Source organism: Microtus pennsylvanicus, chromosome 2 (assembly GCF_037038515.1).
Source record: "Microtus pennsylvanicus isolate mMicPen1 chromosome 2, mMicPen1.hap1, whole genome shotgun sequence".
In the NCBI taxonomy this organism is placed as follows: domain Eukaryota; kingdom Metazoa; phylum Chordata; class Mammalia; order Rodentia; family Cricetidae; genus Microtus; species Microtus pennsylvanicus.
In genome coordinates this window covers 31,838,758-31,960,653 of record NC_134580.1, presented here as the reverse complement: position 1 = coordinate 31,960,653, position 121,896 = coordinate 31,838,758, and the positions used below count along the sequence as shown (strand labels likewise).

Genomic DNA, 121,896 nt, shown 5'->3' with positions numbered 1-121,896 from the left:
ATAAACAGGAGTTCGCAATCAAAGCAGGTTCTGGAATAGAGCTGATTAGTAGATGTTTTAATGGCCATTAGGTTGATAATCACTCACCAAGAATAGCTTCCAGGCAGACCAAACCCAAGCATAAGTGGGCCCACACCCAAGCTGGCCAACACCTAGTTGGCAGGTATATAAGGGGACCCTGCGAGTCTCCCAACACCACAGTTCAGTCTCCAGCCTTGAATCTTCTCGGATCTTCTACTTTCCTTGCTGAGCAAAAATCATCATGAGTTGTCAGATCACGTGCAAGTCTCGAAGAGGAGGAGGCGGAGGAGGAGGAGGCAGATTCCGGGGCTTCAGCAGTGGTTCAGCTGTGGTCTCTGGAGGGAGCCGGAGATCGACCAGCGGCTTCTCCTGCTTGAGCCGCCATGGTGGAGGCAGAGGAGGCTCTTGTGGAGGTGGCTTTGGCAGTCAGAGTCTTGTCGGCCTTGGAGGGTACAAGAGCATCTCTACTAGCGTGGCTGGCTACGGTGGTGGATTTGGTGGCAGAGGTGGCAGTGGCTTTGGAGGCGGCAGCAGCTTTGGAGGCAGCGGTGCCTTCGGAGGTGGCTCTGGTTTTGGAGGAAGCAGAGGATTTGGAGGCGGTGGCTTCGGAGGTGGCTTCGGAGGTGGCAGTGGCTTTGGAGGTGGCAGTGGCTTCGGAGGAGGCAGTGGCTTCGGAGGAGGCAGTGGATTCGGTGGAGGCGGCTTTGGCGGAGGCCGCTTTGGAGGTGGCGGCGGCTTTGGAGGCTTTGGGGGGCCTGGAGGATTTCCTGGTGGAGGCATCCACGAAGTGTCGGTCAATCAGAGCCTCTTGCAGCCTCTTGATGTCAAAGTAGACCCAGAGATCCAGAACGTGAAGTCTCAGGAACGGGAACAGATCAAAACTCTCAACAACAAATTTGCCTCTTTCATTGACAAGGTGAGTCGGAGAGGCGGCTCCTTCTGGGATGAGATGCTGCGCTTGTGTGCTGGATGAGAAGGAAATGCTGGACTTTCTCAGTAGTCTTTGTGTGGCTACCAAAGCCAGGGCCTTGGTGAATTCCAAACGGGCGAGATGTTGGTTTTGTGAACCAAACATTCTACAACTGCTGCTTTTCATTTTGATTTTCAGACCAAATAGATACTATTTATAGAAAAGTTTGATGTCATAGACAAGTCGAAATAGGCAAGTAGTAACAGAGCGTGTCAGGCCAGGTGACAGCAGGATTGGAAGATGATAGCAAGAAAGGGTAAATTTTGTCTTTCCTAAGTGATTGAAATATGTATGGGGATGAATAGAACCCTATCCCTCAAGAGAATCATTCTCATTTTGGTGACCCATAAAATCTTTATTGGTGTCACTTTGGGGTGTTACTCTCTTGGTTCCTCTGCCTTGAATTAGACAGGAATTTACAAGGTTCTTAAATCTCAGGTGGAGGAGCCCTGCCCACACCCCGGGACTCTATTTGGTGCCATCTGCTACTGGGCCAGCAGATGCCTGCTTTTTGTTTTCTCTGGAATTTATGGGACCTTGGCAGAGTGCTAGGATGGGGGAGGGAAATGCCTGGAGTCTAGGGAGCAGCTGCGGATGAAGCAGGGATCAGGAAGTCGTGGTGAGGAAGCAGAGAGCTCTGAGAGCAGAGTGGGTTCTCTACAGCCCATGGGTGAGGCTGGAGGGCTCAGAAACCCAGCCTCCCTCGGATGGTGAGGGTGAAGCAGTGTGACTTCTGTATCTCCCAGAGCAGCAGCAGAGGTTCCTGGGGGCAAGAGTGGCTCACTGGAGTAACAGGTGACCCGGACCTTATGTATTCTTCCCCTGGTTACTGTAGGTTCGGTTCCTGGAGCAGCAGAACCAGGTGTTGCAGACCAAATGGGAACTTCTACAGCAGCTGGACGTGGGCACCCGCACCACCAACCTAGACCCCATCTACCAGGCCTATATTAGCACGCTCAAGAAACAGGTGGATAGGCTGTCTGCAGAAAGAACCTCGCAGGACTCAGAGCTGAACAACATGCAGGATCTTGTGGAAGACTTTAAGAAGAAGTAGGTGACAACGTAAACCACGAGAGGAGATAGCCATCCATTCGCTGATCTCTCAGCAGCAGTCATACGGGTGCACCAGGGTGGTGAGGAGGGGCATCTTTGTTGATGACAAAGAAGACAGGGTTTGGAGGGGCTATATATGCTTGAGTTAATGAATAGAACGCTACTTTCATAGTTTTAATCTAAGCATTTAAAGAGAGTTTAATTTTCCAGTAGAAAAGGGAAAGAAGGGAGCTGGCCAATTAGAGCTGTCTAACTGCTGTTGCCTTCTGGGGGCTCAACAGGTACGAGGATGAAATCAACAAGCGCACATCAGCAGAGAATGAGTTTGTGACAATTAAAAAGGTGAGCAGGAGCCTGCCCTAGGCAGGGCAGATAGGACCACCGTACACCTCGCCATGTCTACAGGGACTCCAGAAAGCAAAGTGTTAGTCTAGGTCCTGCAAGCATTTTGGAGAACAATCTAGGTAAATTCAGGAGACTTTGGATGGATGAATAGAATGGGAGGCATGAAGAATAATGACGGGTACAGAAGCCATCTCTCCTATTTGGGGGAACACACATGACTCAATCAGGAAGGGCAGAAGTCAGTAAGGTTCAGCTCACTACAAGCCATCATGATGCTGGGCTGTGTGAGCAGCTGATCTAGGCATGGAGCTCTCTACAGAGGAGCATGGTAGTTTATATGCTAAATGAGGGTCCATACAGACACAGCTCATCTGGAAGTGCCTGAGATGCTGGAGGCAGCTAACTAGCAGGGACTAGGTGGAGGCAGCAGAGAGAATCTGGGACACACTCAGGGGGCCATGTGAGTTGCTCCAGAGGCCTCTAACTTCTCTGCAGGATGTGGACAGCTCCTACATGGACAAGACTGAGCTACAGGCCAAGGTGGACTTACTGATGCAGGAAGCTGAGTTCCTGAGAACACTCTATGATGTGGTAAAGAAAGCTGTCCCCACAGACCCTTACTTTCTACCTTTCCCACTAAAGAAAAGTCCTTTCCAGTTGAAAAGTCTGCTGAGATGGGATCATTGACTGCCTGATGTCAACGCAGTGAGGTCATTGCAATCCTCTAAGGGGTTTCCCTAGAGCAGGGTTGGGGGGAGAGGAACTTCTTTTGATGTCATGTGAGGTTTGGAAACACCAGGTCAAAGTCCCTTTTCTCCATCACCTCTATGTCCACTGCTTCGGAAGAGACCTTTATACTCCATGATACCGTGCCCTTTAAACTCCAGAGGTTAGAAGGCATCATGCTTCCTGCTCACTCCCCAGTCCACTTCTGAGATAGGAAGGAAACTTACAGGAATCTGCCATGGGCCAGGTTCTTTCTGGGGCCCACTGGCATGGTGGAGAAGGCATTTTACTAGGGTGCCCATGAACACTTTTCTGCCATCATCACCACCCTGAGGATAGCCCTGTGGTGATACCACTTTCATCTCACCCAAAGCATGCTTTGTCTGAGAGTCCACATTTCCTCAATGCCAGGGAAGGGAGGCCTCTCACTGTAGCTGTGGGCGGAACACTGTGGTTAATTAGTGTGTTTGTTGTAGGAACTGTCCCAGCTACAACAGACTGTCACTGACACCAATGTCATCCTGTCCATGGACAACAACCGAAGCCTTGACCTGGACAGCATCATCTCTGAGGTTCAGAGTCAATATGAGATCATCGCCCAAAAGAGCAAGACCGAGTCAGAGGAGCTCTACCACAGCAAGGCAAGTCCTGGGGATATAGAGCGAACCTCACTCCTATCGAGGTCATGTCCAGGTAGAGCACTGGACTGTTTGTCCAATGGAAGTTGAGCATCATTCCTAAGATAGTACAGAGAATGGTACTGAATCCTCGGGGCCATGTGAGATGGTTTCTTGGGTTTGTTGCTCATCCCTGGCCTGTCACTTGTCTTCTTTAGCTCAGGCTAAGCCTTGCTCAGACAGAACGTCCCTGTGAACTGTTTCCTTTACTCTTGTCAGTATGAAGAACTCCAGGTCACTGCCGTGAAACATGGGGACAGCTTGAAAGAGATCAAGATGGAGATCAGCGAGCTGAACCGCACAATCCAGAGGCTGCAAGGGGAGATATCCCATGTGAAGAAGCAGGTGAGGCCTGGGGCTCTGGATAGGTCCCCCCTTTGTCATCTCCCCCAAAGTGTAGGGGAGGGATAGAGAGACAGAAGAGAAACTGAGAAGTTCTAATCCAGTTTACACCAGTCCCAGTCTCCTCCAGATCAATGCTATTTAAGACCCCTAGAGTAGTTCCAGACACATTCTGAAGCGAAGATCTGCAAAGGAAAAGCACTGCTTGACTCAAAGGGAGCAAAAGCAAATACGGCAAGATCTTGTTCGGCTTGCTGTGACGGTAGACACAGCTTCCTGTTCCATCATGGCACAGACCCTAGACAGCAGCTGTGCTATGTTCACAGAGGGCCAATGAATGAGAGGGAGCTGGTACACGTTGGACATTGGCTTAGGATATGATTTCTGGGGCAGAGTCTGCTTCATAGGTAGCGGAAGTTCTGTAGAATAGCATTTCTTCATTTGCACATAGAACTGGATGGATGATGACTTCTTGTGTTTGGAGGGTCGGGGTCATTGCAGTGAAAGCCTATGGGTCCAGTCAAAGGGCTGTGGGAGGAAGATAGGTCAGGGACAGCAGCTACAAGTCATGGCACAGCTCTCCGCAACATCTGTTAGCTCCAAAGGGAGTCCCCAAGACTTCCAGGGCCAGTGATTCGGTCTCCCACAACTGTGTGTCTTGTCCTTCATCCCCTCCAGCATGCTGAGCCTACTCTGTTTTTCCTCCTAGTGTAAGAGTGTGCAAGACTCCATTGCAGATGCGGAGCAGCGTGGAGAGCATGCCCTCAAAGACGCCAGGACCAAGCTCACTGACCTGGAGGAGGCCATGCAGCAGGCCCGCGAGAACCTGACCCGGCTGCTGCGTGACTACCAGGAGCTCATGAACACTAAACTGGCCCTGGACGTGGAGATCGCCACTTACCGCAAGCTGCTGGAGGGCGAGGAGTGCAGGTGAGGGTGTCGTGGTGTACACTCTCCTGTCTCCTGGAGCCAGGGCAGGAACAAAGGGAGAGAAAACTGAAGGCTGGGCATGGCCTCTGGACAGTGAGATCGGCATCAGTACGCTTCTCCAAGCAGACATTCAGGACGAGAGTGACAGCATTGTTCTCTTGGCAATAGAGAAGGTGGACAGGACCTGTTACAAGACATTAAACTAGGTGACAATGGAAATCCTGGTCTTTAAAAGACAAAACAAATGATAGGGACATAGGTAGTCAGACTGAAGGCTTGTCTCTAAGACTGTAGAGTGACTAGCTTCTTTCCCTTCCACAGTTTGGCTCCGAATCAGGAGATGGCATCAAATGTGTCAGAGGGACACACTTTGTTCTTTTAAGAATGACAAACTGAATCATTTGACTGCTTTAAGAGGAGGACTTTGTTTCCTCTGCCATCAGCATCCTTAGGGACTTGAGGTGGCTGAAGCTATTGAGAGGGAAAAGCCCTGAGTGTCTGCAGCCCTGGGCACCAGTAGTTAGCATAACAAAGGAGCCGCCTTTCCTGCACTCTTCTGAGAGTCAGTGCCCACTGTTCCCACGAAGGAGCTGGCAGGCACCCGAATCTGGCCTGAAGCAGCCAAGGCTTCATTGGAAACAGGAGGCAGGGTCTCGGGCAGGGGGTGGGGCAGTTTCACAGAGTTGCAGTTCCTTTTGCTGCATGTTCATGGTGCAACCTCATTTTGAAATGGGGTGTGGCAAGGATTCTGGAGAGCAGAGTCCCTGAGGTGGCTGTAAATACAATGTAGGGTACAGTCAGAGAAGATTTGGCCTTGGAGCCGCTCTGGATCTACAGTGCAAGGGTTTTGTTTGGAGCAGTATCTCAGGAGGGATTGAGGCTGTAGATAAGTATGGGGTCTGTCAGCCCCTCTGTCATCCTCCCATCTGTCAGCGTAGAAGGCATGGCTGACTGAAGTAGCTCAGTTCCACATCAGTAGGTGCACACTGTAAAACAACTCTGTTCACCCACAGAGTCCAGATGTCCAGTCACAATTCTGTTTTCTCTCTCCCTGACAGGATGACTGGAGAAATCAGTGACAACGTGTCTGTGTGTACGTAGTGGGGAATGTACCTGTCTTAATGGGGCAGCGGAGGGTAGAGGTGGTCAGAACTCCTGGATTGACATCTTCTCTCCTACAGCCGTGACAAGCAGCACCATTTCCTCATCGGTGGCATCCAAGGCTGGCTTTGGCTCCGGAGGAAGTTCTGGAGGAAGAGGGTCCTATGGAGGAGGCAGCTCCTACGGCTCTGGAGGCAGAGGCTCTGGAGGAGGCGGATACAGCTCCGGAGGAGGCTCCAGGGGAGGCTCTGGAGGAGGTGGATACAGCTCTGGAGGTGGCTCTAGAGGAGGATCCGGGGGAGGCGGATACAGCTCTGGAGGAGGCTCCAGGGGAGGTTCAGGCTCGGGAGGAGGCGGATACAGTTCTGGAGGTGGCTCTAGAGGAGGTTCAAGTTCTGGAGGAGGCGGATACAGCTCTGGAGGCGGCTCCAGGGGAGGTTCAGGCTCTGGAGGAGGCGGATACAGCTCTGGAGGCGGCTCCAGAGGAGGTTCAGGCTCTGGAGGAGGCTCTAGGGGCGGGTCTGGATCTGGGGGCGCAGTATCTGGCTCTGAAAGGGGAGGCGCTGGTTCAGGGGAAAGCTGTGGCTCCGGGGTGACCTTCTCTTTTAGATAGAGATGGGTCTTCTCCCTACTCTTTGCTTCCAGAATATCAGCTGAATCTCTGTATCTCTAACTCAGAGCAACCCCAATTTTTGTAATCCAGCTCTGATGACATTTATTCTAAGAGGGGGTGATGAAAGATCTCTCACAAACAGTTAGAGTCAGAGCCACACGCTGTGTTCTAGGAATGAATCTGTGTTGTCCAAGTATGTCTCCAAGCCATGTCCCACCCCTGGTCTGCTTGCACTGCCATCTGGCAGTCATTTCCAGATGTACTCTGCTGAGGACTGCAGGGTAGCCTCCCTCTTCCATCCCCCAACAGTGGTCCGGGGAAACTATGCTTCTGTGTACATAGCCTCTCGAATGGACTCTACTTTCTGAGGGCTGTGGTCTGGGTGTCTGCATAATAAACTTCATTTGCAATTGATATCGTGTAATGTCTATTGGATGTCAAACTCTGGTGGAGGTGGGGTCCACAGGGAAAGGAGGTTTGGGTGTGGTAAAAGTTGGACTCCTGGGGGAGAGACCAGTCTTTGAGGGAGGGAGGCTGGGGCACCTAGGAGGTTTTCCTCCTATAGTGGGAGGAGGCCGGGGACGGCCTTGGAGTCAGGCTTGCTGCAATATTTTCAGGAAGGATTTGTTAGACGGGGGACTGTGGCCTTCCCAGGTGATAAGCTAGGGGAATTTATAGAAATTTTCTTTTCTCGGATGAAGAACTGTTTCTGGAAAGAATGTCCCACAGAGTGCCCCCTTTCCGCTTCATACAAGAGCTTTGCTCTGAAGTTACTTATCCATGGAGCAAGCCAGCTGAGCCCTGGACAGCCACCCAGCTCACTACTGCTGAGCTTTCCATGCTGGCACAGGCCAGCTTTATGTCCCTGTGAGAGCCACCTCCCTGGCCAGGCTAAAACAGAACACCCGAGTGGGATCTCCAGAAAAATCTGCTCCTGTATGCACCTCAGAGCAGTTCTGTCTCGACACCCCAGGGGCTCCCCTTCCCAGGGGTGTGCCTCTCATGATGAATTTCTGAAGGTGTGAAGATGATTTGAGCTCCTTCCCCACAAAGCCCTGCTGCCCCACTGGAGCTTCCAGGGAGACGAGGAATGGTTGGGGCAGCTTGGGTTGGTATTTATATGGCCATAGCTAATAGAAGACAGACCCTGCTGAGGGCCTCTTCCCACCCTCAGGGGACGCGGGAGAGTATGGCCGATGCAGAAGGTGTTCACAAAGAACAAGCGCTTCATCCCTGAGCATCCGGGATGAAGAGTGCAAGGCGCTTGGAGGAGTGCCTCAAGAGCTGCAGGGGACAAAGTGGCAACAGAGGAGGCTGAACACTCTCAGAGCAGGGCTGAGAACTGGCCAGACCACAGCCCGGTGGAGAGGCCTATGGAGAAAGGCTGTGCACTGGGAAGAGCGATTGCGGGTCGGTGGCTTTTTGGGAGCTAGTTCCCAGGCATATGACCAGGAAGGGTGCTCCAGTGGTCAGGGAATTTGAAGTTCTACTTTAGATAAGAAAACAATCCAGGCCAGGCGGTGGTGGCGCACACCTTTAAACCCAGCACTTGGGAGGCCGAGGCAGGCGGATCTCTGTGAGTTCAAGGCCAGCCTGGTCTACAGAGTGAGTTCCAGGACAGGTAACTTTTGAGGGGTAGAGAGGTGAGGCGTGGCGGAGCAGGGCACCACTTTCCTTCGGACACTCTCAGTGACAAGTGTCTCAGTCCTTGAATTCCCAACTCCTCGGCGCTCCGATGAAGACAGCCCGCTCAGACTCTAGCTGCTTTTATACTGGACTCCCAGCAGCCAAACCAGCCCTGAATGTTGCCGGACAGGCACAGCCTGAGGTGTTCAGAGGTTGTGGCTGGGTAAGAGACAACTTTGCAGAGGGACTCTTTGTCCTCTCCTGCATAGGGTAAGTTAGTCTACTAGTCCGGTCAGTCTCCACTCCACACCCCTGTCCTATGTCCATCTATCTCAAAGATCCATTTCTCATGCTTTGGGCATTAGTAGACAGAGAGGTCCAGGCAGGATTGTGTGAATTCCATTTTCAAAGAAAACAGAAACAAAGATGTATTAACACTTGTGGTGTTGTGAGGTTTTTGGTCTCTGTCCCTCCCTTTCTCCTTCTGTAAACCCTCACGTGAATCCAGCCAGGTCTTTGGCTTCCTCCGTCTCATGACCTCCCCTTCCCATTAGACTTCTGCAGGAGGCCCTCTGACTCTGAGCACTCACGTTGTGAAAAGGAAAAAGCCTCATACTGGGAATGAGGTACTTGTGTGACACTGGGACAATTGCCTTTCCTCCCAAATTTTATTTCTGTGTGATCTCAGAGGGGCAGACGGACAGAGCCTCTAAGATCCCGTCTATGTATCCTTCATTTCCCCAGAGATAATGATTTGGGACCTAGAGTCAGTAAGGAGGCTTAAGACTTGTCTGAGCATGAGTGTGAGCATAGGTTGCTCCAATTTCTTCTCATTCCACTTAGATAAACGTCTCACACCACGATGGAGGTGAGGGACTATGTTTGACCACATAGAGATAAAGGCAGAACATGCTACAGGAAGTTCATGGTCTAGGTAGGGATAGATGTGAAGTTTACAAACTGTATTCTTGCAAAGCGGAATACAGTTGGTGCAATGGCTACTCTGGGACCCATTGCCTATATCAAAGTGTTTAGGTGCTTATTTAAAAACACATGCTCTTAGCTGCAGCTCCCTGGAGTTCCCATCATAGAGGAGTGTGGAGGATTCAAGAAATCCACATGGTTACCCAGCTCCAGGTGCTCCTGGGTTTGCGGTGTGAGAACTGCATTCTGCAGACTCTGTGTTGGTACTTTGAAATTCAGTGGGCTCTTTTTTTATTATTAATTTTTTTAAACAATCTTTTCTCATTTCACAATCCTTCCCAAATTCCCACTTCCTCCCCTCCTCCCGCTCCCCTCGCCTTCTCCCCGTCCCAGGCTCCCTTCCACTCCTCAGAGAGGGTAAAGGTTCCCAAGTGGAATCAACCAAGTCTGATGCATCACTTTGAGACAGGACCTGAGCTCTCCCCCTGTGTCTAGGATGAGCAAGGTACCTCTCCAAAAAGAGTGGGTTCCAAACTGCCAGTTCAAGTACTATGGATAAATACTGGTCCCACTGCTAGTGGCCCCACAGACTGCCCAAGTCACACAACCATCACCCACATTCAGTGGCCCAGTTTGGTCCTATGCAGGTTTCCCCCCTCTATCAGTCCAGAGTCAGTGAGCTCTCACTAGCTCAGGTCAGTATCCCCATTATGGTCATGACCCCTTTGCTCATATCATCGCTCCTCCCTCTCTTGAGCTGATCTCTGGAAGCTCATCCAGTGCTTAGCTGTGAATCTCTGCATCTGCTTCCATCAGTTGCTGGATGAAGGTTCTATGATGACAATTAAGGTAGTCATCAATCTGATTACAGGGAAAGGCCAGTTCAGGAATCCTCTCCACTATTGCTTAGGGTCTTAGTTGGGGTCGTCCTTGTGGATTCCTGGGAATTTTCCTAGTGCCCGGTTTCTCACTGGCACCATAATGGCTTCCTCAATACAGATATTTCTTTCCTTCCTCTCCTCTCTGTCCTTCCTCTATCTCAACCATCTTATTCCCTCAAGTTTTCCTACTCCTTCCCCTTCTCCCCTCCCCCTTTCTTTATTCCCTCCCCCCACACCACTCCCAATTTTCTCAGGAGATCTTGTCTAATTCCCCTTCCCAGGGGGATCCATTTGTCTCTCTTAGGGTTCTCCTTGTTACTTAGCTTCTCTGGGATTGTGAAATATAGGCTGGCTATCCTTTGTTTTATGTCTAATATCCATTGATGAGTGAGTACATACGAGATTTGTCTTTATGGGTCTGGGTTGTCTTACTCAGGGTGTTTTTTTTTCTAGTTTCATCCATTTGCTTGCAAATTTCAAGATGTCATTTTTTTTAACCACCGAGTAATACTCCATTGTGTAAACGTATCACATTTTCTTTATCCATTCTTCAATTGAGGGGCATCTAGATTGTTTCCAGGACCTAGCTATGACAAATAATGCTTTTATGAGCACAGTTGAGCAAATGTTTTTGTGGTATGAATGTGCATCTTTTGGGTATGTGCTCAAGAGTGGTATTGCTGGGTCTTGAGGTAGATTGATCCCCAATTTCATGAGAAATGTCCATACTTATTTCCAAAGTGGCTGTATAAGTTTGCACTCCTACCAGCAATGGAACTCTTACTCAGCATCTTCTCCAGCATAAGCTATCAGCACTATTTTTGATCTTAGCCCTTCTGACAGGTGTGTAAGATGGTATCTCAGAATTGTTTTGATTTGCATTTCCCTGATGCCTAAGGATGTTGAACAATTCCTTAAGTGTCCTTTGGCCATTTGCAATTCTTCTGTTGAGAATTCTTTGTTTAGATCTGCACCCCATTTTTTGATTTAATTAGTTTGTATTTTGATGCCTAGTTTCTCGAATTCTTTATATATATTGGATATCAGTACTCTTTGTGATGTGGGGTTAGTGAAGATCTTTTCCCATTCTATAGGCTGCCATTTTGTCTTATTGTCCATGTCCTTTGCCTTACAGAAGCTTTTCATTTTCAGAGGGTCTTATTTATTGTTTCTCTCAGTGTCTGTGCTGCTGGGGTTATATTTAGGAAGTGGTCTCCTGTGCCCATGCATTCAAGGCTACTTCCCACTTTCTCTTCAATGAGTTTCAGTGTGACTGGATTTATGCTGAGGTATTTTAGCTATTTGGACTTGAGTTTTGTGCATGGCAATAGATATGAATCTATTTGCATTCTTCTACAGGTTGACATTCAGTTATGCCAGCATCATTTGTTGAAGATGCTTTATTTTTCCATTGTTTAAGTTTAGCTTCTTTGCTAAAAATCAGGAGTTCATTGGTGTGTGGATTAATATGGAATCAATTTGATTCCATCGGTCCACCTGTCTGTTTTTAAGCCAATATCAAGCTGTTTTCATTACCATAGCTGTATAGTAGAGCTTGAAGTCAGTGATGGTAATGCCTCCAGAGGTTCCTTTATTGTACAGGATTGTTTTGGCTATCCTGTTTTTTGTTTGTTTTCCATATGAAGTTGAGTATTGCTCTTTCAAGGTCTGTGAAGAATCGTGTTAGGATTTTGATGGGAATTGCATTGAATCTGTAGATTGCTTTTGGTAAGATTGTCATTTTTATTATGTATATTCTACCTATCTCAGAGCTTGGGAGATCTCTCCATTTTCTGATATCTTCATTTTCTTTTTTCAAATACTTAAAGTTCTTTTCATACAGGTCATTTACTTCTTTGGTTAGCATTACCCCAAGATATTTTATGTTATTTGTGGCTATTGTAAAGGGTGATGTTTCTCTGATTTCTTTCTCGACCCTTTTATCATTTGTATATGGGAAGGCAACTGATTTACTTTTTTTTTTTTGAGTTGATCTTGTATTCTGCCACATTACTGAAGATGTTCAGGTCCTCCTGTTGTAGGACCGCTAGGTTCTGGTGGTGCCATATTGGTCTTTATGTTGTTGGATGTGTTCTCACACTGCTGTCTGCCCATCTCTTCCTCCATTGGGTGCAGGGGGGCTTGTGCTTCAGGAGGTCCCTTGACTCCAATTGGTGAAGGTGGGGCCTGTGGCTTAGGTGGTCGCTTTTCTTCCAGGTGCAGGCAGGTCCGTGCCTCTAGTGGACCCTGATATGGTCCTAGGGCTCCTCCAGGTATAGGCAGGGCCGAGGCTCTTTCCAGGGGCAGTGTGGGCCAAGGTCCGTGGTCACAGATGTAGTGGAGAAATAGTTACACATGAGGGGATGCTGCTCCAGAGTCTCTGGGGTTTGGCGGGTGAGGGTGGGACATGGGATGTGCCTCCCAGGGCTCTTCAGGGGCGGTCTGGGCCAAAGCTTGGGTGAGCACAGATGTGAAGGGGTATAGTCGTGTGTATGGGAGGCTATTCTGGGGTCTCTCTCAGTAGGCTCTTAATACAAAAAGTAAAGATCAGATGAGAGAACATAAGACCTTGTGTACATTATTTAACAATTCATAGCCTGGGTTTACATATTTATAAAACAATGAAACAGGCTGGGCAGTAGTGGCCCACACCTTTAATCCCAGCACTCAGGAGGCAGAGGCAGGCGGATCTCTGCGAGTCTGAGGTCAGCCTGATCTACAAGAGCTAGTTCCAGAACAGGCTCCAAAACCACAGAGAAACCTTGTTTCAAAAAACAAAAGAAAGCAAAACAAACAAACCAAAAACCCAAATAAAATAGCATCTCTTTATAGGGCTATCAGAAAGATAAACAAAATGAATATGTAAAATGTCTACATATTCTTTAGGGTCTGTACCCTCACCACAGGCAGCAGTGGCTCCTTATAATAATAATAACAACAACAATAGTTATTGTTGTTATTATTAGTCGGTGTTGTGAGAATGGGGAAGGCTTCACAGATGCAATGGCTGCACATCCAGGCCCTGAAGGACATGTAGGATTAATTACAAAATAATACCAATTCTATGCAAACTCTTCCAGAAGACAGAACAGTCACTACCCGCCCCCCCACCCCCCGTCTTGTTTTATGGGACCACACAAAGACATTGGAAAAAACGTAAATATGTTCATATCCCTTCAACGCTTAGATTCCAAAATTTTCAAGAAGATATGAACAAATTTGGCCTAGGGTTATGTAGACAGGATCTACATCATGTCACAGGAGGTTTATCCCAGAAAGGGAAGGTTAGTCAACATTAAGAATTCATTCTCCAGAAATGAAAAGACCATATTTGCAATATTGTATTATAGAAGAAAACCACACATAGCCATCTGAACAAATGCAAAAGCACTTGGTAAAACTGAACGTCCATTCATAACAAAATCAGACAGCACACCCTGAACAAGCAAGGAGACTCTGGAAGGTGGACTTGGGACTCAGTTTTTGGATTTAAACTATGATCTCCAGATTGCCAGCTCCACTCATCAGATTTTGGATTGTAAATCTTCCACAGTGACATGGGGCAGATGTGTGTGTGTGTGAGAGAGAGATCCCTTACAGTAAACATTAAATGTTGAGGGTCTTAACGCTTTTTTATAAGATTGGGAACAGATACTAATCTTATTTAGTACTATATTGGGGCTCCTAAACAGTAGAAAAAAATCTAAAACATACAAGTTGGAAAATGGAAACAAGATTAACTTTACTTCTACATTCGATGACTGTGTGTGTACAAAGTCCTAAAGAATTTGACTAGTATTGACTAGCATTTTCGTGTTCTGTTGACTCACAAACGCTGGCAATGTTTGTAACTTGATAATCTCCAAAAGTATTTTATTACTTTCCACTGGAAGACATAGTAGGAGGTGCTGCCTGAAAGTCTCAGGGCTGTCACTGTGTGTCCCCTTGGGCACTCACAGACTCAGTACTTGATTCAAGTCTACACGTGTGCATTGAGAATGCTTGGCCACGGTTCAAATCATGCTTCTACCAATAACTGGTTGTATTGTTTTGGAAAAGCACTTAATCTTTTGATCCTCAGTGTCTACTTCTGAAGCACAAAGATATTAGTAATAACTACACACTCGTGCTGCTGTGAGGATTAAGAGTATCACCTTTGTTGAGCACCTAACAGGACTGGCATCTGACGACCTGAGGATGTCTGGGAACTGCAAATGGGAAGGGTATAGACTTAAATGTGTATCTTTGTGAAATGTCAGTGGGAAAAGTTAACATAGGGCTGGGGCAACGGCTCAGCTAAAAGCACTGCTTTTTCTTCCAGAGGTCTCTGGTTTGATTCACAGCACCCAGATGTCAGCTCACAACCATCTGTAACCCTAGTGCTTAGGGGTCAGATGCCCTTTTCTGTCCTCCATCGGCATCAGGTGTGTGTGTGGTACATAAGGAAACATGTAGACAAAACACACATATGCATAAAATAAATAAATTAAAAACAATCGAAAGTGAACACTATTTCTTTTTTGTACTTTTGTACTTTATTGATTTTTGTAGAGCTCTACATTTTTCTCTGCTCCCCTCCTTGCCTCTCCCCTCCCCTTCAACCCTCTCCCATAGTCCCCATGCTCCCAATTTACTCAGGAGATCTTGTGTTTTTCTACTACCCATGTAGATTAGATCTATGTAAGTCTCTCTTAGTGTCCTCATTATTGTCTAAGTTCTCTGGGATTGTGGTTTGTGAGCTGTTTTCTTTGCTTTATGTTTAAAAACCACCTATGAGTGAGTACATGTGATAACTGTCTTTCTGTGTCTGGGTTACCTCACTCAAAATAATGTTTTCTAGCTTCATCCATTTGCCTGCAAATTTCAAGATGTCGTTTTTTTTTTCTGCTGTGTAGTACTCCATTGTGTAAATGTACCACATTTTCCTTATCCATTCTTTGGTGGAAGGGCATTTAGGTTGTTTCCAGGTTCTGGCTATGACAAACAAAGCTGTTTTGAACATAGTTGAGCATATGTCCTTGTGGCACGATTGAGCATCCTTTGGATATCTACCCAAAAGTGGTATTACTGGGTCTTGAGAAAGGGTGTTTCCTAATTTTCTGAGAAATTGTCACACCGACATCCAAGGGGTTGTACCAGCTTGCACTCCCACCAGCAATGCAGGAATGTTCCCTTTTCCCCACAACCTCTCCAGCATAAGTTGTCATCAGTGTTTTTGGATTTTGACCATTCTTACAGGTGTAAGATGGAATCTCAGAGTTGTTTTGATTTGCATTTCTCTGATGACTAAGGATGTTGAACATTTCTTTTTTTTTAAGTTATAAACTGATTGGCCCATTAGCTCAGGCTTCTTATTAACTCTTATAACATATATTAGCCCATTATTCTTATCTATATTAGCCACATGGCTCAGTACCTTTTTCAGTGGGTTAGGTCACATCCTGTTTCTTCAGTGTCTGGATAGGACTGCGGAGGAATAGGCTTCTTCCTTCCAAGAATTCTCCTGTTCTCCTTGCCCCACCTCTACTTCCTGTATGGTTGTTCCACCTATACATCCTGCCTGGCTACTGGCCAATCAGCATTTCTTTAAGTGTCTTTCAGCCATTTTAGATTCCTCTGTTGAGAGTTCTCTGTTTAGGTCTGTACTCCAATTTTTTTTTATTGGATTATGTGTTCTTTTGGTGACCAATTTCTTGAGTTCTTTGTATATCTTGGAGATTAGACCTCTTGGTGAAGATCTTTTTCCATTCTGTAGGTTGTTGTTTTGTCTTGTTGACAGTGTCCTTTGCTTTACAGAAGCTTTTAGTTTCAGGAGGTCGTATTTATTAATTGTTTCTCTCAGTGTCTGTGCTACTGGTGTTATATTTAGGAAGTAGTCTTCTGTGCCAATGTGTTCAATTGTACTTCTTACTTTTTCTTCTATAAGGTTCAGTGTGGCTGGCTTTATGTTGATGTCTTTGATGCATTTGGACTTGAGTTTTGTGCATGGTGATAGATACGGGTCTATTTTCATTCTTCTACATGTTGATATCCAGTTATGCCAGCACCACCTGTTAAATATGCTTTCTTTTTTCCATTTGATATTTTTTTTGCTTCTTTGGCAAAATCAGGTGTTCAAAAGTGTGTTGATTAATATCCTGGTCTTCAATTTGGTTCCATTGGTCCTCCTGTCTATTTTTATGCCAATACCATGCTGTTTTCAGTACTGTAGCTCTGTTGTAGAGTTTGAAGTCAGAGATTATGATGCCTCCAGAAGTTCTTTTATTGCCCAGGATTGTTTTGGCTATCCTGGGTATTTTGCTTTTCCATATAAAGTTGAGTACTGTTCTTTTGAGATATGTGAAGAATTTTGGTGGGATTTTTATGGGCATTGCATTGAATCTGTAGATTGCTTTTGGTAAGATTGCCATTTTTACTATGTTAATTCTATCTTCCCAAGAGCATGGCAGATCTTTCCACTTTCTGGTGTCTTCTTCAATTTCCTTCTTCAAAGATTTAAAGTTCTTGTCATACAAGTCTTCCACTTGTTTGGTTAGATTTACTCTGAGATATTTTATGCTATTTGTGGCTATTGGGAAGGGTGATGTTTCTTTGATTTATTTCTCAGCCCTTTTATCATTTGTGTACAGGAGGAATACTAATTTTTTGAGTTAATCTTGTATCCTGTTACATTACTGAAAGTGTTTATGAGTTGTAGAAGTTTCTTGGTAGAATTTTTGGGGTCGCTTATGTAAACTATCATATCATCAGCAAATAGAGTTTGACTTCTTTTCCAGTTTATCCCTTTGATCTCCTTTTGATGTCTTATCGCTCTAGCTAGGACCTCAAGAACTATATTGAATAGATATGGAGAGAGTGGACCACCTTGTCATGTTCCTGATTTCAGTGGGATCGCTGTGAGTTTCTCTTCATTTAGTTTGATGTTGGCTGTTGGCTTGCTGTATATTGCCTTTATTATATTTAGGTACGTTCCTTGTATCCCTGTTCTCTCCAAGACCTTTATCATGAAGGGATGTTGTTTTTTGTCAAAAGCTTTTTCGGCATCTAATGAGATGACCATGTGGTTTTTATTTTTTAGTTTGTTTATGTGGTGAATTACATTGACAGATTTTCGTATGTCGAACCTTCCCCGCGTCTCTGGGATAAAGCCGACCTAATCATGGTGGATGATGGTTCTGATGTGTTCTTGGATTCGATTTGCCAGTATTTTATTTAGTATTTTTGCATCAATGTTCATGAGTGATATTGGTCTGTAATTTTTCTTTCTTAGTAATGTCTTTCTGTGGTTTGGGTATCAGGGTAATTGTAGCCTCATAAAAAGAGTTTGGCAATGTTCCTTCTGTTTCTATTGTGTCAAATAATTTGATGAGTATTGCTATTAGTTCTTCTTTGAAAATCTTTTTTTTTATTGAGAAAAGGAAGAAAAAAAAACAAGTTTCCACCTCCTCCCAGCCTCCCATCCATTTGCCTCCCCCTCCTCCCACCCTTCTCCCCCTCCTTTGAAAATCTTGTAGAAATCTGAGCTGAAACTATCTGGTCCTGGGTTTTTTTTGTTTTGTTTTGTTTTGTTTTTGTTTTTGGTTGGGAGACTTTTGATGACTGTTTCTATTACTTCAGCAGTTATAGGTCTGTATAATTTGCTTTTCTGGTCTTGATTTAATTTTGGTAAGTGATATTTATCCAGAAAGTTGTCCATTTTCTTTAAGTTTTCCCATTTTGTGGAGCACATATTTTCAAAATATGATCTGATGATTCTCTGTATTTCTTCCGTGTCTGTTGTTATGTCCCCCTTTTAATTTCTGATTTTGTTAATTTGGATATTCTCTCTCTTCTTTTTGCTTAGTTTGGATAAAGGTTGTCTATTTTGCTGATTTTCTCGAAGAACCAACTTTTTGTCTCATTGATTCTTTGTGTTGTTTTCTTTGTTTCTATTTTGTTGATTTCAGCTCTGAATTTGATTATTTCCCGCCTTCTAGTTCTCTTAGGTGAATTTGCTTCTTTTTGTTCTAAAGTTTTCAAATGGTTCTGTTAATTCACTAGTGTGGAATTTTTCCAGCTTCTTTATCTAAGTATTTGGTGCTATGAATTTTCCTCTTAACACTGCTTTCATTGTGTCCCATAATTTGGGTATGTTGTGTGGTCATTTTCATTGAATTTTAGGGAGTCTTTAATTTCCCCCTTTATTTCTTCCTTGACCCATTGATGATCCAGGTGCACATTGTTTAATTTCCATGTGTTTGTGGGCTTTCTGGAATTGGTATTGCTGTTGACTTTTAGTTTTAAAGCATGGTAATCTAATAAGGGACATTGGGTTATTCCAATTTTTCTGTATTTGTTGAGGTTTGTTTTGTTACTGAGTATGTGGTCAATTTTTGAGAAGGTTCCATGAGGTGCTGAGAAGAAGGTATATTCTTTTCTGTTTGGATGGGATATTCTATAGATGACTGTTTAGTCCCTTTGAGTAAACAGAGCCTGGCCGAATAGAGAAGGCACAGAACTAGGATAGTTTCACTTGGTCTAGGAGACGTTGTGCTAAATTCTGCCGTGTGTGTGTGTGTGTGTGTGTGTGTGTGTATTATCTATCTCAAGTGGCTGCTTCCAGGTCTGCAGTCTCAGGGAAAAGAGGAGAATTGGGGGCCAGAGATGAAGCCAATGGTCTGTGGGGTAGTCTTACTTTCCTGGCCTATGCAACCAGTGGATAAGAGAAGCCCAAGCCCAAAATACTCACTTGGGCAGCTGGACAAATGGCTACTGAGTGACCAAAAGAGTTAAAGTTCTCAGCCTGCCTTGTTATACTCCCTCCCCCGCACCCGCTCTGTGTGTGTGCTCTTGAATACACAAAGGTCTTTAGATCACCTCAGGCATCATTTCTTAGAGTCTATCCACTTTTGTGGAAGGGAGCTCTTTCATTGGCCTGGAACTTTGACAAGTAGTCTAGGCTCCCCCCATTTACCCGCCTCTACCTCCCATCCCACCACTGCTGATCACCACACGTGGATCTTTACCTGATTTCTGGGCAAACTTAGGAAAGCCCTGTGTTGACTGAACCACCTTCTCTGCCCCCTTGGCTGTCTTTTAAGGGTCAGCTTCACCTTCGCACACTGAACTCTGAAGCTTTATGAGGTGAGGCTGCTTGTATTTTACAGACTAATACCTGCTTATTGCATAATATTAGTTTATTTCTTTAAAAGCTTTTATTGCATTTACTTTGATAACTTTAGGATTTGTTTACTTTATATGGGTGAGTGTTTTGCTTGCATGTATGTGTATAATGTGCTCATGGAGTCAGAAGGGGGAGTTAGATCCCTGGGAGCTGGAGATACAGGTGGTTGTGAGGTAGGGATTGACCTGGATCCTCTCAAGGGTAACAAGTGTTCTTAACCTCTGAGTTTTCTCTTCAGCTGCTTATTTATTTATTTGTGAGTGTTTGTGTGTTTATGTATGTGTGGGTGTGTGGAGGTCAGAGGACATTTTTTAAGTCAGTTCTCTCGTACCATGTGGGCCCTGGGGATTGAACTCAGATCCTCAGGCTTCAAGCCAAGTGTCTTAACCCACTGAGCCATCCCTCTGGCTTTTTATCATATTTTAAAATTATTTTTATTTATTCTTTGATAATTTCATATAGATCTATAACACATTTTGATAATATTCACCCCCTATTTTCTCTTATCACATTTCCTCTAGAACCCTTGTTCCAAATGTCTCCCTGCTACTATCTATTTCTTTATTATCTCTTACAGCCCACTGAAATTAATTAGCGTTGCTTGCATGTGCATAGATGTGGAGTTACAGTCAACTTATCAGTGGCCACATCCTAAAATAAGAGCCCCCTTCCTCCAGCAGTGAAATAGCTATTCAGCCTAGGTATAGGGCCTTATGCTCTCCTCCTCCACCCTGACAGCCACAGTGTACTGCAGATCTGGCTTAGATGACCACAGCGCCATGATTACAGTGGTCACGTCATATCCAGATCACAGTCCTCCTTCATACCCTACGTGTCATGATTACAGAGGTCATGTCATATCCAGATCACAGTCCTCCTTCATACCCTACGTGTCATGATTACAGAGGTCACGTCATATCCAGATCACAGTACTCCTTCATACCCTATGTGTCATGATTACAGAGGTCACGTCATATCCAGATCTCGTGTCATGATTACAGAGGTCACGTCATATCCAGATCTCAGTCCTCCTTCATACATACATGTCATGATTACAGAGGTCACGTCATATCCAGATCACAGTCCTCCTTCATACCCTATGTGTCATGATTACAGAGGTCATGTCATATCCAGAAGACAGTACTCCTTCATACCCCACGGCTTTTACATTCTCCACTCTGTCTTCTTCAGTACTCCCTGTATTGTGGTGGGGGGTGGGGAGAGGAAGAAGGAAGGATGGAGAAGAAGTGGGAGGGAGGGAGCGAGGGAGGGAGGGAGAGAGGGAGGGAGGGAGGGAGGGAGGGAGGGAGGAAAGAAGTGATGGAGGGACAGGGAGGGGGGAGAGAAGGAGAGTCCCACTTAGGGCTGAGCATTCAACAATCCTCTGTTCTTAGTATGCTGCCCAGCTGGTGTCTCTGCACTTATCTCTGACTGTGAGCAGCACTACTCTTGGGTATAAAAATCAACCTTTGAGAGTCAGCTTGACAACTTGTTCCCTTACCAAAGCAGCAGCAGTAGGTTTTCCCCACTTAGGGCCTATGACCTTCCTATCTGTGATCTTTTAACTAGGGTTACAGTTCTAATGAGTTCTTTATGGCTAGTGGGCCTCCAATCTAAGCAGAAAGGGGGTGGTTACCTTTCTAACAGTTATACCACCTCTGGGTAAGATTGCTAATGACTCCCCTGCCCCAGCATGCAGTCAGCATCTTTCCCCTTTGTTATTCTAAGTGTGGCAGGGGAGGGCAAGGAATGTGAAGCAAGCGCAATGTGTGGAGACCTGCTGTTCCCTGACCCAGGCTCTGGACTGCAGAAAGCTGGGGCAGGAGGAAAAGCCCAGGAGGATATCCAAGTAGGATAGTCTTAGTGAATCAGCCAGTTTAGTGGTTTACTTACAGACCCATGGGTGACTCGATGCAGGGGTATCTGCATTGCAGAAAAGTCCACCCCTACATGAGTGATGATTTGTGACCGTTATATCCCTTCTTCTCTCTATTGATTTAACTGATTATATAACCCTGGGAAGAGAGACCCTTTGAATCCTGTAAGCTTTAGGATCTTCTTAAGACCTGTGAGTTTCACTTGTTTCTTGGGCCTTCTAAGTTTCATTTATTTCCTGAATATTTTTTTCTTGTCTTTATTTTTTTTATTTTGAGACAATGTAGCCCTGACTGACCTGGGACTTGAGAGATCCATTTGCTTCTGTCTCCCAAGTGCTGAGACAAAAAGGTGTATGCTACCAGGCTTGATTAGTTCTTGAATCTTAACAAGCCTCCCGCTAGGAGAGAATGTTTTAGTTCAGAGGAAATAGCTACACAACGCTCCACTTCTTTTTTCTGTCCATTCTCCTCTTCCACAATGCTCTCTGAGCTTTGGAGAGGGTGATGCAGATGCTTGATTATTTTCTGCCCTTTATGGTTGATTAGGGGGCCATTATGCTACCGCAACAACCAAGCATTCTTAAGAGCTTGATCAGTGTGAGTCTCTGTAGTGTAACCACCTACTGCAAAACCAAGTTTCCTTCCACAGTCAATTCAGGCTGATAGCAGCATTGATCTCTGGATGTAACACTGATGTTTAGAAACTAACCTGTCAGGTGTGGTACATACATTGAACGGTAATGGTGGCCTTCTCCTAGGTACTATGATCTCCCAGCTACTGTCCTTTGTCCTGACTTCTGGAACTAGATGTGAGTTCCCTCTTGTGGGAAGGCCTTAAGTTCAAACAGAAAGCAGTGATTTGCACCCATGACAGTCAAAAGTTGTGTTACTATTTCATCTGTGGGCACTCAGGGTTCAAAGATGAGCAGGACTGTTGATGACTGTTTTCCTAGAGTCTGCTCTGCTGCCTTGCAGTCAGAAGGAAGGGACCTTCCAGTTCAGCCTCAGCTTGAATTCAACACGCCCTGAAGCCAAGCATGAGGCATCTTCAGCAACAGGAATTTACTCTTTACTTGAGCCCAAAGGAATAAGGGTTCCAAACTTTGAGGTGTGAAGGCAAGAACTTGGGGTGATAAAAGATAGAAGATAAAAACTGGAACCAGGAGATCATGTATAAGCTTATAGCTTATGCCAGGCAAGTTTATTAGGAAGTACAGCACCTGATATACTATTCGAAAGGGACTATGTGCCAAGGTCAACAGAAAGCTAAATTAAGCAACGCTGGTGAGGGAAACACAGGACACCTCAGACATAGTTGCCTTGGGATTGATTACCACAGCCCTTGGTTGGTGAGGAGGGGAGCTGGGTTCCCAGGAACCAAAACCCTAACTCCTTCAAGACTCTACCAGCTCCAGACTGGATCTTATCAATTCTGCCCCTAGGTAAGCACACAGAACTAGCATTTCCTTTTGTCTTAGTTAGGGTTACTATTGCTGTGACAAAACACCACAGCCAAGAGCAGCTTGGGGGTGGGGGTAAGGGCTTATTTTGCCTGCACTTCCAGATCATATCTTTGTTCATCATCAGAGGAGGTCAGGACAGGAACTCCAGCACAGCAGGAACCTAGAGGCAGGAGCTGATGCAGAGACCATGGAGGGGAGCTGTAGCACAAATTGGTCTTAATAATAAAATCTCAGAGTCAGCTATCAGAGGGAGAAAGCTAAAGAATCAGAGAAGCAGAGTGGGCAGCCGCGAGAGTTCTCACCTCTACCAATGCTCAGGCCAAAGGGGCGGTCCTGTCTCTACAAATCCTCGGACAGCACGCACAGGCTTGTCATGTCCAGCCCGACATATTTGCCCATTGTGGGGAAGAGTGAGGATTGGGGAAGAAATAGGTACAGACAGGTGATAGAATCGGGAAGGCATCCAGTAACTACTGAGATTCGCCTTGCGTTTATTTCTCAAAGCCTTTATGGACCCCAATCCAAACAGAAGGGGGAAGGCAAAAGACTTCTTTACCATGATACAAGGCACAAAGTAATTACCTTCTTAATACCCAGAACACCAGGTAACCACAGGCTAGGTCATCCAGCTAGCAGTCACACCTCAGGTCAAACCTTTTGTCATATAACCTTGAAGGAGCAAAAACAGGTCTGAGCTCTCTGACCTTTAGTCAAGGTGGGACGGATAAACTTCTGTGGGCTCCCACACAGACTGCATCCTCAGACTGCTCTGAGCTCCTGTCTCCTCCCACCTTATATTCCTCTCTTGGCCCAGTCATGTTCCTTCCTGCCTCACCTTCCTAGTGCTGGGATTAAAGGCGTGTGACTCCCAAGTACTGGGATTAAAGGTGTGAGCCATCACTGCCTGGCTCTGTTTCTCTTTTAGACCGGACCAGTTTCATGTAGCCCAAGGTGGTCTTGAACTAACAGAGATACGTCTGCTTCTGTCTCCCAGAGCTAAGAGTAAGTGTGTGCCATCACTGCCTGACCTCTTTTGGATAGCCAGTATAGCTAGCTCTGCACTCTGATCTTCAGGCAAGTTTTATTTGTTAGATCACAAAGAAAATATCACCACAGGGTGCTACTTACTGACTTCCTCCTCGTGGCTTGTTCAGCCTGCTTTCTTACAGAATTCAGGACCACCAGCCTAGGGTGGCACCATCCACAATGGGTAAGGCCCTCCTGCATCAATCACTAATTAAGAAATGCCCTACAGGCAGCTGAATATTATGGAGGCATTATCTTTCTTTCTAAAAATTTATTTATTTTTAAATCTAGTACATTTGGTGCATGCATGTCTGTGTGAGAGTGTCAGATCTTAGATTTACAGACACTTTTAGCCTCCATGTGGGTGCTGGGAATTGAAACCAGGTCCCCTTGAAGAGCAGTCAGTGATCTTAACTGCTGAGCCATGCATGGCTCCAGCTCTGTGAGGGGCATTTCCTTAATTGAGGTTCACTACCCTTAGATGACTTTGGTTTGTGTCAAATTGACATAAAACTATCCAGCACACCTTTATCCTTTCATCTGAGCTCCCCAAAAAAGCCCTGGATCAGCCTGGACCCCAACACTATCTAACTTTAGCTAGCAACCATCAGCATGTTTGGTAGACACAACTGCCATCTCTACCTTGTTCCCCGTAACCTACAGACGTTTTCCTTGAACCATCCAAAGTCACCTTTGGATGCTGTTGCTTCTGCAGGGCTGCCATGCAGCCCTCACTCCTGGAGGCCTAACTCATATGTTTCCTCTCTAGGGATGAAGGAAGGACATGGCAGAAGCAGTCATGTCCTGGGACCACACAGTCGGCAGAGTCCAGCTTGAAGTAAGGTACAGCATGCCTGTGCCATTCTACAAATCCATGCGACTTGGGCCTCAGCTCCCTGTGGTTGGGTCTGCATCCTGTCCTCTTTAGAAGGCTGCCTGTCTGCTTTGTCTCCACACCACCACATTGATCTAACAAACTGCATGGGAAAGTCATCGTTTCTGGCAATTTCTAAATACTAACACTAGTTGGATCTGAGTATTGGATCCCATTCCTGGGCAGAGATGAGTGGTTGAAGGGGGGTCAATAAGCCAGGGAGGGTTTTCAGGGCCTGCCATAGGAGTCAGTCAGGGCTTTCAGGGTGGGCTTGGCTGCAGTGTTCAGCATCTGCTCCAGGACACTGTTGTCTTTGTCTTCATGCATTCTGCCTCTCTAGTGAGGGAGCCTGGGGAGGATGAGAACTTTTATGATCAGGAGAAAAGATTAAAAAAGTTGACAGTGGCCATTGCCTGTGGTGAAACTGGGAACATCTAGGGAAATGCTTTTTCATACCAGAGAAGAGCTAATTTGCATAAAGAAGGCTGCATTTGCTTGGTGCGACAATGTTGAACGCTTCATCGCCACTGCAGAAACTGCAGTCAGGTGCTGCACTAATGGGATGCTGGGTTTAAGGAGGAAATTGCTGACTGTGGGTATATCTGAGGTTTGGGGATTGTGAAACTCTTGGCTCCCATGCATTGGCAGTGTCAGGGGTCAAATGATAATTTAACTACCTCCTAGAATTCTCAGCGATGTTTGGTCTTCTTAGTACAGGATTCCAGAACACAGCGCAACACCTGGGGTGCTCAGTCTCAGATGTTTGCTAACTGACTGAGCGGATGTGTGTGCTAAGGAAGCAGCAGCTGGTTGGCCATTAGGGTGGGCTCATGGAAAGGCCCATGTGGCTCAGAACATGGAGTCGGAAGTCCAAAAGGGAAATCCTTGCGGCAGAGATTGTAAGTAGAGACCATGCTTTCATTTTCCAGCCTCCCAGACCCAAATAATCACACAGAAACTATAGTAATTACAACACTGTTTGGCTGATGACTTAGGCATATTTCTGGTTAGCTCTTATATCTCAAATTAACTCATTTCAATTAGTCTATGTATTGCTACGTGGCCGTGGTTTACCTTATTTTTTTACGTCTTATTTCCTCAGTGACTGACAGGCATCTGACCTGACTCCTCTGTCCCTGCTTGGATTTCCTGCCTTGCTATTCCACCCTACCATGGGCCAAAGCAGCTTCTTCATTAACCAATGGCAATAAAATATATTTATAGCATCCAGAGGGGAATCTCACATCAAGAGGTCTCTGTGTTTCTAGGTGATTTTCATCCTCTGAGATTCTTACAGAGAAAGGATTTATGAAACATTTGCTACAGGAGTGAAGCCCTCAACTTTCCAAGCCTAAGCTTTCCCGCTTATGAAATGGAGACTGTTACCATCTCTCTGCAGACATTCCGGACAGAACATGCTATGTGCAAGGAGCTCTCTACACTGCAAAATATTGCACTTGTGTCCACCATTATACACAGTGGTGATGACGTCACTCAGAGTCTCCAAGACTGGGGTGGAGGCAGGCAGGCACCTGGCTGGCACAGGGGAGCAAGGGACCTACCCTGAGGGCACAGCAGGAGCTTCACTGCCAGAGGAGGGAGTCTCAATTTGGATCGTTTCCCAACCCCTGGCAAGTCGGACCTGAGAACCATCTCTGGCAGCCTTGGAAAGCCAGGCCTTGGGACTTCCTAACCACATGAAAGCGACAGTCGGGGTCCCTGAACCAGGTGAGCGGGTGCTGGCCCAGGTGCGGGGTTTCTCAGAGACACACTGACAATTAGCAGTCTCCTCAGCACTCCCACTTGCCCAGCCCTCTGAAGAAGTACGTAGGGATCAGGACAAGCTTCCTAGCCAAGATCTTCTGGGGATAATATGGCCAGCTAATTACCCCATGCTAATAAGATAAAACTCAATTACATGCAGAAGACTTGCAAGCCAGCACTTTGGGAGTTTTCAAGTTACCCCATGTCTCTGATTTTGATAGGAGAAAATGATTTTTTTCCTTCCAGGCAAACTAAACCCACCAATTAGGGCAATTGTTCTCTTGAGCTCTATAAAGGGGAAGGCCGAGATCACAAGCGGGTAAACAGGTCACTGTCTCTTTGGGAAGGTTGTGCATCGCAAACCCACTCTGTGGCTTCTCTATGATGAACCGTCAATTCACCTGCAAGCCTGGAGCTGGCAACAGGGGCTTCAGCGGCTGCTCAGCTGTGCTGTCCAGCAGCTCATCCTCTTACCGGGCAGGGGGCAAAGGGCTCGGTGGGGGCTTCAGCAGTCGGAGCCTCTACAGCCTGAGGGGTGCCAGAAGCATCTCCTTCAATGTGGCTGGCGTTAGCGGGCGCACAGGGGGATATGGGTTTGGACGGAATAGGGCGAGTGGCTTTGCTGGTAGTATGTTTGGCAGTGGGGCTCTGGGGCCTTCCAATCCATCCCTGTGTCTGCCGGGAGGCATCCACCAGGTCACTGTCAACAAGAGCCTGCTGGCCCCACTCAATGTGGAGCTGGACCCGGAGATCCAGAAGGTGCGCGCGCAGGAGCGGGAGCAGATCAAGGCTCTGAACAACAAGTTCGCCTCCTTCATCGACAAGGTGGGACAGCTGATAGCTAAGTACTCCTTTCTTCCTGCACTTTCACTGCATACATAGTTCAGGACAGAGTAGAGAGGAAACAGACAATATCTTAGACATCAGGACTGACGGACAGGACCAAAGGCTTGCAAGGAGCTTGAGACAGCTTTATTTGGAAGGTCTCTAGGAAGCAGAGCAAGTGAACTCTTGGTAAAGAAGTGGCTAAGTGGGGGCAGAGCCAGTGGGACTTAGAAGGTAGAGGAGAGACCAGCAGTGGCCTTGGAAGGGGTGGAATGCCAGACCCTATGCAGTCTGAATTTTGAAGAGCTCTAGGAACAATGATGATTACTCAAGTCTGAGCACCAAGGAGCAAGGGGTAGGTGAGTCTTTAACAATGGAAAGATCCTGGCAAATCCAAGAGGAGAGCTCAAGACCCCAGTTCAGTTGGGTACCTGGCTTCCAGGTAGGGTGGGAGAAGTCACAGGTGTGGAGAGAGAGCAGGCAAACAGACGAGGTCCCCAGGCCCACCCTGGGAAGCCGGCAGGCAAATTCACATCTAAGAGCTTGCCACAGAAAGACATTCCTGCAGCCCATCAATACTTACCTAGCAGGTTTAAACTGGGCCAGGAGACAAACAGCCAACACTGTAACAGGTTGGAGATAAATGCATATTGGGCTCCTCAGGACCTCCAGAGCTGCCTTCAGGCTGCCAGACTGAGCATTGACGGGGGAGGGGGTACGTGGGTGTCATTTTTCTCCCCAGAGCTCAACTTTGAAGGTCACACAGCAGATCAAAACCCATCCTTTTCCCCTGGAAAGAAAGTCTCCCATCCCTTCCTCCCTGTTGGCTGTAGAGAGGGAACAGTGGGCTATGGCTTTGGCTTGCAGGTGCGCTTCCTGGAGCAGCAGAACCAGGTGCTGGAGACCAAGTGGGAGCTGCTACAGCAGCTGGACCTGAACAACTGCAGGAAGAACCTGGAGCCTGTGTACGAGGCCCATATCAGCAGCCTTCAAAAGCAGCTGGATACGCTGTCTGGGGACAGGGTGAGGCTGGACTCGGAGCTGAGGGGCATGCGAGATGCTGTGGAGGACTGCAAGAAGAGGTGAGTGAGGACACTATGTCTCTAACTGGCTCCTGGGGCGGGGCTTTCTAAGCAGGTCCTGGGACTTTTGCATCTGGCCTCCGCGGCAAGCCATCTGAGTTCACCTGGCAAGATAGAGCCTTCATGGGCATAACCAAATGGGCTGGACTGTGGATACCCAACCTGCTGGGCAGTGCTGGGGATGCCATTGAAAGCAGTTTTCTCTTTCATGTGTTGCTTCCTAACCTTTCTAAAGAGAGACCTTGTATGTGTTCAGCACAGAACTTCATTCCTAAGCTCACCCAGGGTGTCCCAAGCTCCAAGGAAACCCCAGCAGAGCAAGACGTAGAGCTCCAATTGAGCTTCTCCTCTCACAGGGTCCTGAGCATCTGAGTCATTCTTTCTTGACCTGGGTGAGGGTAGTTCTAGCTTCCTGAACTTCCATCTCAGTTTGGAGTGGTATTGTCCTGTTCCTTTGATTTGGATGCTGAAAAGGAGGAGGAAAAATGGACTCACTCCCTAGGTGTCAGAAGAAATCTAGGCCCAACTTCTCCAGCCACCAAGCGCAGGTCCCTACTGATATCCAGATAAGCAACCCTACCAAGCTGGGACAGCTGAAAGCACCTGTTTCAGGATCCACAATTCAGCCATCTTGTATTTCTCAGTGAGAACACACAGATATAGGCGCACAAACAAGGGCACACCCAGCCCCTGTTCACTGACGCTTTCCTCGCAGGTATGAAGAAGAAATAAACAAGCGTACAACCGCTGAGAATGAATTTGTGGTGCTTAAGAAGGTGAGAAGGGTGCCTGGCCTCTGTCCTCCATGGTGGCTGCAGGGCCAAAAACAGAGGGCTTGGGGCTGACAAGCCAGAGACGGAGGCTGGCTGCGTCCATCGTAGACACTGCTGCTGGTCTAGCACAGGTTACTTAGCCATCTTCTTCACGGCTGTGTAAATGGACAAGTGTGGATGGCCACCACATCTCAGACAAGTTGCTGTGGGGAGGAACAGGGTCTATAGCCTCTCTCACTGTGAGTCTGGGCTGAAGTCAAGCTCTTCCCCCGGGGTCTTGAGTCTCTCCCTGGGACAGTTAGCCACAGGATGGGGGGCTTTAAGGGAGACGGGTCAGTAGGAAGTGTCTGGATTTCCTTCAGGATGTGGATGCAGCATACATGAGCAAGGTGGAGCTGCAGGCCAAGGTGGATGCTCTGGATGGAGAGATCAAGTTCCTCAAGTGTCTGTACGAAGGGGTAAGGCTTGTCCTCACCTCTAGCTTTGGATTCGGGAAGGACTTGTGATGATAAGGTACCTATTTGTCAGTCCGTTTAAAGGGGCCCAGGAGCCTTCCAGCATTTGGGTGCTGAGGGCTTTGTAGTTCAAAGACTGGGCGATAGCTGACCAGGCTATTTTCCTTCACTCTCCTTCCTCTTGCCCCCTCTTGGGACAGACATGTGGATTTTCTTCTCAGTTGGCTTCACAGCTACTGGAAAGTTTTTCAAAGCAATATTGGGCTCTGATCTTGGGCTTTAGGGAATGCTGCTTGTGCCTGTTTGGGGTGTCCCTGGGATTATTCTAGCGGGATATCATTTTGCCACCTTTCCCTGGTTATCATAGGCATGTCATGCATTCTTCTTCCCCTGTAGGAGATTGCTCAGATGCAGTCCCACATCAGCGACACCTCTGTCATCCTGTCCATGGACAACAACCGCAATCTGGACCTGGACAGCATCATTGCCGAAGTCCGTGCTCAGTATGAGGACATTGCCCTGAAGAGCAAAGCCGAGGCCGAGATGGTGTACCAGACCAAGGTAGAGTGGACCCCTCTATGCACCTCTCCAGTGGCGTGTGTGGAGGGCGATCTGGTTTGGGCTCAGTTTTTTATGTGCCATAACTCACCATGGCCTCCAGCTATCTCGGAATATGACATTGGCCTTGGCATTGTGGGAAGCAAGAAAGGAGAAGACAACTCTGTCCTTAGGCTCCTCTTAAACCAACAGCATTCATTTCAGGGTACAAACTGCAAGAAGCAAATGAGTCTTGCATTAAGACTGGGCGGGATTGGGCAGGATCTGCTTTCTGGAGGCAGAGAGCTCTGAAGTACCCTTGGGGGAGGGGCGTGTAGATGTCAGTATCTCAGCTCTGTCATTACAGTGAGTCACAGGTCTCTTCAGTGCCATCTGGGATCAGGCAACCCCCACTTTTTTCGTTCAAGTCCACCTCCACGGATGAAGAGGGCGTTGCTATCCCTCACATCTCAGCTTCCCCATGGGTGTGGGTGGGAGGTGACTCTTAGATAATCTGGTTTCTCTGATCATGATGGTAACTTTCTAATTGTTCCTTGCTGTTCCCTGGGCTCTTTCTCTGGATAAATCACCCCCAGGAGACCTTATCTTTCCTTCCCCATCTCTTTCCCAGTCTCCAATGGAGAGGTTTAGCCTGTTGAGGAAGGGCTAGCCTTCAGGGCCTAAGGGACAACACAGGCCTAGACTTTTGGATGAAGGCTCAGACTAGTGACCTTCTCCGTTTACTCTCATCAGCCAGGGCTGGGAATGGCTATGGGACTTAACCCCCTTGGGTGGTCAGGATCCAGCACTCAAACACAGGCTGTCATGTCCATAGTCCTTTCCAGAAGAATAAGACGAGTCTCACAGATGGGTTTAGAGACCATTTGCGCATGGGTTATTGGTACCTCCACTTCACCATGGGTTTAGCAAGAGGGATGCCGTGGCTTTGTGCGGACCTGCATTGTGAGACTGGTTTTCATCATCACCATTCTGAGATGAATAAGTGAGCGCTACAGGTGCAGGAGACTCACCAAGAGCACTCAGGAGATAAGGGGTTATGGTGCTGTCACTTCTGATGGTGCTAAACCATATCAGGGCTGAACATCCAGGGATGGAGGCAGGGCAATAAATACACCACCCTGAAGTGCCGAAGACCACACCTGCTCTGTTTTCCCTCTAAGTTGAACTCTGAGATTGAGCTGGGATACTCTCTGTTCAATGGATAAGCCAAACAGCACGAGGTGACAGAGATTCATGGCTGATATTCAGTGCTAAGCTCGCCCTCCTTCCTCGCCCCATAAGACAGTCCATATAGCCTGTGCTCAGCTAAGCTGACAGGGAGAAGAGGAAGTGGGAAAATTCCGCTGGCTGTCTCCTCACCCATCTGGCCACCTACTCATTCATCAGATCTTTCCCTTGGGTACCGGAGGGACATTATGCTATACGTACTGAAAATCCATCCACTGAGGAAGGTACGGAAATGTGTCAGTGAGATCTGACTGCTAAAGCCCAGAATCACAGGAACAGAATTGCGCCTAATCAGAGGGTTAGGGAAGACCTCCTGACCTGGCCTGGTTACAGCTATGTAAGGAAGAGAGAGCCTGTGGGGGAGGGTTCTGGAGGAGAGAGACGCTCCTACTCCCTCAGCGGCACAAGAGCATGAGAGTCCTCTCAGAGCGGATATCAAAGGACTGTTTGGCAAAGCCGAGGAAGCAGATAAAAGAAGGCAGGGTCATGAAGTGAGAGCCTTGATGCCAGGCTAGGAATTTGAATCTCGACTTTGAAAGGGCTACAGGCTGAGAGGGCCTTAGCTGGGGAGGCATCTTACAATGATGCAGTGTGGAGAGGTGGGACTTCCAAGAGTCCTGTGCCAAAGAGGCTATGAGCTGGGGATGGGGAGGGTGTCCCTTCCCTCCTCTGCCACATAGCCCCAAGCAAAGGACTGTTTCTGTACTAGAGTAAGCTCAGACAACCCCAAGTCATATGTATGCCTTACTATTTCCCACCTACAGTTCCAGGAGCTGCAGCTGGCAGCTGGTCGCCATGGGGATGACCTCAAACACACCAGGAACGAGATCTCTGAGTTGACCCGGCTCATCCAGAGACTGCGATCAGAAATTGAGAATGTGAAGAAGCAGGTGAGTAACAGGGCTCCTGACAGGCTCCTCCATATCCCAGGGAAGGCTGGGACTCCTGACGGGCTCCTACATACACCAGGGAAGGCTGGGACTCCTGACGGGCTCCTACATACACCAGGGAAGGCTGGGACTCCTGACGGGCTCCTACATACACCAGGGAAGGCTGGGGCTCCTGAGGGGCTCCTACACACCCCAGGGAAGGCTGGGGCTTCTGACGGGCTCCTACACACCCCAGGGAAGGCTGGGACTCCTGACAGGCTCCTCCATATCCCAGGGAAGGCTGGGACTCCTGACGGGCTCCTACATACACCATGGAAGGCTGGGAGGATTTTCCTGCCCTGTCTCCTTCTCTTTGTACTCTGTCCTAGAAGCCCCTTCCTCGGGAAAGCCTGATCTCCTCCCCTATTTTGTTCCCCTTCTAAAGTCTAGAACCATTATAGGGTTTTCCCCAAAGCAACAAGACTGAGAATAGCACATTTCCCTGGGGCCAGGTGAAGGTCCTCACTGCCAGATACATTCCAGGAAGTGGAGCAGGACAGAATAGCGCCCCCTCCCCGCCGCCATTAGCACATGCATATAGGAATAGAGTAGGACCCAGGTACCTCAGAACTCAAGGGGAATGCCACCTCCTGTCTCTCAGTGCTCCAATCTGGAGATGGCCATTGCTGATGCCGAGCAGAGAGGAGACTGTGCCCTCAAGGATGCCCGGGCCAAGCTGGATGAGCTGGAGGGTGCCCTGCACCAGGCCAAGGAGGAGCTGGCTCGGATGATGCGCGAGTACCAGGAGCTGATGAGTGTGAAGCTGGCCCTGGACATTGAGATCGCCACCTACCGCAAGCTGCTGGAGGGCGAGGAGTGCAGGTAGGGTGCTGGAGGGCCAGGAGTGCAGGTAGGGTGCTGGAGGGCGAGGAGTGCAGCAGGTAGGGGTGCTGGAGGGCCAGGAGTGCAGGTAGGGTGCTGGAGGGCCAGGAGTGCAGGTAGGGGTGCTGGAGGGCCAGGAGTGCAGGTGATAGCAGAGGCGCTCAGAGAACCCTTACAACCCCCATCCCAATCCGGTTCCCTAGAGCGCCGGATGTAGACACAGGACGGGCTGTAGATGGATGTGCTTTTCAGTTCAACCACAAACAAGTCCCAGAGCGATTTCCATCCACACAGTGTGACAGCAATGTCCTTTAAATTCCTTGTCAGCTCCTCAGAGTGTTTCAGTTTAATGTTGCTGGCTTCAAGGCCTTCCTCGGTGGCCCTTACAAATACCTTGTGTTCATGGTGGGTCCTAAGTTCAGCCTCTCAGCAGATAGCACCATCTCGCTCCCCTCCTCCAACTAACGTGCTTTATTTTTCACTGTATTTATTTTTTAGAGGCATTTCTTTTCTTATTTGGTTATATAATTCTAGTTTTGTCCATGTGGCATAAAACTTTCTTTTAAGAGAAATGCATTTTTTTTTCTATAAAAGGCAGCCAGCTAAAAATACTCAATTGATAACAATGTGGACTGCACAAAAGTCCAGTCCAGTTAGGGGGACACAGGACATTGACGTTTGGAAATCCTGGGACTAAAGCCACACGGGAGTTTCATTCATTGCTACTTTATTGGGTCTGTATTCATGTATTCTACTTACTCAAGCCTCAGCTACCCAGTAGTCAAGCAATGGGCTCAAGAAAAACTCACGCCCCAAAAGTGGTGTTAGCATGGGACCCCCAAGACTACAGCCCTCATATGTCTGAAGTGGGGAAGGTAGACTGGGGAGGGCAGAAGGGCAGGAGGGACTCCGGGGTTCAAGTCTTGAGACAGAGGTTGTTAACACTTTCTGACGGCCTGGTGGCTGGCGGGGTTGGTGGAGGTGGAGCCTGCCAGCTGTTGGCTCTGGCCCATGTCCAGTGAATGGGAGCTCATCTCAGGATTCTAATTGTGATGGAGACTCTCTGTGTTTTCTCTGTGCAGGATGTCTGGGGAACACACCAGTGCCGTGAGCATCTGTGAGTATTTAAAGTCCCTGAGGGCATGGTTCCAGGTAGTCAGCAAGCAGAAAGTGAACGAGGGGGTGCTTGCCACCATGGCCACTTGAGAGCATCTTGGGCTCCACCTCCTACCTCCACCACTCTGAGCTACTGCTTCACCAGGAGAGATAGCTTTTCACAACCCTGCTTAGCACAATTACCGCTTCCCCCAGAAATGTTGTCTGTGCTGGGATAAAACTCTGTAGCTACCTACCCTCTCCTGCTACCCACGCCCACACTATAGCTACCTACCCTCTCCTGTTATCCACGCCCACACTGTTAAGCATGAGGGGAAACTAAGTCCAGAGTCACCTGTCCACTCCTATGCAGTCACGCAGCACAGAGTAGCACTATCCCAGGCCCCGCAAGGCTCAGTCACTCTATTGATAAGGGGCCACAGCACAAGCACCCTAACTCAAGCCACTGGAAGTACAGTGGAAGACTTTAAGCGTGCCTTCTCAGATTAATGCAAGAACATGGCTCGTGCTTGGGCATCCCCTGTCCTTTTGGGTCAACCTTGTTATTTCTTGTTCATCCAAGAAAGAGCAGGTGCCTAACTGGGGATTCTGTACCCTCTGGGCTGTTTTCCTCAGAGCTTGGTTTGTTCAGGATTGAGTATGTGTCACTAAACGTAAACTTGGGGTACATAAGGGCTTTAGTTAAGAAGGAGATTTTTGAGCTGGGCAGGCTGGAAGCTGGAAGGGACTTCGGGCAGCTTCTGTCCTGCAATGCCCACTGATCTCTTTTCTCCCATTCTTTTTACAGCAGTTATCAGCAGCTCCACTCCTGGGGCCGTTGGTTCAGGGGCGAGTTTTGGATTCAGTAGCACTGGCAACTATGGCTACCGGACCAGCTCTGTCGGTGGGGGCTACAGCATACTGTCTGGGGGCTGTGTCACTGGTGGTGGGAATTGCAGCTCCCGTGGAGAGGCCAAGGCCAGACTGGGTAGTGCGAGTGAATTTAAGGATGTTTCAGGGAAGAACTTGGCTTTGGGCTCACCCACAAAGAAAACCATGAGATAAGCCAACAGTCAATCCCTGCATCTGCCCAGCCTTGGTTTTCTCTGTATTCTCTTCTGGGACACCTTCTGTTCTATTCACCATCACTCAGTTCTTGCTTTTCTTTGTTACCAACATCGCCTTCTCCTCTCCAGTCACCCCACTTAGTCTTTATTAACCAGCACCAGGATTTGAGGAAGTTACTCATGCATCTTTCTGCGCCAGTGCAAAGAAACCACTTCTCTTAGCCTTCCATACCTCCATGAGGCCTTGATCCCTCTGCCTGCATGCCCCTTGCAGATGAAGGTTCTCTAGGCTGACAATCTGGGCACACGAGACTTGGAATGTGCTGATGGATGTCCTGCAAGAACCAGCCCAGCCTAGAGCAACACCTGGTCATAGTTGCATCTGGCATGATCTCTGTCTGTTTTAGGCCCAGGGGTCCCTTATTTAGGCCCCAGATCCCTGTTCCTGTGTTCCACTAATAAACTTATAAAACTTCTGTATGGCCACATTGCCTCTTTCCTGAAGAAATCCTCATTTCAGACCACCTCCCTTCTGTATGCGGAGCCCTCACTGAATGAAAACCTCTGGCCTCTGAGCTTCCTCCATTTCACAGAATCCTAAGTATTGTTTGGTCTGCATGAATTAGACCCCGCACAGGCTGGGTCCCCATGAACCTGCATGGACCCCAGCACCTGCACTGATACCCAGCGTTGTCCATGCCCCACAGGTGTGTCTTCTGAGCCCTCCTTTCCTCAGGCAACAGTCAGGTATACAATGTTTAGCAGCATACAGACTCACAGGAGGAGTCAAATGTCTGGGAGCAGGACTTAAAGTTGTTCAAGAGGCATGGGAAGCCAATTCTGGAATGCCTAAGACTTGATGTTTTCTGATTAAAAACCCCAAAGGTAGATTCCTCTTTGAAAAAATGACCCAGGTCCTGGTGGTCCTTAGTAAATATGGGTGTGTGTGTGTGTGGTGTGCGTGTGTTTATGCCTAAGTAAATGGTCATCTCAATTACACGTGTATGGTGATATTTTGTTTGTACTGCAGCTTTCCTGAAGATCAGACTGTAGAGATACCCACACTAGTTAGCCATAGAGGCCAGGCAGACTTTTAATCCCAGCACTTGGGAGACAGAGGCAGAGGGAACTCTGTGAGTTCAAGGCCACTAACATAGAAACGGAGTCAAGCAGTGGTGGCTCACACTTTTAATCCTAGTACTTGGGAGTCACAGGCCTTTTCTCCCAGTACTAGGGAGGTAGAGACAGGAAGGGTATGGCTGAGTGGAGAGAGGAATGTAAGGCAGGAGGAGACAGGAGCTCAAGGCATTCAGTCTGAGGATTCACAGAGACAGGATCCTGCCCCCTTGGTTCTGAGAATCCAGTAGAGGTGAGGACTAGTGGCTGGCTGCTCTGCTTCTCTGACCTTCCAGCATTAACCCCTATCTCTGACTCTGGGTTTTTATTATGAAGACCAATTAGAATTCACACTGTACACATGTCACTTTGTTTACAGATCACTGTGTGCTCAGAGATGTCTCCTAGTCCTCAGGGAGCAGTAATATTGTCAGATGAAACAGAATGCAAATACAGGACTGGTGACATTCAGGTGGGGACTCACGGTGGCATCAGAACAGGAGCCCTGCAGGTTCAGGTGTCTTAGGGTTTCTATTGCTGTGAAGAGACACCATGGACACAGCAACTCTAATAAAAACATTTAATTGGGGTGGCTTCTTACAGTTTCAGAGGTTCAGTCCATTATCATGATGATGGGGAGCATGGTGGTGTGCAGGCAGACGTGCTGGAGCTGAGACTGATACATGATGACCAGAAGGCAGCAAGAAGCCAATTGTCACACAGAGGAAAGCTTGAGCAGAAGCCCGCCCCCACAGTGACACACTTCCTCCACAAGGCCACTCCTTCTAATAGCACCACTCCCTTTGGGGGCCACTTTCTTTCAAACCACCACATTCCACTCCTTGGCCTTGTAGTCATATCACAGTGCAAAAATACATTTAGTCAAACTTCAAAAGTCTATAGTCTCTAACTTATTTCCAACTTCAAAGTTCAAAGTCTCTTCTGAAATGCATGGCAATCTCTTAACTGAGATTGAATCACCTGAAAAAAATCAAAATCAAAAAGCAGATCACATACTTCCAACATAAAATAGCATAGGATATACATTACCATTCCAAAACACAGGGGAGGGAGAATAGCAAGGAATTACTGGACCAAAGCAAGACCAAACAGCTTTGCAAGCTCCAAACTCTGCATCTGCATGTCTGACGGCAAAACACTCTCCACATTTCCAACTGTTCAGCTTTGTTGACTCCACACACTTCTTTTTCTTGGACTGGTTCCACTCTCTGTTAGCAGCTCTCCTGGGCAGGTATCCCACAGCTCTGGCATTTCTAACATCTTGGGTTCTCTAAGGAATCCAGGCTTCAACTTCACAGCTTCATGCAATGGCCTCTCTGGGCCTCCATTGAGGGACACCCTGCATGCCTGGCCTCAGCAGCTTTATTAGATAACTCCTTTTATTTTATCCTTAACTCTAAAGCCAGAACCATGTGGCCAAAGCTGCCAAGTTTCATGCCTACTGGAGTGGGAACATGGCCCCCTCACTGAGTTACATCTTCACCAGCTTTCTATCTTTCACTGCCTAAGCTCAGCTGTCCTGAAACTTGCTCTGCAGACCAGACTGGCCTCAAACTCAGAGATTTGCTAGCCTCTGCTTTCCCAGTGCTGGGATTAAAGATGTGCCCTAACACATTAGGCTCTAGCTTTCCTTTAGTTCCTTTTCACAAGTGGGGAAGTTAGCGGGAGGGATCTTGCCCTGAGGTCACCACTCCCTTTATTCCACTTGTTAATCCATTCATCTCCTTGAACAAAGAATTTAACTCTACTATACTTTCTGGTGTCCTTTTTCTCCTCAAATGTTTTTCCTTGCTCAGCTTTCTCCTTGTTATATATCTTCATTAGAGTTACCCCTAATATCCACATGAAGGCATCTATGTGAGGCTGTTTTGAGATTTACTCTGTCAATAGAATTAGTCTGAAACACTGCACTTTAGCCTCAGGCCAACTCTTTTAACAAGAGGGCAAAAGGCAGCCACTTTCTTCACCAAACTATCACAAGAATAATTTCTAGGCAATATTCTATAATTCTCTTAAGACCCTTGAGCCAGCTCCCGACATTTCAAATCATTATCAGCACCATTGTCTTCCGTGCTCTAATAGTATGTCCCATTAGGCAGTGATTAAAGCATTCTACTGCTTTCCTAACCCAAAGTGCCAAAGTCCAAATCATACCATGTGAAAGCGTGGTCAGGCCTGTCGTGGCAACACTCCAATCACCTGCACCAACTGTTGTCTTAGTTAGGGTTTTCCATTGCTGTTAAGAGACGCCATGACCATGGCAACTCTTAGAAAGAAAACATTTAATTGGAGTGGCTTACTTACAATTTCAGAGATTTAGTCTATTATCATCATGACAGGTAGCAGTTCAATGGTTTAGACCAGAGTTGACATACGGTTCATTCTTCATATTGGGCATTTTATGGGTTTAAAAAGCACATAATGACATGTGTCTTCCATCATGGCAAAACACAGAGTTATTTCACTGTTCTACAAATCTTTCAGCATTAAGCAAGCTAATGGACCACAGCAAGTCTTGTGACAAGACATTTGCTTATTACATGTGTTAACACATGAAATACAGGGATGATGAAACCCTGTGTGTGTCCTGTAGGGAGATATGACCACGAGGAAAGGTAACCATATCCCAGTGAGGAAACAAGACCCAGTGGCCATCCTGGCAGTGAGGAGCCACTGAGGGGAGGCAGGGCAGGCTTTCGCAGGAGGCAGGATGTCTGCAAGCTTCAGAGGCCGGCAGCTTTCTGGGTGGATGACCAGGAGAAGTGAAGACGGGAGCAGAGGCACTTGAGTGAGTGAGCAAATTTGCTTCTTGTTGCTGGACTGTGGAGAGTCAGACAGAAGGGGCTCAGTTGAGGGGCATGGCAACCCCTGAAGCCAGGAGGCAGCAGCAGGGGATTAGAGGGACCCTTTTAGAGGGCACTATTGCTCCATGGTCTCAGATTCCTTGTCTTATATGTGGTTAGTAACAGTAGTTACCATTTGAAGTTGCCATGAGAATTAAATTCAATAGGGCTTGTGTTTGAGAGTCGTTTCTCTCAGTGCCTGTACTTAGAGCACCCCACAAACAGCATCTCTGGGTATCATGAGATGCAGAATGCTATTCCAAGAGGCTTAGATGAAGAGGGAAGTGGAGGAGATCTAACAGAAATCAGGTTATACAATGAGCACGAATTTAGGATAAAGAACAGTAAAAGATATTTCTGCTGGGCAGTGGTGGCACACGCCTTTATTCCCAGCACTCAGGAGGCAGAGGCCAACCTGGTCTATAGAGTGAATTCCAGGATAGCCAGGGCTATGCAGAGAAACCCTGTCTTGAAGTTCTTTTGCCCCCCCCCCCACCATGGAAAAATTTTTGCTATCTATCTTCTACGCTTAGATGCAGAGAATCAATGCCAACAGCCTCAGTAGACAAACCCTGGAATCTGAACATCTCATTTTAATCCTAAAGGTCTAATTTCTCACCCACTGTCTGCAGCAGTCTAGGGTCGCTATCTCCATGGTTGTTCCAGTGGACGGCTATTACTTAGGCTGTTCTTAGCTAGAGCTCACGGGATACATGCCTTCCAAGGTCACCGAGCTAGAAGAAAAGGGCACCAAGGCTCCTAAAGGCTTCATCACCCAAGATGTGGCTCTCTTCAAACTCACTTCTCAATGGCCAATCCTACTCCATGTTTCCAAACACCACTGGAACCCCAAAGGAGGCTGGCAGATAAAGAGGAAATTGGGGTTATCTGGCATTGCCTGCGAGTCTCTGAAACAAGCTGCCCCAGTTGACACTACCATAAGCTACATGAGGCTGTACGTTATATTTAGGTCTTTTTAATGACTTTTAAGAGGAACTTTCTGTGGCTCGGAGAATTATCTATACAGTGGCCACATTTTTCAACTGAATGTGTAAATTCATTATGTATATCAAACAAACAAGTAGCTGATAGAGAAAACAGCAGGCAGATAACAAACGTTACCAAATCAGGCACTTACAGCGTCCAGCAGAGTCGACTAGAATAGCCCAAAATTGAGAGTGCAAACAGAAGATGACGCCATCAAATGGGCTTAAACACACGCGGCAGAAGTCAACTGGGAAACAGACAATCAGCTGGGCTTCCCAGGGGAGAGTCTCGGGTGTAACAGTGATCAAGAAAGGTTTTTAAGTACTGACATAACCAGGGGCAGATGGACGGTATCAAACTGGGCACTTAGAATCGTCCAGCAGAAGTGACTGGGGACGCTGAGCAGCCAGCTGGAGTTCCCAACTGAACTTTTCCACCATGGACGGGCATTGCATGGCTCAACTCCCAGCTTCCCATTCCCACTCCAGGGGTTTTTATACCCTGGGACAAACCATAGTAACCCTCAGGTGGAAATGGCTGACCTTCTAGTTAATCTCGGGGAGACTCAGCTGTGTCGCTCATCCATTTGAGTGGCCCATCCCTGGACAAGGAGGGGGACAGTCTGAGACGAACATGCTTGGGTCTGAAAGGAGGAGGGACCCTTTCTAGACCCAACTTCCCAGTGAACTCAAGTAGCGCGTGACAATTTACCAATACGATAAACATTACAAGGAGGCAATGCCAATCATTATGGACTTGGATAATTGAAATACATTTAATGACGAAGTGGGGGAACCCTGAAGCTCTGGTTTCCATAACATATGTAGCCAGAGTGAGTTTTTTGATTCAAAATTCTCTGGACACCCTGAGACTTTCTTTTGTGAATAAGGGGAGGACTTGATGTCTGATATAAAGATCAACTTTCTCTCTTTCTATTCTCTGGTTTTATTTAAAAGTGGATTCATTTATAAAAATATTTTCTGCTCATATTTGACAAGTCAGAAATATTGAAAAGTCGAAAAAGTCAACCATTCATAAGCTCACCTTGGCACTGCATGTGGAAAAGGTCCAGGCTTGCAGTGGCCTGTGGCTAGCCAAAAGCACGGATGCATTTGCTGCTGTTAAGGTCATTGGTGCCACACCCATCTATTTATTTACTCATGCTGGGCTTGATTCTTCCTTCCTTCCTTCCTTCCTTCCTTCATTTCTTTTTTTTTTTTTTTTGAGATAAGTTCTCTCTATGCAGCCTTAACTATCCTGGAACTCACCATGTAGACCCTACTGGCCTTGAGCTTACATGGATTCACCTGCCTCTGCCTCTGCCTCTCAAGTCCTGGTTTTAAAGGCCTGTGTTACCATGCCTATCTTGGGTTTGATTTTTTTTAAAGAAAACTTTAAGGTTCATGGGGAGGCAGGTACAGCAGTTTCCCACATGTCCTCTGCCTTCACAGCCTCCCCATCATCAGCATCCCCACCAGAGGTTTGATATGGTTGACACATAATTGCCATTGGAGTCCATAGTTCACTCTTAGGATTGGAGATTTTGGTTTTGTTTGTTTGCTTGTGTTTTGCATGTATGTGTGTGAATGGAGTCCCGAGGTTGATGCCACATGTTTTCCCTGACAATCCTCTACTGCGTATGTTGAGACAGGGTTTCTTAGTTTACTCCAGAGCCCACTGCAGCCTGCTCTAGGAATCTCCTGTCTCTGCATACCACACATTGGGATTACAGTGGCATAGCAAATCCGCTGGCATTTGTGTGATTACTGCAGATCTGAACTGAGGTCCTCTTGCTATACCCGCAGAGCATTCTCACTGTCTTGAAAATCCTGTCACTAAGTGCGGTAATAAACTAGCGAGTCTTGCACAAGACATCTGCCTAACTTTTTCTAAACCTAAAATTTCCTCCACCCTGACACTTTTCTCACATGGTACTTGTTAATTTCTTAAGCACGGTGCTCCAGAGCAATGGAGAGCCAGTTTAAACGGTCCATTAGCAAGTATCGTTCCAGAATGGCTTCACTCACCTTTTGCTATAGAACTGGTCTTGAAGGGAGACATTTCTTCCTTGGTACACCAACCTCTAGGGGCAACTAGATCAAAAACCCGAATGCTACAGGTTGCCTCCAGGGCCCAGGTGACACAGCAGCCTGCTATCAGAGGCAGGTGCCAGAACCGCCCTCCCCTCAGCCTGGGCCTCAGCCTCCTTTGATCTGCCCACATCCCCACACATCAGATGTCTCTGAAGTCACATGTGTCACCTGCGTCTCTCCACCATCTGTAATGAAGACAGTGCAGGGGTACGGAGTTCCTGATTCATCCAACAGCGGAACCCCCCGGGGGAGGCAAGCAAAGGCCATTTTACCTCTTCCCTATCTGCAGAAGGGGAGACCTAGCCCAAGAGGGATGCATGTCTCTGTCTTAGTTTTCAGAAAAAAAGTGACCACAAAGGTGACTTTGCGAGCCAATGGCTTCCACAAATTGGCTTTAAACATCTTTCCCACTTTTCTGTTCTTGATGCTAGAACTGATAAACTCTTGTTCTTGTCGTGGGGAAAACAGGCAAAAATTTAATCGGGGGTGGAATTGAAATAACAAAAGTTTGAGAAGCACAGCCTGGAGTTTGTAAGGGCCCATTGGGTCCCAGCCCCTCCTCTGACAACACAGAAGCCCACTTCCCCTCATGAGGACCCCTTGGCCTTCTCTATCTGTCCATCTCTGCCTGGCGCCACCATCTTTGCCCCTCCCAATAACCACATCACACTGCACGACGTGGGCAAACAGCTTGGCTGTTATTATGCCCTCTGATAGACTCACTCACTGGAGGCCATGTCAGTTTCCCCTGGGGACTGCCTGGCCACCCCAGGATGCCTCAAGGGGAACATAGGCTCTGAGGCATAACTAAGAGCTCGATTCGAGGCACCTGTTTCTTCCAAAGTCATCCTCAGCGTTCCTGGTGCCAACACTGCTCTGAGTCCCAGAAGTCTGGGAGGGAAGAATTAACCCAGGTTGGCTGTCAAACATATGGGAAGTTTCTGCCCGCAGCAGAGCCAACCCGGACATCTGCTCCACTTGGTGCCCTCTCCCCCAGCTCGCCTCTGGAATTTTCTCCCGAAGATCTTGGTAGTGATGACCTACATAATTGCAGAGAGGCCTCTGGAGATAAGGCGGTGAAATTATTATAATGTAGGAGATGGGCACAGGAAATTCAGGGTTCCGGGTCTTTTTATAGGGGGATTCATGGACAGGTGAAGTGGAAGAGTCGGAAATCTTTGCAAGTGAATGGTAATTTCCTAAATGAAGGACCCAAGAGGTCCCCTCCCCTCATCCAGTGATCCAAAAAGGGTTTTCAACATACAAATTATCTGTCTCCATCCTGCCAGACCAAGCAGGACTATTTAAGGGGCGAGCTGGACCAGAAGTGCAGCTGCATCCGTTCCCCAAGGCCTGTCTGCTGCCGCTTTGCCGGTCCTTGCCCACCGCCAACTATGAGCCGCCAGTTGACCCTCTATCCTGGAGCCGAGCGCCTGGGCTTTAGTGGCTGCTCTGCTGTCATCTCGGGCCGGTTCAGTGGCAGCCATGCTTCAGTCCGGGCCGGGGTCAAGGGTGCAGCTTTTGGCAGCAGGAGCCTGTTCTGCATGGGGGGCGGCCGGCGGCTGGCGTTGAGCTCTTCCGGGAGGAGCGGCGGCTTTGCACTGGGCCACGGAGGGACGAGCGGTGGGCGCCCCGGAGGCTTTGTGGGCACCATCTTCGGCAGCGCAGGACTGGGCCCCACGTGTCCATCCGTGTGCCCACCGGGCGGCATCCCCCAGGTCATCGTCAACAAGAGCCTCCTGGCCCCACTCAATTTAGAACTGGACCCAGAGATCCAGAAGGTGCGCGCGCAGGAGCGAGAGCAGATCAAGGCCCTTAATAACAAGTTCGCCTCCTTCATCGACAAGGTATGTGCTTAGGCATCTGCTAGGCCTGCATTGACACTGGTGAGCGCCACAGTGCGTTAGTTCTGCCGCTGATGCAGGAGAACTGGGCTAGTCTCCTTTCCAGCATCTTTCAAAGGGGCTCAATAATGATTTCTCACTGGGACCGAAGGATTAATATGCTTAGGACAGTGACTGGCACACTCACCCAGTGAAGGGGAACCTTACCCTTCCATGTGGTTGACAAGACACCGGAGATCCACATCCAGAAGAGGGGCGCTAAGAGGGACGAAGACCAGGGAGTGTCATAAGGCACTGAAGTAAAAGGAGGGAGGGCATATTTCCAGAAGAGGGGAGAAAAAACGGGTCAAAAATTCAAGTCAGGCTTAGAGATATTTACAGAGAAGACATAAAGTGTTTAGCAATGGGTAATCCGGAAAGTGTCTTTGTTGGGGGTCAGTGGCAGGGACCCTAGTGAGTGGGAAAGGGACTAGAAATGGATTTCTCTCACCTGGCCCCCTATAAGAGGGCTCGGCCATGAGCGTGTTAGGGACATAATGACAGCTGGCATTGTGGAGAGATTACTGTATCCTGGGTTCCCGCATCAACTTTTATCAACTCGAGACCTCTGCTTCTCCTCTGGGTTTTACATGAAGGAATCAAGGCCTGGAATGATGAGAAATAAAACCCATGTTGGTGGAACAGTCAATGACTTTTCTCTCCTAACTCCCTACTCCAGCGTCTTCCTCCTGCCCTAAGCTCAGAGACAGGTAGAAGGGAACGGCTGGTGAGCAGCAGAGGAAATGAGGGGAATCCTGAAATATGTGAGAACTGGCTTTGAACAAACTGAAAAGTCAACCAGTAGCATCCGAGCTCTAAGAGAAAGGGAACATTGCCGTACCTCCCACTCTCCAGCTCTCGGCATCTTCAGCAAGAGAAACTGACCCAGTCACATGGCCACTTGCCAGGCAGATGACACCATTGCTCAAGCATGGCCCTTGCATTCTCAGAGACGGTCTTCCCCTGACCTTTCAGATCCCATGCGCCCCTAGCTGAAGGGTCCCTCGGATAAACCATTACTTTTTCTGTTCCACTCTCAGAAGGCAGTAGCACAGGGAACTGTGGGCCATGACTGCCTTTCGGTTGCAGGTGCGCTTCCTGGAGCAGCAGAACCAGGTGTTGGAGACCAAGTGGGCCCTGCTGCAGCAGCTGGACCTGAACAACTCCAAGAGGAGCCTGGAGCCGGTTCATGAGAGCTACATCAGCAACCTACAGAAGCAGCTGGAGACACTGTCCGGGGACAGGGTGAGGCTGGACTCGGAGCTGAGGAACATGCGGGAAGTGGTGGAGGACTGCAAGAAGAGGTGAGTGAGGGCGGAGGTGGTGAGTGGGGGCGGAGGTGTGGCTGGGAGCTGCCGAGGATGGCTCCCCATGCTTTAGCTCCTTGGTTGAGACCAATGGTATTTCTCTCATATCCTACGCCTAAATGGGGTTGGAAAGATTGTACATCTACTCAGCATGCTCCTCTGTGTCGTCCAGGAAACCTGTCCAGTTTCTAGCCTGGGAAGTGCAAGGCTAGGGCAAAGAGGACTGGCTGAAACTCCTCTGCTTAGCCCAAATGGCGTTTTGAGTTCCCCTAAGTAAGGTTTTCTATGACAGTTCCCCCCCTGGAGCAAAATTTAAAACTAAGCAATATGAAAATTTAAAACTTAGTTCATCTTGAAGTGTACATATCCCGTGCAATCTCATTTTTAAGGAAAATTGAGAATGTTTTTGAGAACAAAGAGGGGGAGTTCAGGAGGATACAAACCTGGTATTTGGAAAGTTTGCTTCTAGGTGCCAGGTTTGTAGGGTCAGGCACCAGCTGCCATAATTTCAAGGGGTGGAGATGCTCAGTGCTGAAATATTTTTCTTGTTCCACATCTGAACGTCCTGGCCACCCTTTCCTGCTGTCTCTTCAGCCAGAAGCCTGGTCTGAGCTCTGCACAGAGACCCCCGTGGAGAGCTGGCGATTGCCCTGACCGCAGAGAGACTTTAGGCTCAGGCTTACAGAAATGCTTCCAAATGGTCGCAATGAGTGCAGGTTAACTGAGAGCAATGGAATCCGGATGGGGCTGGGTCTCAGGTGGAGATCTGAGCAGAGGCTGCAGAGGCGGGGCAGGGAGCACAGCCTGGAATCTGGGATGTGTTGTATGAACTGCTTTCTTTGTGTTTATCCAACATCATTAGACAAACAGGGCAGTCTCAGAAAGCATCCCAGGCACATTAACTATGTTTGTTTAGTTATATTAGGGGATGCAGCCAAGTGCCTCTACATGCTAGTCCAGTGTGCGACCACTGGGCTACAGCCCCAGTTCCCCAGTTACACCTTCAATCACTCAGCTTTCTAACCCACATCAATCTGGGTGGAGGGGCTGCCAATGAAGAGCTGCAAGGTGTTACTTATATTTAAATATTTAGAGGAAGCTGTCTTCAAGCATTAGATCCCCAACTTTTAATGTATAACAAAATTTTACCATTTTGAGCTTTTTAAATAAAAAAAGAAATGCTACTTTCTCAATCTACAATATATCCACATAAAAAACATCCTGGGCTCATCCAAACACTTTTCTAAGACCTTACTTTGCCTGAAATGGAAGTCTGAACCTGGTGGCATAGTTTCAAAGTGAGAGTCGTGCTTCTGCTTGGTAGCCTGGTATCACATTACATCAATGGGGATGGGCTTGTGGGTGGGTGACCCTTTCTCCTGCAACATGGAGGAGGTCACTTGTGAAGGTGAGGGCAGTGGATCCTCATGTCCCCAACCCAGTGCTGTCTCGGGAAAATCATGTCAGGGCAGACTGTACATGGACTAAGGGAGCTAGAACAAACAATACTCTCTGAAGCGGTATTCCTTCTTGGGGAGGCTGTTTGCCCTGGGGTAAATAAACACTGTAGCCACGCGGAGGTGGAAGTCTGCCGACCTGAACTGTCCCGAGAGCAAGGCTCTTCTCTCCAACAGGTACGAGGTGGAGATTAACAGGCGTACTGCTGCGGAGAATGAATTCGTGGTGCTGAAGAAGGTGAGGGTGGGGTGCAGCGGGGGGAGGGAGAAAGTTAGAGCCTTTCCAACCGTCTGGCACAGGGGTGTGCACAGGGCAGGGCAGGGACCCTTTGGGCAGCTCAGTTCTTAGGGAGACTCTGTTGTCTCCATTCCTTCTGCTAAGGGAAGGGCCTTGGGTGCTTAGAACCTGCAAGCCTAGATCCTGAAAACCTAGCATGCAGCGTATATCCCAGGCATTCTGCCGCATTTCTCCTGCGGCCTTGGAATTCATACGAGTTAGTTTCTTAAAGCAAGGGGTGAATGGAATGAAGGGTTAAAGAAACTCCACTCCAAATGGCAGGGAGGGCACTGAGGGCAGGGTGGGCAGGCTAGAGAAGGCAGCCTGATCATCATATGTGTCCCCAGGATGTCGACGCTGCTTACATGAACAAGGTGGAGCTCCAGGTCAAGGTGGATACCTTGACAAATGACATCAAATTCTTCAAGGTCCTCTATGAAGGGGTAAGGACTTCACTGGCCTCCCTCAGGGAGCTGCTGGGGCTGGAATGGGAAAGCCTTTGTCCTGGTGCAGCTGACATTCACTGAGGCAATACTGAGGGCTGTCACAGAGCCAGATTAGCTCTGAGGAGATGGTGATGACAGAGACCACTGTCCTTCAGGCTTGGCATAGAAACGTCACATGAAGGAACTTTGGGAGAGTAGAGGGAGGCTTGCAAACCCTGCCTGGGTCTTCAGGGAACGTCTCTGGAGAGAGGAAGTCTGGGAAGGGAAAAGTGGCACACGACTCCCTTGAGGCATTGAGTGCCATCTGAGTTTTGACACGGTTAGTGTTGCTGGCTTTGAAGGAGAATGGGGGGACCTGAGTACAAGTGGGGTACAAACAAGGTGCTAATCACCTGCGACTGAAGCTGAAGGTAGCCACTCTCACTCCCAGCTGAGGAGGGGTAAAGAGTTGGCCAGGGAGGGTCAGGGGAAGTGCTGTCCTCATAGGGAGCTCTAACACCCTGCATTGGTCACCAGGAGATTGCTCAGATGCAGTCCCACATCAGCGATACATCTGTCATCCTCTCCATGGACAATAACCGGCAGCTGGACCTGGACAGCATCCTCACTGAGGTTCGAGCCCAATATGAGGAGATTGCTGTGAAGAGCAAGACTGAGACAGAGAACATGTACCAGTGTAAGGTGAGCCTGGTGCGCAGTGTGCAGAGAGCTCTGAGCACAATCGTTTTGTTCTCAGTGTGCATGTGTATATGTGCTTGTGAGTGTGTATGTGCACACGTGGGCCCGGATGTATAGAGAACATGTACTAGTGTAAGGTGAGCCTTGTTTGCACTGAGCAGAGAGCTCTGAGCACACCCATTGTGTTCTTTGTGTGTATATGTTTTTGAGTGCTTATGTGCACACGAGGGCCTGAATGTATACATGAGCTTAGTTGAGATCCCTTTTGTTTGGGAACTGGGCCTCATAGGCACGTGGTCTGGGAAGTCAGAAGGTCTTAGTATACCTTAGGGACAAACAGTCCCTTCCCTCACCATGACCCTGTGCGGCAGATGAGGCCGTGCCAGTTACAACACTCATAAGTCTGTGAGTAATCCACACACTTCAGCTTTGCTTCTGGTTTCCGACTTGGGTGAAACAAGGACAGAAAACTCAATCTCGAGCAAGCCATCGTGTTTCAGAAGCCAAGGGCCCTGCTGAGCTAGTGTAGGCAGAGGCTGCTTGTTTGTTTCCCAGCTGCTCAGACCGAATAATCACACAGAAACTATAGTACTTACAACACTGTTTGGCTAATAGCTTATGCATATTTTTAGCTAACTTATATCTTAAATTAACCCATTTCTATTAATATGTGTATCACCACCTGGCTGTGATCTACTGGTAGGGTCTGGCTGGCAACTGGCATCTTTCTCCTTCGGCAGCTACATCTCTCTGACTCCATCTACTTTCTCTCTGTATCTCTGTTCGGATTTCCTGCCTGGCTTTACCCTATGAAGCCATTGGTCAAAACAGCTTCTTTAATAACCAATGGTAATAAAACATATTCAGAGCATACAGAGGGGAATCCCACGTCAAGCTAGAGCAGGACCTTGCTTTAGGTAGGAGGAATAGAGTAGCTGCTTTTCCACTGCCTGCCACTCTCCCTCCTTGGCTGGTGCTTATGCTGACTCAACAAGGAGATTACAGGCACTGAGCACCCTACTACATACTGAGGAGCACTCCCTTCTGTGCTGAGTATCCCACTCAATGCTGAGCAGCATGCCTCTCTGTGCTGAGCACGCCATCTCGTGCTGAGGAGCACTCCCCTCTGTGCTGAGCACGCCATCTCGTGCTGAGGAGCACTCCCCTCTGTGCTGAGCACCCCATCCCATGCTGAGGAGCACTCACCTCTGTGCTGAGCACCCCACCCCATGATGAGGAGCACTCCTCTCTGTATTGAGCATCCCTTGTGCTGAGCACTTCTCTGCATGCTGAGGAGCACTCCCTTTGCTGCCCACCCCACCTCGTGCTGAGTGCTCCTAAGTTGGTAAGTCCTTAACCACCTTGCACTCTTCCCTTCTAATCCTACCTCAGATCCAGGAGCTGCAGGCCACAGCAGGCCAGCATGGGGATGACCTCAAACTCACCAAGGCCGAGATTACAGAGATCAACAGGCTGATCCAGAGGATCCACTCAGAGATAGGGAACGTGAAGAAACAGGTGGGTTCCATGCAAAGAAGCAGCACGAGGGTTTGCTCAGCACCAATCTTGGGGTCATCATCAGGTGAGACAGACTGGGCTGTGTTGATGGGTACAGCGTTCTACACGCATAGTGCATGCTGTAGGTGCTGTGGGATCCACTGGGACTAGGGTCAGGTGAGGCTCCAAAGGAAGTTCCATGAGGACGTGAGATCTCTCCAGGATGAAGGGCAGAGGGAAAAGGGAAGTCAAGGAAAAAGTGTTGCCTCTAGTATAGGGAGGGGCCTGCCTACCTGGGGCAACAGGCAAGGGTAGCTTGGAGCAGAGACGCCATCGGGTAGGAGATGGCGGTCAACTTCTAAGCCAGGCGGTGGGCCATGAATGCCACTCTTAGGTTCCAGCATTGCTACGGGAAGTGTCACCTGTGGTCAGCTTTAGATGGAATAGGGAGGGAGGCAGCAACCTCTGCCCTGGCCTTAGCCCAGAACTCTGCATAGCTATGGCCTGCCTCATGGTGTCGTGAGGTGGGAACTGTGCCCACTGACCTCCTCTCTGTGAGCATTTGATGGAAATCTCTCTGGTGCCACGCCTATGATTCTGAAGCCATCATTTGTGGGTATGGAAACCAGTCGGGCATTTGACAGCCCCAGCCTCTCAGGCAGGTCAGATTTTCCCCATCCTCCGCCTCTTCAGTCTGCACACGAATGTGAACACGCGTGCATGTGCGCGTACATACACACACACACACACACACACACACAATTCCTGTGTTCATTGTGTTTATGATCCCTAGATGAAATAAGAACTTATGGATTTTTATTTAAGACTGATAGACATGCGTGAAAATGCAATATTAAAGAAACTTTCAGTGACAGCCTGGAGTCTATTTGATGCAATTCTGTATGTTCACAGCTGGGCAAGGGTCCCAGAGCCATCTTAGTTCAAAGCCACTGTGGTGAAGCCTGGGCCCCAGTGAGGATGCGGATTGTTTTCCCTACTGTCACTTTTTAGATCCGTTTGCCACTGTGTTCAGCTGTCAGGGAAGATCCTCTGTGGGGACCCCTGTGATATCCATTTCATGTTGTATCCTCTGAGACTCCTAGCCACAGGGCTCATCTCTTCTTCTCTCCCTTCCACTGAGGAAGATGCCCACCGAGCCTCTCAGTGTTTGCGGTGTTTGAAAGGATCTGCCGATCTCACGTCCTTCCAACTCAGCCCTTCATAAGACCCAGGCTTTTGGCATTCCCCAGTTTACCCTGCCAAAGAGCAGAGGGCAGTTTGATCAAATCATGTCACCCTCCTGCCTGACTGGGCCTCTCTGGTCCTGAGGATGAGCTATGATTTCCCATGATGAGGCTGCTTGGTCCTGGGAGTCTCCTCCAGGCTGAGCCACTCATTGAAATTCTTTGGGTGTCAGCAGATCTGTGGGCTGCTAATCAGAGGAGGTGACAGCTGAGGAAAAATCTAGGTCCTTTTGGAGTCAGGACCTGCTATTTCTTCTTCATAATGAAGCAAACTTCGATAGGAAGGTGGCACCCCAAAAAGAATAGGCTGAAATTTAGACCCTACCAAAGCCTTAGCAGAATGACCAAAACACACTCAAACTAAAAGACTCAAGAAGCCCCCAGAGCCCTTACACATGTAAACACCCAACTAGATTCCTAACGCATAGTGTTTGCCATCTGCAGAGCCTTGTCATGTAAATGCCTCTCTGAAGCCTGTTCTTACCCCTTCGTAAGAGTCTCCGCAGAGTGGGCAGGGTAGGCTGCAATTGTGGTAGATTTAGTAGGCAGGTACTTTGCCTAGAGTAACTTACGAGATACCATTTCTTCCTCGGGATTTATGGGCACTGCTGAACTATAGCCATGGGGAGACTTTCATCCAGACTGTCTTTAAAATCTAACAGCTGATGGTTTCAAATCAAGTGGGCAGGGCCAGGGGCATATACCCAGAGAGCCCACCTTCTCTATGTCCTCCTCTTAGGGAAAGATGCTTACGTTTAGAGGCTGAGGCATGGGTGGTGGGGATAGAGGGGGTGAGGTGCCTGGAGTCACAGCAAGATAGATTCAACATCCAGTGACCGTCCAGCGAGATCCTGAAACATTTGTTACCAGTCAGCGTCAGGAGAGGAGGGCTGATCCAAAGTGCTCAATCTGTCTGTTCTTCAGTGCTCCAACCTGGAGACGGCCATTGCTGATGCTGAACAGAGAGGAGACTGTGCCCTCAAGGATGCCCGAGCCAAGCTGGACCAGCTGGAGGGCGCCCTGCAGCAGGCCAAGGAGGAGCTGGCCCGGATGATGCGGGAACACCAGGAGCTCATGAATGTCAAGTTGGCCTTGGACATGGAGATCGCCACCTACCGCAAGCTGCTGGAGGGCGAGGAGAGCAGGTGAGCGGAGCAGCTCTGAGCAACAGTCATTTTGTCAGGGAAACTTGGCTTTAAAGGTAAGCCAAAGACAACTGGGCTGTGTTTGGGGCCTACAGAAGTGAGCACACAACAAACAAATGTGCTTGCCTTGTGCTAGGGGAGACACAAATTATACAGCAAGAAGGACTGACTTGTAAAACCCCTAAAAGGCCATGGGAGAGCAAGCGTCAATGCCACTAATATTAAAAAGTGTCCCCTGACTCTTCATGGTTCTCGAATGGGAGAGGGACAAGAACTCTCAGGGTCATCCAAGTTTGAAGTCACTGTGGCAAAGCCTAAGCCTCAGTGAGGGCATGGGACCGGTCTCCCTACCGTCACACCAGAGAGCAGAGTGCCCCTCAGAGGCAGCTCAGGAACGGTCTGGGGCTTGCTCTGATGGGAGAGACTTAATCTCAGAGGTGACCACGTGAGTAGATGGGGTGATTGTTATGGTGGGTTTACCTGTCGTTCTCTCTTTATAGGATGGCCGGTGAATACCCAAATTTCGTGAGCCTTTGTGAGTATCTGCATGTCTTGGTCTGTCCTTGGTTACCTTTTCAGGAGCCTAGGTAGCTCCGATTCCATGGCACAAAGGATAGATCGGAATCCCAGGGAGTGGGATGAGGATGAGGTTAAGGATAGAAAGGGAGAGGGGTCTGGCTTCAGTGAGAGGCAGTGGCTGGAGAACAATGCTTGAATAGGAAAGAAAGCAGTCTGGTAGTTAACAGCAACGTTCCAGAAGTGGGCTGCAAGTGATGCTTGCTGGCAGCTCTTCCCCTGAGCCCAGAAGGCGTGGCCATCCTCCTCCCCATACTTCTGCTGATATACAGACCCAGACCGCTTGCAAAAAAGATCGGATATTCGGGGTTACGTGCAGATAAAATGAAGCAATGGCTATGACTGGTGCTTACAAAGATACCTTGGTAAACTAAGAGGAAGAGGGAGCAAGCAAGGGAGTGGCCAGAGTGTCTCCATCACGAAGGGCTCTGACCAGGGTGTAGACTAACGGGGCGGGGTCTCCCGTCACCCTTCTCAGCTGTCATTAGCAGTACCAATGCGGGACCAGGAGGTGCTGGCTTCAGTGTGGACTTCGGTTCCTCGAGCAGTTACAACTACAGACCTCTGGCCCTGGAGGTCAAGACCAAAGGCAGCTGCGGCAGTGAACTCAAGGATCCCTCAGCCAAAGCTGCAGGCAGCAGCTGTGTAACCAAAAAGGCCTCCAGATGACAGACAGGGGCGGTGCCGTGACGAGGCTGTGGGCCTCATTCTTCTGCTTTTTCCTCGGGTCCCTTTCCAAGTTGGGAAGTGTTTTCTCTGTCACTGAAATCCCAACCCATTCCCTCAGCCCTGTTTTCCTCAGTGCAGGGAACTGTCTGGTGCGGGAAGGCCCGTCGTGGGCTCTCTCAGTGGCCTCTCTCCCTGTCTGGTGTGCGAGGGCCTGTCATTGGCTCTCTCATGGCCTCTCTCCCACTCCCATTTACTGTGGCTGACTCACATGTAGAGATGAAGCACAGACCCAAGATGTTTCCCTTCAGCCAACGGCAAGCCCCCCTTGTTCTGTGTCTTCTTCAGCCTTTGCTGTCAAGGGACCATCCCTCTTTGTCCTTTGATGAGGATTCTGTCTAATTTTCTACCTCTCCTGCAATAAATGATTGACCGATGACATCACCCTAGTCTACCTTATGTTGCTATAATGGAATACTTGAGATAGGGTGTAATGGTTTGAACTGGGAATGCCACCCCATAAGCTCATGCTGTGAGTAACTGGTCCCCAGCTTGTGGCATTGTTTTGAGGTCTGTGGGCTCTGTAGAGATGGGACCTGGTTGGTAGAGGTAGATCACATAGGCCTTAAAGATTGTACCTACCCTGGGCACCAGCCTTCTCTCTACTTCGCACTAAGACACCATCTGAGGAGTCTACACACAGGCTCCAATGCCATGAGCAAGTCTGATGGACTGTAACCCTCTTGACCCATAAGTCAAATCCCCTCCACCAAAGGTCTTTCTGTCAAGTATTTCAGCAGGTGATTTATAAAGAACAGAACTTATTTTGGCTCACAGTTCTGGAGGTAACTGAGAGCATGGTTACCAGCATCTATCCGTCTTCTGGTGATGGCCTTGTGCTGGGTCACAGCATCGTGAAAATGCAGTCAGGGGAAGTGGGAGTGTACAGGGGGAGCCTGTGTTCAAGGACAAGCAAGGGGAGATGTCAGGCCCACTTCATAACCTGTTCTAGAGACACTTACAAGCATGTACAAATATGTCCCTTTGGTTTTCAGTGTCTCTGTCTTGCCCGAATGTCAGTCTTACACTGGCCTAACTTTTGGGGGGATCTGACTCTTGCTCTACCCTGGACAATCAACCACACATGGTCTGTGCCATCTGGTTCCAGCCAGGTGGGTATCAGGTGCAGCTGATCCTTTAAAAAGTTGAGATTGATCACTGCTGTGGCTGCAGGGAGGGCTCAATGTTTCCCATATTGTCATGTATGAGATGTGTGATATCACGTGGAGACATAGGACCACCAGAGCCTTTGCGAGGCTTGTCACTCAGCATCTTTAACACCCTGATGTTTCCCTTGCTCTGTCTAGAGTTGTCCTTTCTCCCCCAAAGTGGCCCCACTTTATTCTACCTTGTGCATGTGGAAGCTTCTGGATGTATCTGTTCCCATGGTGTGCACAAAACCGTGGTGGCTTACATAACAAGTATTGAGTGAGCCATTGTCTGGGCACTGGGGACACCAAAGCGAATAGCCTAAGCAGAGACTGGCAGGGCTCACAGTCTACTGGGGACAGGAAAATCCAGCACCAACAAGGCAGTGTGTGACATGTCATCATGGCGTAGGAAGATGAGTGGTTTGGGTGATCTTCATAGGCACTTGTACTTCTGCAAGAACGCTTGTTTCTTGGGTGGTTAGCCAACTGATTTGAACACAGTTCTCATCGGCAGGCCTGTCTTGTTGAAGGGTGGCATTTGGGGTGCCTATAACCCCCTGTGTGCCCCACCCTCCCTTGTCCATCAGCCATCACTTAGCAGGCCAGACTCTTCACGCCCAGGCCTTTGAACTTTGGTCCTTTTAATTGTCAGTTGTGTTCTAGTGCAAAACTGTGTCCTTGTAAAATGGGCTTACCCTTTACTGGCCTTTTTCTTTCTGTATACCAGTAACTCATTTCAGCCCTACCGGAGCATTTTCTAGGGAAGTAGTGTAGCTCACCAGGAATCACATAGCGAGGAAAAGCATCGGTGGACATCGAAGTCCAGTGAGGTTCTGAAGTCTGCGCTCCTAGTTCCTACACAGCCATACTTGCCAGAGATCTCACCATGGAGGACACCCACTGCTGTTATGATCTCAGCTGTGCATTGTGTAATGAAGACACTTTTTAGAGAAAGTGTTGCTAGGTAATTACGTCACTGTGCAAACATCAGAGTGTGCTTACACCCACCTGAACAGTGCAGCTAAACCCTTGTTAAGTGGCCAGCTGACCCCACAAAGAGCTGTGCTAGACACAGCTGCACAACTGTTTCTGGGGTGCCCCTGGACAGTGCAGCTCAACCCTTGTTACGTAGCCAGCTGACCCCACAAAGAGCTGTGCTAGACACAGCTGCACACAGCTGTTTCTGGGATGCCTCAGTACATAGTGTACCCACACAGAAACCAGAAACATCCATCTGTCGTCTCGTCAAGCATTGCTGTGGCTCATAAGAGTGTGAGCTGCAGCGTTTTACACGTGGCAGTGCTGTAAGTGTGTGTGTGGCAGCCTTCCTGTGAACACTCAGTCCTACCCTGTGCTTTGGTAGCTAGAGCATTATAAAGCAACAGGAGGTTTTCAGCCTTGTTTTCCCACTATGGGACCTGGACATATAGTCTTGCTGCTTGCTGACCTGAACATGCAATGTGTTATTGCAGGATCTGGCTGGTTGGTAACTTCGTTTGGAAAGAGTTTTGCTGAGTGACACTGTCCAATTTGGAACACCCTATGTAGCTGGCCTTTGACTTGACGTGATCTTCCTGTCTCTGCCCCCAGAATGCTGCGATTCCAGGTTCTCAGCACCACATCCTGTCCACAGGACTATACTTGAGTTTGTGGGAGCTCTCTGTGTTTGTAAGATGTGTATTGGGGTTCAACCCCCAGGAGTACTGCAGCAGCGGAACCTGGTGGATCTGGACTGTGGGCTGTGATACTTTGTGTCCGTCTCCTCAAAAGCATTCATTCATATTCATCAAGGAGGTACAAACGCTTCCGGTACCTCTTATCTGTGCACACACTGCCCTCTGCCAGCAGATCGTGGTACTGCACCTACTGTGTCCCTGAGTAAAGACTACAGCAAGGCTGGGGGATAATCCTGGATCAGGCCAGTGCCTCTCTGGAGGAGGGGCTGCTTGACTCCCTGGCCTGCCTAGACTGGTCCCAAACTCTGAGTTGCCAGGGCCCTTTCTCCTGTCTCCCCTCCTCCTCCCTCCCTCTCCTCTCACAGAGGGAAAAGGAGGCAGTTCCCTCTTTCCGAACCTCCTCACCTCTAGCTAGTTAGCTGTTCCTTCACACAGCTTCTCATCAACAGGTGCCTGAGAACCTTGGTGCTGGGTCAGAGGTCCTGGGAGTGTGGGAGGCCTGTCACTCAGCAGCATCCTCTCCTCCAAGCCCCTCTGGCACTACATGCCAGCACCAGCCCTGGCTACAAGAGCAGTCTTTGAACAACTGTTTCTTAGAGCAGATAAATCGGGAACAGCAGTACTAACAAGGCACAGCCAGTGCACAGCAGCCAGTGTACATAGACAATCTTGGAAGGCTTCCTGGAGGGGTATGTAAAGGAAGGCTAAGAGGGAGCTTTATAAAGATTTTGTAGGTCTCCAGGACTCACTGGACTACCTGCCATGATGTCTGGGTGAAAGACAATTCCTTTGCACTGCTCGTCATCTTCATACTCTGATTTGGCAGCTATTTCCAGCACCTCCATAGCTGAGGGTGCACCCTAACTCCCCCTGCCTGCCGAAACATCCACACCATATCCTGGGTTGAGGTGGACCACCCTTAGGAGACTCACGGCCCAAACCCTTCTTTTTGCCTCCTACCATCCATTCCCCCAAGGCGTGGGATTTTAGATCTGGATCTTTGGGGTTCCAAGCCCTTCTAGCTGGACCTACAGATGAAACACCAAGTGCTAGAAGAAAGCCAGCCGAGGACCTGAACTGCAGCGTTCTGGTCTAGAGGGGGCAGGAGCGCCATTCAGGTGGAAAGGGCACACTGCAGCCAGCAGTGAATTTCATGCCTGGCGTTTGTTACTTTGGCTACTAATGACTGACATGGGCAGCTCAGTCTGCAGGCTTTTTGTTTGCTTCTTTCTTCACTTTTGCAGTGGGAAAAAGAGAAAGAATTGGTGAGAGGGTGAAATGAGTTCAAATGTTCAAAGAGCTGACTCCAGTAACTAGTGCCTCGCAAGCCTCGGGCAAGCAGTAGTTCTGTGTTTCACCAAGGTGTGCCCACCAGGCCAGTTTCATTCCAGTCCCTGCTCCATCTGTTCCAGTCCCACTGCATTCTCCTCGGCCCCAGAAGTTCTTCTCAGGGCTCCTGGCTCCTCCAGGCACTGTCCTTCCTCTGCTCTTCACTATTCGGAGAAGAACTGGTGTGGACGCGTCCTGGGGTTCACTGGCTCTCACTCCCCAGTCCCTGCCGGGTGCCGTTCTCCCCACTCAGCTCAGCTACGTCCTAACTCATTTTACAAGCTGCTTTCTGATCTGGCAGTGGGCGTCACAAACTCTTAGCCAGTCACAAATCTCCACTTGCCTCCTTGGGACCCCCGATCTCCAGGGAAGGGAAGACTTAGTTCCCTGGTTATCTGCCTCCTCTGCCATTGCCGTTGGAAAAGTGGGTAGGATTTTTCAGCTTACAATGGGAGGAGTTGATGTGGCCCTGGGTTTCAGTTGTCAGCATCTAGTGACCTCAAGCACTACTGCTCCAGCCTCTAATTCTACGACCAGTTTTCTTCTGCGGGGATGGGGCTCGGGTCTCTCACTGTACAGAGACAGGGGATTTCCCGAAGTCAGCAGGTGGACCGTCCCTTCAGTACCCTTCTGGGCAGATGTCAGTGTTTATGAACTGTGAGGGCTTGGTTCACCTCTGTTGCCAGCCTTGGTGTGCAGCCCCCATCTTCAGCCTCAGCTTCCCTGAGCAGGCCTTTTCAGACCTGATCTCCTGCACTCCTGCAACACCCTTAGTTTTTCCTTGATATCTTACTTTTGTGTTTTTCCTCCCAGTTCTCACCTTGTCATGTGTTTATCTGGTGCCCTGTACCTTGGGCCTACCCGGGGGTGTCTCCCCAGCTCCCATCCACTTCCTGATTCTATCTCCAAGTCTGGCAGGCTCCATTATAATGTTGGTCCAGAGAGGGGGCTGGCCATTCCCTCCACACCTGAGGCACGTGTCACCACAGGCCTGGCCCACCACTCCAGCACCTCCCTAGGGATGAGATGGGGGCAGAACTTCTCCTTCCTGTTTGGACAGGGATGGTGGGAGATAGAGAGCATGTCATTAGTGATGACTTGGCTTAATTACAGCCCGCAGCAGAGCCGGGCTTGTTTACTCTGCAAATGGGCGAAGGAAGAGGTGGCTCAGGCATCAGACTTCCCAGACATGATCAAAAGATCAAGGCTGCTCCCTCCCCCAGCCCTTTTGTTCTCTGAAAAAGAATCATACCAAAGCTTCTCTATGAAGGCCAGAGTAAGAAGGGATCTTACACACATGTCTCCGAGGGACTTAGGGTGGAGGGATTGTGGGACAAAGAGATGGATGAGCCAGTGCCTGAGTGGGGCCCCCGTGGTATTTTGGAACAAGCGAGGGGAAGAAATCTCATCTTTCTCAGAGCAAGACTACACTTGCCCTGGACATTCCTGAGAGCATGTGAACAGGGAGAAAATGCCTGTGAGGGCCGGGCAGGCTGTGGGTGGGGCTGTGCAGGCCTCGGGGAGCTTTCCTTTTGGAGGGGGGAAGAGCACTTCATCTATAACAGAGTCTGAGGGTCTACACCAGTAGTTAAGGCCGTGGATGTAGGAGCACGCGTGGGAGGAAGAAACAAGTTGGAGGACCTTAGTGAGACCCGGGGCAGGATTTTCTGAAGCTAAAGAATATCCAGACTGGGAAAATAACCTGAAGCCTAGTGGTACACTGCTGGGTCTTTCGGAACTTTCTACAATGCCCTTTGGAGGGGGGGGGCGTGGGAAAGACGCCTTTCTTTCTACCCATTTCCACCAGGAGTCAAGGCCTTTCTCTGCAACAGAGTGTTGATGTTCAGATGATTAGCACAGAGGCATTCCCAGGAGACAGCCCTGAAGTCCAGCCTCCTGCACGGTGTCTCTCTCTTGGCTCAACTAGGTAGTTTTACTTTACAGAACAGTCACAGTCTTCTCATCTGATCTGTACCCAGGGGTCCCACTCACTGCCCCCTCGGCCACTCCCTCTCTAACTTACCACCTGGCTCAAGAGCCCAGATCACGCGTCCCTCAGAGCATGCACCTTTGGCCATAAGATTGAATCCACAGCAGCTAAAGAATCTCATGTTAGGAAGGTGATGAGCTTGTAGAGGGAGCAAGGCAACAACGGGAGGAAGCTGCCCAACTAGGGTCAAGAGGGAGGAAGCTGGGTTCTCTGTGCAGAGGATAGGCAGTGGGGCTGGGTTTTGGCACTGCACTGGTCTGGTATGGGACAATGAGAGACTGAGCGCCAGACCCTCTCTCCAAGAATGTCCTTGATCTCAGAATCTTCCCAGAGTGGCTGTTTGGGTACAGGGACAGATCAAGGGGTTAGAGGAGCATGACCTTCGTTACCCCCTGCAAAGCAGACAGACGTGACCTCAGCTTCATTCCCTTGGGGCTGTTATGCTGTCCCATTTGATGCTCCTTTCTACTTTTCTCTGGTGGATGTGCTTTCAGGATTGGATTTTTGTTTTCCCAGAATATTCTCTATCAACATGGTGACAGATTAGAACTCTATGGACTCAGTTTCTTTGAGACTCTCTAGGGTCCCTGCATCTCCTGAAGTTCTCAGGCAATGCCGAGCCTACTTACAGCACAGGCTCTGTGAGGTTTCCCTGGAGGTTCTTGTGCGACTCTCCACTGCCCACAGGGAGAGGAGGACGACTTGAACAGCCCACTCGCTGCACCTTACAGGCTATCCAGCCTTCTAGATCCCAACTCACACCAGAAAGCCCAACCTCCTACAAAAAGCACACTTGAAAGTAACTAGTTGAAGAATCCCAATTTCAACAATAGCTGTGTAGTGGGCTGTTTCCTCCCAGCAGAACATGACCTTTGTCACCCAGACACAGAACAGCTCTGAATACCCACAGAAACCTCAGGAGGTCAGGACTACTGACATTTTCTCAGAGAGAGGGAGGTCACAAAACCCATGACAAAAGACGCTCAAAATACATTGACACCCTCATGAGGTCATTATCTGGTCCTCTTCCTCCAGCATTCCAGCTGCTACGGCATAAGAGGGAGCAAAAGACTGTGCTGGGCTTTTTTCCAGTGTTACAGGTGCCCACCCTGTATTCCCAATGATAACCCTAAAACATTTACATTTGCCCAGCTAGACTTGACAAACTCTCATTTTAGGCTGTTGGCCTCTTCCCTGTCTGGGACAAATAGATCTTGTTTGTCATCATAATGGTTATTGTTGAGTGTGTGTGTGTGCATGTGTGTGCGTGTGTCTGTGTGTGTGTGCGTGTGTGTGTGGTCTCCGGGACAGATAGTTTGTCTGAGTCACTCATTGACACAGGCAGGTGGAGTTAAAACTGCAATAGCTATCACAGAACACACTCCACTTACATCTCTTCTGTCGCCTCCAGCTTGGACAGCTTCCCTTTGGAGTCTAATATACATTGCACACACAGTAGGCTCTCGGTCCCTTACCCATGAACTGACTCAGTGCCTCCAGGCTTTAGAGTCTTACTACTCCAGTGCACTTACGGCGGGAGGGGGTGGTGAAGATGGCCATGAGCAACTGAAGGGTAGCCCGTATGGTTCATGTGCGTGGGGGAGCCGTGTTAGGCGGGGGGGGGGGGGTGTGACAGGTAGAGGAGATCCTTAGGCCAAAGCTGATTCCAGCACTGCATCTTCTAGGAGTCAGGAGGGTACCTTTGTCTCTACACAGACAAAGTGTGTCTGTCCTGGTCACACACACACACACACACACACACCAATAACAATGGCAATGACAGCTAAGATCTATTTATCCTGGCAGGGAAGGAGATCAACCAATCACACCCCTGTTGTCTCTTCTGCCTCTCCCTTAACGTCACAATCACCACAGTTGACCACCCCAGGTGCAGATTGTACGTGGGACACACTCAGGACTTCCTTGGGAAGGAACACGAAGGGTACCAGGACCCCAGATTCCTTTCCTGGTCCCCCTAGCCTGCTGCTGCTTTGAGGAGTGTGGGTGGGCTCCACTCATTGTTTTTAAAAAACAATTCTTTGAGAGTTTTATACAATGTATTTTGATTATATCACCCATAACCCCTCCCCAATCTAACCTTACATTCTTACCCTTCAACTTCATGTCATATTTTTAAAACATAAATCAACTGCATTTTTTATAACAATTGACTACCAATACACGGGTGGGAGTGGAGTCATTCACTAGAGCAGGGTCGACCTCTCAGGAGCCACGCCCTTGAAGAAAACCGAACACCTCTAGACGGGCCCCAGAAGCTCAACTGTCTACAACTCTTAGGAGTTTGGGCTCATGACCCCTTCCCACCCCAAGCCAGAATGTTGAAAGACTTGATCTTAAGCCGGCAGCCCCAGCTGCTGAGTTCCTGAATGCGGCCCTCCTGTCATATCCAGGAGGCACTGTTTTGCTCTGACCTCTCTGACCTCTCTGACCTCTCACTGCTATAGTCTTCCTGTTCTTCTCTTCCACGATGGTCCCTGACCCTCAGAGAGAGGGTGTCATGTGGAATTGTGTCTGAGAACTCCGCTGACACACATCTCTTTTGCAGCATGTTTGCTGGCACCCTGAAACCTGCTGCGGTGTACCCCGAGTCTTCTCTGCATGCACTGCTCCTGCAGCATGTTCGCTGGCACCCGGAAACCTGCTGCGGTGTACCCCGAGTCTTCTCTGCACGCACTGCTCCTGCAGCATGTTCGCTGGCACCCGGAAACCTGCTGTTGTGTACCCCGAGTCTTCTCTGCATGCACTGCTCCTGCAGCATGTTCGCTAGCACCCGGAAACCTGCTGTTGTGTACCCCGAGTCTTCTCTGCACGCACTGCTCCTGCAGCATGTTCGCTGGCACCCGGAAACCTGCTGCGGTGTACCCCGAGTCTTCTCTGCACGCACTGCTCCTGCAGCATGTTCACTGGCACCCGGAAACCTGCTGTTGTGTACCCCGAGTCTTCTCTGCACGCACTGCTCTGTCAGTGCCTCATTTTTCCCATCAGTTCTTGGTGTAGACCCTGCTTCCTAGTCCGGGTCCATACACCGGTCGTTCCAAGTCAAGGACCTTACATGGTTGATTGACATTTCCATATTAGAAAAGGAAGCCCCATCACCCTTGTAATCTGGCTTAGAAAACTCCAGGCAAAGCCATCCCATATGTTAGATTCTCTGAGCTTCCAGGCCGGGCTCTGCTAGGAACTCTAGGATACAGGGCCCCTGAGAGGGAGCACTTATCTCTGCTTCAGGGCTGACGTGAGAACCATTCCTGGGGGGGGGGGTAGCTCCTGTGAGGTGGCTTCTGCCTCTCTCCTTCTCTTTCCTCTCCCCAGGTTTGTTCCTCCTCCCCTCTCCATGGCCCTCTCCTCAGAGGAAGCTATTCTACCACTCTCTGCCCAGTCAGAGCTTGTCAGACCTCCCCAATGCACTCACTGACAGGTAGGGACAGTGCCCTGCTCTGGGACAGCTCCCAGATGCCTTGCTCTGAGATACTTCAAAAAGTTCACACTCCACCAGGCCTCCCTGGCTTCTCAAGGGCCAATGTTCTCTATCCTAAAATGGAGCAGCTCGTAAAAGTGATCAGAGAATTGGCAGAACAGTGCCCTGGGGGCCCAGGAGTGAAATTCTAGGAATTTATACCTCTGACTAACTTTATCAGGACATGTTCTACACAATTAGAGGTTGGCTGCTGTCCCTCTCCTGCCTGAACTCTCAGGATGGACAGATAACCTCAGCACTGCAGCCGAGATTGCTGAGGGGGCTAACTCTGCATGTCCCTCATTAGGGAACAGATAAACTCCAAATTAGACCACGGCGGCATGCAAGGGCAGCATATTCCACTTTCTATCAAAAGGTTTTGTTCCTCAAAGGCTTGGAGATCTGTGCTCTGCAAACTGCCCCAGCCCTTCAGCAGGGGAAGGAGATAGTGGAGGGACATCCCTTTCCGGGCGTCTGTGGGGATAAAAGGAGCCAGCCTTCTTGTGCTCCGGTACCGTGCTCCGGTATCGTGCCACTGTACTGCTCCAGCTCCTCCACCATGAGTTGGCAACTGAACTTCAGGTCAGGCAGTGAGGGGCAGCGTCAGTGTGCTTTCTGCCCTGGTGCCAAGGAGACCCATGGGCAGTGTGGTTTCTTGCCAGAAAACTGGCCACAGGGTTGGAGCCAGCTTCAGCAGCAGGAACCTCTACAGTCTTGAAGTTTTAGGCACATTTCCTTCAGTGTGTCAGGAGGCAGTGCTCGGGTCACAGGGCATAGCCTTGGGCAGGACTCTGGGTATGGAGGGACTCGAGCCAGCGGCTTTGCCAGAAGCATGTTTGTCAGTGTGGCCCTGGATCCACTTGTCCATCTGTGTGTCTGCCTGCAGGTATCCACTAGGTCACTGTCAACAAGAGCCTGTTGTCCCCCCTTAACGTAGAGCTGGACCCTGAGATCCAGAAGGTGTGGGCGCAGTAGCAGGAGCAGATCAAGGCTCTGAATGACAAGTTTGTCTCATTCATCGACAAGGTGAGCCTTATAGGAAGGCTTAATGATGGCACAGCAGTAGCATTTCTCCTGTTTCCCAAGCAACAGATAGATGTGATGTGAGCTAGATGGGTGGTCCCTCATCACAAGGGGAAGGGAATAGATTTACAAGGTGCCCAGAGCAGGGAATCAATGAAGATTGCATCCTTTGGGAATCTTATAGAGAAGGGAGATAGAGGTAGCTTTATTTTGAGAAAAGTGGTGAGTTCCTGAAGGTCAAATTGTGAAGGGTGCCCCCAGGTTTTGTTTTGTTGTTTGTTTGTTTAAGGAATGGAATAACTGAGAGACTGAGCACAATAGGGAAGGCAGGGTTCACAAACAGGGAGACTTAGAGGGAATGTCTCCTGGGTCCAGGGTCAGGCCTCAGAAGAAGCTAGAATGCTGTCTCCTGGCCAAGTGCTCGCTCAGTGACTAGGAGTCCAGAAAGCCAGGATGCACTTGTTCACCGTGTCTCCCAGGAAGGGCTGCTGGCGGACAGGGCTTGACCCATAGGATTTTACAAAACCCCTTTCTCTTTGGAAGTCAATGGTGTACGTCCACAGAGCATGATAATATCTGTATGGTTCCAGTAGCTATGGGGTTGGCTTGCAGGTGCGCTTCCTGGAGCAGCAGAACCAGGTGCTGGAGACCAAGTGGGCCCTGCTGCAGCAGCTGGACCTGAACAACTGCAGGAAGAACCTGGAGCCTGTGTACGAGGCCCACATCAGCATCCTGCAAAAGCAGCTGGATATGCTGTCTGGGGACAGAGTGAGGCCGGACTCGGAGCTGAGATGCTGTGGAGGACTGCAAGAAGAGGTGAGCAGGCCACCAAAGGTTCCTGGGCCAGGAGTTAATGCGGTCTTCTCTGGCTAGGGGGAGACAAAACATGACAACACATCCCTATGTGACAATCCCTGTGACAGCACTTGGATTGATGGTGGGAGTTCCTGGGTTCACTGACCCTCTGGAGGCTTTAGTTGCTGGTTAAGGGCTCTGTGCAGGCTTTCGGGATGCAACGATGAAACCTGCAGACTCCTTACTCACACCGCAGGCCTCTTGGTGGTCACTTCTGGCTTCTCAGTTACTTTCCTTGTCGCTGTCACTGGCGCCTGACAGGTTTGTTTTGGCTCATAGTTTGGGGAGTGCTGTCCTTTGTGGCTGGGAAGTACAGCAGCTGGTAGCTCCACAGGGATGCGCAGTGACTCATTTCATTCTACCAGCCAAGAGGCAGAGAGTTGGGGCCAGAAGCAGGGTCAGGCTTGAACTTTGCAGCCCTGCCCAACTCTGTGGCTGTCAGCTAGGTCCCATGACTAGAAGCTTCCAAAACCTTCAAAACAGTACCATAGGCTGGGGACACATGGGTTTTCAGGGGACACTCCAAATTTCAACAATAGCACCGCCAGGCAAGGATGGCAGGTGTAGTTCAATCTCATGTCCTCTCCTGTCCCATGTTCCTGTCCACAGAGCTTCAACTTCTTTCCTATAGGACTGGGCATAGGTAGAAGAAAGCCACTAGTCCCCCCGAAACACCTCAGTCCCACTTGGAACCCCCTCTAAAGACACGTGTGTCCCCGGCTTTCTTTCCCCTCTAACCTGTGCCTGGGAAAGTTCTGCAGGAGAGGATTGGCTTCAGAAAGAGCAGGGCAGGCTGGATCTGTGATGCCAGGGCAGAGTCAAGCTGGACCTTTAGCAGATGCCTCTCCTAATACAGGACGACAAACAAAGAGGCTGGCAGAACTCTCACCCTGGACAGTGCTTCATGAATGGAGCTACACTGTCCTTGCTTCCCCTGGGAAAGACTCAGGACAGGAGACAAGCTGGAAGGGCACATGGGTGCTGGCTTCACCACCTCCATTTCAGGGTCACCTCAAGCTGCCTGGAGTAGGTGTGTTCTCCCTGTACCAGTCAGCTTTTCCATCTCATCCCCATCTACCTGCTCTGGGACACTAGATCCAGGAGCTGCAGCTGGAGGCTGGCTGCCATGGGGACAATCTGAAGCACAGCAGGAATGAGGTGTCGGAGCTGAACCAGCTTATCCAGAGGATCTGCTGTGATATTGATAACGTGAAGAAGCAGGTGAGCAGTGACCTGGAGAAGAACGAGAGGCACAGTTCCACCCCTGCAATGAAGACACAGGGCTGCCCTACCTCGAGGAAGAAGCAGGTCTCCCTCTTGGGTTTGAGAGTCCCAGGACAACCACAGGTCTTCTTTCTCACCTGCATAGTTTTGGGAAGATGTACGTCTGACTTACCCATTGTACAGACAGGACAGTAGGGCAGAAAAGGAATAGCGACTTTCCCTCCTCCAGATCTTCATTTTCAGGGCAGGAGTGGAGCTCGGGGGCTCTAGGTAGCCTTGCGTTGTTTTTTCTTTTTCTTTCTGTGTCCAACACACCTGTGCTATGTCTGTTGTTTGTGACCCTCTGAGAGCGGGCCTTGGGCCTCCTTCTCCCAAGTGGTTGGGTGCACAGGATAAGATAAGGGCCCTCTGTGGTCACCCGGCATTCCTGTCCTCGTGGAGGGACTTGGCCCTGGTGAAGTCCCCTGGTTCTCCCACCTGTGCCACAGGACCCCTTGTTTTGCCCTGGTCTCACCTGAAGACAGAAATTCCTAAATGCTGTGTGTGTGTGTGTGTGTGTGTGTGTGTGTGTGTGTGTGTGTGTGTATGTATGTATGTGTATATGTCAGTGTATATATGTGTGCATGTGTATGTGTGTATGAGTGTGTATGTATGTGGGTGTGTGTAGAGTGTGTGTATGTGTGTGCATGTGAATGTGTGTCTATGAGTGTGTGCCAGTGTATATATGTGTGTATATGTCAGCATGTGTGTGTGTGTGTGTGTTCCTTTCAGGGACCCTCTGAGGAGCCACATCAACACTGTTAGTAACAGGTTGTCATTGACTCTTCTCCTTGCATTCCCAGGACCTCTGTGACATGGAGGGTCCGGGCACAGGTGCACCTTTTAAACTATGGTTGACTGACTTATGTACTCCATTATAAATGCCCTGCTGGTAGCCCTTGAAATCACAGAAGACTGGGGACTTCTTCAGAGTCCAGCATCCCGGCCTGTGGCTGTAAGTCAGGGCTGCTTTATGGAGCATCTGCCTTGCCTATCCAGGTCATACGCGGGGGCATTCAGGGACCTAGATAAAGCTCCTTGCAGAGTGCAGGGCTCCACCACACACTGCCTTGGTGCTAGCAAGTGCAGAGGGGAGGTGTCCTACAGCAGCAACCTGACTGTGCTGGGCATCTCAGGAATGGTTCTTCTGGTCCACAGTCACATGGCCTTCCCTCCAGGTTTGAGACAACTTCAGCATCGTTGGGATTTCTTCCTACTCTACTGACTTGCTCCCAAGGGTCCTGTTGTAATGCCTCATTTTTCTGACTTCTGAGAAATATGTGTGCATGTATGTGTGTGAGTGTAGTGTATGCATCAGAGCTACAGTTCCCATCTTTTGCCTAGTTGTTGTCACTTGCTGACAGACACCTACTCTTGGTCCTTCTTTCTCAGCTGTCATTAGCAGCAGTTGTGGTTCCTATGGTAATCATTCAAGCTCCATGAGCTCTGACTTTGGGACTGGCAATGCAGCAGGCAGCCCCAACAGCCCTCAAAACAGCCAGACCAAGACCAGAGGAGCAAGAGCAAGAGACCTCAGGGGCTCTCAGGACAAGAGCGCTGTTGTTGGTACCCTGGCCAAGAAGACCACTTGATCAGTCCCACTCACCTCAGTGTCTGGAGAAGAATATCTTTGCTTCTTCCCAGAGAACCATCACACTTGAACTCTATATCCCTGAGTTTTAGGACTGTCTCCAGTGCACGTGACATCCGCTATCTACTTTAAGTTCTAAGTGACACAGTCAACCTTCCCTTGCCAGTAGGTCCCATGTGAGCTTCTGGATTTTCTTGCCTCCAGTTTTCAGGAGGCTTTGGAAATTCAAGATATCATCGTCTTCTTGAGCTAAGGAAGCTATGATCAATCATACAGAGTGGAGAGAAAGGATGTCGAGAGAGAGGAGGGGAATTGCGGTCATATTCTTAATTGTCTAGATTTTCTGCCCTTCTCAGAATGGGTGGGACTTTTGGCAGTCTTTCTCTGTCCCATTGGCCAGGCCATTGTAGAGTGACTGGATTGTTCAGGAAAAAGATGTCCATGTTTGCAGATCCCCTGATGAGCTCCTATCCACAGAGCCACACGGAAGAGAAAGTTTTTTTAACCACCCTGCATCATCATCTTTAATATCTGCTCCACCTGTCAAGCATCTACTATGTGCCAGGTTGTCAGGAGCCGGTATGTGCTGCCTCTGGTTCTCACCTATCTCTGCAGAGAATGCACAAGCCACACCTCTGGGACACACAGGGAAGCTCTTTCTCAGAGTGGTTGAACTAGCCCACATCACACACCTATGAACCAGCTCAAACCTTGCAGACAGCAGGGTTCATGATGTTTTGCTGGCTTATCACAATCACACCCACTTTTAGAGAAGGGATGCCAAGATCACAGTGAAGAAGGACTCTTAGAAGAAATCCCACACTAGCTCAGAATTGAGAAATAGGTGGTTATTTATTTAGCGGTAGACTCACAAATCAGAATCCTCTGTTGGAACAGAGATCAGAAACCGAATCCCGCAGCTGGAGAAGAGGCCAGACACATGCTCTACTTTGGTATAAATAGTAGAAGAGGCCACGCCCCAGTGGGCGGGTAACTACTGACTGTAAGATTTCCTACTAGACAAGGACAGTAGATTATGTTGGCTTTTGTGAAGACTGTGGCTATGTTTGGACCTCAGACTTCTATCTGGGCCAGTGACTTCCAGGACCTTGTGACACTGGAGTGCAATGGCTGTAAGTTAAGTTAGTGGGTGGACTTAATCTTGCCTCTGAGTGGTCCTATCCATTCTGAAGTCAAGGTTTACTGTGTGAAGGATGGAACCATCTCATCCTTCCTTTGCATGGCCTAAGGACTCTAAATTCCTGCTGAATGTGCAATAAAGTGCTTTGATAAATGTCAAAGGTGCACATCTGTCAGTCTGTCAATCTTTCCAAACGCCCCACTGTCTAACGACAACGTGACCCACCTGGATGTGCGCATAGCCCTATTGTGTAGGCTAGAGGTCAAGCCAGGGGACTGCTCAGAAGGTCACTTCAGGTTGCTGGGAGAGATAGAAACACTCAAAGCCATGCACTTGGGCCTCTCGTATTATCTGCAAAAATGAATCAAATGCATTACAGCACATAAACGCAACAGTGAAAAGTATTAGACTCCTGGAAGAAAATACAAAGGTAAATTTGCAAAACACAAAGATCAGGAGTGGATTAGGCAAAACAGATAAACTATTGAACTTCCTGAATGTTAAAGAAATTTTTTTTTCTTTTTTTTCTTTTTTTTTTATTGATAAAAGGAGGATAAAGAAAAGAAAAAAAAAAACAAATTTCCACCTCCTCCCACCAGCCTCCCATTTCCCTCCCCCTCCTCCCACTCTTCTCCCCCTCCTCCCACTCTTCTCCCCCTCCTCCCACCCCTCTCCCCTTCCCCCCACTCCTCTCCCCCTCCCTTTCCAGTCCAAAGAGCTGTCAGGGTTCCCTGCCCTGTGGTACGTCCTAGGTCCTCCCCCCTCCATCCATATCTAGGAAGGTGAACATCCAGACTGGCTAGGCTCCCACCAAGCCAGCACATTGCGTTGGATCAAAACCCCGTGCCATTGTCCTTGGCGTCTCATCAGCCCTCATTGTTCGTCATGTTCCGAGAGTCCAGTTTTATCCCATGCTTTTTCTGGTAACAGTCCAGCTGGCCTTGGTGAGCTCCCAGTAGATCATCTCCACTGTCTCAGTGGGTGGGTGCACTCCTCGTGGTCCCGACATCTTTGCTCATGTTCTCACTCCTTCTGCTCCTCATTGGGACCTTGGGAGCTCAGTCCAGTGCTCCAGTGTGGGTCTCTGTCTCTATCTCCATCCATTGCCAGATGCAAGTTCTAGGATGATATGCAATATATTCGTCAGTATTGCTCTAGGGTAGGGTCATTTCAGGTTCCCTATCCTCAGCTGCCCAGGGAACTAACTGGGGACCTCAGCTTGGGCACCTGGGAGCCCCTCTAGGGTCAAGTCTCCTGCCCACCCTAAAGTGGGTCCCTTAACTAAGAATTGTGGTTCCGTGCTCCCCTATCCAACCTTCCATTATCCCGATCCTCCTGTTTCCCCAAGTCCACCCTCCTTCCCTTCTACCTTTTCTCTCCCCATCTCCCCTAACCCCCATCCCACCCCACCCCCAAGATCCCACTTTTCCCCCCGGCAATTTTGTCTACTTCCCTTATCCAAGAGGATAACTATATGTTTTTCCTTGGGTTCACCTTCTTACTTAGCTTCTTTAGATTCGCCTATTGTAGACTCCGTGAACCCTATTTATGGCTAGAAACCAATTATGAGTGAGTACATCCCATGTTCGTCTTTTTGGGCCTGGGATACCTCACTCAGGATAGTGTTTTCTATTTCCATCCATTTGCATGCAAAATTCGAGAAGTCATTGTTTTTTACCGCAGCGTAGTACTCTAGTGTGTATATATTCCATACTTTCTTCATCCATTCTTCCATTGAAGGGCATCTAGGTTGTTTCCAGGTTCTGGCTATTACAAATAATACTGCTATGAACATTGTTGAACAAATGCTTTTGACATGTGATAGAGCATCTCTTGGGTAAATTCCCAAGAGTGGTATTGCTGGGTCCAGGGGTAGGTTGATCCCGAATTTCCGGAGAAACCGAAACACTGACTTCCACAGTGGTTGCACAAGATTGCATTCCCACCAGCAATGGATGAGGGTACCCCTTCCTCCACAGCCTCTCCAGCAAAGGCTATCCTTGGTGTTTTTGACTTTAGCCAATCTTACAGGTGTAAGATGATATCTCAAAGTTGTTTTGATTTGCATTTCCCTGATCGCTAAGGAGGTTGAGCATGACCTTAAGTGTCTTTTGGCCATTTGAACTTCTTCTGTTGAGAATTCTCTGTTCAGTTCAGCGCCCCATTTTTTAATTGGGTTAATTAGCATTTTAAAGTCTAGTTTCTTGAGTTCTCTATATATTTTGGAGATCAGACCTTTGTCTGTTGCGGGGTTGGTGAAGATCTTCTCCCAGTCAGTAGGTTGCCTTTGTGTCTTAGTGACAGTGTCCTTTGCTTTACAGAAGCTTCTCAGTTTTAGTAGGTCCCATTTATTCAATGTTGCCCTTAATGTCTGTGCTTCTGGGGTTATACCTAAGAAGCGATCGCCTGTGCCCATCTGTTGTAGGGTATTGCCCACTTTCTCTTCTATCAGATTCAGTGTTTTCGGGCTGATATTGAGGTCTTTAATCCATTTGGACTTGAGTTTTGTGCACGGTGATAGATATGGGTCTATTTTCATTCTTCTACAGGTTGACATCCAGTTGTGCCAGCACCATTTGTTGAAGATGCTTTCTTTCTTCCAATGTAAACTTTTAGCTCCTTTATCGAAAATGAGGTGTTCATAGGTTTGTGGGATAAAGTCAGGGTCTTCTATACGATTCCATTGGTCGACTTCTCTGTTTTTATGCCAGTACCACCCTGTTTTCATTACTGTAGCTCGGTAATAGAGTTTGAAGTCAGGGATGGTAATGCCTCCAGAAGATCCTTTATTGTATAGGATTGTTTTGGCTATCCTGGGTTTTTTGTTTTTCCATATAAAGTTGATTATTGTCCTCTCCAGATCTGTGAAGAATTTTGATGGGATCTTGATGGGGATTGCATTGAATCTATAAATTGCCTTTGGTAGAATTGCCATTTTTACTATGTTGATCCTCCCAATCCAAGAGCAAGGGATGTCCATCCATTTTTTGGTATCCTCTTCAATTTCTTTCTTCAATGCCTTAAAGTTCTTGTCAAATAGATCTTTCACTTCCTTGGTTAGATTTACCCCAAGATATTTTATGCTGTTTGTGGCTATCGTGAATGGAGAAGCTTCTCTGATTTCCCTCTCTGCTTCCATATCCTTTGAGTATAGGAGGGCGACTGATTTTTTGGAGTTGATCTTGTATCCTGCCACATTACTAAAGCTGTTTATCAGCTGTAAAAGTTCTTTGGTGGAATTTTGGGGGTCGCTTATGTACACTATCATATCATCTGCGAATAACGAAAGTTTAACTTCTTCATTTCCAATTCGAATCCCCTTGATCCCATTATGCTGTCTTATTGCTATTGCTAGAACTTCCAGCACTATATTGAAGAGGTATGGCGAAAGTGGGCAGCCTTGTTGTGTTCCTGAGTTAAGCGGGATGGCTTTGAGTTTCTCTCCATTTAATTTGATGTTAGCTGTCGGCTTGCTGTATATAGCTTTTATTATATTTAGGTATGACCCTTGTATCCCTAATCTCTCCAAGACTTTTAACATAAATGGATGTTGAATTTTGTCAAATGCTTTTTCAGCATCTAATGAAATGATCATATGGTTTTTTTCTTTCAGTTTATTTATATGATGGATTACATTGATAGATTTTCGTATGTTGAACCAGCCCTGCATCTCAGGAATGAAGCCTACTTGATCATAATGGATAATTTTTCGGATGTGTTCTTGGATTCGGTTTGCCAGTATTTTGTTGAGGATTTTTGCGTCGATATTCATGAGTGAGATCGGCCTGTAATTCTCTTTCCTGGTTGAGTCTTTGTGTGGTTTTGGTATCAGAGTAACTGTAGCTTCATAAAAGGAATTTGGTAATGACCCTTCTGTTTCTATATTGTGGAATACATTGAGGAGTATAGGTATTAGGTCTTCTTGGAAGTTCTGGTAGAATTCCGCATTGAAACCATCTGGCCCTGGGCTTTTTTTGGTAGGGAGGTTTTTGATAACAGCTTCTAGTTCTTCGCGACTGACAGGTCTGTTTAGCTTGTTCACCTGGTCCTGATTTAATTTTGGTAAATCGTATTTATCTAAGAAAGTGTCCATTTCTTTTACATTTTCCAGTTTAGTGGCATACAAGCTTTTGTAGTAAGATCTAATGACTCTCTGAATTTCCTCTGTGTTTGTGGTTATGACCCCCTTTTCATTTCTGATCTTATTAATTTGCAAATTTTCTCTCTGCCGTTTGATTAGTTTGGATAGGGGTTTGTCAATCTTGTTGATTTTTTCCAGGAACCAGCTTCTTGATTCATTGATTCTTTGGATTGTTTTTTGTGTTTCTATTTTGTTGATTTCAGCCCTCAGTTTGATTATTTCCAGTCTTCTACTCCTCCTAGGTGAGTCTGCTTCTTTTTTTTCTAGAGCTTTCAGGTGGGCTGTTAAGTCTCCAATATGTGCTTTCTCTGTTTTCTTTAAGTGGGCACTTAGTGCTATACTTTCCTCTCAGGACTGCTTTCATAGTGTCCCATAAGTTCGAGTATGTTGTTTCTTTATTTTCATTGAATTCAAGGAAGACTTTAATTTCTTTCTTTATTTCCTCCTTAATCCAGGTATGGTTCAGTAGTTGACTGTTCAGTTTCCATGAGTTTGTAGGCTTTCTGGGGGTAGCATTGTTGTTGAATTCTAACTTTAATCCATGGTGGTCTGATAAGACACAGGTGGTTAGTAATATTTTTTTGTAGCTGTGTAAGTTAGCTTTGTTACCAAGTATGTGGTCAATTTTCGAGAACTTCCTGAATGTTAAAGAAAAATTTTTAAAAAATCTTTTAAAAAGGTTGCTTTGTTTCATTTTGTTTTGTTTGAGGCAAGTCCTCTATAGCCCAGCCTGGCCTTGAGCTCATGTCACTCTTCTTCCCTCAAGCCCTGGGATAACAGCGATGAACCTGGATGGTCAGCACCGTTGTAAGGCTTTAAGCCAAGGCTTTTCCTTGGGACATATGAACAACATTTCACCTCAGATAGGGCCTGATGACAGACCAAAGAAGCAATTCCTCTTTGTCTACCTTAGTGAACCAGGGTCTTTGCTGGGGCTACAAACAGAAGGATGGAAGAGGGTTACATGTAAAAGCATGGTCAACTCAAGGGCATCTATGTCACCAAATCCAGAGAACTTAGACAACAATGAGGACACGAAGAGAGACTTCCATAGACCTAATCTACATGGGATGTAGAAAAAGACACGATCTCCTGAGTAAATTGGGAGCATGGGGACCTTGAGGGAGGGTTGAAGGGAGGAGGGGAAAGGCAGGGAGGGGAGCAGAGAAAAATGTAGAGCTCAATAAAAATCAATTTTAAAAAAAAGGGGAAAAAAGTCCATCCCAGCAGAGGTGATGAACCAGGAGAACTATGTCTCTGGAGCTTTCTGACCAGTTTGTAGTCAACTTCACAGGACGACCTTCTCTCCCCAGAGGTGGTTTACAACTGTTAGAACTGTGGGGTGGCCTCGTTTCTGTGCCTTCTGGGTCTGACACACTTCAAGAGCTCCCTGAGTCTTATCAGTCTCCCTCCTTCTCGATGTGCAGGACACAACTCACACTGCCAGGAAAGTGGGGCGAGCCAGGCATGGTGGTACTGCTGCCTCCTGGCATTCGAGAAGCTGAGTTCAAGGCCACCATGGGGTACAAAGTAAGACCCTGTCCCCAGAAATGAAAGTGTGGGGGGAGGTGAGAGATTAAGTGGAAAAGCAACCTGCAGGAGGAGAAAAATTTACAAATTATTTCTCTAGTAGCTCCAGTGTTCAGAGTATGAAAGGAACCCTTACAACTCAACAAGACAAGGGCACCTAGCCAAGAAAGTGCAAAGGGACCGCAGGCATGGCTCAGCAGTTAAGAGCACGCTCGGCTCTTCCAGAACTTGATTTCCAGCACCCACAGCAAACAGTTCATAAATGCCTGTAACTCCGGTCCCAGGAGAGCCAACACCTCTTTGGTCATCTGTGTTCACATACACACACACACAAATAAAGTTTTTTAAAAAGAAGTGAGCAAAGACTTTAATGAATTCTCATCTACAGAAAGTATACATATGACCAATGAGCACATGGAAATATGCTCAACATAACTAGCTATTATTAAAGGGGAGCTAATCTGTAATTTATACCTTCTAAGGCAATTATAATATTAAAAACAGGAGATAACAGCTACTCCTGTTAGGATGTAGAGCAGTTAGAACGTTTTGTGCTTTTGCTTTGTTTTGAGACAGGGTCTCACTCTGCAGCCCTGTCTGGCCTGAGGCTCTCCCTGTTGGTCCTCCTGCCTCTGCCTGCCATGCACTTTGTTGAAGCTCATGTGCCCCTGAGCCTGGCAGAAAGGTTAGAGTCGATGTGTGGTCCTTAAGAATTGGGCTGAAGAGATGGCTCAGTGCTTGAGAGCACTTGTGGCTCTTCCGAGGACCAAGGTTCCATTCCTACCCCAACATGGTGGCTCCCAACCATGTGTGCTTCAGTTCTAGGGGTCCTATCCCCCTCTGACCTCAGTGGGCACCAGGCATTCGTGCAGCACACCATCATTCATACACACAGAGTAATAAAGTAAATATGAGGACTGTCGTGTGGAGTTACAGGCAAAGGGACTGAAATCAGATATTCCAATGGAACGTGCCTTTGTCTACACTATCCACCTTATCTATCTGCGTAATTATTGAGGCAGGGCCCCTCCTTGAACTTGGAGTTTATCAGTTGGATTTGGCTGTACTGATTGGCCAGCAAGCTCCTCGGATGCTCCTTTGTCTGCCCACCAGGTCTGGCTTTTCATGCTGGTACTCCAGGTCTCAACTCAGCTGCTCACAACTGAGCGACCTTTCCAGCCCTTTAGATCAGGTATTTAAGGCCCAGTCGTGCTGAAGTTCTCAACCCCCACATCAAGCACACAATCCAACCACTGTCAGAACCTTCTTTCCACTCGGGACTCAGCAGAGGAGACCCAGGTTTACTGGACAGAGAAGTCCTCCAAGGCAGGCTGTGTCTTCCCTTATCCCGTGTGTGGTGGGTGCCAGTGTGGAGAGGCTGCCTGATATGTGCTGAGTGAATCATTTGGGAGGACATCCTCCCAGGCTCTCTGCTGTCACAGTCGCAGGGAAGTTGGATGGAGGAATGAGTACCTTACCCTGCCACTGACTGGAGTCACTGCCTCCTCTCCCAGGACTATCATTGAGCAAGAATACATGGAAAAGACATGACATGAGACCATTGGAGTTAGAGACAGGAGCACTCAGGGATGAGAGGGACAGGATCTGAACAGCTCTGTGTTCACCACTGTGGTTCATCAGTCAGACCTAAAAAAGAGAGCCTCCCCAGAGGCTGTGGGAGGCACATGGAGGGCGAGCATCTGCTTCAGGTGTCAGGCTATGAGACACCAGGTCACAGACTGCAGCCACTCTCTGGCAGCCGAGTCACGGTGCAGCTACTCACCTGCCGTTCAACCTCGAGGAAGTTGCCTAACTTCCTTGGGCATTGCTATCTCATTTACAAAGTGGGGATAATAACAGCGCCAGCCTTCAGGGCGGTTGTGAGGACTAAATGAATTAATATATGTGAGGTGATCAGAACCGTGGCTGGCAGGATGAACCCTGACTAAGTGTTAGCTACATATTCTATCTTCATTATTATTGTTTACAAGGCTCTTCCATCCACCTCGGGGAATAGGTGGATCAGGTGTTGGTGTTCCCCTCCTCAGAGATGTAGTAAGAGGGGCATAGGAAGGTAGACCCACTGTTACACAGGTAATGAGTGGCCCAGGTGAGACAGTGGCATGGGGTCCTCAGAGTCCCAAGTCTAAACACTATGTCAGAAGTGTGGAGCTGGGCAAAGAAGATGATCAACCACGCTCAAAGGAAGTGCCCCAGCCAGAGAGCTGAGGGTGGTAGCAGGGGACAACACTGTCCTTAATTGCATCTCTTCACCAGAGACTACACTCTTCTCTCCTTTATACCCCAGTTCCTCAGGGTAAGCTCACCTTTGGCCTTTTAAGTAAAAAATCGGCGAAGACCCCTCCTGCCCTTCAAGTCTTCTGATTGTGGCCATATCCTGGGGTCCAAAGTCCCTCTAGCTGGCTCAGGGTGAGGGCACTGCCTACCTGAGCCCATGCAAGAGTGCAAGGAGACCACTCTTGGGGATTCACAGATTAACACACTCATGACCTGGTTTCTCTGCCGAGGAGGGCTGGGAGGGCCTGAGCTGATCTCATCCAAATAGCCCAGCTCATTTTCTCTAATTTTGGATAATTACTTTGCTTAGAGAACCACCTGCCCCTCTCCTGGTGCCTCTAGCCTCTCCTATCCCCAATCTGACCCAACTCTCCCACACGTAATGCCTTCAATGACTCCCTGGCACATGCACAGCCTGAGACTTGGAGTTTCTGTACCCAGATCACCCTCTACTCATGACTAGTGGGTCATTCCTTCACAAATGACCTGACCCTCAGCATCTTGGGATGCTTTCCCTACTTCTTAAGGGTCAGTTAACCCTTCTTCCCTTGAAAGATTGAAATCCAAGCCTCTCCTGCAGGCAGTTCACGTGTTTTTAGTTTCCCAAGCCTTTCCTCTTTGTTCATTCCCTTCTCCAACCCTAAAGCTTCTCCCTCAGAGGTTTTCTCTTAAGAGATTTGCTAACCCAAGACCTCTGGAAAGGGTCAGCAGATACACCAATCAAAGCCATGGGGCTCCAGTGAATGTCCCATCCTAATTGTCACCACACACATGGAAGCACAGATGCAGGAAAAATGACAATTTACTCATATAAACAAAATAGGAGAGCTGAGTATACATCAATATAATGCACAGATAAGGCTGATTTGATAAGCCACACACACCACACACACATACAAACACCACATAACCACACACCACACACACACACACACTCATAAACATACACACACAACAGAGAGATAAAGCTGATTTGATAAGCCACACACACCACACACACATACAAATACCACATAACCACACGCCACACACACACTCATAAACATACACACACGATAGAAAGATAAAGCTGATTTGATAAGCCACACACACATCCACACATACCACACCAAGTACAACATAACCACACACCACATGCATACACACAAACACACATGCAACACCATACATACCAAACACACAACATAACCACATACACCTCTCTGTCTCTCTCTGTCTCTGTCTCTCTCTGTCTCTCTCTCTCTCTCTCTCTCTCTCTCTCTTCCTCTCTCTCTCTCTCTCTCTCTCTCTCTCTCTCTCTCTCTCTCTTTCACACACACACACACACACAAAGATAAAACTTATTTGATAAGCCACCCGCCTTTTTTTTTTTTGAATGCCCTGGTATCAAGGAAAGATCTCCCTGGTATATTCAGGTTTTATCCTATGACCTCATAGTCTTCCCATTTAACAGGTGAACAATGCTGTGGCCCTAAGACACTCGTGGCTATCTGAGAACCACTCAAAAGTCAGTTTTGTCAGAGAGCGTCTGCTTGGGGACAAGTGTGTAAGGTCCTCACCATGAGGCCATGGGATTCTCAAAGCAGCGGTCTGTCTTCTCAGGTCGCCAATTCTTTCCAGATTTCAGCTAACACAGGGACAGAGCCTTTGTACCGCTGGTGAACTGGGGCTCCATTCTCAGCTAACACAGGGACAGAGCCTTTGTACCGCTGGTGAACTGGGGCTCCATTCTGGTTTCCTTCACTCCCTCCCTTTACCCTCTAGCAAAACGTGAGCATCCTGGTACCTGATCTGGGCCCACCCTTCCTGTGGGTGGTCCAGACTCTTCCTTCCCCTCTTCTTTATCATCCTCATCAACAACAGGGGTGGGTCACTCCTCATGGCCAGTATCTGATTAACTCATTCACGCCACTGTGGAAATGACTTGGTAATAACCTACTGGGTTGTTTCTCTCAGGGATACTTGCTTTTGTAGGGCAAAGACACCAAGATAAGCTCTTTGGAGTCAGGGGACTTTGGACCATTCCCATCAGAAGTTGGTTATGAGTCCCACAAACATTGGATAAATGAATCAACACCAATAGATGTGACATCGTGCCTACAAAGCGCTTCCTACTGAGTTTTATACGTGGCAACTACTTGATTGGCTGTGGCTATTATTTGTAATGGTCAATTTTCTGGGATCAGCAGTGGTCTGGGAGAGCCTGGGAGAGTCGCCACCCCTTCCCTGTCCCCAGTATCTGATGACACTGTATGGGAATGTGCTGATGTGGAGGCCACACTGGAGAGGAAGGAGAGAAGGCAGGCAGAGCCTCTGGCCCTTTAGTAACTGACACCGGTTATTGGACATTAAGGATGTTTCGGGCCTTAGGGAGTGCTTTGCATCAAATAGCATGTGCAAGCCTTGCCACTCTTGCATTAAAGTCTATTGTCCCATACTCCCTGGGAGAAGCTGAGACCAGAAAGGCCAAATGTGGTAGGGGAACAAATCGAGTTCCTGGGGTCTGGGTTTCCAGAGGCGCCACTCTAGGTAGATAACCGTCCCACATCCCATCTCTGCTGTTTGCTGTGTCTCCAGCAAGGGGCTGCCCACTGGGAGGGGCCTGATCCTGGGATGCAAGGAGCCCACAGAGGGAGGCATCATAGCTTTTGGGATCCCCGCCATACTCAGAAGACACCATTTCCCTTACGCATTGTCCATATGTCATTGACAGAGGACCAGAGTGCAGAAAAGACAGGCCAAGCCAGAAACCAGGGCTTCAGCAACATGGATGTGGGTCAGAAGGTGGTGAGGAAAGTGGGCAGGGATGTGTGGGAATAGCTTAGCAACATGTTAAAGGGCACTGAAGAAGAGACCAGTGAATGAGATGTCCGTGGATGGGGAACACTGATGGCTGGGCTGGGGTGCCGCCATATGTACAACTGGCAAAGCCATTAACAGCGATGCTGTGCCAGGGTTGTACTGAGAGCATGAAAACCCTGCAGCATTACTCAAATGTACGGGGGGTATGGAGTGAAGGGGACAGAGGTGGGAGGAAGGGAGAGAGCGTGCTAGGTGGCCTCTGGGGAAGCTCTGTTCTGCTTACAAAAAAACAGGAGATGATGTGTGATGTGATATTCAGAGAAGCCTTGAGGACACCACATCCTTGCCACACAACCAAGAGCATGTCCAAGACTGAGAGTGGGGAGCAGGGCTCAGATGTCCCCTGTACTGGTCCAGGAAGACCCATGAGGAGGGCTGGGTAGAGCATGAAATGAAGAGATGGGGGAACAAAGGATGGATGGAAGATGGAGGTGGGACAGGGAGAAAAGAGGGTGGAGGAAGGGAGCTATGATGCTGTTTTGATATCAGCAAGGAAGGAATGGAAAGGAAAGGAAAGCAGGGGAGAGTGGGTTCCATGCCAGTGAATCCAGATGTCACCCCCATTTAGCCTGTGTCCAGAGTTTTCTTCTTTCATGACCCTATTCAACTGATAACCCCACCTCACCATGGGATGCTGGCAATAACCTTTGAGACGGTCATGGTCTGACTAGAGTGATTAATGGAGGGGACTGGGGCCCATCATTGGAACCAGTGACCCAGGACAGAGGGGACCACAGATGGAGCCTCCAGGAGTCAGGTACCAAAACCGCGTTTGGTGTGGTGCACAGTCATACTCCCATTGATTGCTTTCTGACTTCGGCTGTGTGAAGTCTGGACTCCTAGGAATGGCCCCAGCCAGACTCACCTCCTGAGTTCTCAGGCCTGGGCAGAGGAGCTGGAGCTAGTGTTCATGACTGAGGACCGATTGGTTTGTGCTGATGCACATGGCAGGGGAGAGGGGCGTGATGAAGTGGAGCTCCTATGGTATGCCTTTGAACTGCCCAGAAATGGAGCTCCTATGGTATGCCTTTGAACTCCCTAAACCATGTCCATTGTGTCTGTCCTCTCTGCCTACTGTGAGCTGAGTCTCCACCAAGCTCCGTGCTCTTGGCTTTTCATTTTCTCCAGTGGCCAAAGCCTCTCCTCCTCCAGCCCCTCATTAGTCTGACTATGGATGGTGTCTGAGAGGTGCGATGGGGACATCCGGCTCTCCAGAAAGTGTGTAAGCACATGGTCGTCATGATCCCATAGTTGTTGTGGCCCGGGCTGCTCAGTGCTAAAGACAGGGTCCTGCCAAGCTAGTCCCCCAACAAAGAGGACCACTTCTCTCTAAGGCTTTTGTCTGCAAGAGGCTTGGGGTGAAAGGCTGCTAGATGAGGTCTTTCTAGGACAGGGTGTAAAGCTATGGGAATCTGTGACTACTGTACTTAATGGCCAATTCTGTCCAAAATGGCTGTGTCATCTCTGCCCCCTGAACCCTTGCAAGGACGCCAACCACAGAGACAATCTGAGAAGGATGGTAGAGTGCCAGTGACATTCCCCTGGGGAGGCTGTGGCCTAGGGCAAATTACCTTATAACAGTAGGTTAATTAGATAAGACCCAAATTACCTGAGCAAGGTTTGCAAGCCTAGCAATTTGACAGTTTCATGTTGTTTCAGAGGTGGGGAGGGCTGATCTCTGGCTCAGCACAGAGAAAATGACTTCTTGCTCCTAGGCAGGCCAAACCCACGAATTAAGCTCTCCCCTGCCCATCTGCAAGCCCAATGCCATGCATATATAAGGGCACCTGCTGGTGCTCACCACAGTCAGTACAACCTTCCTGGGATTTGTCTTCCTCCCTTGTACTCCATCTCCACCAACAAGCAACATGAGCCGCCAATTCACCTGCAAGTCTGGAGCTGGCAACAGGGGCTTCAGCGGCTGCTCGGCTGTGCTGTCCGGGGGCAGTTCATCCTCTTATCGGGCAGGAGGCAAAGGACTCAGTGGGAGCTTTGGTAGTCGGAGTCTCTACAGCCTGGGAGGCGCCAGAAGCATCACTCTCAACATGGCTACCGGCAGCGGCAAGAATGGAGGTTTTGGATTTGGCCGAAGCCGGGCCAGTGGCTTTGCTGGCAGCATCTTCGGCAGTGTGGCCCTGGGACCTGTGTGCCCGACGGTGTGCCCACCTGGAGGCATCCACCAGGTCACAGTCAATGAGAGCCTGCTGGCTCCCCTCAATGTGGAGCTGGACCCAGAGATCCAGAAGGTGCGGGCACAGGAGCGAGAGCAGATCAAGGCCCTGAATAACAAGTTCGCCTCCTTCATCGACAAGGTGGGTCTGTTAGGATGGTTAGCGGGGTTTGCCTGGGAACAGCTCGCCACTCCCCCTATTGGAGCAGATGCTCTTCAATCCCTCAGGAGGCATTGAAGTTGGGTGCATTTACTGTACACGAGGTGTCCATTCTGTCACCTTACTATCTTGTAAAAGATTCTCTGTAGTTCGGAGAGAAAACACCAGCAGGGGTTGTTCATGCTGGTTGTTCAGGGATACTCACAGCAGAACCCCGGGGAGGAGACCTGGGCCTTGCTGTGGAGACTTGGCCTGGTACCATTTCTAAGCCTGTGGTCACACAGGTTGTACACAGTGAAGGCCAGGAGGAGAATGGACCAGAAAGGCATTCTTCCTCACAGGCATGCTGACCTTGTACCCTAGTCACTCGACTAATGGAACAGGAGTATGAAGGCTGTCAGTGGTGGGTGTTTCTGTCAGTGGTGGCGGGCACTCTCGCAAGGTCGGGGTAGAGGTGATCTGCAGTCAGAGATGGCCATGGCTGACAGTGTGGGGAAAATCACTTATTCCGCCTGGGTCCTTATGTTCTTACCTTTGGTGGAAATCAAGACCTTTCCCTGCGGCTTGTGTTAGTTTAGAAAAGAAGGCTCATGTGAAGACCTCGGCACAATGCCTGGCTCAGGCTAAGTCCCTCTGCCCCCAGTGGTGGCTGTTGTCTCTGTGAAAGGGTCCTGGGAAGCAGAGGACCCTCAGATCTGGACAAGACCTCAAGGGATCCTCCAGCTCAGCCAGGATGCTGGCTGTGGAATATAAGCGACAGCTTCCTTCGGCTTATGTGTCAGCAAGGCCATAGAGGCCAATGCCACTCCTACACAACCATTTCGAGGGCAGACAGGGTAGGGGCTCACCCCCAGTCTCTTGTCTCCAGGTCTAGGGTCAGAGTTGCTAGGGCCATGTTGGCTCCATGACAATCAAGCATCACAGGCCCAGGCCTTGTGGCCACAAGAACAGCCCTTGCTCTACATTGCTAGTCTTCCATGTGGAGGCCGCATTCTCTGCTCAGTCCCGGGACCAAGGCTAGTGCTGCAGCTTCTTGTCTTCAAGGCTACTCACATCTAGACAACCAAGGTGCTCCGAGGATTTGGGTCTGGGGGTGAGACTGTTCCGAACCTGGGTGGGCTGGCCAGACCCTACAAACAGGCAAATTCGGAGACACAGAAAAGCAAGATGAGGAGGAGGGGTGTCTCCTTGGGAGTGGAAAGGAGACCCAAAGCCTGGTTAGCTCTCCAGGAGCTTTGGTCTCAGGAGCACCCTGGCATCTCAGCCCCAAGTAGAGAAGAGATATAGAGTCCTATGGGTAGCCTAGCTGTGTCTAGTGACATGCTAGGCACTGTGGTGCACCAGATGCGGTTCATGCTCAACTCAGGAAGAACTCTGGATTGATTTAACCAAACCAAGTGTTGGATGATTTGTTAGAAACCAGATGTTTGGATCATAGGCTCATCTCAGGGCAGAGTTCCATGCGTTATTTCCCACATCCTGTGAACCTGTGAACACAGCCTTGCTTAAGTGTGCCTGTGCTCACTAATGTTAAAAAAAGTCAAATTTTAAAATATTGTACTCACCATAAGCAACTGTGGTGGTGGTGGTGGTATATGCTAATGATCTCTGGTAAATTCCCTGGTCGGGTGAGAGCCAGGCTCTGTCTGTCAGGTTCCATGTTTCATGCTTGCTCCAGACAGGAGGGTTTTGAGCTCCACTTGTGTGTGTGTGTGTGTGTGTGTGTGTGTGTGTGTGTGTGTGTGTTGGGGGACAGCGTCTGTGAGTAGGAGTAGGGTGTGGCCCAGTGTGGGATTTTGAAACACTCAGCAGCTCTTGGCCCCAGCCTCACTGCACTCTGACGTCATAAGACCTCATCTTCAGAGTGGATAGCCTTTCCAAACAGATGCGCCCTGCTTGGTCCTGCGTGGCTGGTGTAGGGTGCACTCACACACCTCTCTGCTTAGTCACTGTGGGCTCTGGTTGATTGGAGGTCCACAGTGAGGAGACACTTGTCTGGGTTTAGTTCTGAGCTCTGCCTTTGTCTAAACTTCTGGACCTTGGGAAGAAGCAAGTCCTCATGCCTCAGTTTCTTCTCCACTGATCGTGGCCAACCCGCCTCCGATTAGAGCTGCCCGCCTCTTGCAGTTGTGGAGGGTGAAAGGGAAAGATGCAGCCAGCACGGCGGCCTCGCTTGACGACTGTGATGAGTTCTGTGGCGTTCAACAGTAGCTGGGGTTGGCTTGCAGGTGCGCTTCCTGGAGCAGCAGAACCAGGTGCTGGAGACCAAGTGGGAGCTGCTGCAGCAGCTGGACCTGAACAACTGCAAGAACAACCTGGAGCCCATCCTCGAGGGCTACATCAGCAACATGCGGAAGCAGCTGGAGACACTGTCGGGGGACAGGGTCAGGCTGGACTCCGAGCTGAGGAACGTGCGCGATGTGGTGGAGGACTACAAGAAGAAGTGAGTGAGGACACAGCCTGCAGCGAGCCCTGTCCCTTGGGAGAGTTTAAAAATTTTGGTTCCAAAGTTTTGGAGGTGGAGAGTGGGGTTCTTGACTATACCAAGTAGGGTCACCACACTGCAAACCTAGAACGCGCTTCCTGCTCCCTAGCCCAGGGACTGACACTGGGGACAAATGTCCAAGTAGCTGGGCATGGTGTGAAGCCACTTGCTTTCTGCATCCCGAGGTTCCCATGGGCACTGCTCACATTTGGTGTGAAGCCACTTGCTTTCTCACCCCGAGGTCCCCAAAGGCCTTTTGTTCCACACACTTCCTTCTCATATTTCAAGATGGATCTTCTTCCAAAATTGGCCACTATGTCCCTTCCTCCAGGAAGCCTTCCTTGCTTGGCTGGCCCTTCAGTCTTCTGTGCCACACTGGCTGGTGTTCTTTTCTGTACTCAGGGTCTTCCCTGGGTACTCCAGAGCTCTTTGGGAAGGGTGTAAGCTATGATCTCCGGCCTTCTCACAGGTACGAGGAGGAGATCAACCGGAGGACGGCTGCAGAGAATGAATTTGTGCTGCTCAAGAAGGTGAGAGGAAGGCAGTTCCAAGGCCAGGGGAGAGGCTAGGTCTACTGTGTGCTTCGCCATCGGTCCCCAGATGAGCTGATGCAAATAACAATGGTCATTCTATCCGGAAGGAATGACGGGGCAGGCAGGATGACAGGAAGAACCAGCATGAGGGGCTCCCCCAGCCATGGCTCAGACGTTGCAGAGGTGACTTTCACAGCAGTCTGGCTGGAACGCCGTTTCCGAGGGTCCTCATTCCTGTTCATGGAATGGGTTCTCAGGATGAGATGTGAGGGCCGTGCTATCAGCCGCCCCGACAGGAGAAGATAATGTCTCCTTCCTCCCTCAGGCAGCTGGGCTGGGATGAATGCCGCCTTTTTGGTGGCTCTTGTGGTGACCATGGATCACTGCATCTTCTTTCAGGATGTGGATGCGGCTTATGCCAACAAGGTGGAGCTGCAGGCCAAGGTGGACTCCATGGACCAGGACATTAAATTCTTCAAGTGTCTCTTTGAAGCTGTAAGTCTCTTTGCACCCATTCTCCAGAGTGGCCAGTGGCTAAAACTCTAGTTTAGAGACTGGGGGAGTCACAGAGGCTTCAGCTCTTAAGGAGGCCCCTGAGTTAGTCACCCACCTCACATGTTACTCCTGAGAGCCCCCTCCTCATTCCTGAGGCCTCATGCCATGGCAGCAGAATCTGCCTAGGGCCCAGCAAGGTATTTTCTTTGCTTGAAGGTGACAATCTTGTGTTCCAAGGCCCTATGTGGTATCACTATAATTTGTCAGTGGTCAAGTTGATATACTCCCTCCCCATGGTCGTTGTAGGAGATGGCTCAGATCCAGTCCCACATCAGCGACATGTCCGTCATCCTGTCCATGGACAACAACAGGAACCTGGACCTGGACAGCATCATTGATGAGGTCCGTGCCCAGTATGAGGAGATTGCCCTGAAGAGCAAGGCCGAGGCTGAGGCGCTGTACCAGACCAAGGTGAGAGGCAGAGACTGGGCCAGGCAGGTAGGGTGGCACCATGATGTGAGGTCTCAACACAGTTATATCCAGACAAGAGACAGTGCCCAGGCCAGAATCCCCTGTGCCCTGTGCCTTCAGTCAGGGGTGCAGGGAGCTTACAGACTCCAAGCTGCCACACTTATCCATCTCTGTGCTTTGGGCTTTCTAGTTCCAGGAACTGCAGTTGGCAGCTGGCCGCCATGGGGATGACCTCAAAAACACCAAGAATGAAATCACTGAACTGACCCGGTTCATCCAGAGACTCCGCTCAGAGATTGAGAATGCCAAGAAGCAGGTGAGGGACCTTGGTCTGTGGCCTGGAGCAGTGAGCCCAGCGGAGGGCATGTGAGGTAGTTGAGGGCCATGGCTTCCCACATGTCTCTAACAATAAGAGAAGATACTAGTGAAGTCACTGCCTTCAGCAACTGGACGTCTCTGGGGCACTGTCTTTGCTACTCATTCCCAGTGCCTTCCTTGTCCTATAGACTGGGCTCCCCAGTGTCTGGGCTTCCCTCCCTGTTCACAGCTCTTGGCAGTTCCTCTTGGCAGGTGTACCCCATGTTCTCTGGACTGAACAGAGAGTCGGGGCCCCAGCTGCTCCATGCCCCCTCAGCATCTTCTCTACAGTAGTAGCTTCATAAATATCACTGGTGTGGCTGAGGAGCGGAAGTGGGTGCAGGGAGTCCCCAGTGAGGATGCCTCGTGCTAGCAGGTGGGGGCAGAGGAAGCAGGTGGAATGAAACGGCAGAGGTGTCCACTCTTCTGCCGAATTTTTGCCCACAAAGGCCTTGAGGAACAACATTCTCATTCTCTCTGCACCAGATGAGAGGTGTAGTGATGTGGGGCAGAATATAGCTGCTAGACACAGTCCCTTGTTCTTCCTATGGGCTTTAACACAACCTCTCTGCAGCCATGAGTACAAATCATCCCTCCGTCCTTCATAGGTGGCCGTAGGGTCAAATGAGATGAGGCATGGAATAGGTTTTGCTGAGGATGGTGCTGGAGACAGTGGTGGGTGGTACTGAGGATGGTGCTGGGCAAGTGATGGGTGGTGCTGGGCACAGTGATGGGTGGTAGTGAGCAAGGTGCTGGGCACAGAGTGAGCCCCTGGCAAACAATCATAATTCTGGGAGAATCTCTTTCTTATGACCTTGGCCTGCAGGCCATGTGTCTGTGCTGGAGTTGTCACTGCATTGAGCACACTGTCTTAAAATATCTTTCCCCGCAGACCCTAACAACTCAAGAACGGAAAATCACTTACTATGCGGCCTGACGATCAGTGTCTGGGCATTGAGGTGGTCGTGGTCTGCAGAGGGCGGGAGCATGCTTTCCTTTCGCCATATGTCTGGGAATAGGGGCATAGCAAAGATCCAGGAAAGCTTGCCGGCTCCTTTCAGCCAGAGCAGAAGCGCGGTGTGCATCCAGCACGCTACCCGATCTTACTGAATGTGAGGGGTTTGGCTGCAAAAACCAGGCCTCCTTCAGTTTTCTAACTCCTTGAATTCCTTGCTTAGGCTTCTAACCTGGAGACAGCTATCGCTGATGCCGAGCAGCGAGGGGACAGTGCCCTTAAGGATGCCCGGGCCAAGCTGGATGAGCTGGAGGGCGCCCTGCACCAGGCCAAGGAGGAGCTGGCTCGGATGCTGCGTGAATACCAGGAGCTCATGAGCCTGAAGCTGGCCTTGGACATGGAGATCGCCACTTACCGCAAGCTCCTGGAGAGCGAGGAGTGCAGGTGAGCGGAGCGTGCTGGGCAAGGAGCCTCTGATGCCACATGGGGAGTGGGAGGGGAGAATGAGGAGGTGATAAGTTGGGAACATCAGCTGGGCAGGAGGAGCAGCTCAGTGGGTGCCTAGCACGTGCAAAGCCTGACTTTAGTCATCAGAACTACACACAACTGGACGTGGTAACACATTCCTAACATCCCAGCTTTTGTGAGGTGGTCAGGAGGATCAGACGTTCAAGTTTACCCCTGACTATAGTGACTTTGATGCCAGCTTAGCCTACATAAGACCCCATCTAAACCAGAAAAAAAAGAGTAGCACCTATACCCATGACATCTGAATGCACACTTCCTCCTGGGGGCTGTGCTATGGTAAGCTACATGAATTAGCACATTCAGCCCTTAAACCTCCCCAGGGCATCTGGGAGCATTCTCCTTTCTCTCCTGAACCCCATTCCTCTATTAGGCTTTCTTGTTCCTTCTTTCTATGTACACTGTGAGCTGGCTCGGTGGGGGTGTGCTAAGCTGGCCACCCTAGCCTCCCAGTGTGCTAGGGAGAGAGAAGGCTCACCACAGTGGGACACTGGCAGGAACACAGGCATCCTTTAAGAACTGCTCTTCAGCCCAGGATGTGGCCTGCTTACCCCAGAGTTTCAGAGGTGGCCTCCAACGCTTCTGAGGCCCACAGTGGCTGTTGTGGGCAGCACCTTGGAAGAGGCTGTGGGATGCTCCTAATGTTACTTCTCTCCTCTACAGGATGTCAGGAGAGTACCCATCCCCTGTCAGTATCTGTAAGTATTTTTGTGGGATTGGAGCTAAGTCAGAGGTGCTGCATGGACACATTCTGTGTGTGTAGACAAGGGCCCTACAAATCAGACGGAAAAAGGCTGAGATCACAAAGTACAGAGGGCAGACTAGGGCTAGGTCTCCTAGTTTCCTGTCCCTCTCGGACTCTTCTATCTTTGTCATCCTGCCTCCCAGAGAGGGACGGCCACAGGAGAAGGGAAACGAAGGATGAATTCTAAGAAAATGATGTGTGTGTGTGTGTGGGGGGGTCTGTGCCAGACCTTTGAGGCTGAGTTTGCAAATTACAGACAGATGATGAGAACTTGTGGGGGGCAGGACTGAAGGGACTCCAGAAGGGTGCTCCAAGCTGTCAGGATTGGATCTGGGATCTTAGATTGCCATCTGTGAGGAGTCAGCAAGAAAAAGAGGATGGAAGCAGATTTAGCAAAGCCACGAATAGGGGGGACAGCGGTGGATGCCCAAGACAAGTGGGTACATGGGCACCTGGTTGAAGGAGTGGACTTGAGAACCAATGGGGCAAGACTCAGCCACAGTGGGTATAAACTGAGTAAGTCAAGGACATAGGGAGGAGTCTTTGGGATCTCCTCCCCAGGATGAGGGGATGGCTATGACCAGGTCCTTAGAGAGCCCGGTCTGTCTTGGGGGAAGGAGAGTCTCCTCCCTAGCTCTGCCTGAGTAGGTTCGAGCCAACTCTCCCTCTCTCTCTGCAGCCATTATCAGCAGCACCAGTGGCAGTGGAGGCTATGGCTTCCGGCCCAGTACAGTCAGTGGTGGCTATGTGGCCAATAGCACGAGCTGCATCTCTGGAGTGTGCAGCGTCCGCGGTGGGGAGAGCAGGAGCCGAAGCAGCGGCAGCGACTACAAGGATACCCTAACGAAGGGCTCCAGCCTGAGCACCCCCTCCAAGAAAGGTGGTCGGTAGACAGGGCTTCCTGTGCCTCCCCTCCTCAGAACCCCCGTACCCCAGTCTGCTGTCCCCTTTCTGCTCCCTATACCACTCCAGGGGCCCTGGGTTTGTCCTCAGCTAATCTCCTTCCTCCACGGTTCTGAGCCTAGATCACTCTGGACTACCGTGTGCTGGTAGACGCCAGGGCCGGGCCAGTTTCAGCTCACCTCTGCCCAGGTCCAGCCTGTCCCTTCCACCAGGCATTGCCTCTGTCCTAAACTGGCTTCTTGGGTCTCAACATGGTCTTTCTTGTCTGAGCTTTTGTCTCAGTTCCTGCTGATGACAGAATCTAGCTCTGTATCCAAGAGGGCAACAAAAAGACAATGAACTGAGAGTGGCCAGCCCATCCGACCCAGCACGGTCTCATTTTGAGTGGGACCACTCAGAGTAAAGGGACTCTGCCTTCACTTTCCTGCACCCAGAACCAGAAAAAGGAGGACACCCTTGGCTTCCCCTGTATTCCATAAAGCCCTCCCTGTTGCATCCTCAATAAACCGTGCAATCTGATGTCTTAGTCTCTGAGTATTCAGTGAGCACAAGTCAAAGGCTCATGCGAACATGCATACACACCGCACACATGTAGTCACATGCAAGTGTGCCACTGCGTGTTGCCAGTATGGTTTGAGTGGGTCACGGTTTTCTCTGCAGAGCGGAAACAAACAAAGGGTTAGTACGCTTGGCAGAAGGAGGCTTCTCTCTGGAGTGCAGGTGGGGGGGGGGGATGCAGAGAATAGGTTGGAAGGAATCGTTGGGGGTGGAAGGATGGGTGGTGAGTCTGTGGCTCTCAACAGATGTCTGAACAGTGTCCTGGCAGGAACTCTCACCCCTTTCGTGGGTCTTTCCTGGGAGGCAGGCAGCCAGCTGCTGCGGCTGCCCTGCTCTTCAGAACCTTCTAGGAGGGTGAAGCTGGTGAGACTCCCACATCCTGGGCCACTGTTGTGCCAAAATAGGACAGGCAGCAAGGTTTTGGAAGCTTAGGCTGGAATATTGCAGAGTAAGTGTTGGTGAGGCTAGGCGGTCAACACCTTCTAGGAACTTGTTGGCCGAATGAACTAATGTCGTGATGGTCAGCCGTGCCTTGTGTGGAGGAGGAGTTCATGGACAGACAGATTTCCTAGGCTAGCTGTCTGACTAAAGAAGGAATGGAGGCAGAGGAGGGGCAAAGTGTTTGCTGGCCATGAAAACTCAGAGACCATGAAGTCAGTGGGGAACAACTTGTTTGCAAGCTAACCATACTCATGGTGCTGTTTGGGAGCCAGGCAGGGGTTTTGGTTACACATAAGACTAAGGGTATGGGGCTGGAATGGAGAAGAGGAATGGGATGGGATGGGATGGCATGTGGGAGCGAAGGGCTTGGAGGAAGGGTTGAGTAGGTTGGGCAGCTGGTACAATGTTCAGAGTAGTGACCATGGCTTAGGGCAAGGCCACAGAGTCGGTCTTGAAACTCCCAACATACAGGAGGCAGCCTCCAGGCCAGACTGCTTGTCTGGCAAGATGAGTGTGGTTTGTGTGTTGGTGTGTGTGTGTTTGTGACATGTGCTGCCATTTTCCTAGCATTTCTTTACACACCCGCTGCTTTGGTTACCCTACTGCATTTACAACGCTAAGAAATAAAATGAGATGGTAAAGCATGTTTCCAGTCAAGAGCATCTAACATGTCTCAGATTTATGGTGAGGAGAGTTTTGTTGGATGCTCTGGATTTACTACTTGTATCTGGGGAGGAGGAAAGAATCCCCCTATTGCCCCTTTATGCTCTGGGGCTCAAAGGAGCTTTCTAGGTGAGCAGAGTTGTCCTGGGTTCTGAGTTCTGGAGCCACAGAGACAGAGCAGGAAGCAGCTAGGAGTCCATGGGAGCCCCATGGCCAACCCCGGCATGGGAGTTGCAGCCAGGCAGAACTGATAATCTGGGGCGAAGGAACAGTGAGTGGCAAAGGCTCCCCAGCAGCTTCACTTCAGTTAGGGACTCAAATTAGTGCTGACCTCGGGTCTCGACATATGCTCATGCAAACAGACCACACACACACACACACACACACACACACACACACACACACACACAGGAACAGATAATCAAAGAACTGGGGAGGCTGAAGCACAAAGATCAGAGTCAGAAGTTTGAGGCTGCACAGTAAGGGAAAAATAGAAAAGAGAGAGAGAGAGAGAAAGAAAGAAAGAAAGAAAATCAGACCTGGAAAGGGGTCAGCCTCAACCTTCCGAACAGGTGTCTCTGGAGTGGCCCGTGCTGCCGCAGGCTTCTGCTGTGGGCACCTGCAGTAGAGTGGAGGTGAGAGGTGGGGAGCAGGAACCCGGGAGTGTGAGGGGAGAGGGAGATCCTGAGTGAGGGGTCCAGCTACACGGTACTCCAGACACTGCTTTGGAAACAGCTCTTCCCTGTACGTAGGTCTGAGGGTGTTTTTGATGATTCTTGACAAGTGTTTAGGTAGCTCGGGGAAGGGTGGGGTTTTGATTGATCCCCAAACTTCAGCATGCATATGAATCTGTGATCTCATACTGGTATGTCCTCTGATTCTGGAAGGACCTAGAACTCTTTCTTTTTAAAAGACTTATTTAAATTTTAAAAATGTGAATGTGTGTATGTGTGTATGTATGTGTGGTGGGTGATAGTGAGTATATAAATGTGCATGTACCTGTTTGTGCATGTACATGCGTATGTGGGTGTGCATGTCTGTGTGTGTGCATGTGTGTGTGTGCATGTATGTGTGTGGTGGGTGGAAGTGGGTATGTATGTGCATGCACATGTGTGTGTAGGGGTGCACGAGCGTGTATGCTTGTGTGTGTGTGTGTGTTCATACATGTGTGTGTGGTGGATGGTAATGGGTATGTGAGTGTTTGTGCCTGTATATGCATGCACATGTCTGTGGGGGTGTGCATGTGTGTACGTTTGTGCATGTGTGTGTGCATGTGTTGTGGGTATGTGAGTGTGCATGCACAAGTGGGAGGGCATGCATGTGTGTGTGTTTGTGCATGTGTGTGTGTGACTGTGTGTGCATGTACATGTGCTTGTGCGTGTGTATGTGGTGGGTGGTTGCTGGTACATGCTGCAAATGTGGTATTGAACTGATATTACAGGTGGTTGTGAGACACGGATTGGATGTTGGGAACTGAACTCAGGTTCTGCAGGAACAGTGAACACTCTTAAGGGCTGTATTTACAATACCCTCCCAGATGCTGCTGCTCCAGGGACCTCATTTGAAGAATGGAGGACTTGGTGCTATCCAAGGTCCCTCCTTGTCCAAGAGGACTGAATGCGTCAGTGTCAGAACCACATCTGCCCACTAAGGAGCCAAAACCAGGGTAGAAGAAATGAAGGACTTAGCAGAGGGATTTCAGATGTGGAAACCTGCCTTTCCTTAAGTGCCCTCACTGTTAATAAAGTTTCCAAGTGAGGTACAAGCTGTCTGGACAATTCATCACGTCCCTGGACCTGGACTTGGGACTGGACAGGGCAGAGGAAACGGTGGGAGCAGGTGGTGCCACAGTGACGCTGAGAGACTTTCGTGGGACAAACCTGGGAAGAGGGTCCAAGTCCTCTGCCCACAGAAAGTCCGGAACTGACTCCACACAATGGCCAGACAGGCAGTGGCTTAATCTCTCACTGGCCTCAGGACAGAAGGAGGTGGAAGAATTGACAGCAGAGGCTGTGGGCAGCTCAGGAGGGCCTGAAACTAAGCTATTGGGATGGGCCAGGGGGGGAGGGGTGGGAAAGCTGAAAGAGAGGCAGGATCTGAGAGATGGTACAGTAGGCCTCTCCTGACGCAAAACACATTGCCTTAGTGGTGGGACAATGACCTCTCATTGTCTCAACCCCTGGCACCACACAGGACCTGAAAGGACACTAGGCCAACCATCATGGGTGACAGAGATGCCGAGGTGTCCAGGCTGGAGATGGCGACAGCACTGGATGCAGTTGGACAGCTCTAGTGGAGTATAAGGAGAGAGAAAGGGGGCCAACAGGCTTCGTTGGGGCTGAGAGAACTTTATCTCTCTCTGCCCTACCTTGATGGCCCTTCCTCCCGTCTAGCACTGGTGACCAGAGACTCAACTGTCATTCCTTCGAATTTGCAGCATGTGTTTGGCATGCCTGTACACCCATGGAAGCTGTGGGCTGAGTTCCCTCCCCACATGACTCTGACTCCAAGCGGTCACTGTAAGTACTGATAGAAGCCAGCCTGGAGGTGCCCAGCTGGAGGGCACCCCACAGCTGGCCAGGTCAGGCATAGCCATACAGCTGGGGCTACAATGAGCTGTTCAGGATGACACTGGTTGGAACATATTCAAGCCATCTCTGAAGGGTAAAGAGGAAGAGTCAGGTCCCCACAGCACCTGCCTGCCTTGGCCACTGCCATCTCTCTTTTTCCATCCGTGAAGCCTCTTTCCCATAGTCCCTCCCTGTGGGCCAGTCGCCAGCGGGCCAGCATTGGATAGAAGCTAATGCTTGTTACCCACATAGGCTGGCAACAACATCTGTGTCATCCCTCCAAGTGGGTGTTCTTTGTCCCAAAACATAGATGTCCTAAATCTAGGATGACAGAGTCAAGACACAGTGAGCTCTGTCTCTCCACAGCCCACACTCTTTCCAGACACCACCCTGCCTCCCAGGATGGGAGCCAGTACTTGGCCCACCCAGCTGCCAGGCTTTCCCAGTCCTTCCCAATGCCCCCCAGGATTCCTGCCCATTCTCTCTAGAAACTTCTGGTGTTTTCCATTGGAGGAATTCTGATGGACTGGGTGCCACACACTGAGCTGGATCGCCCTTTCCCTGGATTTTCCTACTGCCCGCTGCCACAGGCTGGACACATTGCCACTCTAGGCCACTCTAGGTCACACAATGCTTCCCCCACCACCACAATGTTAAGATTGTTAGACCAAGATCTGGTCTCAATTCTTGTGTTCCCTTGAAGCCTTGGACAGGGGTGGCCAGGCAGTAGAGGCACTGTTGGCCTAAGCAAAACTGATGGATGGGTGGATAAACAAGGAGAAAGGTGGGTATAATATGGGAGAGGACCTGCGGAGTGTGGTTGGTGTGTGATATGTGTGTGTGTGGTGTGTGTGATTGGTGTGGGGAGGGTGTGGTTGTTGTGGGGAGTGGGTGTGGTTGGTGTGGTATGTGTGTATGTGGTTGGTGTGATGCGGTGTGTGGTGTGTGGTTAGTGTGGTGTGTGTAGTGTGTGTGTGGTATGTGTGTGTCTGTGTGTATGTGCATGTGTGTGTCTGTGTGTGTGTGGTGTCTGTGTATGTGGTGTGTGCGCATGTGTGTGTGTGGTGTATATGTGTGGTGTGTGTGTGTGTGGTGTGTATTGCGTGGTGTGTGTGTGTGTGATGTGTGTGTGTGTTGACTTGGAAGAGGTGCTAAAGTAAGCTGGGACAGCAGTTTGCCATGAGTTCTCAGTGAAGAAGCACCAAGGAGGAGCAGAAAGCCACACGCTTGCCTAGTGTGTGAATGGGCCCTTTAGTGCAGAGAGGCCAGACCACCCATGTCCAGCTACCACCTCTGTGACTATCCCTACAGGAAGGACATTTAGTCTCCTCTTGAGGTCCAGAATTTTTATGTCTCACACTCTTGGTTTGGGGAAGTTCTGCCTTGTGTGTGACTTCCACTCCCTGTCTACATAGGACTACTACGGCATCTATGTTCATTCACCATACCAGCTGAAGCCTGTGTCTTCCCAGAGTCCTCAGCTCTAGGCCTTTGCAGGGCCAAAAGTCTAGGGTCTTGTGACCCGAGCAGAGGGAGTTAGTCTCAGCCATTCACCTTCATTCAGCATCACCTTCTCCCAGCCCAAGCTCAAGGGGAGAGGACTTCTTCAAGGCCAGCTTTCTGCCCGAGCTGTTCCTGTCTCCTCCACTCTTGACTAGCATGCAGTCATAGCCCATGGCTGGACCAGTGGACAGTGAGAGCAGCTGCCATAGACCCACTGGCACATGGAATGTGGAACCGACATCCGTGAGCACAATGAGTAGGTGTGATCCCAGGCCTGGGACAGAAGCTAGTGCCACCCTCACTGGCCCATGACTTCTTTTCCTCGAAGACTTTGAAGGTCGTGGGAGCCAGTCAAATCAACAGAAAAGGCCTCTGGGTTGCCATAGAAAATCCCCCAAACAGTTAAAAAATGGATGTCATGGATGAGACTTCCCTGAGGCTGAGTGGGCGAGGGAGAGTGGGTGTTAGGATGGTTTCTTCTTCATCCTCTTCCTAAACACATAGGAGTGTTAGGACAAGTGACCCACACTGGCTGAGGCAGGTTTTTAAAAGGTTAATTGTGTTACCATACCCTCTGACACCACAAAGGCCAAGGTGGCCCCTTTGCGCGCCAGACAAGCCAAACCCAGCCCTAGGAGCTCCTTCTCCCTGATCGAAAGTAACCGAGGGACTCTTCCCAGTTGAGTGATGGCAGTGGGGCCAACACCTTTTGAACACCTTTCACTGTCCCAGGTAGCATGGACACACCTGAGCACCTTCCCCAGCCTGACCAAGGGTGCAGGGAGCAGTAGGAGCCAGTCCCATGGGCTCCAGGTCAATGGAGACAGATGCTGAGCCCACCATAGATCAGGGGCTCAAAGCCAATGCTGAGGCAGCTTTCCATATTGCTAAAGTGGGACTCAAAATGCAATCATTTCTTAAAGGGGACAAGTGAGAGCTACTTCACTGTTTCAAAAGCACAGAAAGGAGTCAAGTTATCTGCATGGCACAGCACTGAAATTGATTTCCTCATGTCCCAGACTCCTGTAAGCCGACCAAGTGTGTGCACTGCCTTATCTGTAAGCTGACTAAGTGTGTGCACTGCCTGGGTCACATTTGCACCCCAGTGTCCTCTACACACTGGGGTTGGACAGCAGTGTGTAGGGTAGCAAAGCATGCAGAAGAGCTGGTTAATTCTGAGAGTGGCAGCAGTGCTCATGAGGACAGAGTTGGTGTGAGGGAGAGCTGGGCTTGGGACCCTCATCAAGTTCATTGGCCTTCCTGAGTCAGTTTCCTCCTCAGCCATAGTGAGAATGACAACAGTAACGGTAGCAACAGTCATTGCTGTTTCTCAGTGTTGCTATGATGGAGACACAAAAAGCCACAGTAAGGGGGTGGTAAATGTCACTTGTCATCATCATCGTTGTCATCATCATCATCATCATCATCATCATCATCATCATCATCATCAGTAATGAAAGCTACCCAAGAAAATTGTGAGTAATTTGGGATTTTTTCCTCCCTTCTTCATCTTGTACCCAGGGCTGGTTTAGAGCTCCTTCTCCAGCTCGGCCATTGCAGTGGAACACACACCTCCCCGACCTTCTCTTTCCGTCCCACCCCCAGAAACACCACCTAAACCAGCTTGCTCCTAACACACGATTTACAGGAATGCTGGAGGCAGTCTTGGTTAGTGTGACCCGTTGGTCCTGAGGGTCCCAAGGAACACAGCCTGGAGGTTTGATATTTTCTTATACAATGTGCCTAGGGCAGAACTCTCACCAGATGAACACTGGGCTTGAGAAACCCACATAATTGCGTCTTCAATTCTCCGAACCCACATACAGACACAGAGTGCCCCACTGATCTGATTCAATTATCTTTGACGCTCCCAGTGTTGTGATCCAGCTGCTCTCATTCCTCCTGACTGACAGGGGAACTTCCTTGTCTGTAATTGACAAGGATGTTTGTATTCTTCCTGGCTGGTGGGTCTCCACAGAAGTAGTAGAGGTATAAAAAGGTTTTAGCTGAGGCAAAATAAAGCTTGCTGTTCTTCCACCTAAAGAGAAGCCTCCATGTCTCAATCCCAGCACCCCCCCCCACCAGCCTTGGCTATCCAGGCCGTGCAGGTGCGGCAAAGTGGAGGTTCCACCGAGATCTGGAAAGTGGGGATTCATGAACAGGGTCATTCAGTCTGCTGGCTAAATCTAGGAGTGTATTGGGAAAGGTAATGTGTGTTATTTTCCATCTCCAGAGATACTCTGAGGGACACCCTCCAAAAGACTAGCAAGTATAAAGAAGAGACTGGAGGGTGAATTGAAAGGCCTCAAAAAGTAACTGAAACTCTTAAAACAACAAGGCATGGAAGTAACAAGGAAGATAGCCAAAGATTTTGTACAAACAATAGCTCAAGTTAGCCCCTGGTTTATTACAGGAGGGGGTTTAAATGTTCCACACTGGGAACAAGTCAAGTCAGATTAAAAGGAGTATGTGTTTCTTCATCCCCACAGATGCTCTGAGGGATGCCCTCTGGAAGATTGGCCAGTAGGGAAGTAATAAGAGGAGACAGGAGGGTGAATTGAGGGCCTCAACAAGATAGAATGTGTACAGTTGTATATTATTATATTGATTGTGTTGTCTTTTGTGTTCTGGACTGAAGAAAGACATTTGATCTGGGAACTGCTGAGAAAGGTATTTTGACTTTAAAATATGGGCCTAAGGATTTGATGCTTTGGAAGAGTTTCTGCTTTTGTCTCTACAGAGGATGAGAACCTGTGGATTCATTGTAGATTTATGTGGTTTGAATCACCAAGACCTCCTAAAATGTTGATGTAAAAAACCCTGTCTCGAAAATCAAAAAAAAAAAAAAATACCCCCAAGAATGCAGCACCCCAGCTCAGCAGGAAGTAGCCAGACAGGTTGACGATGCCCAAACTCCCTAAAAGATTGTTAAAGTAGGGCCCTTTCAGTGGTTCTGGAGCAGGAGCAATGAGCCTGCTTCCCTGAGTTCTGCTCCACTCCATGCAGCAGTTTGGATCCAGAGTGAGTGCGGCTGGGGCCAGAAGGCAGCTGGAGCAGAGCTTTGCCACCACAGCTACTACTGTCAGAATTGCTCTTTCCCAGACTGTGCAGAGGGCTGAGACTGTCGGCCAGCTGGCTGAAAGAGTCAGCAATGCTTTGGATCTTAATGGACATATTCAATTGGGCATATTGACCTTGAACCAACAGGTGGCTCTGGTTTAGGAGCAAGTGGACTATCTTTGGACTTTTCAACGGTTAACATGTTCTAGCTTTTATCATGTTACGTGTGTTACTCATGGCACTGTATTGCATGCTTCAGCTACTGTTATGGAACTCAAGCGTCATAGGAGAGGGGTTTGGAATACTGCTTTTGTTAATTTTACCACCCAGTTAGTGCATGCTAGATGGTTGCAGCGCTGGTCTGGCTTGTTGGGGCTGTCTGTCCTGGGGACACTTGGTTTAGGGCTGTGTTGCTGGGTAGCCACGGACGGGCAATACTTTGGGGAGCAGGATGCCACCTAAGACAGGGAATATTAGAGGACTATTCCCCCACGACAGGCAAGGTATTCCACCCAAAGTAACAAGACAGTCACCATTTATTTTATAAAATAAAATGGGAAGAGTTGTGATCCAGCTGCCCTTACTCCCCCCCACCCCCCAACAGCGGAACTTCCTTGTGATCTGTAATTAACAAAGATGTTTGTGTTTTTTCTGGCCTGTGGGTCTCCATAGAAGCAGTAGAGGTATAAAAGGTATTAGCTGAGGCAAAATAAAGCTTGCTGTTCTTCCACCTGAAGAGAAGCGTCTGTGTCTCAATCCCAGCACCCCCCTCCCCCCGCCGCCAGTCTTGGCATCCAGGCTGCGCTGACTGCAGCACTCAGGAATGGTAGGCAGGCAAGCTGGAAACCAAGCCACCACATGACATTCCCAGGACCAGGTGCACCAGAATTCATCAGTAAATGGCAAAATTAGGCAAGCACAACTTGGGCTAAGCATTCATCTTGTGGAACAACATATCCACTGTGGTTGACTATTGGGGGCAGCCATTCAGAAACTGGGACTGGAGCCAAGACAGGTAAATTGAGCATGACCTGTTCTGGGTGGAACAAAGGTGGGAGGGGACAGGAGGAGCCTGCAGGCTTTGAGGCTTCCCAGACCTGGAAATGAAGGACGAGGAGAGACCATCTCCTGCAGCCACAGAGAGGAGGCCTGAAGACTAGAAGGAGGCTGGAGATAGGTGTACTGACTAGTAAAGGGTGCTGGTGAGCTCAGCAACTTGTTCACAATGACCATGATGCACACAGAGCCCCCAATGAATAACGGCTTGACCTCACCATGAACAGGTTTTGCATTCTGTAGAAATCTATTTCATGTTTTAAAGTTTGATCCTTTCATGTCTTAGTTATAGACCACATGGTTTTGTTATACTTTAGATCTCAACGCCTCTCAAAGGCCCACGTATTAAAGATGTGGCTGTCAGTGGAGAAGGCGGGGCCTAGTGGGAAGGCCACTGGAATGCACCCTTGGAAGTGTGGGGACCTGTTTCTTTCCCTCTGACTTCTGGCTGCTGTGTTCATCACGTGTTTCCACCACGCTATACTGCTTTGTCGTGGCTCCAAAAACTATAGGCTGAAATCCCCCAACCATAAACCCAAATAAACCTTTCTTCTTCACAAGCTGTTCGTCTCTGGTAATGATGGAAATCTAGCGAGTGTGGATACTCTTGGGTGATGCTGGAGAGTGGCAGACACTCACGTGACCACGATGGTAAAGAAGTGCTGTCTTTATCACACTGTACTGCCACGCTGTATGTGAATGCAAGGGTGTATACCAAATGCATTCTGGTGCTAAGGAGATGGCTCAGGTGTAGAGTTCATGAGCAAGCATGAGGACCCAAATTCCATTCCCAGCACCTACATAAAAGCCAGGGATAGTGCTTCAATAATCCTGTTTCTGCAGAGACAGATTCCGGGGATCCTTGGTGCTTTCTGACCAGCCAGATGAGCTGAATCAGCAAGTCCTAGGTTCAGTGAGACACCCTGTGCTATCATATACTTTTCAATCATAAACCTTTGTTATAAATTAAAGAGAATCTATATGCATATATGTACTAATAAAAATGTATGTGAGTCTATTGTTTTATTGGAATATGGGATGTGTAGCATATAATTTACAAATAAAGTAGAATCTTTACTACTTTCCATTGTAAACCCTAAAAGCCAAATCAGTCTCTCAAATGCTCCAGTTGTGTTTTGCCAAACTTAGAGCCACAGCTGCATGTGGTGGCCATTGGCAGTCGGGACAGCTTCCCTCAACGTTGCATCTTAAGATGAACGCAGAACAATGAAGACAAAAGCCAGGACTCCGCTATTCCTCAGTGATGTGGAAGACTTCTTAGCTGGGGTGGACAAAGTTCTGAGTACTGGGAGATTGCTTTGCCAGTGTTATCAATATTCACAATGTGGTAGCTACAGGTCCCAGCATATTTAAATTCAATATACATTATTAACATTTTCTCTATCACTTAATTGGATAGAGGTCTCCAATAGAAATGTAAGACACACCATATGTATTTTAAATCTAATAGTCACACAAAAGAAAGAGGTGAAATTAATTCAAGCCTATCATACTTCACCAGGTATATGTATGTTTATACAATCACTTTACTATATAATAAAGGTAAACAATAATACGGTTTATATTTTTTCATGTTGTGGTAGTTTGAGTGCAATTGCCCCCTACAGTCTTATGGGGAGTGGCACTATTAGGAGGTATGGCTTTGTTTGAGTGGATATGGAGTGGTTGGAGGAAGTGTGTCACTATGGACACAGACATTGAGGTTTCCTATGCTCAGGATACCGCCCAGTGTCTCAGCTGACTTCCTGCTGACTGTAAAATGTAGCCCTCTCAGCCCCAGCCCCACATCTGCCTGCATGACACTGTGCTCCCCATCACGATGATAATGGATTGAACCTTTGAAACTGCAAGGTAGCCACCCCAATTAAACATTTTCTTCTTAAGCATTGCAATGGTCTTAGTGTCTCTTCACAGCAACAGAAATCCTAACTAAGACACCTCCAAATGTCTTTGTTTTCTACCACTGTGATAAACATCATGACCAAAAGCATCTTGGGGAGGAAAGGATTTCTTTCATTTTGCACCTTCCTTTCCATCACGGGAGCTCAAGGTAGGAACTAGAGGCAGGAACTAGAGGCAGGAACTGAAGCAGAGGCCGTGGAGGAACACTGCTTGTTGGCTTGCTCCTCATGGTTGGTGAAGGAGGTGTAACATGGCCCACAATGGGCTGGACTCTCCTGTGACAGTCACTCATCAAGAAAATGTCCCACAATCTTGCCTACAGGCCAGGCTGACGGAGGATTTCCTCAGTTTTCCTCTTTCAAGATGACTTGAAAGCTAGGTGGGAATAATTGTAAGCATTGCGGCTTAGGTGGAAAGGGACCCATCATCACTCAGGAGTCAAGGATGCTAAGTGTTACAGCTCGGATGAAAACGTATTCTGGCAGTCAGGGACCAGGGAATATTGAGTGTTACAGTTCAGCTGCAAGAGAATTCTGGCAGTCAGGGACCAGGGAATATTGAGTGTTACAGTTCAGCTGCAAGAGAATTCTGGCAGTCAGGGACCAGGGAATATTGAGTGTTACAGTTCAGCTAGAAGAGTGTTCTGGCAGTCAGGGACCAGGGAATATTGAGTGTTACAGTTCAGCTGCAAGAGAATTCTGGCAGTCAGGGACCAGGGAATATTGAGTGTTACAGTTCAGCTGGAAGAGTGTTCTGGCAGTCAGGGACCAGGGAATACTGAGTGTTACAGTTCAGCTGCAAGAGAATTCTGGCAGTCAGGGACCAGGGAATATTGAGTGTTACAGTTCAGCTGCAAGAGAATTCTGGCGGTCGGGAGCCAAGACATAGCACAGGTAACAGTAAGTAGCAGCTCACAGCCCTGCTCTAGGGGAAGGTTTCCCAACGTAAGAGCTCTCTGCTCTGGCATGAGAGAGCCCTTGAGAGAGCTTCCCCAGTGACCTTGCTATAGTTTGGTTGTGCTAGGGGACAGTGAAAGCGTTACAGCCCCGCTCCACACTCCACTCTGCCTCTGCTCCCATGAAAAGTCTCACCCAAAATTCACTCAAGAGATTTACTGGAAGGGAAGAATCCAGGAGGATGCCTGCCCCTACCACTGTGGGAAAAGAGCAGCAGCAAACTGAACAGGCTCAGGGTTTATATAGAGCTCTTAGTGGTGGAGTTTTTTCAGAGAGAAGATTCCCAGGGTGAGAATTGGTCAGCGTTAAGTCCCTTGAGCTCAGATTGGCTAGATCTTTGCTCAGGGATTGGTTCATTTTCCTGCACAGGGAGTGGTTGGTTGGTTTTCTGCTTAGTTGATCAGGAGTAGATTTTGCTCTGATTTCAGGGCCGAATTGTGTTTCTTTCACTCCCCGTCTCTCTTTTTTTTTTCTTTTTGGCACTAGTTTTGGGGTCAAAGTGTGTTTTTTTGGCACTGATTTTAGGGTGACAGTGTATTTCTCTGGTTCTGGGTTTGGGGCTAATGTATTTCTTTCACTGGCTCTGGTCTCAGAGCCAGGGTGTTTCTTTCTGGCCCTGGTCTCATAGCCAGGGTGTTTCTTTTTGGCCCTGGTCTCAGAGCCAGGGTGTTTCTTTCTGGCCCTGGTCTCAGAGCCAGGGTGTTTCTTTCACTGGCTCTGGCTTTGGGGCCAGGGTGAGCTTATTTGGCTGGCCCTTTTACCCTACAATCGTGGCTTGTGTGTTAGACCATGAAGCTCTAGACAAGCAACAGAAGGGTAAACCAAGCTGTGGATTGTAACACTTTCCCATTCTCTCGGTGTAAATACTCTCACAACAGTGACATCCGCCACCAGCATGTCACCAGCCGTAGTGTTGAAAGAGGTGGGCCATAGCCATTTGCTGTGTGGCATTTCCATGGCACCAGTTCCGCGGCTCGAGATGGCCTCAGAAACTTGGAGGCTGATACAGTGCAGGAAAAACAGGAGGAACTAAGAGTGCGGTTTGTTTTCACAGGCAGGACCTGGAATGGAAAGGAAGGCGAATGGAGAAAATGCCAGGCCTTGCCAGTCGACAAAACGAATCAGCTCACAGGCCTGAAGGGTCCAGACCACTGCATTCCTGGCTTTGCATCGGATGTGCTTGAGAGAGACCTGGTAGCTTCCTCTCCACCTCAGCCCCAGGCCCTGCAGGCCTGAAGCGTGAGGCAGAACATGGCCAGTGATTCCCTGGGGTCCCAAAGAGTGAGACCGCTAGACACATCTGCTGCCCTGGGATCCTCTAGACATTGAAACAAAGACTCAGCTTCTTAGAGATTCCCCAAGTCAGTGGCCGAGGAGGGGCCCAAGCTCCATGCCCCAGGCCTAAGATCTGGTAGCATGTTATTCTTCAGTTCCTGAGAGTTCCAGAGCTGCATGAGGCAGGGCGGAGGAAGCCCTAGAGCCTTGTCCTCCCTCTGCTCTCCTGGCCCCTGCCTTTGCCCTCAGCAGAGCCACACAGCTCTGCTCTCGCCTGCTCTCAGCCTGGAGCTGCTCTCAAGAAGGACTTGTGCTTTGCATGGGGCTCGAAGGGGAAGGAGGCCTTCATAGGCCAGAGAACGGGTTATGGGGATCTCCGGGGCAGAGAGGAGAGAACTTCTGGGAACATCAGAGAATCTGCTGCCTGCAGGGTGCAGACTCGGGATTCCCATACCTGGACCAAGTGCTAAGTATCAAACCCCAGCAGGATGGCTCAGGAAAGGGGAAGATGCAGAGGGAGATGGGAGGTGACCGCTGAGGTAGGATGGTGCCAGCCACTGTTGCTTGTGGGGAATTTCTCTGTGTCTGGTGGGGAGCTTGGTCCTGGAGCTATTTCCCGCTTAAGCATGCTTCACAACCTCACTAACGCCTTGTCGTGCTAACTAAAGAATTTAGGTCCAGAGAGGCCCCAAGAAATGCTTAGGGTGGCCAGCCACCACTCTTCTCTGCTACACCACCCAGCCCACTCACTGTGGTGCATGCTGGGAAGGCAGGCAGGAGGTCCTCTCGCCTCCATCTTGTCTCATGTCTGGCGTCTGAGGATACAGAACCGAAACTGAAGCTGTGACAGCCCGAAGGGCATCCACAGAAACTGAGGACTTTGGGGCCAGAGAGAAGGGAGGACTGGGTAAGGGTGAATGTGGGTGGGGCGGAAGCTGCAGGACACAGTTAAGGCTAAGCAAGGCCCAGGCTGCAGGGGCAGGTGCCTAGAGGTGGGACTTTGCAGGCATGCCTTCTGGCCTGGGGGGTGCTGATAAGAGTGGGTCCATCTCTAAGTGGGTGCTACCCAGGCTCTTTAGCTCCCTCCTCCTTCCTCCCCTGCCTGGCACCTTGGCTGAACCTCCTGCTGCCTGCTGTTTGGACCGTCAGAAGCTGTGTTCTCTGCACTTACCTTCTCACCTCTAAGGACTGTTATTCATTTCTAAGTGCCTATTTGCGGTTTCCAGACACTCACTTGTGTAATTATAGAAGCTCAGCAGCCACCTCCCTAACTGCGAGGCAGGTGTACCTGCTCATCTCAACTGAGGTTTTAAGTCAGCCTGGTCACTAACTCTGGCTCTTCAGGCTACCCCTTTGCAAAGTGCTAGCGAGAGGACTCTGGTTAGGTGAGAGAAGAGGCCTGAAACCTGTAAGTGAGGAGCAGGGCTCAGCTTCTAGGCTGGGGCATGAACAATGGAGACTTCTTGCTCCAAGGTTCCCCTCCAAGACTGATGTCAGAAGATGTGTAAACGCTGGGGTAGGAAAGAGGTGAACATAGGTGGGCAGGATACTATTTCCTGGGTGGGTTGGCACAGCACGCTAGAATGGGTAATGAAGGAGTACCGGAAGTGGGGGACAGTGAAAACCAACTCAATTGGCCAGAGAACAAAGCCACAGGGTGCTAAGGGGTCAATCTCCTGGAAACATCAGGAAAGCAGATGAGGCGATAACAGGCTGGATGAGGCAAGAACTCAGGATGGGGAGGCCTGCACTCCCCTCGGATGGTAGCAAAGGGCAGCTTTTCCTCCAGCTCCCCCTTCCTGATTCTCAGGGTTATGGAGGAGTCTGGAGGGAAACTCACTAGGAGACTCAGGGCTTTTAATCTGATACGCTGGTCTAATCTCATTGCATGGAGACCCCAGGACAGCATAGGAGTCCCAGCAGACAGCAGCACTGCCTGTCCACCCTACTCAGGTCCTAGAGAGGCAAAGTGGGGTTCTGAAAGGGCAGAGTGAAGGGAAGAATTCAGCAAGAGGAGGGGTTGTAGGGCTGAGAGAGAGCCAGGGAAAAGGCCATGAAGTTGGGTTAGTAGAGCCTGAGTGTGAAGGGTTTAGGCTTGCCCTGTCTTAGCTGAAACTGAATCAGGCTAGTGGCATCTTGTCCTCCTAGAGATGTCTTCCAGAGACTCAGTGGTGTGGCTTCATAACTCTTATCACGCCGCAGACCTGGAGGCCTGAGTTGAAGTCAGTGTTGCTGGACTAAAATCAAGTTGTTAGCAAGGTTGCCCACCCCGGAGCTTCCAGAGGAATCTCTGGTCCTTCCAGCTTCAGAAGGCTGTATGCATGCCTTGGACAGTGGTTTTCTCTGTGCCTTCTTTCAAACTAGCAAAAGTGTGTTGTGCTCTTTCCACACGGCTTCTCTAACCTCTTCTACTTCCCATTTCCACATCCAGGGACGCTGAGGATGGCTTTGCCCATCTGGGTGATGCAGGATAGTCGCTCTCCTTTAGACCAGGAGATTAGCAGCCTCAGTTCCGCTCATAGCCTTCGTCTCCTATTAACGGGCTCTGCAGGGCAGATGCCAGACATCTTTGGGGTTATTGTTCTGCCAACAAAAGGAGGCAAGGAGACAGTGAGGAAGGTGTGCCCAGAGGAATGAGGAGTTGAAAATAAGATGAAGAAGGAGCGACCGAGAGCTCTTGGGCAAACCAGAGGCCCATTCCCCTGAGGGACTGAGAATCACCTCAGTTCTCAGGGTCAGTGTGAGATCATTTTCCAGACACAGAACAATGGAGTCATGTTATGTCTGAGCCTTGCAGACCATAACGTGTTACTGTTCTCTGCTGAGGGCAGTGTGCCAATTCACAAGGAGGGGATGGCTGATGCCAAAGTGAGGGGGCCTAGCCCTTGGAGTGTCCAGGTCAGCTGGAGGCTGGAGACTGCCCAAGAGGGCTAAACACGTCTGGCTATTTGTCTTCAAGGCACCTGTGGCTGCTGGTGTCTCTCTTGTCCTGTCCCTTCTGGGGAAGACTGGAGGAGGAGCATGATGCGTAGGTGGAAACCAGTTGGTATTCCCAGGCAGGTGGAATGTTGGAGACACAAGACAGCGTGAGAGTGGGGGATGCTGTGTGAATGGGGCTTCTGTTTGCTCCTGGGATCACACAGACCTGCCTGGGAATCCTGACGGGTCAGCAGACAGCTCGAAGCTGCTTTCACAGGTTAGAAACCTGGGACACTTCATCTTGCAGGGGCATTGTAGTCATGTTGACCCAGTGGGCCCTACGACTTCTTCCTGGGTATGTGTTGGGCTTAAAGAGGCAATCTGCTCAGGTAGAGGTGCTGGCATGGCAGATGTGCCCCTAAACTGGTCCTCGGGAGAACACAATGTTTTTGCTCAGGTGGGATGTGTGTCTAAGGTGGCTTTGGTGTCAGGTTGTTGATGGTGATCAGTGGGTGGTGTAGGGATCTTCGGGGTCTCCTCAGCACCAGATCTGTGTCTGGGGAAAAGCATAGACTCTAGAGTCCAGACCTTAATTTATGTTTCTGTCTTGACACTAAGTCTAACCCTTCGTGTGGTTCAGGAATAGATGGTAAATAAGAGGTGGTTGTTACGTCTGGGGATAATGTGTGTGAGTCTTAGCACAGTGCCAGGCATGATCCAGCAACCATCATCACCAAAGGGGCGGGAGGAAGCCAGGCTCAGTGGGCATACCTGAATGAGTGGCATTGATTCCTCTGTAAGTAGCACCACACATGAAGCCAGCCAATCTCGATGATGCCCCTGTGTCCGAGGCAGGCTGAGCCCCTGGGGATGTCATAGAAGACCAGATTCATCTCCTGGAAGCCTCACTCAGCATCCCAGATACCCCTCTCCAACCTCTGGAAGTTAAAAAGAGGACGGGGCTCCTCCAAATCTATCCCTTATCTCACTCATGGGTTTCTGGTGATGCTGAGGCACACTAACTTCTTAGGGACATGGATGGCCCCCTGTGCTTGCTGCCCTCACAAATTGGCTGAGCCTCTGACAAGTCACAGTCTTCACAACCACAGCATGGTCATGTATCAACAACTTGAGTGTCCTCAGTGGTGAAGACAAGGACTTTCAGGGTCATAATTGTGTGAACTCACCCCTGCTGGGCAGCAGTTTCCAATGTGTAAAATAAAGACATCAGTAAGCCTGCCTCCCGAGCTTGAGGAGGTTAGACGAGTGGATTGCTGGGTCCAGCACCCTGTCTGGTGTCAGTATTATCTAAATGTGGCCATTATTTTCTTCCACTTAACCACAAAGTACAAGTGAGGCACAGCCCTACCTATGAGCTGAGCTTTTGGAGAGCCGTGAAAGTCGGGGCTTCAGAGAGGTGCCTGTCTGGTGATCATCGTACATATGTTGCTCATCCAGAAGGGGGCTGCAAGGAAAGCTGTCTAGGGTTTCTTCTCATGCTTTGACCCAGGAGAGCTGAGTTTTGGGAAGATATGGAAGGAGAGCGGGAGAAGGGGAAAGGCAGGTATGGAGGGCTGTATCAGCATTCAGCATTAACGGCTTTTCTAACGTGATGAGGGGCATTAGTAGCCCTAGATCAGGATGTGGCTGGCTCCTAAGAGCTAGGGAGTGCAGGCTCTAGGGCCCTGGGAACGCAGAGATTTGTGAATGGTGGAAGAAATCTTGAGTGCCCTTGAGAAGTACCTCATGGAGTTGGTGAAGTGCTGGCAGAGGAGCTATAGGTTCTGAGTGTGAAGAACTGTGGTCGTAGGCATCAGCTGGACTGAGGGGAGCTGTGGAGCTGTGGCCCTTGGCATCAGCAGGAAAGAGGAGACAGGTGGAGCTGTGGTCCTCTGCATCAGCTGGAGAGAGGGGACAGGTGGAGCTGTGGTCCTCGGCATCAGCTGGAGAGTGGGGACAGGTGGAGCTGTGGTCCTCGGCATCAGCTGGAGAGAGGGAACAGGTGGAGCTGTGGTCCTCGGCATCAGCTGGAGAGAGGGAACAGGTGGAGCTGTGGTCCTCGGCATCAGCTGGAGAGTGGGGACAGGTGGAGCTGTGGTCCTCGGCATCAGCTGGAGAGTGGGGACAGGTGGAGCTGTGGTCCTCGGCATCAGCTGGAGAGTGGGGACAGGTGGAGCTGTGGTCCTCGGCATCAGCTGGAGAGAGGGAACAGGTGGAGCTGTGGTCCCCGGCATCAGCTGGAGAGTGGGGACAGGTGGAGCTGTGGTCCTCGGCATCAGCTGGAGAGAGGGAACAGGTGGAGCTGTGGTCCTCGGCATCAGCTGGAGAGTGGGGACAGGTGGAGCTGTGGTCCTCGGCATCAGCTGGAGAGAGGGGACAGGTGGAGCTGTGGTCCTCGGCATCAGCTGGAGAGTGGGGACAGGTGGAGCTGTGGTCCTCGGCATCAGCTGGAGAGAGGGGACAGGTGGAGCTGTGGTCCTCGGCATCAGCTGGAGAGAGGGGACAGGTGGAGCTGTGGTCCTCGGCATCAGCTGGAGAGTGGGGACAGGTGGAGCTGTGGTCCTCGGCATCAGCTGGAGAGAGGGAACAGGTGGAGCTGTGGTCCTCGGCATCAGCTGGAGAGAGGGAACAGGTGGAGCTGTGGTCCTCAGCATCAGCTGGAGAGTGGGGACAGGTGGTCCTTGGCATCAGGCATCAGCTGGAGTGACAGGACAGGTGGAGGTGGACAGGAAGGATCCCCATCATCTCTGTGATCATTACTACCCCAGGACTAGCAGGACATGGTGTCTGGTGTGGCAAATCCCAGGAGCTGATTTTAGTCACCCTTCCCTGGTGTCAGAAGGCCATGAGGTTTAGACAGGGGAGAGGAACACAGCACTAAAATTATTGTCACTTGTGGTCATTACCTGAGAACCCTCCACCTACACAAGCAGGAAGTAGTTCTCTGAAGGGAACCAACTCTGAAGTCAGGCGTTGAACCATTGGGGGACATTCCCCGCCCCCCCAAAACCAGCTCAGGCAAGATGCTGTTGCCCAACCTTTGCATGGTCAGCCATGTCACTGACTGTATTAGTTATGCTTCTCCAGAGGAACAGAACAATAGCATGTCCGTCCACACACACACACACACACACACACACACACACGTACAAGCATCCACATGCACACACATACACATATGCAAAAGCATACACATGCATGTACACACATATGCAGAGACATGCACATACATGCACACTCCTGTACATGCACACACTCAGAGGTATACACATGCATACACACACATACAGAAGCATATGCACAACGCACATTCACACACCTCCTCTTCTGCCTTTCACTCTGCCCGGTCCCAGGCTACTTTCAGGGTGAGCCTTTCACAGTTAGTTCACTGACCCGCATGCCACTCCTCTCTGGGAACACCCTTACAGACACACCCAGCTGTGTTTTACTGGTTTTCTAGAAGTCTCTTATTAATGAAGATAACAGTAAAAATTAACTATCTCCCTGTACTCACGCCCTGGGGTACAAGCCTGGGCCTGGAAAGAAGATCCAAGGTGGAGGCTCACCCCTGGGCTTACACAGCATCTGGGAGAAGCTGGGGACTGCCAGAGACACACAATCAAGTCAAAAGGTCTGGTACTCTGCAGTGGCTCAAAAACATACGCGTTGAAGGCGCCACCACTCAGGGGTTGCTGCCAGTCTTCCTGTCTCACTTTTCTTGGGTTCTTTGCGTAAAACCTTACCTGGTTTGCTAACCCTTGGCACCTGGGAAAGCAAGGTCAGAAGTGGAAAGTTCGACAGGAACTGAGTGTGTGGAAGGTAGGACTGGGGACAGCAAACGGTCAGTAAGCCTCGGAGATTATCTGAACTCCAGTGTAAGAGCAGCTGGGGAAAGGGATAATTTCTGGTTGTGGCTAGATTTCCTTTCTTGGCCGTGGAAAGATTCCTGTGCTGAATCAACCTCTGTCTAGAGCTCATCCAAAGTCAAGGAAAGGTTGGGGACACCTCGCTTCTTGGGACAAGTCAGGTGGAAGCCCCGAGAAGGGAGCTCCCATACTTCACTCCCCAGTGTGGCTTCTGCAGGAGTAGAAAGGGGCAGATGGAAAGGAGTATGTGCAGGTTAGGGGTGTGAAGGGGGCTTCCCTTGATGACTCTGACAGAGAGGGATGCAGGCTGGCACCCAGGCAGTACAGCCCCGCCTCTTCACTGTAGAGGTGGCTAACTCTGCAAGGAATGCTCCTGTCCACTGTGAGGACAGAGAAAACGTGCAGAAATGGTTAAAACAAAACAAAAACAAACAAATGAAAGCATTATTTCTAGATGCACAAATGTGTGCAGGGCCCTTCCAGAACCTGGCGATTCCTCTCTGTCTACAAAGGAGAAGCCGGCCATTGTGGGAAGGCAAAGCCCAAAGGTTCTTGCTGGGCAGGTATATCTGTTTTTAGCCTCTCTGATTAATTAGAGTATTTGTTGATTTTCAGCCTGCAGTTTCAATCAAGCAAGGGGGATTTTCAAAGACTTGGTATGCACGCCACTGGCAAAACATCCTTGAAGTGAAGGAAGAGCATCCCGAGGCTTGCAGGGGCCTGTTGGAGAGACTCTGGGAGCTCAGTTCTACAGCTCTAGCCTGCGAGTGCCAATCGCCTGCTAAATCTGAGGGACAGGGCCAAGGCTGCTCCCCACAGCCCCCCTGCATTACCCCACCCTTCCTGCTTGCCCTGGCCAGCTCAGCATTAAAATCTCAGTTCCAACAAACTCACGTTTGTTTCCTCCGAGTCTGTGGAGTGAGAGGCTGGGCAGCATGTCCAGAGCTCCAGAAAATTTCAAGGGCTATTATATTAGGGGCAAGATGTGGCCCAGAGTGGGGTCATGATTTGTGTAAAGACTTAGATAAGAGAACTCAACACTAAGGGTCAAGACTCACATGTGACCCTGACTCTAGGCATGACATCTGGACTTCCAAGCTCAACCAAGCTTTATTTCTGGACATTTGCATTTTCTACCTAGGCTTCTTCTCAGACTCAGGTCTGAGAGTCCTTGATAATCTGACGTGGTTCCTAGCCTCACCAGGCAATCATGGTTGTGTTGCTTGGGGTTGTGTCCCAAACTTCCCAACTTTACAGCCAGTAAAACACACACACACACACACACACACACACACACACACACACACACACAGTCATCCTCCTGCAGTCCAGCTGAGACCCACAGTGGTCACAAAGCTGTAGGGGGAGGACCCCATAGCTTTGGGTGGAGGCAGGAAAATTCTTCCCTCAATTCCTCCCTGCGGCTAGGCTTTGTGAAGCGTTGTCTCTGGATGGCTCCCTGCCCCATCTGCCCTTCCCTACCCTATGAATCTGGCTCCAGGCTCCTGGACGGGACTGCCAACCACAGCCTGATGACTGCGTGACTCATACCTCTGCCATCCTCCCCAGGTTTTTGTGCAGAACACTCAAGGCAAGAACGGCGAAGATGAAGGCATCGTTGCTTGCCTTCTTCCCTGGGGCTAGAGCAGGATGTGGGGCCTTCAAGGGCTGCAGCTTGTTGTTGAGGATTGTATGGGAGAGGAAGGAGCAGGAGGAGGTCCATAGCATGAAGAGGCATCGCTCTGTCCCTAGGTGTCCCATCCCGTCCGAAGAAGACAAAAAGACTTGCCCTATAGACATGGTCCCAGAGATGGAACTAGGTGGTCAGGCCTCTGGAACTCAGAATAGGCATGGAAAGGGGTCACACAGAGACCCGAGGAAGGATTTGATGGAGGGGACTCTGCATCTGTCAAATTAAGCCAGCAAATGGTTGCAGTGTTCAAAGGGAAGCTGATGAGATGCCTCTGGCTTTGGGGTCTGTACCCTTGATGTGCCCTGGCAGACATGTGCAAAACCATTGTTTTAAACTTAATTTAATTTTACTATTTTCTGTTAAGAGTGTTGGCTCTGAGGAGAGGATTCTGGGATGGTGTTGTGGATTTACCTCTTTCTTGCCCATGAATCTGTGAGGTGGTCTCTGTTCACAAAACGGGCCCACGTTCTATGTTCACGAGGACAGGAGTGAGAGGAGCTGTCTGTGACTCACCCCTCTTACAGGAAGGCCAGGTGCTGGGGACCCCTCAGCCCTGCATGGGGTTTGATAATGAAAGCAGAGGATAAGTGACTTGTCTGACCACGTTCTGGGAGTGCCCTGCGGGAGAGTCCAGGACTCGGTGTGATCCTGCTCTTCCTGCTCACAGGGATTCCAAGTTGGGGTGGGTGTCTCTCTCAGCAGAGGGGCTGGTACCTACCTCTCCACAGGTTTCACTTATACCCAACGGGTCTGGTGAAGTGGGTAGGTCCACTCTCCCTACCACGGAGACCCCCACTTCTTCTCTTGTGAGGCCCCCGACAAGTGCTTAGTTACTTGCCCCGACCAGACTCTGGTCGCTGGCCCCTGGGCCTGAGTGTGACTTCTGTAGCAATTCTCAGAGCAGGCGCAATGCACTCCTTTCCTGGCAAGCCCTCCTTCACAGACAGCCAGTGAAGACTGAATGGGGGGAAAGAGAATGTCCCCGTGTTTCTGGAGGTGTGGCTCTTTCTGCAGGCAGTGGGGACAGAAGCCAATGCTCTGTGTGTGGTGGGACTTTCCTTGGCGGTGGTTTTCCTGCTCAGATACCCCAGACACCTGCCTCAAGCTTAGAGCTGTTCTTCTCGGGGATGAAGGCCCCAGTGTGTTTCAGGACATTCATATCTGCTCTCTAAAACACCACAAACCGTAACACTGGCATAGTCTTTGCGGGTCTCAGAGACCCTCCAGGCAGAGAGAAACTGAAGCCTGTTGCCCAGGGCCTGCCAGGCCAGCTTGGCCAGTGAGTGTTTCAGGATCACCTATTAGCTGACTTCCCAGTCCAGCCCCCGGTGAGCCATCACCAGCTCAACAGACCCTCAGCTCTCAAGAATTATTTTCCACAGCCTTGGCTTCCTCGAGGCAGCGTTAGGCCTGGTGTAGAGATTCCTTTGTCTAATTCCTGATCTCTTGATAACATGGCCTCTCAGCAGTTCTCACTGCTCCCGCTGCATCAGACAAACAGGGGCCAAGAGCCTTGCTCTTCTTTGGGAGGGGTCAGAGAGGGGATCCCACTCAAATCCTGAGCCAGAATGACTAAGGCACAGCTTGGGACAGACATTCGCTGGAATCTGAACCCCCTTTCCTTCAAATGGAGCTACAGGTGATACCAGCACGCTTTGGCAGGCTACTGTGCCAGCTGCCTGGTCCCCCCAACTTGCTCTGTCTAGTCCCTCTGGCAGTCAGTCTGCAGACTTAAAATTCCATTTTCTATGCCTTTGGCAGTGAAGGAGGCTTTGGGCTGGAGGGAGAGGAAACACAGCAGTTCCCTCTGCTTGGAACAGGGTGGTTCCCCGTTATAACAGGCCTGCCGATTCTCAACATGTTCCTGGAGAGATTAGAAACTCCTGCAGGTATGTGTTTGCGGCGGCCTTCAGCCTGTATCAACAGATACGATGACTCACTTCTTCCCTGGTGGAATAACTGAGAACTTGCCGGAACAGAGCTTGGGGGGTACCAGGGAAGCTAGCAGAGCAGCTCCCCACAAAGAGAGACGCGGCTGCCAGTCCAGTATCAAGACTTTTTTTTTGTAAAGGATTAAGTGGAGCTTGCTGGTTTATTACGTTCCCACATGGGCCTGCCTGGGAGAAAGAACAGCAAGGGCGCACATGGAAAGCTGAATTAGGAGGAACTGTGGAGGGTGGGTCTGGCCTTAAAGAGAACTCAATGGTGAACAGCCCGAGTGAGAGGGCCTAGGTCCTCTGGCTTTTAAGCTGAGGGCTTGAGGGATCTTTCTGGCCTGAATCTTGCAGGGGAATCTGCCCAGTGGTATCTGTTATAAATGAACCTCTCTTAAAGAAAGCACAGTGCAGTGAGGGACTGGACCCTGCTTCTCTGGAACTTTACCCAAAATGTGAAGCCATAGATCGCCTTGCAAGAGCTCAGATCTCTGCAGCCCCGGTTGCACAGCCAAGTGTAAGAAGAGCAGATAATTGGCAGATGGGAAACCCACTCTGCCCCGCTGATGGCCCAGATCCGCTAAACTAGTAAGGCAGCAGGAACCAGGCTGGGGCAGTGGACAGTCACTGATTCTGTAAGGTCAGCAGCCATGGGCGAATGTCCTTTACTTCCTGGCATCCTTCTAGGCTTCTAGGCTATCCACAGCACCCAGGTCCTGTGGTGACAAGAGACAGATGGCAGCACCCCCAACACACTGCCAGGATACCAGCGCTGCAAGGAAGGGTTATTTCTTACAGAGCAGAGGCTGCCGGGAGGAGCATTTTGCCCCACGCCGCTGTGCAGGTGTGTTGGGTGAGCTCACAGTTGCCCCCCGGGCATGCCCAGCCCACTAATCATTCACAGCTCGACAGCTCTGCTGCCCAACCCACTTCTAAGGTGGATAAAAAGGGGCCTTGAAGCGGCTAAGTAACAGAGCCACCCACAGCGTCCTGTTGAGCGCCGACCTTGCCAGCACCTCCCCACTCCCAGCGCCCAGTGCTCTTGCTCCTTCAGGGACAACCATCATGTCTCGCCAGTCGAGTGTGTCCTTCCGAAGCGGGGGCAGCCGCTCTTTCAGCGCCGCCTCTGCCATCACCCCGTCTGTCTCTCGTACCAGCTTCAGCTCGGTGTCCCGCAGTGGTGGTGGTGGTGGTGGCAGGGTCAGCCTTGGGGGTGCTTATGGATCAGGTGGCTATGGCAGCCGGAGCCTGTACAATGTGGGGGGCTCCAAAAGGATATCATTCAGCTCTGGCGGTGGCAGCTTCAGGAACCGATTTGGTGCTGGTGCTGGAGGCAGCTTTGGCTTTGGAGGAGGAGCCGGCAGTGGATTTGGCTTCGGTGGTGGAGCTGGTAGTGGCTTTGGCTTCGGTGGTGGAGCTGGCTTTGGTGGTGGCTATGGGGGTGCTGGTTTCCCTGTGTGCCCCCCTGGAGGCATCCAAGAGGTCACCGTTAACCAGAACCTCCTCACCCCTCTGAACCTGCAAATCGACCCCACCATCCAGCGGGTGAGGACTGAGGAGCGCGAGCAGATCAAGACCCTCAACAACAAGTTTGCCTCCTTCATTGACAAGGTGAGATATGGTTCTGTCCAGGGCAGATAAGTGGGTGTAAAATCTGGAATGAATGCTAAAGACAGCGGTGGAGGGAAGATGCTCTAGGCTTTGCTCAATCATTGCCATTGTCTCTAGGTGACTCTGTCCTGATGTTGTCCCCTCCTTAGTTAGATAGCAGCTGGCAATCAGGATCAGAGTTTCTCTCCTTCAGAGGGTACCCCATAAGGGTGTCTGATTCCAGTGCACTGAGATGAGCTCAGGCCTCTGATAACCAGATTGCATAGAGGCTGAGGTGTCTCTCTCTAGGGCAGGCAGTCTGGGAGTCTTTTCAGCCCCTGCGAATCAGACCACACTCCAGCCAGTCACTACCGGGATCTCTGTGCCCTGCATGAGGGAACTACCTTCCCTAGAGGGAGGATATTGAGAAGGTCCATGCCAACTGTATTTACAGGTCACAGGCCAGGCACTGAACACAGGGTTTGGTGGGAACAGCATGTGACAAGTGCACAGTAGTAAAAACTTCACAGAAACTGAAACTTCTCCCTCTCACACTCGGCCCCCTCCAGGTGCGCTTCCTGGAGCAGCAGAACAAGGTCCTGGACACCAAGTGGGCCCTGCTGCAGGAGCAGGGCACCAAGACCGTGAGGCAGAACCTGGAGCCTTTGTTTGAGCAGTACATTAACAACCTCAGGAGGCAGCTGGATGGAGTTCTGGGAGAGAGGGGCCGCCTGGACTCAGAGCTGAGGAACATGCAGGATCTGGTGGAGGACTTCAAGAACAAGTGAGTTGTAGTGGGATGGAAAGAGAGGCTCCGGGGTCTCCCTGGCACCATGTCTGCTCCATAGCTGGGCCTAGGTGTCTGTCTTTCCCACGAGTGAGGAGCATGCGCACTACGCCACTAAGACAACACTCCGAGCCTCTGCTAGAAAGTTCCAGTCCCAGGCTTGGCTCCGCTCCAAAGCATTTACCCACCTGCCTGGGTAACAGCATGTGCCCCTAGCACCACCTGGTGAACTGGCCGTCCTGGAACCTTCCCTCTTTGGGGATCTTCTCCTAGCGCGCTCAAAACATGAAGCAAAGCCCTTGATAGTTTCCGTTCCTAGAGGAACCCAGCTGGATGGCTCCAAGAATTCCCTTAGCCACACCAATTGGCTCCTGCTTCTTCCGTGGGCTGCTAGTGTTTTATTTCTTTGTGTGTTCCTGGTGGTGTTGGAGAGTGAACTCACTTGCATGCTAAGCATGTGCTCTGTCACTGAGCTACACCCCCACTCCTGAGGATCATTGCTGATCCAAGTGAACAGTAGTGATTCTAAATGAGTATTTGGTAGGCAGTTTCCGAGAAGGCAGCATCTCACAGGGTAAGGACTTGCCCAGGTCTCATGATAGCCCATTTGTCTGTCCGTGAGATGTGAACAGACTCCTCCTTCCAGTGTGGAAGCATGTTCACATGACTGCACAGAGACCCTTTACCTGCCCCTGACCATCCGACCAATGCTTCCTGTTCCTTTTTCCTTCAGGTATGAGGATGAGATCAACAAGCGTACCACTGCTGAGAATGAGTTTGTCATGCTGAAGAAGGTACGTGTGGTGGAGAGAACCCATAGCCCTGGGCTGTGCTCTCCTGGGGGGTGGAGCCATTTAAGGCAGGTGCAGGTTGTTTGATGACCACCACTGCTATTTCTTTAGGATGTGGATGCTGCCTACATGAACAAGGTGGAGCTAGAGGCCAAGGTCGATGCCCTGATGGACGAGATCAACTTCATGAAGATGTTCTTTGATGCGGTAAGCAATTAGCCGAAATTTCTCCTGTGGGTGTTTTATTATGATACAATAAATGGGAGATTTCAATGAAACTCATTAAATAACAGGATCAGATGACTGACTTCAAGTGTCCCTATAGGAGCTGTCCCAGATGCAGACACATGTCTCAGACACATCCGTGGTCCTGTCCATGGACAACAACCGCAGCCTGGACCTGGACAGCATCATCGCTGAAGTCAAGGCCCAGTACGAGGACATTGCCAACCGCAGCCGAACAGAGGCTGAGTCTTGGTACCAGACCAAGGTGGGTGCCGGGGTGAATATCAGGGCTGCAACTGTCTAGAGGTCCTAGCAGTGCTAAGGACAGGACTCCCAGGGCTGCTGAGGCCACTGGGAGTAAACTGCAGGGGAGCCAGCTATCTGTTTTCCACAAAACCCAGGAACTTGGGCAGAGTTTCATGGCAGTACCTTTAGGAAAGCCAAGATTCTCACGAAGTTACTTAAGATTAGCTCCCTCTTGCAAAGGCCCAAAACAGTCCCAGACCCCAGAGGACTCCATTACCACTCTTCACAGTTCCTGCCGGTGAACTTGGGGAAAGTGTATTTCATCCTGTGTTAACTATATTTTCCTTCTCTTTTGGTGGCATTAGTATGAGGAGCTGCAACAGACAGCTGGTCGGCATGGCGACGACCTGAGAAACACCAAGCATGAGATCTCGGAGATGAACCGAATGATCCAGAGGCTGAGATCTGAAATTGATAATGTCAAGAAGCAGGTAAGGAGAAATTAAAAGAGGACAAAGGGGTTCTGGATTTACGAAGGAAGACATCTTTTGTTTTGCATTTGACACATGTACACACATACACACTCATGCACGCACGCACACACACATGCATGCACACACACATGCATGCACGCAAGTGTACACCAAGCTGGAACAATTCACAATGCTGCCATATTTCACCACTTATAATATCCAGGATGTACTAGTTTTTTCTAGGGCTCCAGGTTTGGTATATCTGACTTCGGCTCTCAGAAATGGACAGTGAGGACAATTCAGCCACCAACATGTCCCCACTGTTCCTTTTATCTCCACAGTGTGCCAACCTACAGAATGCCATTGCTGATGCAGAGCAGCGTGGAGAGCTGGCACTCAAAGATGCCAGGAACAAGTTGACCGAGCTAGAGGAGGCCCTGCAGAAGGCCAAGCAGGACATGGCACGGCTGCTGCGCGAGTACCAGGAGCTCATGAACACCAAGCTGGCCCTGGACGTGGAGATCGCCACCTACCGCAAGCTGCTGGAGGGCGAGGAGTGCAGGTGGGCAGACATGGTGTGCCTGAGATGGCCTTTCCTTTGAGAGAGGAGAGTGTGATGGAGGACGCAAGATGCACAAACAAATGGCTGAACACCACCCAGTTTCAGTCTGGCATGGGGTGACCGCGGGCTTTGACTGGTGTCTTTGACTTACTCCCCACTCCGTCCTCGGGGACTCTGTCCTCCCCAATCGGCTAAGTACCCCAGCAGATGTGTCCTGCACGGTGCCTTCCTTCTGCTTTGCTCATGCTCTTTTCTAGACCTCTGTGTCCCTGCCACACTCCTTGCCATCCTTAGTCTCCTCCACTGTTGAGATGCCTCTCATGACTACTCCAACTGACTGAAGCTCATTTCCTCTGGGTTCTCAAACTACTGTGTATTCTTCATCTTTTTCTGGCACAGGCATTGCTAACTGTGAGTTTCCTTCTGGCTTGCGGTCCCCTGCGGCACGCAGGATGCTATGGCAAAACCTGCTTTCTCATTGCCACATCACCATCGCCGCTGCTTACACACACTTTCCATGAACTGGGTGGAGGACGTGGGATTAGAATCTTCCTTTGACAGCCTGGCTCTGGGCCACATCCTCTTCTCCAGCCAAATCCTTCCAGAAAGCATGATCTTTTCTAACTTACAGGAATTTAGAGATATGCAGGGGCCTGGCTTTGGGGTGACCCTAACCATGACAATGAGAGGCTTGATTCACTCTTACCCCAACTTTTTGTCTTTCAGGCTGAGTGGAGAAGGAGTTGGACCAGTCAACATCTGTAAGTAACTTAGATCAACTCTAAAGCCCGCTGTTTCTAGATAGCAGACATTTCCATGCCAATAAATGATAACCAGACAGTGAGCAGCAGGTGGTGGGGGTGCACAAGCAGGGACATGAGGTGACACAGCTCCACCCGACCTCCTATAGGATTCATACATATTGAGCTTTGTTCTTAATACTTGGCTCTACCAAGTACCCGGCCCTATGCCTTGTCTCTGGTGTCTTCATTTTTTCTGTCAAGGACCCCAAATGAATAATTTAGTTCTTCTGGCTCATTCTGTTACTTTGTAAAAAGGTCAGGTATACACTCTTCCCAGGCAGGATCAAACATGTTAGCTGTGTGGAATAAATCTGTCTGACCCTTTTCACCCATTCCGCTTTTCTCCACAGCTGTTGTCACAAACAGTGTCTCTTCTGGCTACGGAGGAAGCAGCCTGGGCTTTGGCGGTGGCACTGGCTTTGCTGGTGGCCTCGGCAGCGGCCTTGGAGGAGGTGGCGGAGGTTACTACTCCAGCAGTAGCGGAGGCGGTGGTTTGGGTGGTGGGCTCAGTGTCGGGGGCTCTGGCTTCAGTGCAAGCAGTGGCCGTGGCATGGGCTTTGGCAGTGGTGGGGGCAGCAGCTCCAGTGTCAAATTTGTCTCTACCACCTCCTCCTCCCGGAGGAGCTTCAAGAGCTAAGAAGAGCTGCTGCAAGACCCTGGCCCTCATGGGCAGCCCCAGGCCCACGGAGATTGCTTCCTCTAGGCAGTCACCCAGGCCTACTCTTTCTGGAGAGTAGTCTAGACCAAGCCTACTGCAGAACCACATGGTTTTGGTTCCTAGGAGGCAATGAATCCCAACTTCTGGCCTCCCATGCCACAGCTCTACATTGTGCTGCAAGTCAGATTTTAGGTACCCGTAGATGGTCTTCGATGACACAGATATCCAAAGTTTTCCAGAATGGCAGCCACGAAAACAGAATTCTTACCCTGAAATCCACCTTACTTCTTGTTCTGACTTTCTCCAGAGTGTGTTCAATAAAATGCTTTTATAATATAAGCCTTCAAGTAGAATGGTTTTCTCCAGGTCTACTATCACCTAAGACCCCTCAAGGTGGGTCCTGTCCAGGTGTACTTGGTTTTTTTGTTGATTCCCAGGGAGGACTCTGAAAGGGGGCGTGGCACCATGGGTGCTCCACAGGTCCCGGGAGGCAGAGAGGGAGGCTGTCTCTGCAAGGCACAAAGGGGAGTGTCCAGAGTCACACCAGGGTAGATTTAGAGCCCTGTGTTGAAGTGGGGGGCTACTTAGGGCAGCCTGATTGGTAAGGAACAGATAGATGGGCAAATGGGTTCAACTGAGGTTGGTAGGTAAAGACTCTATTGGCACAGAATTCCAAAAGGCATAAAAGATGCTGGGATTTTCTATCACCATGGGTACCAAGAGAGTCAACAGGCATTTTGTGTCAGTGTCAGGGATGTAGTACTACACAGTTCACCAAGTAACGCTGGTGATTTATCTGAGATGCCAGGGCCTCTGCGTGTGGCACTGGCATTCCCTCTTAGGTGAGCTCCCTTGCACTCATGCACAAGTGAATGTCTAAAATAAATCCCATTTAAGGATGCCTGGGAAGCCGTGTAGTGAGCCTTCGGAGGTGAAGGCTGTTAAAGTAGACCCTGAATAGAGTGTTGTGAGCCAAACTCATGAGAGGTATGGGCTGATGAGTCAGTGCTTTCAGCAATGTTTGTTGTAGGTACTTTATTGCCATGACCTTAAGGCTGTGGAACTCTATTGTGCAGAACAATTCGTTCTTTCCAAGTATACACAGAGGCCCAGCTATGTCGTTTGGAGTGGGTGGAACGTCTCTCTTCCCTAGGCAGATCCCATGAAGCAACCCATCAGAGCATCTGCCTCAATAACACTGATGCGGCTATTTTGACTTGGAAAGGAAGGCCCACAAAGTCCATTTCTTTCAAAAGAAAGTTTGTAGGTATCAAAGACTTAATCTATTGACTCAAATTTTAAGAGTCAATATGATTGTGGGGACACTTAGGAATTAATAGGTCTGATGCGTTAGAAGAGGGATCTGGTTCTCCTTTGAATCCAGTCGCTACAATCCCCACAGCTGCAGGAGCACCCTGTGTGTAGGACCGCCACACAGAAGTGCCATTGGACTCCAGCATGGACTAAAGCCATGAAGTTTTGTCATCTAGAGCATTTCAGCAGCTGTGACTACAATTCCTGGCTTGTATGGCCAAGGCCCAAAGCCAACCAGCACAGCTTTTGATCAGTTTTGCTCTACAGATTCTTTCAGAGTAGCTGAGATTTCCTCTTATATCAAATTGTGGAATATTGTTGCATTATTCTGCTTCCCCCAATTTCAACCCTCTCCCTCCTCTCTCTGCCGTTTGTGGGTGCACTATGGGAGGCCGGAG

The 121,896-nt window shown here is 49.5% G+C and overlaps 5 protein-coding genes across 8 annotated transcripts; all 5 read left to right on the top strand.

Moving 5' to 3' along the window:
* The first annotated feature begins 262 nt into the window (after positions 1-262).
* On the top strand, positions 263-6,893 carry Krt2 (keratin 2). Its single transcript, XM_075963582.1, has 9 exons — positions 263-937; positions 1,827-2,041; positions 2,326-2,386; positions 2,885-2,980; positions 3,592-3,756; positions 4,012-4,137; positions 4,844-5,064; positions 6,123-6,157; positions 6,246-6,893. Exons 1-9 carry the CDS (start codon positions 263-265, stop codon positions 6,776-6,778), a joined length of 2,127 nt encoding a protein of 708 aa, XP_075819697.1. The 3' UTR covers positions 6,779-6,893.
* A 19,867-nt stretch (positions 6,894-26,760) lies between these two features.
* On the top strand, positions 26,761-35,685 carry LOC142844774 (keratin, type II cytoskeletal 73). The gene is made up of 9 exons (XM_075963581.1): positions 26,761-27,201; positions 28,069-28,283; positions 28,999-29,059; positions 29,419-29,514; positions 29,908-30,072; positions 32,061-32,186; positions 32,827-33,047; positions 34,130-34,164; positions 34,951-35,685. The coding sequence occupies exons 1-9, from the start codon at positions 26,761-26,763 to the stop codon at positions 35,205-35,207; spliced, it is 1,617 nt and encodes a 538-aa protein (XP_075819696.1). The 3' UTR covers positions 35,208-35,685.
* Positions 35,686-43,663: 7,978 nt separating this feature from the next.
* LOC142843424 (keratin, type II cytoskeletal 72) lies at positions 43,664-67,862 on the top strand. 3 transcript variants are annotated; one of them, XM_075960734.1, is made up of 9 exons: positions 43,664-44,116; positions 45,242-45,456; positions 47,094-47,154; positions 47,541-47,636; positions 48,156-48,320; positions 49,710-49,835; positions 51,983-52,203; positions 52,704-52,738; positions 67,663-67,862. In XM_075960734.1, the coding sequence occupies exons 1-9, from the start codon at positions 43,664-43,666 to the stop codon at positions 67,860-67,862; spliced, it is 1,572 nt and encodes a 523-aa protein (XP_075816849.1). The 3 variants fall into 3 exon arrangements, with proteins under 3 accessions (XP_075816849.1, XP_075816848.1, XP_075816850.1); XM_075960733.1 differs by lacking the exon at positions 67,663-67,862 and adding an exon at positions 53,258-53,494; XM_075960735.1 differs by lacking the exons at positions 49,710-49,835; positions 67,663-67,862 and adding an exon at positions 53,258-53,494.
* A 13,839-nt stretch (positions 67,863-81,701) lies between these two features.
* Positions 81,702-89,620, top strand: LOC142843421 (keratin, type II cytoskeletal 71). The gene is made up of 9 exons (XM_075960730.1): positions 81,702-82,145; positions 84,392-84,606; positions 85,118-85,178; positions 85,581-85,676; positions 85,983-86,147; positions 86,338-86,463; positions 87,683-87,903; positions 88,648-88,682; positions 89,409-89,620. Exons 1-9 carry the CDS (start codon positions 81,702-81,704, stop codon positions 89,618-89,620), a joined length of 1,575 nt encoding a protein of 524 aa, XP_075816845.1.
* A 25,494-nt stretch (positions 89,621-115,114) lies between these two features.
* On the top strand, positions 115,115-120,338 carry Krt5 (keratin 5). Of its 2 annotated transcripts, XM_075960725.1 has the most exons (10): positions 115,115-115,367; positions 115,401-115,660; positions 116,209-116,423; positions 117,160-117,220; positions 117,329-117,424; positions 117,543-117,707; positions 118,054-118,179; positions 118,503-118,723; positions 119,450-119,484; positions 119,877-120,338. In XM_075960725.1, the coding sequence occupies exons 1-10, from the start codon at positions 115,115-115,117 to the stop codon at positions 120,161-120,163; spliced, it is 1,719 nt and encodes a 572-aa protein (XP_075816840.1). In that variant the 3' UTR covers positions 120,164-120,338. The 2 variants fall into 2 exon arrangements, with proteins under 2 accessions (XP_075816840.1, XP_075816839.1); XM_075960724.1 differs by having other exon boundaries at positions 115,115-115,660.
* Positions 120,339-121,896: the final 1,558 nt, after the last annotated feature.

Bases quoted from the DNA above. Each gene is read 5' to 3' on its own strand.
- Krt2 (XM_075963582.1), top strand. From the start codon at position 263: ATGAGTTGTCAGATCACGTGCAAGTCTCGAAGAGGAGGAGGCGGAGGA. The intron at 2,981-3,591 runs GTAAAGAAAGCT...TGTTTGTTGTAG, and splicing joins TGAGAACACTCTATGATGTG to GAACTGTCCCAGCTACAACA. The intron at 5,065-6,122 runs GTGAGGGTGTCG...TCTCCCTGACAG, and splicing joins CTGGAGGGCGAGGAGTGCAG to GATGACTGGAGAAATCAGTG.
- LOC142844774 (XM_075963581.1), top strand. From the start codon at position 26,761: ATGAACCGTCAATTCACCTGCAAGCCTGGAGCTGGCAACAGGGGCTTC. The intron at 29,060-29,418 runs GTGAGAAGGGTG...GATTTCCTTCAG, and splicing joins AATTTGTGGTGCTTAAGAAG to GATGTGGATGCAGCATACAT. The intron at 29,515-29,907 runs GTAAGGCTTGTC...CTTCCCCTGTAG, and splicing joins TCAAGTGTCTGTACGAAGGG to GAGATTGCTCAGATGCAGTC.
- LOC142843424 (XM_075960734.1), top strand. From the start codon at position 43,664: ATGAGCCGCCAGTTGACCCTCTATCCTGGAGCCGAGCGCCTGGGCTTT. The intron at 47,637-48,155 runs GTAAGGACTTCA...ATTGGTCACCAG, and splicing joins TCAAGGTCCTCTATGAAGGG to GAGATTGCTCAGATGCAGTC. The intron at 52,204-52,703 runs GTGAGCGGAGCA...CTCTCTTTATAG, and splicing joins CTGGAGGGCGAGGAGAGCAG to GATGGCCGGTGAATACCCAA.
- LOC142843421 (XM_075960730.1), top strand. From the start codon at position 81,702: ATGAGCCGCCAATTCACCTGCAAGTCTGGAGCTGGCAACAGGGGCTTC. The intron at 85,179-85,580 runs GTGAGAGGAAGG...ATCTTCTTTCAG, and splicing joins AATTTGTGCTGCTCAAGAAG to GATGTGGATGCGGCTTATGC. The intron at 85,677-85,982 runs GTAAGTCTCTTT...TGGTCGTTGTAG, and splicing joins TCAAGTGTCTCTTTGAAGCT to GAGATGGCTCAGATCCAGTC.
- Krt5 (XM_075960724.1), top strand. From the start codon at position 115,115: ATGTCTCGCCAGTCGAGTGTGTCCTTCCGAAGCGGGGGCAGCCGCTCT. The intron at 117,221-117,328 runs GTACGTGTGGTG...CTATTTCTTTAG, and splicing joins AGTTTGTCATGCTGAAGAAG to GATGTGGATGCTGCCTACAT. The intron at 118,724-119,449 runs GTGGGCAGACAT...TTTGTCTTTCAG, and splicing joins CTGGAGGGCGAGGAGTGCAG to GCTGAGTGGAGAAGGAGTTG.